At 40.3% G+C, this 144,179-nt stretch overlaps 1 long non-coding RNA gene across 1 annotated transcript; it reads left to right on the plus strand.

Annotated features, from left to right (window-relative positions):
* The first annotated feature begins 10,065 nt into the window (after window positions 1-10,065).
* On the plus strand, window positions 10,066-69,508 carry LOC118848454. The gene is made up of 3 exons (XR_005010253.1): window positions 10,066-10,318; window positions 13,768-13,976; window positions 69,443-69,508. It is a non-coding gene; the product is annotated as an uncharacterized LOC118848454 (long non-coding RNA).
* Window positions 69,509-144,179: the final 74,671 nt, after the last annotated feature.

Consider the following 144,179-nt stretch of genomic DNA (forward strand, 5'->3'; position numbering starts at 1 on the left):
TGGATTTGTGTTATAATGGTTTGCAATTCTGGTGTCTGTACTATGTTGTATCTAGATGAAACCAACTAGTGATTGAGACATGAGGAAGCCTTCGGCAAGTAGCAGAGAAGGCCTTTGGTGTTCTTCCCCTTTTCAAGCTGAAAACATGAATGGAGGCATCAGGGAACTCCATCGAGGCCAAACAACCATAGACCCTTGTCCAAAATCTTCCCTTCAAAAATCTTCCTTTCAGCAGTTGACACTTGCAAGCTGTGTGACCTTGGGCAAGTCACTTAACCCTGATTGCCTCTCCTCCCCCTCCAAAAACAAAAATAAAAAAAAACCCAAAACAACCCAGCACTGACAAATCAGTTTATAAAAGAGTTGTTTGACTTGATCAAGGATGAATTAGGCCATCATCCCTACCCCCATACAGTAATGCATGAAAATCTAGTTATACTATAATTCAGATCTTGGGCAAAGTCCCTCATCATTTTGGCCTCCTGCAATTGTCGGTGAGACAGTAAGTACAGAGGAAAGAACCCGGGATTTGGAATCAAAGGAAATAAGTTGGAATCTGTTTTGTTCCTTACCTATGTGACTTTGAACAAGAAATTTAAAACCCCTCGGGACCTTCGTTCTTCATCTGTAAAATGAGGTAGCTTTTAAGGTCTCTTTGAGCACTGAATCTATGAGCCTGTGATCCATTGACAGCTATACAGATGGAGGTAATCCAGCTATGGCTGACTCCTGTAGAGAACTCCCACCATTTGGCTGAAGGCTTCTGTTGTTGTAGACAGCCTGGGCATTTTACCATTAGCTGTCTGACCAAGAACCCCCGAAGCATAAGGAGGGAATGAAAAGTAGGTATCCCGCAGTAATGAGGGCAGCTGTAGGACCACCTAGCCCCAGCCTGCAAAACGGACTTGGCAAGTGGACAGCTAAATTAGCTTCTATTTTTAGAACATCCCAGCCACTGTGCACTGTGGGTCTGAACCTTGGGCTGATTTAGAGACTGTTACAGAAAATACTTTGTAAACCTTAAATACTATGGAAATGTAAACTATTAAAACATAACATAATATAACATAGCAATATAATATGACATAATGTAAATTATATGATAGTATAAAGTATTATAATGTAATAGACTAAAATGATAATAATTCTGGCACTTTAGGGCCATATAGCCCCTGTGCCACCATCGTAGTAGAAGAAACAGCTCCTCTAGATAGTCCTTATCACTTGGGAAACAAAGGCCTTTTCAGGTCTATGTGGGATATCATCATGAGTCCCACACCTGCAATGTTCCTTGCTCATCCTTGTTTCTAGTGATTCTTGGGAATCTGCTGGTTGACCTTTTGCGATCCTCACTTCTTCTTGAGGTTAAAGCAGATTGTGTTCTGTTCACTTTCCTGTCTCTAGCACTATTTCCATCCTTGTGGCTCAACTCCCAGGCACTCAGAAGTTCATAGTATCCTAGGTCGAGAGTCAGAAGGAGCATTGTAGGCCATTAAGTCCCAAACCTCCCCCTTCCCCACCTTCTCCATTGTGAGAATGAAGAAATCTAGGCATGGAGAGGTTGTGACTTGTCCCAGGTCACATAACTAGTAAGTGTCTGAGGCACAATTTGAGCCCAGGTCCTCTTGTATCTTGTCCAGTGCCTGACCTATTACATTATACTATCCCTTAAGTTGCTGGCCTTGTCCTCCCAGCCAAATACCACGAGTATGCAAACATCTTTAGTGCCAGAAAAGCAAAACTTTGCCTCCTTATCGCACCCATGATTATGCAATTCATATATTCCTGGGGTCCCCCAAGTCACATCTATTCCCTCTCAGGACCTGAACCCTGAGCCCTGAAGGAATTTACGGACACTATCATTAAAAACAGCTCAGGTGCTGCCTTCTACCAGAGGCCTTTCCTGATTTTCCCAGTTGTTAATGTTCTTTACTTTATTAATGCACAAAATAATTTCTGCTTGAAATTACCTTGTATGCGCTTCACATTTACTCATCTATGTCTGTGTTGTATCCACTCAGGAAAATATAAACCCCTTGAAGGCAAGGCCTGTTTCATTTTTGAATCTTTATTTTCCTAGAGACTAGTATGGTGGTCTTGCATGTGGTAAGGGCTTAAGAAATGTTTGTTGAATTAAATAGCTAGCATTTCTATAGCTTTTCAAGGTTTACAAAGCGCTTTATGTACATTATCTCATTTAATCCTGGCAACAAATTTGTGAGCTCACTATTACTGCTATTAGGTGTCTGAGGAAGAATTTGAACTCGTTTTTTTTAACTCTAAGTCCAATACTCTGTCCATTGCATCACCTAACTCCCTCACTTAGCTGCCTGTAACTTGTTCAGCCATGGACTACTCCCTCTGGTGTACCAGTGCTTGCTGAAAGTGAAAATGACAACCTGATGCCCAAGGCCCTTAATGCTTACCTTGACCCACTGAGGCGGGCCAACATTTTTACTAAGTTGGATCTCCACAGAAACCAAACCATAACCTACAACTTCAGAGAAACAGATTTAAGATGGCCTTTCCTTTCAGATCTGATTTCCGATCATACTCTTTGGATTATTCAATGTCCCTCCTATGTTCTTGACTGACAACATTGGGACTTGGCTTTTGTCAAGGAGAACAATGAGATCATGAGAACTCTTTAGGTGAAGGTAGATCCAGAAATCAACAAATCAACCAACAAGCATTTATTGAGTAATTTACCATGTGCCATCTACTGTGTGAGGTGCTGGGGATACATAGATAAAAGTGAATAAAACATCTTACCTCTTTGGGTTTCGGTTTCCTCATCTGCAAGATGAGCCAGTTGGACTCAGATCGCTAAGGTCCTTTCTGGCTCTTAGTCTTGTATCCACAGGCCAAATGAACATGGTAGTTTCAGATAACCCTTTCACCTGCCCCAAACCAAAGCCAAGGGTACAGTGGAGGCATCACTTAATATCTATCCTCATGCTTCTCTTGCTCTGTACATCCTTGAAACATTACCTGCAGGTTACTGGAACTTTTAATCAAAATGTCAAGTCTCTCTTCATTTCAGCTTACTGTGCCTACTCCTGTGGGAGAGGTTGTACTGATTTTATGGTGGGTGATATCCTTCTCAGTAATTCTTCTATGGATGACTTAGTCTCCATAACATCTGGCTGGCCATACAGTGGGTTCATAGATAATAAGGGCTTGGATCTTGCCATTTTGTTACGTCATCCCATCTCTAGTCTTTGAAATTAAGAATCAAAACAAAACCAAAAGAAAAAGGGAAATATTTTTCTGCGTTAACAATCACCTCAAGATTCCTTGTTGGTGGATAGACTTGAATACAAAAAAACTTTATTAGCAAAGAAGCCACTGATGAAAGCCCTAATCACATATTTCATGAAATGAACTCAGATTGGAGTGGGAATGGTGGGTATAGGGGGCTGATGCTGTCTTTTCGGCAAGATTAAATCACTAACATCATGAGGAGCAAACAGCTTACTGAATTCCTTGAAGGGCAATAATCAGCACTAACATTATACATTCACAGTCAGATTAACAACAGCTTCCTGAAACAAACCGAAAATACATGGGCAGGAAGCAAGGTGACACAGGGCACCTGTGGAAGAAGCATTGAAACTGTATGCAAGAGATTCAGGCTGTAATGCTGGATCTGCCGTGAGGTAGCTGTGGGACCCTAAGGACCTCTTCAGCTCTGAATCCTGGGAGCAGCATACAAGGCAGCAAAATCTAACAAATCTATGATCCTATGAATTAATCAGGAGGTCTGGGTTTTAGTCTATTTAAATATTTTTTAAATTCTGAATTTAAGAAATAAAACAAGCATTTCCATGACAAGATGGAATAAAAAAAGAGGATTGCACCTGAAACTGCAGATCTATTGTGTACAACTTGCTATTCCTTTTAAATATATAACAAAGTTATCATGGCTACCATTAGACACAAATATGTATGTGTGTGTGTGTGTGTGTGTGTGTGTGTGTATCTATTACATATATTTCAGTTCTTTCTCTGGATGCAAATAGCATCTTCCTTCATGGAAGCTTTGTGCTTAATTTGGGTATTTACAATAGCCAGAATGACTTGGTTGCTTAAAATTGTTCTTAAAACAATGTTGCTGTTACTGTATACAGCATTCTCTTGGTCCTGTTCTTCACTATTTCCTGCCAGTCTTTCCATGTTTTTCTAAAATCATGGAGCTGATCATTTCTTAGAGCAGAGCAGTATTCCACCACAAACATATACTACAATTTGTTTAGCCATTCCCTGCTGTTTCAGTATCTATTATCCGTATCACCATCAACATCAATATCCTCATCTGTAAGATGGGGGTAATCATATTTTCAGTACCTCTCTCATAGGGCTGTTATGAGGAAAGCATGTTGCAAACTATAAGGCAGTATAGAAATGTAAGCTTTTAATATTATTCCATGAGTCATCTCTTCTTAGGTGGCATTATAACTCTAGAGCTGCAGGTCACCTCAGGTTTCATCTTGTCCAGTGCCCTGATATTACAGACGAGGACACTGAGGGCCAAGGAGTTTAAGTCACTTTCCTGAGGTCAACAGGTAATAAGTGCCATAGGCAAGGTCCTCCAACCCACATCCAGAGTCAGTGCCCTTTTTGTTCGACAATGATGCTTCCCTTAGTTATCTTTCTGTGAAACCCTATTGGTAAACAGTGGAAAGAGCATGGGTTCTGGAATCAAGGGTCCTGAGTTCAAATCCTGCCTCTGACTCTTGCTACCTGTGTGACCTTGGGCAAATCATTTAACCATGGTGGGCCTCAGTTTCCTCAAATGTAAAAGCAGGGGTTTGGACTGGATGGCTTCCCTTCGAACTTTAGATCTATGATGCTGAGATTACTGTTTGATCAACACTGTGTATTAGCATATTCTGCTTTGTACTGTAGTTATACAGGGGTAGCTAGTGGCACAATGGATAAAGCACTGGGCCTGGAGTCAGGAAGATTCATCTTCCTGAGATCAAATCTGGCCTCAGATACTTCCTAGCTGTGTGATCCTGGGTAAGTCACTTAACTCTGTTTGCCTTGGTTTCCTCATCTGTAAAATGAGCTGGAGAAGGAATGGCAAACCACTGCAGTATCTCTTTCAAGAAAATCCTAAATGGGGTCACAGAGAGTTGGACACAACTGAACAACAACATTGTAAAAGGGACTTGGGTATTTGCTCTTCCAGTCTCTTCGTCCCCACTCATCACTTCCCACAAATAGTGAGAGGTCTTGCTAATTACCCGGAGGCTCTGAGAAGCCTCAAGGCAGAGCTGGCAGAAGTTGCTGGCAATCTCGCAGCAGGATCAGAGTCCCCATTAGTAGATGTTTGTATATTTGTTCAATCTCCGCACTCCCACCTTCCTACTCACACTTTATGATTTTAAGCTCCTTATAGGCAAGGACCACCTGTGTAGAGTACTGGCCTGGAGTCAGGAAGGCCTGAGTTCAAATCCAATCTCAGACACTTACAAGCTATGGACCCTGGGCAAGTCACTTAACCTCTGTTTGCCTCAGTTTCCTCAACAGTAAAATGGGGATAATAATAGTGCCTACTTTCCAGGGTTCTTGTGAGGAGCAAATGAAATAATTATTGTAAAGTCAAGCACAGTGCCTAGCACATAGTAGGTTCTTAATAAATGCTTATCCGTTTTCCCCTCTTCCCCTTGTACATAACAGCACTTTGTTCAAAATAGGCTCTGGGTAAGTGTTTATTGAATTAAGCAGTCCCGGTTCTCTAAGGGCATGGAAGCCAGGATATAGGTCTGGATTTATGTCCTGGGCACTTTCTATGCCCTTAAACAGGAAGGGGTAGAGATCATATGATCATAAATATGGAACTGGAAGAGATTTTAAAGGGATGGTACAATGGATGAATTTGGAGTCACAGCACCTGAGTTTGAACCTTTGCCCTATCATTTCCTATGAAATCTTGAGGAAATAACTTAAATTTTTTTTCCAATGAATAGGCATTTATTTTATCTCCCTCCCACCTCTCCTCCCCCTTCCTCCATCCTTGGGAGGTGAAAAAAAACAAACCCTTATAGCAAGTATGCATAGTTAAGTAAAATGCAAAATGCATCCCCACCTTGGCCAAAAATGTAGACCTCATTCCACATCTTAAGTCTATTAATTATCTGTCAGGAGATGGGTAGTATCCTCTATCATTGTTCTTGGGAAAGTCACATCCTCCCTGGACTTTGTTTCCTCATCTGTAAAATAAAATAATCTTAAAAGTCCCTTTCAGGTCTAAACCTATGATTTTTTGAACTTCTTCATTACAGCTTAGAAAGGGCATCCCCAAGAAGTCTCTTTAAGTGACCCACAAGCTACAAGACTTGGATCTCAGTTCTCTGACTTTCAATATAATATTCTTTTGATTACGCCAGCTTACCTTTCCCCCGCTGCACAGCAATACTAGCGGAATCCTTGGCCCTGCCCTTGGTTGTTTACTGGGCTGTCTATGGGCAAATGAAGCACATCTGGGGTTTCTCAGGGAAGAATTTTTTGATGCATTGCCAAGGTGAGTGGTTACTATGTGCTCCTCTAGTCCTTAGAGAGAGGTTCTCAGGGATTGTCCCACCTGATGATTGTATTGAGGGACAAAGGAAGTCACATCTTTCCTGAATATCTAAGAATGCTCTTCTCAACTCCCAAGGGGAAACCTAATGATGACGAAGATGATGATTTTTTGCCAAACACATTTCTATATTAGTCCTGCTGCAAAAAAGCAAGAAAAATAAAGAAAGTGAAAGATAATGTTTCAACGCACACTCAGAGTTCATCAGTTCTCTCTCTGGAGTTGGATAGCGGCTTTCATCATGAGTCCTTTGTCTTGGATCACTGCACTGGTCAGAGTAACTTAATCTTTAATAGTTGATCATCATTGTTACAGTATTGCTGTTACTCTGTACAATGTTCTGGCTCCACTCACTTTACTTTGTAGATGACGTTGACAATGATGATGACGGTACTGATGGCAAATGTGGTGGTAGTGATCTAGATGACGAGGGAGCTGGGATTTCATTTTTTTTCCTTTTAGGTGCTAAAATCCTTGAAAGCAGGATTTTGGAACTAGCTCCCTTAATTATCTTTATTTTGGTCAGAAAGTGCTCAAAGAAATCCAAAGACTCTTTTCAACAAGAATCATAGCTCTTTTAAATTGAAAAACTTTAAGAAAAAAAGTAGAGGGAAGTAGTTGGAATCCTAGCTCTTCTAAATTGAAAAAACTTTAAGAAAAAAGCAAAGTGGTTGACTGCTAAAAATCAAAAAGCAATGGGGAGTGGGGAAAGGGAAGGAAAGGGGTTGAAAACCTGTTAACCTCCTAATTTTTTCCCCTTCTGATCAGGCACATCCCCCAGTCATCTCCACTGGACTATGTCCTTCCTTGCTGATACTCTCAGCATCCAAAAGGAAGCTAATGCTCAGGTCCTGGATTCCAGGCACGGGCTGCCCACCAAGCTCCTGGCTGGAACAGTCACCTCCTAGAGATGTCAACCGACTGCCGTGGATGCCACTTAATAAGAGTAATCTTACAGAAAACATGCAGAGACCTGAGCACCAAATTTCAAAGCCGAGGAGAACTATTCCTCAAATGGTAAAGAAAAAAAACAATTCATCTAACCTTAAGGCAAAAATAAAAAACTCTTCTCTCCCCTTTACCCTCCCCTCCATCCCTAGAATGAGCAGTAGGGAGTGGGGAGAGGAGCCGGTGCTCACATCTGTAGCCAACGAAGCACATGGTCTCCTGGTACTCTTTGGAGGGATTTAACTGGTGATGAAAAATAGCAGAGGACGGCTAAAATCCATCTGTGCATTTCTATGGTGACTGTCATAGTGACATCCAGTTAGTCAGTGACATTGGAGCAGAACAAAAACCAAAACAATGATTCCTGTACGATGAGCACCCAAAGTAATGAAGCCTGTGTTTCTTAGAGATTTATGTCATATGCTTGGAGTCTTATCAGATTCACTCTTGCCATAGGCATCTGTCTCCTGCTGGAAGGCTGGAAGTCAAGTGATCCAGATAGTGGGATAGAAAGGAGTGGATAGATATGAGCAGAACATGGAGGAGCTGGGAGGATCCTAAGATCAGATTGCTACAGCTGGAAAGGGACCTTTCTCCCCATTAACAAAGGTCCTGGTCAGACTCCAGTCAGTGCCTAGAGTATGCAAGGTCCTGAGCTATGTAACTAAAGACACATGGAGAGCTTGGAGATGGCCTGGACAGGAAATACAATGTTAATTAAAAGTTCGAGAAAGAAGATGGATTGGAGGAGCCTAAAGGTAAATGAAGCATTTGCTTCATGGCCTCTGGGAAACTGAATTTTTTGTCCATTTCCAGTGGGGATAAAAGAGGCAGTAGGCACCTGCTGTTTTTAGAAACTCTGCCTTTGTGTTGGCTACCCTGGGAATTTGAGAGTGTGGCAGCTATGGGGTGCAGTGGATAGAGTTCGGGGCCTGCAGTCAGGAAGACCTGAGTTTAAAACTGGCCTCAGACATTTTCTAGCTGTGTGACCCTGGGCAAGTCACTTCACCCTGTTTGCCTCAGTTTCCTCACCTGTCAAATGAGCTGGAGAAGGAAATGGCAAACCACTCCAGTATCTCTGCCAAGAAAACCCCAAATGGGGTCACGAAGAGTCGGACCCAACTGCATGATCTTGGGGAAGTCAAATCGCAAGCATTTATTAAGCACTTACTCTATTTGAGGCACACTACTAAAAGTCTCAGCTTCTTCATCTGAAAAGTGAAGAGACTGGATTGCAGTAGTGTATATGAGGATCTTTAATCTGATTCTGGCCACACTGGTGAGCGCTGCCACCTGTGTTTGAAACCTCCGGAGTCTCCCATCACCTCCTTATTTCTTCTGGGTCAGTTGGTGCCTCTGAGGACCTACTTCAGAGTTGTCAGGCAATGGCAGTGAGGTGGTGCAGCGGATAGAGTGCCAGGCCTGGAGTCAGGGAGACCCATCTTCCTGAGTTCAAATCTGGCCTCAGACACCAGCTGTGTGACCCTGAGTGAGTCACTTAACCCTGTTTGCCTCAGTTTCCTCATCTGTCAAATGATCCAGAGGAGGAAATGGCAAACCACTCCAGTATCTTTGCCAAGAAAACCTCAAATGGGGTCATGAAGTTGGACAGAACTGAAAACAACTGAACAATAAAAAAGTACCTTCCAACCCTAAATCTGTGATCTATCTTTCCCCATAGAAACAGGTCAACCCTGATGACTAGGATTCTTTAGCCAGTTTTTGAAAAATCTATATGGGAGTTACTTAGGGGGAGGAAGAATCAGTAACTTTTTTTGGATATGTATCAAACGTAGATGAAGGGCTATTTTCTAGGATTTGGTGTTCATAGAAACACAAAATATCTGAGTTGGAAGGGACCTCTAGTCCAACTGGGTGGCACGGTGGACAGAGAACTGGGCCTGGAGTCAGGAAGACTTGAGTTCAAATTTGACTTCAGACACTAGCTATGTAACCTTGGGCAAATCGCTTACCCTTTGTCTGCTTTAGTTTTCTCTTCTGTTACAATGGGGATAATAAGAGCACCTACCTTGCGATCTTGTCGTGAGGGTTAACTGAGAGAATATTTGTAAAGCACAGTGCTTGGCACATACTAGTTACTATATAAATGCTTCTTCCCTCGCCTCACATCTTCTCCCCTCCCCTCTTCTCTCCTCCCCTCCCCCCACCTCCCCACTGCAACCCTTCCAAACCTTCCAATACAGAAGACAGGTTTCACACCCTTCCCCGCTCCCCTCCCCACCCCCCACCCCCATTCAGCACAGACAACTTGTCTTCTCTCTTCCCAGCACTAAACATCCCCAGTTCTTTCAACTGTTCCTTGCATTGGCAGTCTAGAGTTTCCTCTTCTGATTCACGACTCCCCTCATGATGCAATCCAGCTTGTCTGTACTCTCCCTAACTAAACACAAGACTATTCTAGATATAGTCTGACAGGAGCAAAGCATGGTTAGCCTCTAATCTCTTTTGTTCTGTACATTGTGTTTCTATCCATGCAACCTAAGCTCACACTAGTCTTTTGGGCTGCTGGTCACTGTATTGATATACACTGAGCTCGTGGTGCTCCAAAACTCCCAGGGCTTTCTCATTTGATCTGTGCTCTGCTCATACCTTCTTCAGCTTGACTGAAGCTATAACGAGAATACATGAATTAGAGCCACAGGAAGACGTAGGAAGTTTCAATCGAAGAAAGCATTTCCTGACAGTGAAGGCTAATAAAACGTTGGGATTCCTGACCAAGGCAGCTGCTGTCTGGAATGGCCTAAAGCAAGGCCTTATCCCAAGGTAAGTGTATGAACTAGACGATATCTCAACATCACAGAGTCAGAGAGGAACTATTATTTTAAGTTTGTGAGTAAGGAAAGGGAGCTGGAAGCGAGGAAAAGTCAAGAAAAGGGAAAATGGCAGACCTGAAAGACAAATGAATCTTTCTTCATCATTTTGTCTGAAGGGACTATGGCTCTTCTTTTACCTGAACAAACTAAAAAACTTATTAAGAAATCTGAACTCTCTTTGACTTCAAGGCTCAGATATTCTTGAAGTGCCTTGAGAAGTTTGAAATCATGTTCACCTCCAAGTAACATAAAATCTTAGCTTTATAAGGAAGGCCCTTTGTTGTTTAATTGTTTTAGATATGTCCAACTCTTTGTGACCCCATCTGGGATTTTCTTGGCAAAGACATGGCAGTGGTTTGCCATTTCCTCCTCCAGTTCATTTTTGCAGATTACAGGAAACTGAGGCAAACAGAGGTAAGTGACTTGCCTAGGGTCACACAGCTAGTGTCTGAGGCCCCATTTGAAGTCAGGGAAATGAGTCTTTTTGACTCCAGGCCAGGCATTCTATCCTCTGTACCCCTAGCTGCCCTATGAGGGCCCTTAGAGGGTACGTAAAGTTCACAGTGCCAGGAATGTATTCCTTCCTTTTTCTATTTTTTAGAATCTTTTTTTTTTCTTCCAGACTCAGTTCAAGTGTCACTGCTCCCTCATCCTCTCAGCTGTTAGTGCTCTCTCCTTCCCATATGAGCTTGTAATTACTTATTTGTTTATGTTATGGGAATATGTTGTAGCAGCGTATTTGTATGGTCTTCTATCAATGGGATGACTGTCAATTTCTCTCATATTTTGCCTATACTGTCATGTTAACCCTGGGTCCTCTTCATCTAGGAATATGACTAATTTTATCTTTTGTTTTAAAACTATATATCGCCTCTTTTTGTATCCCCAGCACTTAGCACAGCGCCCAGCACATAGTAGGCACTTAATAAATGTTAACTGATTAATCCATTTGCTTGCATCCTATGGGTCTTTTCACATTGCATTCCTTCCCAGTGGACTATGTTGATCAAACATCTGTGCAAAGGATTATAACCTTAGTAAGCAGTTTAATTGGATTAGAGAAAAGTTGAATAAAAAAACAAACAACAGCCTATATCTCAGAAGTTGCAACCATCTTAATTCCCTGCTTTCCCATAGGGAGGAATCTTATTCTCTCTTGCTCCCTTTGAAGGGGTAAAAGAAACAAAAATTTAATTGGTTTAATGAAAACTTCCTGACCCCTGCCGGGCATCAATTAGCACCAATTTCTTCCTTTGGTTTGAGTGGCTGTAGAAGCCTAGGCCTCCCACCTGTTGTCTATTTATCTATGTGGTTAACTCAGGCCTAGTTGTCCTGCTGTGAACACATTGGTACTTAAGCTAGGGTTCCACTCATATTTGCATTGGCAATGAAGATTCTTGAGGGCCTACCCATTGCATTTTCCTACCTCTTGGGAACAAGATGGTAATGTGGTCAACTTCTATTTCCTCTGTCTGTCCTTTGATCCTTCTAATTTTCCGCTTGAAGGTCTATACGTGATGACTTCCATGCATTCACAAACTCTTGGAATGTCACTTTCAGGATTCTTGTACTTTTTGTCTCAAAGCCTTCTGAGAGTTGTAGTCCATAGGATGTAGTTCATACAAGTCCTCAGACATGAAATACAACCTGTGTTGTACCCAGACCTGTGCGGAAGCCCCTTGAACTGACTTGTGAAAGATGATTGTTAAATTTTCAGTGCAAGTATTTGGGAAAATGGCAAATGCTACAAACCAAGGCTTGATTTATTGTTTTGCTCATTGTCTTGACTTCAGAAAGTGATGGAAAAATATTAATAATGAAGATAAAACTTCAAAGTGTGTCATGACTACCCTTTCCTCCCCAGAGAGCCAGTTGTTAAACATTTATCAGCACACCTCTGGTTGTATCCAGGAAGTAGATTGTAAACTTTTTGAGTGCAGGGCTGTTTCATTTTTGTTTTCTTATCTCCAGCACCTGGCATAGTTTCATACACATAGTAGGCACTTAGTAAATATTAATTGAATTGAATCCATTTTACTCTGTCATTTCAGGGCTCTTCAATGACTTGGTCAAAGTCACCAGCTAGTTAGCATCAGAGATTCAGGAAAAAAAATCACAAAATTGAAGAAGCCTTCGAAAAGAATTCTAAGAATGAAGCGAAATGAGCAAAATGAACAGCAGGACACAGGCCAGAGGAAGAGGCCTCTAAACAATATATATTTGACCAGCTAGATGAAAAGGCTAGAGTTAGTTTGGTATGCCAGTGCCTGCTATTTAGGCACTCCTGGTGTGGTGGGTTAGGATTTGCCAGCCCCCTGTTCAGAGGAAGGATCCACCTAAACAAGAGAGACTTACTTGGATTTCTGCTTTCCTGTTTGGTAAGGTATGAAGCTTCCCCTCTTCCCTTCCCCCTCCTCTGTTGTGATTACTAAAAGAACTATGACACACAGAGGTGTATATAATTACATTGGACCATCACAGAGCATACAACACCAGCTAAGGGAATACATACATACTTACATACATACACACATGTATATTGCATTTTTGTGTTTATATATGTATAATATTTTGCTGATGACTTTTTATACATATCCCATTCATTTCCAAATATATTACCTACCTCTAATCACTAAGTCTTAACATGAAACAAACATTTTAAAAGAAAAAGAAAAAAAACAGTTCAGCAAAACCAATGGACACGTTGACTATGTCTGATAGCACATGTAACATTCTGCTCTCATTGTCCCCCACTTCCGTAACGAAGGAAAGGAGGCACATTTTCTCAACTCTTCTTCAGGGTCAAGGCTGGTTATTATAATTATGCCAACATAGTGTAATATTAAGGATAGCAAAGAACACATCATCTCTGCTCTATACATTTGCTTTCTGTGATTACTTCCCTCATCAGTGCCTGCCTTGATCTCTGGTTCTGATCAGACACTTTTGTGTTTCTGTATCTGGCTGGTGTGAGCCAACGAGTCATATCTGACCTTGATCATTCTGAAGTAGGCAAGTTTTGTGGGCAAAACTAGCTCAATTAAGTCAAATGAAGTCCCACAACAGTAGGGGAGTGTTACCTTAGAAGCATGGTCCAAGGTTCCAGCTTAAGTTCAAAGCCAGGGATAATTTATTTCTATGTCTTGGTTTCTCCATCCGTAAAATGGGGGATGGGGCTGGTCCTTGGTCTGCTCCTAAGGGCTGTAGAATCAGGCAGCAATACACAATTGTGAAAACCTTTACCAGTGTGAAGTGCTTTGGACCGCCTTCTTTTTCTATTCCACCAGGGAAGACCGCAGGAAGGATGGCTGAGAAGGGAAAAAAAAATGTCAAAACATTGGCAGTTCAAGCATCCGTGGCACCAGGGGCCTCCCTAAAGTTTTTTTTTTTTTTTGTCAGAGTGTGATAACAGAAAACAGTCACAGCAAGGAGAAGAACCTTCAAGTCTGCTCTGCACTGAATGTCCTTGGCTCCTACGCGATGCCCTCCCTCGGATGGAAGCAAGTGTGGTGGCCTTGGGAGCTACGTTAAGAGATGGCTCTGGATGAGAGACTGAAGGGCAGCACCTCCTGTCAGGCAGTGGCCCCTTCCTGCTAACTCTGACAGAGGTAAAGTTTGGGATGAAAAATTGGGCAAGGCAGGAGTCAAACAGACGAAAAAATGAAAATATGCCACTGAGACAGTGAACTAGATGTGTCTTTTCCAACAGGGAAAGGGATGAGGTGGGAGGGTCAGCTTCTCTGCCCTGTTCCGCTGTAAATTCTCGCTGCATAACCCTGAACATGGCTTTCCATTGTGTTTCTGACTTTCCACAGTATTAAAATGGGAAATGTATCTGCCATCTGTGGAATCTGTGAGATATTTAGAGCTTTTTGAATACTTACCAAGATAATGAATTATATATGCATAATGTATACACACATACACACATGTATTTGTGGATGTATGTGTACATATATATGTGTATATGCATGTACATATATCTATAAAATAGGTATATAGATAAAGCAATGTATACACCCATGCGTGTCTATGAGACACATATGTGTATGTACACACACAGAGATATGGACACATACACATATACATACATATCAGGGGATATCTGCTCTGCAGCTCAGAGGCTTAGAGAGTTGGTTTAGGCACTAAGAGGTCAAGGAATGTGCTCAGAGAGGATCACATAGCCAGAACATGTCAGAGTTGAGTCTTAATATACACTACAGCACGTGCCCTCTCTATCTTACGAGCACACACACACACACACACACACACACACACACACACATACATTTAAAGTTTACAAACACTTTACACTGACCATCTAACTTAAGCTACTCAATAACCCATGATGGAAAACCAAGGCACATAGAGGTTAATGTCCACTGTCATACAGCTAATAAATATCTGAGGTGATATTTGAACCCAGGGTTTCCTGACTCCAAATCCAGCATTCTGCCCTCTACGACAAGCTGCTTATGACATAAATGTAAAGCATCACTCTTGTTCAGTTGTGTCTGACTCTTTGTAGCCTCATTTGGGGTTTTCTTGGCAAAGATACTGAAGTTATTTGCTACTTCCTTCTCCAGATCATTTTACAGATGAGGAAACTGAAGTAAACAGTGTTAAGTGACTTGCCTAGGGTCACACAGCTAGTGTCTGAGTACACTAGTCTTCCTGACTCCAGGCCCAGCACTATCTACTGCACCACCTAACTACCATTGACTGGCAACTCTGAAGTAGTTCCTCAGAAGGCACCAACTGACCCAGGAGAAATAAGGACGTTATGGGAGAGTTTCAATAGATAAAACAGCAAACCACTGTACAAACTTATCAGAGTCCTAAATTCACAACTTGGAGCCTGTCTGTATGGCTTCCACAGCTTCTGAAGTGCCTGGCTTGGTGGATCAGGGTAGAGGGAGGGAGCATGAAAAGAGAAGGAGCCCTGCCCCACCAGAGCATCTCAGGATCAGAGTAAGAGCAGAATCTCAGACCTGGAAGGGACCCCAAAGACCAGATAGTTAAAGCCTTTGAAGGAGCCCCTCAAAAGCAGTACCAGCCAGTGGGTCTCAATCCTTTGCTTAAAGCCCTTCCTTTAGGGAAGAAGGGTTGGAAAACCTTGGAAGCCTGGGGCCATGTATCCTTTGATTCTACTTGTGCTCAGCAGACAGATGCTTTCTTTCTCTCTCCCTAATCTGTAGTCAGAGGAGATAAACAGTCCACTTTCCAACCTAATACTGTATGAAATTAATGCAGTTTAAAAAAAATTAAATACACTCCCTTGCAAAGGGAGACAAGAGCTAATAATGTTTTTTGACATCCTCTCAGAAAGTAAAGGGAAGAACAAACTGAAGATTATCTCAGAAGCAAGTTTGGTCAAGCCATTTGTTAACCATATGAAAGTTAGAGAAGAAATCAGCAAGTGCTGTTTTCTACAGTAGGGAGCTTGACTGGGTTTCAGATGCCTGAAGTAACTTACATATGCAAAAAGGATCAACAACTTTGGCATGGGTTGGATTATTCCTATTCCATAGGTGAGGAAATTGAGGTACAGGAAAATTAGGTGATGCAGGGAGGCAGAGCAGGGCAGCAGATAGAATGCTAGATTTCCCTCTGAGAGTAACTCCAATTAATCCTGGATGTATCTTGCTTGTACTAAATTTATTTGCAGGTTGTCTCCCTCATTAGACTCTGAGATCCTTGAGGGCAAGGGCTGTTTTTGCCTTTCTTTGGCAGGTGTGTAGCATAAAGCCTGGCACATAGTAGGTGCTTAATAAATGCTCATTGACTTGTCTTGACTTTGGAGTCCAAGAATCTGAGTTTTAATTGTGGCTTTGCTAATTATATTGCCTGTGTGTCTTTGGGCCAGACATTTAATCTCTCAGTTTCCCTGTCTGTAAAACAAGGGAGTTGGAGTAGATCATCTTTAAGATACCTACCAGCTCTAAATCTACAATCCTATGACTTACCCAAGATCACTAAGTAAATCAGCAGAGTCTGGACCAAGATCCAGGGTTGCTGACACTTAGTCCAGTGTTCGTTTTTATTGGATTACAATATTTATTGGATTATTTATTATAAATATTATAATATTTATTGGATTATAATACCTGGTAATCAATGGCAGAGACCTATATTACTCATTGGCCTGCTCCATATAATTGTCAACCCTGGGAAGAGGAGTCTTCAGCCATCCATAGAAGGCCCTAAACTACCATGGGGAAAAACACCACTAACTGGTTTGGCTGTTAAGACCAAGTCTCCACTCAGCCATCTCTATGTTTCCCCAAATTTTGCACCCATAAAGTAATAGCAACAATCACATAGACCCCTCAAAACAAGGCAAAAAAGGCTAGCCACAACTGTAATTTGTGGCTCAAATCAATGCATATTTTTTCTTTTGCGATTTATGCCATCAATAACTGCAGGGAGAGATATCATATGGCTAGAAATGAATGAAGGAAAAATTTATTAAGCCCTTATAACATACAAAACTGTGCTACGTGCTAGATAGGAATATTAAAGGTGATCTATTCCAATTCTCTCATTTTTTAGATGGAGAAACCGAGGCCCGGAGAGATTAAATACCTTGCCCAAAGATACATAGGCAATATAAGTAACAAAATCACAATTAAAATTCAGATTCTTGGTCTCCAAAGTCAAGTCGAATGAATAAGAAAAGGAAGACAGTCCATTTAGAACCTTTTCCAATTTCTTCGATAAATTTGTTGTTTAGGGCATAGGGTGTAGTGGTATAGGTGAGTTAAAGGGCATGCACTTGTTTAATAACTTTTTGTGTATAATTCCAAATTTTAAGTTAAACCTATTCATAGTTCCACCAACAGTGTATCAATGTGCCTATTCTCCCAAAGCCTCTCCAATATTTGCCTTCCTTCCTTCCTTCCTTCCTCCCTCCCTCCCTCCCTTCTTCCTTCCTCCCTCCCTCCCTTCTTCCTTCCTCCCTCCCTCCCTCCCTTCTTCCTTCCTCCCTCCCTCCCTTCTTCCTTCCTCCCTCCCTCCCTCCTTCCTCCCTCCCTTCTTCCTTCCTCCCTCCCTCCTTCTTTCCTTCCTTCCTTCCTCCCTCCCTTCTTCCTTCCTCCCTCCCTCCTTCTTTCCTTCCTTTCTTCCTTCCTTCCTTCCTTCCTTCCTCCCTGCCTCCTTCCTTCCTTCCTTCCTTCCTTCCTTCCTTCCTTCCTCCCTTCCCCCTCCCTCCCTTCTTTCTCCCTCTCTTCTTCCTCCTTCCCTTCTTCCTCCCTCCCTTCCTTCCTTCCTCTCCCCCTTCTCTTTCTTTTTTCTTTTTCTCCATATCAACAATTGACAATTGAAAAATAAATTAAATTAAATTAAATTAAATAAACTAAAAGTTAGTTGATGATTTCAAGGAGATCACATTCTAATGGAGGATAGAATATGTGAACAACAGCAATAGCAACCATATTCACACATATATACACACGATGTCTGCTGTGCAAATAGAAGGGAATCTCAGAAGGACAGGGGAGGGGAGTTAGTGGTAGTGGTTGGAACCGGGAAAGACTTCAGAAAAGTTAAGTGACTTGCCCAAGATCAAACAGGTACTTAAGAAGTAGAACCAGGGTTCAAACTGAAGTCTCGGTTGCTGAGCCAGAATTCTTTCTCCTGTCCTGCTTTTTACCCACATGGGTAAAAATGGCTCATTTTAGAAGGAAGCTCATGATATGAAACAATTTTCACCGTCTTGGAGAGGTGATAAAGTAGATTCAGATCTCTGAGGGAGCAGCGACACGGAAAGTAACCTTTCCCGATGACAGCGAAGGGGCACTTGCCACTCTTACGTGACTCTTAGAATGAGTGGCCTTTCTTAAAATAAGAAAACTGTCTTACGTTTGTAAAGCACTTTGCAGCTCACAAGGTTTACATAATGCTTGACAGCATTACATAACCTTATTTCATCCTCACACACAGTTTATGGTATACCCATTTTACAGGTGCAGAAACTGAGGCTTAGAGAGATAAATTGACTTGACGGAGGTCATAGCACTTAAACCTATGTCTTCTGACTCTAGGGTCAGTGAAGAACACTCCACCATTCTGCCTTTTACTAACTAAATTATTTCTCTTTAGAGAAAGAATATCTTTCCTCCATAACTTCGATCAGGAGTGCTTTTTTGGGTAACTATTTCAATGTAATTGATTATTTTATATTCCTATGTAGTGTGGAACACTTATGTTATATCATGTCATGTTGACGTCACTTCTGTGGTTGAGTTGCTTCAGTTGTATCTGACTCTTCATGACCCCATTTGGGGTTTTCTTGTGGAAGAGATACAGGAGCGCTTTGTCATTTCCTTCTCCAGCTCACTTTACAGATAGGGAAACTGAAATAAACAAACTCAAGTGACTTGTCCAGGGTCACACAGCTTGTGTCTGAGGCCAGATTTGAACTCAGGTCTTCCTGACTCCAGGCCTGGCGCTCTATCCACTGAACCACCTTGCTGCTCTCATCGCGTCATATCACATCATATTATGTTATAATGATTATTTTATACATTTAGAAACATTATTTTGACAAGGTGCCACCAGGTTGCCAAAGCAATCTATGGCTCAGAAAAGATTAAGAACCCCTGGCCTAGAACCTGATAAACATAAATGAGGGAATGTGTGTGCCTGTAAGTAGATGCCATATTCCCAAAGTCTTTGAGACCAAGAGAACCCCTTGTATTGGAGGCAGTTCTCTTTGGGATATTGCTGCCACAAGCCAGTTCATGGGCTGCACTAGCAGCATGGTGACGTCTCTCAGTCTCTCTAATTGGGTATGCAAGCTTCCGTTGCACACAATTAAAAAAGCTGGGAGTTTCATCAGGGAGTCAGAGCATAGGAAGATGAGAACGATGGGGATAAATGTCAACTGTGTCTAGGCCACGCTGGGGCTAGTGAGGGTGGCTGAAATGACTACAGTGCCAATAGAGGTCAACATATAGCCTAGGCTTCACCTTCTTTCAGTACCCTTAGAAACTATTTGTCAATAAGTTGCTATGTCCTTTGTTCACTGTACTGAAGAACAGAGGGGTTAATTGAGAGCTGACTAATGCTCCCAGGGCACATGCTGGGGATGGTAGCCATATGGGAATTGGTGCTGACAGTAATTCATCCCTGATTCAATTCCATATCATCTTGTGGTTCTGTAGCAAGGTGGTACAGTTGATTTAAAGCTAGAAGGGACCATAGAGGTTAGCAGGTATAAAACTGAGACACAGAAAGACTTGTCTAGGGTTATACAACTAGTAAGAGAGGTGAGATTTGAACCTAGGTCTTCCTGACTCCAGGGCAGAGTAGGTGGCACAGTGGATAGAGCCCTGGGCCTGGAGTCAGGAAGGCTCCTCTTTGTGGGTTCAAATCCAGCCTCAGGCACTTAGCAGTTGTGTGACCCTGGGCAAGTCACTTAACCATCTTTGCCTCAGTTTCCTCATCTGTAAAATGGGCAGGAGAAGGAAATGGCAAACCACTCCTGTATCTTTGCCAAGAAAACCCCAAATGGGGTCACAAAGAGTAACTCAACAACAACAAAAAACTTCCTGACTCCAAAAAAAAGATGTTGGTAGGGGCTTGGTTGGAGCTGTGAATTTGAATAGATGATAATTCCAATGAGATGCTGCATGTAGCTGAGAGGGAGGGGACAGACTGAGGCAGCCCCAGGCTACATAAATATGTCTACAGTGGGACTGAGAGGTTTGAATCTTGAAGGCCTTGCACAAACACATTAACTTGGAATGGTTCTGCATTTAAAACCTTCCTTGATCTTTTGTGTTTTGGATGCTGCAGAGAGAGGGGGCAGTAGGTGGGGATGGGGGTGCTATTTAGACCATAAGGCAACTACCTAGGCCAGAGAACGACTACTTCTTCCCTTGGTATGGAGAGACTGTCCGAGACAGACTTGCTCTTCGAAAGGGCAGTCTGTTAAAGCCTTGTCAACACTGAGAGTGACAGATTGAGCTCCCCAACAGGGAGCCCATTTGCTTCCAGAAACAATGCCAGGTGAGGAGGGTCTCCAAAGAGAGACAGAGAGGGGAGCCAAGGAGATGAGGCAGGTGGATCTTCCACTGGGCAGATGGCCTCACAAACTGTTGTGTTACTTCTATCAGTCCTGCTTTGCTCAGAGGACTCAAGCTGGTGCAGAGGAGAAGGAGACAACAGGATTTGTGTTAGCCTGTCTCTTTGGCAAAGGTTGAGAGGACCATGCGTTCTCAAGACAATGAAGTAATCGATCTTTTATGAAGGTTACACTTTCCTCTACAATTAGTACCAATCAAGCCAGGCAGCAGGATCAGCAAGGAGGGGTCGGTGATGGATTGAATATGCCAAAACTTGGGCTAGGAAGTTGTTAAAGAAAAACAAAAGCAAAAAACTCTTTTCTAAAATGCTCTAATGGCTCGATCATTAGGTTGCACTCAGGACTCAGAGACCTTTGCAAGAGACTTTACCAGCTACCTTGATTGTTGACCCCTGCTGACAACATTCTTAAGGAATACTCAGGGCATTTCTCCGTTTAATGCATTTCTCTGCCATTATATACCAACCGATATTTTGGAATGCTCCCTTTTAGGAGTCCTGTGCTCCATCCACACTGTACTAATTTTGATTTATCGAGTTTAGCCACTAGCTTTGCAAGGTCATTTTGGATACATAAATTAAATAAAACCCTAAAAGACTTTTGGGGTCTTTTAAAAATTAAATTACAAAACACCATTAAAATCACAATTAAGATTAGCTGTATGGCTATGGACGAGTCACCACATCCCAGTTTCCTCAACTATAAAATGCAGGGTTTTTGTGACGATCAAATGACATAGCATATGTAAAATGTTTTGCAAACCCTTAAAATGCCATAGAAACGCTAGCTGTTACTATGCTGCCCATTGGCCAATTTAATGCCACTCAAGTTGGCAAAAGCAGAAGAAAGGATCGTAAAATATAATTTTATTGAAATTAGAACAGAGGAAGATAGCCTTTTAGCACTGAAAGCATGATTATTAGGGCTTAGTTTGAATGAATGAAAAAAGCATTTATTAAGCCCTTACTCATTGCCAGACACTGTCTTAAGTAAGCATTAGAAAGTGGCTGGCTGTTAAAAAAATATGAGAAAAGAAAATAAAGCAAAAAATTGGAAAAGGAAAAAGAGAAATGAAATTATTTGTCTAAAGGATGAGGCAGCTAGGTGGCACAGTAGAGAGAGTGCCAGGCCTGGAGTCAGGAAGACTCATCTTCCTGACTTCAAATTTGGCCTCAGATACTTACTAGCTGTGTGACCCTGGGCAAGCCACTTAACCCTGTTTGCCTCAGTTTCCCCATCTGTCAAATGAGCTGAAGAGGGAAATGGCAAACCACTCCAGTGTCTTTGCCAAGAAAACTCCAAATGGGGTCAAGAAGAGTCGGATACGACTGAAAAATGACTGAACAATAATTTAAAGGATGAATTTGCATAGTTTAGTATTTGGAGGCAGGTAATTTTGTTGGGTAAATAGGCAAGTGAATTTCACCTTGGGAGATATTCAGTATATGTAGTTTTCCAAAAACACTCTGGGTTTAGTTTTCTCCATCATTTAGTTCATGTGACTTTTTGCATCTTTTGTATCATATTTACATATGCATATCTTACCCCTGTTGTCCAGGTGGCCATTTTTGGGGAAAAAAACCCAATCTAATGGAATATCCACAAGGCAGTCTGGGTCAATAAGGATGAGGATGGCATGTAATAGAAGAGAGTTAATAGTGCCAGCCTAGGATTTGTAGTAAGGTGAAATTGAATCAGAGGATTCGGAATAAAAAATGAAACCTAATCTTTATCTTGATGTCTGTGGATTCTTTCTGTTACAAGGAATGAGTTTTGTTCATTTGCAGGGTGGGATTCTCAGCCCTGAGCTGGATTTTCGTTGGTCTTACTCTTGCCTTCTGACACTAGTTTAAGGTCCTGTGTATCTGCTACTAAACTGCAAGTTCCTTGAGGACCTGCACCGTAGCCTCTATATTTATATACCCCATGCCTGCCAGCCCAATATTTGGCACACAGTGGGCCATAGCTGTCTATGTAATGAATTTCAACGGGAGTGGGAGGAGAGGGAGAATTTTGATTCCATCCTCTAAGAATTAAAATAAAATATTTGAATCATGAGTGTGACTACTAATGCTGATGGATCTTGTTTTGAGATTTAATTAATTCTCTAGCAGTGGAATTTGACACCCTGGGGTGCTCTATGAGGAGTAAAAGCAAAGGATTTGTTGCCTGGCAATATCGCTCCATTCATAGAGGTTAGAAACAGGCTCTTCTCACTGTCTTGTGCAAATTTTCCGAATGGCATGGACCTAAGCAGGGTTGGGAAGGCCATTAATCCTAGCCTGGTTTTCCTTACTCAGTTCCCTCACCCTCATTCCACTAACCTTACTGCCTCCAAAATGATTTTTATTATTGTAGCATTTGACAGATGGAATTCTGCTTTGCAGTCAACGTTTTGAGAATTCATATATATATTGAAAGGATATTTGTATTGTCAGCCATACTCCAAGGATGAGGGAAAATGGAGGCTTGGGGAGTTTAAACAATTTTTCTGAAGGATAGGATGGGATAGGAACCAGACTTGTGATTTCATTGGTATCAGGAACAACTTGACAAGGGAACTCTATAATGCAAGTAGGCATTGTTTTTGCAACTTGTAGCCTAGACTACAGTACTTTAAGGTTAAGTGACTTTTCCAAGATCATAGGGCCAGCATGGGTCAGAGGCAGGATTTGAACCAAGGTCTTCCTGTCTGTGAGGCCAGCTGTCCATTCACTGTGCCAAGAAGATGGTAGAATTAGAAGCCTTGCTCCTAGAGTTTCCACATTGCTGTTTAACTCTCAGAGCATGTTGTGTCTCTAGGTCCATACCACACTTTCATTAATCATTAGGATGAAGGCGAAAAGACTGGCCTTCATACCACTTAAGGAATGAGGCACAGCTCAGAGAACACAGGCTGAAAGCATTTGATCATTAGTCTGTGAGGCCAGCTTTCTGGCTGGGCTACAAGTGTCTAGAATACACAATCCAGCCTTGCTTCACAACTTCTGTGACCTTAAATGAGGTTGTGACATGCAGGATGACAAACTGTCCTGGAGACTGGAACCAAAAATGTCTCTCCCGGAAGTGAATGTGAGCCTCTCTATATTGGCTCTATATTCTGTGAAAGTTCTAGAAACGCCGGCTTTGCTGCCAGATCAGATGATTTAAGGATTTAGAGCCCTTGCGCTGATATTAAACATAGTTAAGGCTACAAGTAATCTCAAGGGAGCCTGGAGGATTTCTTTTTTATTTCCAAATGAAAAGATATGAGAATGTTTTAAGCAGATTAGAAGCAGTCCTATCAGAATAATTTCATGAGCTATTTTTAAAAACATTTGACCCTTAAGTTTTAGATAGGAAAGCAGTGATGTGAGTAGCAGCTACTTATCTGACTTGTAAGAAGTTCAGTGGAGGGCTGCAGGCATCTGCTTTTGGCCCTGCTCTACTCAACATTTTTCTCAATGACATAGAAAAGCAGAGACGGCATGCTATTTCTATATGCCAACGATACAAAAGTGAGAAGTATAACTGATGCTAAAGTCTAAAAAGATAATAATTGTTGTTGTGGTCGAGTTATTTCAGTCATATCCAACTCTTCGTGACCTCATTTGTGGTTTTCTTGGCAAAGATACTAGAGGGGTTTGCCATTTCCTTCTCCAACTCATTTTACAGATGAGGAAACTGAGGCAAGTAGGGTTAGATGACTTGTCCAGGGTCACACAGTTAGTAAGTGTCTGAGGATTGATTTGAGTCTTTCTGACTCCAGGCCAGGCACTTTATCCACTGAGCCACTTAGCTGCACAATATTGATAAGAGTTAACATTTATAGAGCACTTACTATTTGTTAGGCACCATGATAGGCACTTTACAATTATTATCATAGTTGGTCCTTACAATAACACTGAGGGAGGCAGGTTCTATTAAGGCAGCTAAGAGGCGCAATGGATAGAGCACTGGACCTGGAGTCACAAAGACTCATTCTCCTGAGTTCGAATCCAGTCTCAGACACTAACTAGCTGTGTGACCCTGTGCAAGTCACTTAACTCTGGTTGCCTCAGTTTCCTCATCTGCCAAATGAGCTGGAGAAGGAAATGGCAAACCGCTCCAGTATTTTTGCCAAGAAAACCCCAACTGGGGTCATGAAGAATCAGACACAACTGAAATGACAGAACAAAAAGGTGATATCATTATCTTTATTTTACAGTTGAGGAAACTGAGGCAGTTTGTAGCTGTGATTTGCCCCAGGTCACATAGCTAGTAAGTGTCTGAGGCTAGATTTGAACTCAGGTCTTCCTGACTCCAGACTCAGCACTCTATATACTACTGTGCCACCTAGATTTCAGAAGACTAGAATGATGGGCCAAAGCCAACCAGATGAAATCTTATAGGGACAATTAAAAGTCTTACTTACATTTGGGTTCAAAAAATCAATTGCACAAGTACAGGATGGGGGAGGCATGGCTAGACAGTAGTTTGTGTGACAATGACTTGATGTTTTTAATGTACTAGAATATGAGTACACAATGGGATATGGCGCCCCGAAAGAGTTGATGAGATCTGGGACTACACATTCAAAGAGACATCTGTGCAGATTGAGGGAGGAGATAGTCCCACTGACCTCTACTCTGGTCTGATCACATTTGGAGTATGGTACTATATTCTAATCACCATGTTTTAGGAAGGACGTTGACAAAATAGGAAGCATCCACAAAAGGATGGTGACAGGACTAGAGGATATCCTATGTGATGATCAATGGATGGAATTGGGGGTGTTCAGCTTGGAGGTATGACATTTTATGAAGGGAGTGAGATATTTGAGGGGTTATCTTGTAGCAGGGGGATTAGATGGCTCCAGAGGGCAAAACCAAAAGCATTGGGTGGAAGTATCAGAGGTAGACTTTGATTTAAAATACAGAAAAAAATTCAGTATTTAGCATTGTCCAAAAGTGAAATGCCTTTCTTTGGGAGACAGTGGGTTTCAGATTACTGAAGGTCTTTAAGTGGAGCCTGGATGATTACTTAGGAGGGATATTGCAGAAAGGGTTTTTGTTCAGGCCTACCTTTGACTAGAATCATAAATCTAGTGCTATCCAGTGCTTAGCACAATGCCTGGAACATAGTTGGTGTTTAATAAATGTTTACTGTCTGACGGAGTTGGGAGGAACCTTAGCCATCATGTAGTCCAACTCTTTCATTTAAAGATGAGGAAACTGAGGTCCAGAGAGGTTAGGTAGCTTACCTAAGGTCACACATGTGGTAAATGGCACAGTTGGAATTTTAATTCCAGTCATAGAATTATAGGATTGTAGGACCATTGATTTAGAACTGTAAGGCGCCATGAAGGTCATTGAGTCTAACATCTAATTTTGCGGATGAGTAAACTGAGGCCAAGATGGATCAATGCTCCTTCCATTATATCTACCACACTGCCTATTTCTAAGTTTCTTCTGAACTTTGAGATTCTGCAAAACTTCTTAGCTTGGAGACTTCAGCTAAGTGGCACAGTGGATAGACCACTGGTCTTGGAATGCATCTTCACAAATTCAAATCCAATCTCAGACACTTACTAGCTTTGTGACCCTAGGTGAGCCACTTAACCCTGTTTGCTTCAGTTTTCTCATTTATAAAATGATCTGGAAAATGGAATGGCAATGCACTCCAGCATCTTTGCCAAAAAAAACCCCAAACCCTCAAAATGGAGTCACAAAGAGTCAGACATGACTGAAGTTTCTGAATAACAACAAGACTTCAGAATTCTGATGGATCTCTGATATCATCAATGAAGGTATTGACTCCAGTGGAGCAAATTGTCATTCATCCTGTAAAACATCACATGCAGTTCTCATCCATGCTGTCTCGTAATAAGGGGTCTATCTTTAGCTCCCTTGACCTTGTATAGATACTAATGGGTCATGTTAGTTGCTCATCAGCTATCCCTTAAATGACTGGCCCCTTTCATTTTCTGTTCACACATTTTCTTGTGACATTCTTCATGTAGTATGTTCTGCATAATTCTTTATTGATAATATTCTCTAGCTTCCTCATACCTACCATACACCATTCTATTGTCCGTTTGAGTGACTCCCAACTTTCATTCTCCAGAGACTGTAGGACTGTATGACTCACAGCCGTACAGTGTCACAAAAAGAATATGAATGTGGAGAGAGAATGTGTGATTGATGCAGGAAGCAGGGGGATTTAAAAGAGATAAATTGGAACATGGAGAGTGGAATGGGAAGTGGGCGACCTTCTCATGGGAAAGAGTCTCTCAGGATTAGGATAGCCAAGTGGTTTGTGTTCTTCAGAATTACCTGGTGGCACAGTGGATAGAGCACTGGTCTTGGAATTGGGAAGATTCATCTTCATGAGTTCAAATCTGGCTTTAGACACTAGATGTGTGGCCCTGGGCAAATTAACTTAGCCCTGTTTGCCTCAGTTCCTCATCTGTAAAATGAGCTAGGGAAGGAAATGGCAAACCACTCCAGTGTCTATGCCAAGAAAACCCCAAATGGGATCATGAAGAGTTGGACATGACTCCACAACAACAACAACAACGAGAGAGAAAAAAAAATATGTATGTTCTTGATAGTACTAGGGATCTGGAAATAAATACGTGACATACTGAAAGAAAATGATCTGGGTTATTGCCCTGCTTCCACAATTCGTACTATTTTTAGGAGAGACTCTATTGCAGAGAGCACAACTCCAATGGGCTGGACATGTTGTTCAAATGCCAAATGTATGCTTGCCAAAAAGACTATTTTATGGAGAAATCACACACAGCAAGGACTCATGTGGTGGTCAGAAAAAGCCAAACAAGGACATCCTCAAGGTCTCTCTTGAGAACTTTGGAATTGATTGCATGACATGCGGAACACTTGCATAGGACTGCTCAGCATGGCATGCCCTCATCAGAGAAGGTGCTGTGCTCTATGAGCAAAGCAGAATTGAAGGAGCTCAAAAGAAACAAGAGATGTGCAAATTTAGAGAATCCACGCCAAGTGTTCACATGCACTGTTTGTGCCCAACCTGTGGTAGAATATTCTGAGATCATATCGGTCTGATTAGTCACAGTCAGACATATTGAAACTTGACTCTAGCATAGTGATATCACTTTGGTCCTCTTCGAGAATGAAGGGTAACCAGCAACCAACCTGTTGAGACCATTACCAGAGTATCTGTTTCTGTATCACCTCAAAAGATGCTGATTTACTTAAGGACCTTTGTCATGAGTGAAAAGCCCTTGATGAATGCCCTTGCCTGCTCACTGCTCACAGAAGGAGGTGACACTGAATGTCCGGGCTTTTGTTCTGCATGCCACTAGGGGCAGGCAAGGACCTAAGGGGAATGGGCTGGGGCATATAAGTTCCAGACACTTTGGTATTAAATTTCTACTATTCTAATTAAAGCCTATACGCGAGTACATAAGTGTTATAAAGGAAACACAATGGCATAAAAGGGCAAAGAAAGGCTCTTGTTGGATGGGAGGCAGGGGAAGCATGAAGAAGTCAATCAACTAATTGATGGAAACACCAACTCACAGCCCAGATAGATGGAAACAGATATTATACTCAATGGGGTTGAACGAAGGAGTGAGAGGCAGCTCTCAGAGTCGGAGGGTGGTACATGGAGCTTGGAAGTTACTCTAGATTACACTGTAGTATCTGGGCAAATTCAAATGGGCATAGACCCAGGGTCCTTATTCTATTATTCCATGCGACCTCTCCTCAAATTCATCATCTCCACCTCTGTAACAGTAACTCAGATGCAGCCTTACAGTCCCTCAGTGCTGATAGGTAAACTTTTGTCTTCTCTTGCTATGGCCTGAGCCTCCAGGCCACTTCCAAGCCCCCTTCACCATGCTCTTTCTCTCTCCCTTTCCAGCTCTCATTTATTGTTGCTTTCCTTCATTAGAATATAAACTCCTTGAGGGCAGGGACTATCTTGTTTGCCTGTAGTTGTATAACTTAGCAAAGTGCCTGGCACACAGTAATTGCTTAATAAATGCTCTATCTATCTATCTATCTGCCTATCTATCTGTCTCTCTGTCTGTCTGACTGTCTGTCTGTCTGTCTATCTGCCTATCTATCTATCTATCTACCCATCTATCTGCCTATCTATCGATCTATCTATCTATCTGTCTGCCTATCTATCATCCATCTGACTTCTGAATAGGACCAGGCACTGGTTATGGCACTCCCTTCCCCCACTTCATGCTATTACATTAAAAAGATGGAAAAAATAGACCTTAGTTTTGGAGACAAGCTTGGGTCATTGGAAGCAGAACGCAATTTCCAATATTTAATCCAGTATACTATTCTTCTACTTATTTCTGAGTGAATCAAAGTGGGGAATGATGGAAATTAATATTATACTATATATTAATAACCAATTATTAATTTGTGACCCATCTGTTTTCCTCCTATTTTTGTCAAGACTCTACTCTTGAAAAGACTAGTCAGTCTCTGAAAGGCATGACCAAATAATGTGATTTTGTAAAAAAAAAAAAAAAAAGCAGGTGGGTGGCACAATGTATAGAATGCTGGGCCTGGAGTCAGGAAGACTCATCTTCATGAGTTCAAATCTGGCCTCAGACACTTACCAGATGTGTGACCCTGGGCAAGTCACTAAGCCCTGTTTGCCTCCGTTTCCTCATCTGTAAAGTAAACTAGAGAAGGAAATGGCAAATCATTCCAGTATCTCTGCCAAGAAAATCCCAAATGAAGTCATGAAGAGATGGGCACTACTGAAATGACTAAACAACAAAAAATATAAAAGCATTTAAAAGAATTCATTTAGGAATATGGCTAGAAGGAAGACAACAGATGAAAAATGGAAACAAGATTTCTATAATAAAATTTTCTTCATTAATGACAACTTTTTTTTTACTGTGTTAGGTAGCATGATGGACAGAATGCTAGACTTGGAGTCACGAAGACTTGAATTCAACTTAAGCCTTAGAGATTTATTAGCCGTGTGACACTGAGCAAGCTTTTTAATCTTTGTCTGCCTCAGTATCCTCATTTGTCAAATGGGCATGATAATAGCACCTACTTCCCGGGGTTGTGATGATAAAATGAGATGATATTTGTAAAGTGCTTCACAAACCTTAAAGAGCTATGTAAATGCTAGCTGTATTTGTTATCATTATTATTATATTTGGACTCCACCTTGCGGTCCTCAATGAGTGTGCTTCATTAGGGATTAGAAAAGGCCCTCAAGAAAAATATGAGATGGAAAAAGCATCTGACCAAATATCCACAAGGAGGTCAGTGCTTGAGGTTACATCATCTTCCAGATATCTGAAAAATAGAAGTGAAAAAAATCTTGGACCTAAAAAAGAAATTTGAGAAAATCTCGGCAACAACCAAACTGTTGTTAACTTACTTTCTCCATCTCTGTAAAATCTTTATGAGAATAATCTGTATGTGTATTGAGGATATCCTCAGTAAAAGTATAAGAAGGAAACAGGAAGGGCTTTGCTAGTGACATTCTACAGCAGAATATACTTTTCATGATTTTAACGGGTTTGCTGCATGTTACAATGACTTGAGATAGAGTCTCTCACGGGAGTGACTCTATCATAGGTGATCTGGGCATATGCCAGACCCCTATTGCAACAGTTATGCAGTTAATCAAAAGACATAGAAATACAAGATCTCATGGGGATTGACATTTTTTTTTTACTAAAAAAGCATTTGATGTAGTAAAGCAAAATCTAAAAGTTACTTTAAAGACACCTCCAGTGAGGCATCTCTCATTCATATGTTCAAATCAGGCAAGATTCCTTGAAAGATACAACCAGTGATATAGCTGTTCCACCCCCCCTCCAATAATTAATATCCAATGAGGCATAAAACACGGAGACATATGTTCACCCAAGGTGTTTGCTGCTATCATGGAGAACATCCAGCATGCATTCCAAAAGGAAAAGAGATTCTCTATAGAACGTATCTGAGGTGGGAGGTCCTCTGGATTTTCCTGTTTGGAAATGACATCCTACTGTTTGCACACAGTCTCAGAGCATTGCAGAGCCTCCTAAATTAGAGCTATAATCCATCCCCTCCCTCTAATTGTTCAATAATAGCAGCATTTATGTCATCCTTTAAGATTTGCAAAACACTTTATGTGTTATCTCATCTGATCCTCATAACAACCCTGTGACTCAGGTGCTATCATTATCCCCATTTGACAGACGAGGAAATTGAGGCACGGACAAGTTAAATTGACTTGCTCATGGTCACAGAACTATCCTGAGACAGAATTTGAACTCAGGTCTCTCTCACTCCAATTGACTGCAACCCAACTGCCTCTTCATGCAGGAAAAACTTCTTATTGACATAGGAAAAATCAAATGGATGACTAATATATGTTGAACAGACTATGAGATGAAGTTGTATGGACAATCCATGGAGTTGGTCAATCCATATCTTTCTCTCTCTCTTTTGGACTAGCACTGCCTCGTACATAGGTGGTACATCATAAAATTGAAATGAATAAGGGCAACTAGGTGGCTCAGTAGATAGAGTGCTGGGCCTAGAGTCAAGAAGTTCTGAGTCAAAAATCTGGCCTCAGATACTGGTTGTGTTACTTTGGGCAAGCAACTTAACCTCTTCTTTCCTCAGTTTCCTCAACTGTAAAATGAGCATAAGAATAGCATCTACCTTCCAGGGTTGTTGTGAGGCTCACATGAGATAATATTTGTTTTTTATATAATATTTTATCCTCCCATTACATATTAAAACAATTTCTTCATATTTGTTTCTTTTTTTAAGTTTTGAGTTTCAAATGCAATCTGATACAGGTAAAACATTTCCATGTTAGTCATTTTGTACACGAAGACTCAAATAAAAAAAAAATGAAAGGAAGGAAGTGAAAAACACCACGCTTCAGTTTGTATTCAGACAATATCGGTTCTTTCCCTGGAGGTGGAGAGTATGCTTTATCATTAGTTCTTGGATCGTTGTATTGCCAAGAATAGCTGAATCATTTGCAGTTCTTCATCGTTTGATTAGACATTCCCCAATTGATGGGCAGCTCTTTGATTTCCAATTCTTAGCCACCACACAAAGCTACTATGAATATTTTTGTACAAATAGGTCCTTCCCCCCTTTTTTCTTTGATCTCTTTGGGATACAGACCTAGCAGTGGTATTGCTGGATCAAAGGGTACGCACAGTTTGATAGCCCTTTGGGCATAGTTACAAATTGCATTAGATGATATTTCCAAAGCATTTAGCATAGTGCCTGGCACAGAGTAGGCACCATAGAAATGTCCTTATCATTATTGTTATTTGAAATCACAGGTTGAAAGGCAGGGCCCTGCTGGCTAGGAAGAGGCAGAGATATGTAGCTATTGAGGGATTCTTATTGCAATAGGGTAGAAGGGAAATATCTAGTGAGGAAGTCCTTCAGATGATTTCAAGGAGTCTTCTGTTTTTTAAACCAGACCTATGATTTCAGTAATGTAGGGAATTCCCAGTGAGGAACTTCTTCTGCTAATGCAGACTGACCAGTATTTATAGTCTTAGAGCATTGCTTAGACATCAAGTGATTTGTCCAGAGTGACTCAGCCGGTATGTGTTAATGGCAGGACTTAAACCCAGGTCTTCCTGACTCTGAGACCGGTTCTCACTTTTTTACATTATGTTGCCTCATATTCTTTTTGTAGTAATAAATCCCTTTGAAAGGAAGAATGTTAACTAATGTGGTAGCTACCTTTTTGTGGAGTCTATTGATTGGAGAAAGACAACAACCTGCAGTACATGGATGCAATGGAATATTGTTGTGGCATTAAAATGGCCACTATGAGGAATCCAGAGACACATGGGAAGATATATATGAATGAATGCAGAGTTAAATAATCAGAACCATGAGAACAATCTACACAATAACTACAAGACTGTAAGTGAAAAGATCACTAAAAGAAAGTCAAACCCAATTATGGTCCTGGAGAATAAATAGTAAAACATACTTTCCTCTTATTGGCATAGAGGTGGGAGATAAGGAGGGCATATGTTGCATACATTGTCACAGATGGTCACTATATTGGTTATTTTGTATGACATTTTCTTTAATGTAATAGAGTTCAGTTTTTAAGGTAGAATTATATCCAACAGCGATGATGTGAAAATAGAAAATATCCATAAAACTTTTTCCTTGCTTCCTTGCTTCCTTCCTTCCTTCCTCTCTCCCTTCCTTCCTCCCTCCCTTCCTTCCTGCCTTCCTTTCTCTCCCCCTTCTCTTTCTTTTTTTCTTTTTCTCCATATCACCTAGGCTAGAAATACAGTGGCCACTCCTAGTCCTATCCCCACTGCTGATCAGCATGGAAGTTTAGATCTTATCTGTTTCTTACCTGTTTCTGATCCATCTTAGTCAGCTGGCTGGCCCCTTCTGCTCCCAGAGCCTCACCATGTTGGGACCAGACTTAATGTGGACTGAACTGTCTTTAGCTCTACTGTAGCTTAGAACTTTGGAGTCCAAGTTATCCACTAGCCTTAGTCTCCAGGTACTACAGAAATGTGCCAATAAAACTTATTTTAAAAATAAAATGTATACAATAGTTAAAAATAAGAAATAATTATACGATTCTTTATGTAATTTCAGCTAGGTGGTATAGTGGATAGAATGTTGGACTTGAAGTCAGAAAGTCCTTAGTTTGAATCCTGTCTTAGAGACTTACTAGCTGTGTGACCCTGGGCAAGTCACTTAACTTCTCTGGGCCTCAGCTTCCTCACCAGTAAAATGGGGGTAATAATAGCAACTATCTCACAAAATTGTTGTAAGAATTAGATGAGTTAGCATATGCAAGACCTTAAAGTTCTCTTTAAATGTGAGTTATTTTGACATGTCCAGGTGGCACAGTGGCTACAGCACTGGAGTTGGAGTCATAAAGACCTGAGTTCATACCTGGCCTCTGAAACTTACTAGCTGTGGGACCTTAGGCAAGTCACTTAACCTCTATTTGACTCAGTTTCCTCCACTGTATAATGGAGACAATACGAGTGCCTATTTGTAAAGCCCCTCCTGCTTTACCTCCCGGGGTTGATGTGGGGATCACCTGAGACAATATTTCTGAAGTGTCTGGCAAAGCGTCTGGCACACATGTGCTATGTTAATAGCATATGCCAACTATTATTATTTTTAAAAGTGGCATAGTTTGACACTTTTTATCATTTACGAAAAAAATCTATATTAGATCAAAATTGAAGGAATAAGCGTCCCATTGTTAATATTTGCACATTTTACTCTCCTGAGCTTTTATTTATCCAGGTGTCCAAATGGTATACAGTACTAATGACCAACCTAGGAAATTAAACAACATGTTTCTGCAGCATGTCTTTCTATAGAGTAGGGTTGAGCAGAGGTTGTAAGGGCGAATTGGGTAATGGACTTCTCTCCTCTTGGGGCAATGGGCTGTTAGGTGGACAAGGTAGAAGTCATATACTTTGGACTATATCAAATTATGAGGCAGGATGACTTTAATGGCTATTTCAAAGGTGACATTCCATTAGGAATTATTGAACTTAATTTTAATGATGGCTTAATGTTTCATGATCTTTCTCCAAGCCCTGAAGGTCAATGGGGGAAAACTTGCTATAGGATGAAGTTCGTAGAAAACAGTATTAATTTTTGAAAATTATTTTTATTTGTTTCATTAACTATATCCAAATCACATGTAAATTTTTTAAAAGTCATTTTTTAAACTTTTAAGTTCCAAATTCTCTCTCTCCTTCCTGCCCCTTACCTCTCCTTGAGAAGACAAGCACTTTGATTTTGGCTATACATGTGAGGTCATGCCAAACATATTTCCATATTGTCCATGTTGCAAAAGAAAATACAAACAAAATAAAATAACAAAAATAAAGAAAGTGAAAAAATAGTATGCTTCAATCTGCATTCAGAGTTCATCAGTTCTCTCTCTGTGGGTGGATAGCATTTGTTCATTACGAGTCCTTTGGAATTGTGTTGGATCATTGTCTTGATCAAAGCCTTTCATAGTTGATCATTTTTAGAGTATTACTTTTTACTGCGTACAATGCTCTCCTGGTTCTGCTCATTTCACTTTACATCAGTTCATATAAGTCTTCCCAGGTTTTTCTGAAACTATCCAGTTTGTTATTTCTTATAGCACAATAGTATTCCATTGCAACCATATACCACAACTTGTTCAACTATTCCCCAACTGATGGGGAATTTCTGTCCCCTTCAATTTCCAATTCTTTGCCACCAGAAAAAGAGTTGCTATGAATATTTTTGTACAGTTGGGTCCTTTCTTCTTTTCTTTGATCTCTTTGGGACACAGACCTAGTAGTGGTATTGCTGGCTCAAAGGATATGCACAGTTTAATTGCTCTTTGGGCATAGTTCCAAATTGTTCTCCAAAATTAGTTGGATTAGTTCACAACTCCATCAACAATGCATTAGTGTCCGAATTTTTCCACATCTCCTCCAGCATTTGTCATTTTCCTTTTCTATCACATTAGCCAATCTGATAGGTGTGAAGTAGTATCTCAGAATTGTTTTAATTTTGTGCTTCTCAATTAGTAGTGATTTAGAGCATTTCTTCATGTTACTTGATAGCTTTAATTTCTTCTGAAAACTTCCTGTTCATATCCTTTGGCCATTTATCAACTGGGAAATGGCTCTTATTTTATAAATTTGGCTCAGTTCCCTATATACTTGAGAAATGAGGCCGTTAGCAGAGAAACTCCGCCCCCCCCCAGTTTCTTGTTTTCCTTCTAATTTGGGCTGCATCAGTTTTGTTTGTGCAAAAGCTTTTTAATTTCATGTATTCAAAATTTTTTTGCTTTTCATAATCTCCTCTATCTCTTGTTTGGTCATAAACTCTTCCCTTATCCATAGATCTCACAGGTACATTTTTCCATGCTTCCCTAATTTACTTATGATTTTACCCTTAATATCTAAATCATTTATCCATTTTGACCTTATCTTGGTATATGATCTGAGATATTGGTCTATGTCTAGTTTCTTCCAAACTGCTTTCCAGTTTTCCCAGCAATTTTTGTCAAATGTTAGTTCTTCCCTGAACAGGTTGGATTTGGGGGTTCATAAACACTAGATTACTAGGATCATTTACTACTGTGTATTATGCTCCTGATCTATTCCATTGACCCACCACTCCATTTCTTTGAAACAGTATTAATTTTGATTATTGTTAAAATATCTAACTCAATAAGATACATTTTCCTTTCTTTTTTCATAAGATTTATTTGTAAATGTAGGCCACTTATGGATACTTATTCAATTAATTAATAAAAACGTTTATTTAATGCATGTTGAATAAAAGACACCCTACCAGGTGCCATAGGGGATACAAATAGGTAAGAGATACCTAGCACATAAAGGAACCCAAGAGCTGTGTCTTGTTTCATCTTTGCATTTCTTCCTGGGGTTGGCACAGTACACTACATATGTTTGTTGAATTGAATTGGGCAACTGAGACGTAAATATGTGGCAACGTGACAATACCAGTGAGCGTGGCAATGCCAAAAGAGTGATTCAGACAATAAATGCTATTGTTGTTATCGTTCAGTCATTTCAGTCGTGTCTGACTCTTCATGACTCCATTTGGGATTTTCTTGGCAAAGATACTAGAGTGGTTTGTCGTTTCCTTCTCCAGCTCATTTTATAGATGAGGAAATCAAGGCAAACAGGGTTAAGTGACTTGCCCAGGGTCACACAGCTACTAAGTGCCTGAGGCCAGATTTTAACTGGAGTCAGGAAGACCGGAGTTCAAAGTCAGCTTCAGACACTTACTAGCTGTGTGACCCTGGGTAAGTCACATAATCCTGTCGGCCTCAGTTTCCTCATCTGTAAAATAAACAGGAGAAGAAAATGGCAAACCGCTCCAGTAATTTTGCCAGGAAAACCCCAAATGGGGTCATAAAGAGTTGGATGTGACTGAAAAATAACAGAAAAACAACCATCACATAATATAAAGGTCATATTGGTGACATTCAAAAGTATAATTTCAATAAAATGGTGGACCTTGGTCATTGAGGATCATGGAGTCTTTATTGAAATATAGGTCTTCTAGCCCAGTGGTATCAAACTCAAGTAGAAATGGGTCCACTAATCCATGCATAAAGATCTCTGCAGTGCCATGTTGACTTGGTTTTAAAATGTAGTATTATTATGTTTTATTGTACTCTTATTTAATTTCCCAATTACATTTAATCTGGTTTGGGCAGCACTCCCATGTTGTAGGTCCATGCAACCCCAAGCCGTATATTGGACACCTCTTTTCTAGCCACATCCCCTTATCTTGCAGATGAGGAAATTAACATTCATTAACTTGTCCAAGATTCCACAGGTAGAAAGGCTGAGATTTAAATCAGAACCTTTGATTCCAAATTCAACACTTTTTCCATTGCAACACATGGGTGATGAAGAAGTGGAAAAAACTCCACAAAATAGGCCTTTTGCTCCAGACGTTTGGTATAGTATTCAATAAGCATTTATTAAGTATCTGCTATATTCTAGAGAATCTTCTGGGTGCTGGAGAAACAATAACAAAATGGAACAGATGCTGCCCTGGACGAGCTTCCATTCTATTAGGGGACATGACTAATGGAAGGAGGAAAAGAGGCCAGCTGATAGAATAGGCAGCAGGGTATTGGGTATTCTAGTCACAGAGTTTTGTCTATCTGTGTAGAGAGGACTTTTATTTTTTAAAAATATGTTTCTAGGTGATATATAGCTGAAAAGGTTTTTTTTTCCCCCTCACCAAAATTAAGGTATCTATGGAAAAATAGGTCACTTGTGAATACTCAAGTAGGGCTATCAACTGTCCTGTCCATTGAAGTGTGAAATTTTTAATATGATTTTACATCAAATTAAAAAATAAGTTAGGTTTGAAAATGGTATGGTGTGATATAAAGATCCCTGGCCTAGGAATCAGGAGGCTTGGATTCCAGCTTCTGGTACCACTAAGTAACTTAATGTGCGATACTGGGCAAATAAGTAGCAAGTTCTTTAAGTCTGTTTCCCCATCTATAAAATATTAAAGATAGTCTTATAGGTTCCTTCTAGCTCTGAAATTTCATGATTTCCCCTTTCCTAAAATGCTCCATAATTCTAACTTAGGAACCTCTAGTAACCTAAGGAGGGTAGCCTGTCATTATTTGCAAGCTGTACATCTGCGATTCACAAATAAACCAATACCGTTTCTTTGATTTAGTTATACCTAGTCAGTGTGGTGCCTATTGATTTTAATATTTAAATAAATTAAAATTAATTCAAGGTGTTGTGAATTTAGAAAAAAAATATATTCTTATCAGTTTGTTGTTGTTTGGTTATTTTCAGCCATGTCTAACTCTCTGTGACCCCATTTTGGGGGTTTTCTTGGCAGAAGATACTGGAGTGGTTTGCCATTTCCTTCCTCAGGTCATTTTACAGATGAGGAACTAAGGCAGATAGTAGTAAGTGACTTGCCCAGGGTCACACAACTAGTCAATGTCTGAGGCCAGATTTGAACTCCTGAAGGTGAGTCTTCCTGATTCCAAGCCCAGTGCTCTATCAAATGTACCACCTAGATGTCCCATCAGTTAACTGAAGAAATTCTAGAATGTTACAAAAATCAGGTTCAGAATCACAGAATAAGGCCATCGTGCTCCTTGGTTTTCTTGGGATCTCAGCCCACTGTCCAGGAAAAGGTAGTTTATCCCAGCCTTTGTCACTGTTTCTCCCCCATAGATGTGGGACTTGTTGAAGCTTTTGATTAATTTCCTCTTTCTGATATTGCCTATGGATCTGAGGAGAGTATTTTCAGTGGCTGATGGATCTAAGGAATAGTATGGAATTACAGAGCTTAGTGCCCCAGAAGACTCCCTCTGGATGCTAATTGTAACAGTACACTCAAGTCATAGTGCATCCTAATCACTTATTTATTATTCTAATTGTGTATTAGTTGTGTGCTCTAGTGGCCATTTCCTTTTCTGTCCCCTTCTTCCATTGGCCACTTTATTTTCCCAGTAACTTCCTCTGTATACTTCCTTTTCTTCCTTTCTGTTGCTTCACAGAGTTTCCATTTGTTGCTTTTTCTGCTTAGGCTCTTCTGTTCTCTGATGGGACTGACTTTTTTCATCTTCTATGCCATTTAGTAGTCTTTTCTCTAGTGTCAGGTTAATATATCTGTTAGCAAGCTGCTGTGTAGAGATGTGGTCAAGAGAGAAGGGAAGGCTAAAGTGAGGGGGCATCAAAGAGGCAGTTGGTTTTCCTGGGCATTCCTCCAACCCTTCAATTGGGGTCATTTAGAATTCAGAGGAATATGGCCTCTAGCAAGAGGTAATATAATAGGGCTACAGTTAGTACCTTGACAGTAGTAGGTGCTTGATAAATCATAGAATCCCAGAACTTGAGACCTGAAAGGTACCTCAGCAACCATCTAGTCCAACTCGTACATCAGAGTAATTCCCCACCCATGGAACCTCCAATAAGTGGTGATCCAGCCTTTAATTGAATACCGGTATCTTATCTCCCCCTCTTGGTTTAACTCCCTGAAAAAGGTGCTTTCACTTCCTTCTTCCTTTGTGGTCTTCTAAACCTTTGGAAATCTGGTGTCTGACTTCATCATTCTACTAGAATTAGCCTCTACTAAATTACCAATAATCTTCTAATTGCCACATCTCATAATCTTGTCTCAATCCTCATCCTTCTTGACCACTCTGAAGACACTGCTGTTCATCATTTGCTCCTGGATATTGTCCCCTTTCTAGGTTTTCTTGATATTATTCTCTCCTGGTTTTCCTATCTATCTGACCACTCTTTTGAAGTCCCCTTTGCTGATTCTTCATTCATGTCCAGCCTGCTTTGTTGTTCAGTGGTTTCTGACTCTTTATGACTCCATTTGGCCTTTTCTTGGCAAAGATTCTGGAGCTGTATGCCATTTCCTTCCACAGCCTACTTTACAGATGAGGAAACTGAGGCAAACAGGGTTAAGTGACTTGCCCAGGGTTGCACGGCAAGTGTCCCATGAGGGATTTGAATTTAAGTCTTCCTGACTCTAGGCCCATCACTCTATGCATGGAGTCACCCAACCGCCCATCAACCTGCTAACCCTGGGCATCCCTGAGGCTCTGTCCTAGGCCCTTTTCTCTCTTTTGCTCTCTAATATATCATCTGATAATCTCATAGATTCAATTATCATCTCTCTTCAAATGGTTTTTAGATCTATATATCCACTCTCTTCTCAGCTACAAACTCAACATGTTTAATATAGAACCTGGTATCTTTCCACTCAAACCTTCCCCTCTTCTCAGTTTATTACTGAGGAAACCATCATCTTTCCAGTCACCCAGCCTCTTAATCTCAATGTCATCCTTGACTACTCAATCTTACTAACTCTACATATCTAATCCATCCAACATGTCTCATATATGCCCCCTTCTCTTCATTCAGCTGGCACCCTGATTCAAGCCTTCATTACCTCTAACCTGGTTTACTTCAACAACTTTCTAATTGGTTCCCTGTCTCAAGTCTTTCCTCATTCTAGTCTTTCCTCCACTCAGCTATCAAGGTAATTTTTTGAAGTATACATTTGCCCAAGTGAAACCCAATGCTTAATAAACTCCAGTGGCTCCCTATTACCTTCAGGGTAAAATGTAAAGTGATCTATTTGGCATTCAAGATTCTTCATAACCTGATCCCTCTCTACCTTTTCAGTCTTCTTATAGATTATTCCCCTGCACACACTCTATATTTCAACAATACTCATCTACCTGCTGTTCTTTGAATATGACACTCTAACTCTGTAACAGCAATATTGCTAGCAGCTGCTGTGGAGGTGTAAAGACCAACAACACCAGCACACAGGAGGGCTACTAGCACAGGTTCTTTTGATCTACTTTTCTAAGGAAAGCAACTTTAAGGGGTTTACAATTTCACTTTAATTAAATATACATATATCATTCACTTAGTTCAGGGGAAAAAGTCAGCACTCTGAACTTCAGAGCAAACACAAACAGAAATTACAAGCAGAAATTATATAAACAGAGCAAATAATACAAATCAGAACACAGGGCTTCTAACTGTCTGTTCATAGCAATATATACATAGTTACCAGGGAGAGAAGCACCAACACCTGGGTTTTTGAAGCTGGGAGGCTCCTTAATGGCTACCCAGAGTCTCATCTGGCCAAATCACATGAACGGTCTTCTAATGAGTGAGCCCCTGAAGCAAAATGCTAACTTTGGTGTATTTATACACTTCTTCATGGTCAGAGGACGTTACAACCATGTGACTCAAACTCATGTGACTCAGGCTTTCTTGTGACTTAAGCAGGTCACCAAAGACTCTTGATTGAAACAAAAGCAGGACTCAATCAAAGGCACTTGATTGCCTTAGTTCTGAAAAGCATTCCAAAAGAAAAAACGGCGAAAAGTCCCACTTTGTTTGCCATTACAATCTCCCATTTCCATTCCTTTGCACTCACTAGCCCCGCCCACCATGACTGAAATTCTCTACTCCTTTATGGGTTCTTTAGTTTCTCTCCCTTTAAAACTCAGTTCAAATCCCTCATACTCCAGGAGGATTTTCCTGGTCTCCCCAGCAACTAATGCCTTCCCTCTCAGAGTCCCTTATACCTCTATTTAGTATATACCTTGTACCTACCTGCTAGTTTCCATGATGGCTCCCCCATTACAATGTATGTTCCTTGAGACTAGGGGCTGTTTTTGCCTTTTGTTGTGTCTCAAGTGTTTATTTTTTTATTTTATTTTATTTTTTTTCCTAGTTGCATGCAAAAACTTTTATTTTTTGTTTTTGAACAACTGTTTTTAAAACTTTGAGTTCCAAATTCTCTCCCCTCTTCCCTCCCGAAGAAGGCAAGCAATTCAACATAGGCCACTTGCATATCACTATGTAAAACCCTTCCACAATACTCATGTTGTGAAAGACTAACTATATTGTGCTCCTTCCTAACCCGTCCCCCTTTATCCAATTTTTTCCCTTGACCCTGTCCCTTTTTGAAAGTGTTTGTTTTTGATTATCTCCTCCTCCTATCTGCCCTCCCTTCTATCATACCCCACTTTTTATCTTCTTCCTCCTTCTTTCCTGTAGGATAAGATACCCAATTGAGTATGTATGGTATTCCCTCCTCAGGTCAAATCCGATGAGAGCAAGATTCACTCATTCCCCCTCACCTGTCCCCTCTTCCCTTCCTGCAGAACTACTTTTTTTGCCACTTTTATGCAAGATAATTTACCCCATTCTATCTCTCCCTTTCTCCCTCTCTCAACATATTCCTCTGTCATCCCTTAATTTGATTTTTTTTAGATATCATCCCTTCATATTCAACTCACCCTGTACCCTCTGTCTATATATATATACACATATACACACATATGCATTTGTATATATATACATACACACACATATACATATATACACATACACACAGATATGTGTATGTATATTCCCTTCAGCTACCCTAATACTGAGGTCTCATCAATTATACACATCATCTTTCCATGTGGGAATGTAAACAAAACAGTTCAACTTTAGTAAGTCCCTTATGATTTCTCTTTCTTGTTTACCTTTTCATGCCTCTTCTTGATTCTTGTGTTTGAAAGTCAAATTTTCTATTCAGCTCTGGTCTTTTCACTGAGAAAGCTTGAAAGTCCTCTATTTTATTGAAAATCCATATTTTTCCTTGGAGCATGATACTCAGTTTTGCTGGGTAGGTGATTCTTGGTTTTAATCCTAGCTCCATTGACCTCTGGAATATTGTATTCCAAGCCCTTTGATCCCTTAGTGTAGAAGCTGCTGATCTTGTTTTATTCTGATTGTGTTTCCACAATACTCAAATTGTTTCTTTCTGGCTGCTTGAAATATTTTCTCCTTGATCTGGGAGCTCTGGAATTTGGTGACAATATTCCTAGGAGTTTTCTTTTTGGGATCTTTTTGAGGAGGTGATCTGTGGATTCTTTCAATTTCTATTTTACCCTCTGGCTCTAGAATATCAGGGCAGTTCTCCTTGATAATTTCTTGGAAGATGATATCTAGGCTCTTTTTTTGATCATGGCTTTCAGGTAGTCCAATGATTTTTAAATTATCTCTCCTGGATCTATTTTCCAGGTCAGTGGTTTTTTCCAATGAGATATTTCACATTGTCTTCTACTTTTTCATTCCTTTGGTGCTATTTTATAATATCTTGATTTCTCATAAAGTCACTAGTTTCCACTTGCTCCAATCTAATTTTTAAGGTTTTTTTTTTCAGTGGTCTTTTGGACCTCCTTTTCCATTTTGCTAATGCTGCCTTTCAGGGCATTCTTCTCCTCATTGGCTTTTTGGAGCTCTTTTGCCATTTGAGTTAGTCTATTTTTTAAGGTGTTGTTTTCTTCAGTATATTTTTCAGTATTTTTTTGGGTCTCCTTTAGCAAGTCATTGACTTGTTTTTCATGGTTGTCTCACATCATTCTCATTTCTCTTCCCAAATTTTCCTCTACTTCTCTAACTTGCTTTTCCAAATCCTTTTTGAGCTCTTCCATGGCCTGAGACCAGTTCATGTTTTTCTTGGAGGCTTTTGATGTAGGCTCTTTGAGTTTGTTGACTTCTTCTGGTTGTATGTTTTGGTCTTCTTTGTCACCAAAGAAAGATTCCAAAGTCTGAGACTGAATCTGAGTCTGTTTTCGTTGCCTGGCCATGTTCCCAGCCAACTTACTTGACTTAAGTTTTTTGTTGGGGTATGACTGCTTATAGAGTAAAGAATACTTTGTCTCAAGCTTGAGGGTATGCACTGTTGTTTTCAGAGCTATTTCTATACAGCCAGCTCTGCCAAACCAGCACTCCTCCTTCCCCAAGAACCACCAACTCAGACCTGACTCAGATCTTCAGCAGGCTCTGCACTCCTGCTCTGTTCCACCACTTAATTCCTCCCACCAGGTGGTCCTGGGGCAGGAAGCAACTGCAGCTGTAGTTCTGTAGGTGCACCACCCCTGCTCTCCCTGGGGCAGTGGCCGAACTGCGAACTCCTATCGCTTTGTCCCCCGCAGCTTTTCCCACTAGCCTTCTCTGTTATATTTGGTGTTTGTGGGTTGAGAAGTCTGGTACCTGCCACAGCTCACTGATTCAGGTCACTAAGGCCTGGTCTGCCTGGCTCCTGGTCTGTTTGGTCCTGCCTCCACCCATGCTGGGCTTTGCTCTGCTCCGCTCCCAGCTCTTTGTGTGATAGACCTTACCCAGAGACCATCCAGGCTGTCCTGGGCTGGAGCCCTGTTTCCCTCTGCTGTTCTGCAGTTCTTCTCTGTTGTCTTTGGTGTTTGTGGGTTGAGAAGTCTGGTAACTGCCACAGCTCACTGATTCAGGGTGCTAGGGCCTGTTTTGCCTGGCTCCCGGTCTGGTTCGTCCTACCGAGGCCCATGCTGGGCTCTGCTCCACTCTGCTCCCAGCTCTTTGCATGATAGACCTTGCCCAGAGACCATTCAGGCTGTCCTGGGCTGGAGCCCTGCTTCCCTCTGCTATTTTGTGGGTTCTGCAGTTCTGGGATTTGTTCAGAGCCATTTTTATAGGTTTTTGGAGGGGCTTGGCGGGGAGCTCACGCAAGTCCCTGCTTTCCAGCTGCCATCTTGGCTCCGCCCCCCCCCCATCCCAAGTGTTTAGCACACTGCCTGGTACTTAATAAATGCTTGGCTAAGTGCCCAGGGGGCACCCATTGAATTTTTTGACAACTCTAATTGTTAAGACCCTTTTCCTGATATCAAGCCTGAATTTTCCTCCCCTAAGTTTCTATCCATTGTTCTTGGTTCTGTCCTCTGGGGTCGAACAGATCATATCTAGTCCTTCTCTCCTCCATGAAAGCCTTCCAAATACTTGAAGACAACTGTTACATTTCCTTTGAGTTATGTCTTTCCCAGACTAAATATGCCCAATTCCTTGAAACGTGCCTCATGTGACACCATCTCATGGCGCTTCACCAACCTGGTTGCCCTACCCTGGAGAGTCTCTAGCTTCTCAATTTCTTTTTAAAATTGTGACACCCAAGCTAAAAATTGGAAACCAAAGGGATGCCCATCAATTGGGGAATGGCTGAACAAGCTGTGGCATATGAAGGTAATGGAATACTATTGTGCTATAAGAAATGGGGATGACATGGACTTCATAACAATCTGGAAAAACCTACATGACATAATGCTGAGTGAGTGGAGCAGAGCCAGGAGAACATTATACACAACCTCAGATATATGGATTCTGTGAGGACTAACCCTGACAGACTTTGCTCTTCTCAGCAACACAATGTGCAAAGAGAACTCCAAAGGATTCACGATGGAGAATGCTGTCTACATCCAGAGAAAGAACTATGAAGTATGAATGCAGATTGAGGCACACTTCATGCTCGTCTTCCCCCCCTTTTTTCTCTCTTTTGTTTTTGTTTTTGGGTTGTTTTTTTTGGTTCTGTTTCTTCTTTCTCATGGTTCATTCCATTGGTCATAATTCTTCTCCACAACTTGACTAGTGTGTAAATTAATTCAATGCGAAGTTATATGTGGAAGTTATATGGGATTCCATGCCATCCTGGGGAGGGAGGGGAGGAGGGAGGGAAGAAAATCTGGAGCTCAAAATTATGTAGAACCATGTGTTGTAAACTAAAAATGAAAAATAAATAAATAAGAAAAAGAATGCAAAAAAAAAATTGTGACACCCAAAATGGAACCTAGTACTCCAGATAAGGTCTGATGAGAGACCATTACCTTCCTATTCCTGCAAGACACACCCCTCTTAACACAACTCAAGATTACAGCTTTTTTTTTTTTTGGCTGCCACATCATTCTGCTGTCCCATATTGAGCTTGTAAAGTCCACTAAAACCTTCTGATCTTTTTCAAAATAACCTCTATTTGTTCAATTATCTAATGGATAACATTTTGCCCAAGGCAAAAAGAAGCAGACAGGTGGGAGGAAGACCATTAGCTTCTTCTTATATCCTTTTATTCAAAGAAAGTTCATTGTTAGGCAAGAAAATTGCCTTTTTAGAAAAATGATGTAATTTAAAGAACTGAGAAGGGTCCTTTAGAAAATATCTATCAAAAGGGGAGTAGAAGGACCTATTTGGATCAACAATCCCAATGCTAGGCTCCAGAGACCTTCTTAGTTTTTTGCCTCTAAGTGTCATCCTTTGGGCTCTGAAACTCAAATACTGTTGCTTTGGAGCCAGAAAAATGTTTGGACCAATTTGATTACCTGCTCTTCAGTATGGCTTGATCTAATGCTCCTCTATCTTTGTGAAGATAATTAAAGGTTGACCTCATTATTACCAGATAGTCAAAAGTCTTACTCGCCTATTTTAAACATTGCTTATTTGACCCTTGAAACAAATTGTGGCCTTAGTAAGAGGAGCCTTGTAAAGGGCTAATTCACATTCATATGTACCCAACTCTACAGCTTGAGGCTGCCATAACAGTCTTTCTGATAATACTTATCTTTGACAGCATTAACCTAAGGTAGCACACAGGATCTTGTGACTTAACCCTGCATTCAGCAGTTCATATTTTCCTCATGCTTTACTACCATTTATCGGCCAATCCCACTCCTTCCCTTTGCCAGCTCTCTAGTTTCCATTACATCCTTCCTTTGCCTCTATTGGCATGTAGGGTAGAAGGTAGTCTTGTCAACGCCCTAGTGAAACATTAACCTAGTTCCATGTTTATTAACAGAATCTTTCTAGGAGTCTATGTAATTGCCCTTAGGTGCTCATTTCTAAGACTTTACTTTTACCATTGTGTAGTGGCTCAGTCCTGTACATACATGCTTTAAAAAAAATTAAACCATTTTATGAAGTTAAGGGGCTTTGTAAGGCCATGTGTGTCCCCAAGACATCAGTTTCCCAGGACACTAGCCTGCATTTGCTTCCAACTACCTCTTCCCTGCTGGTTCACCATTTTCAATTCAATTTTACAAACATGTATTAAGTGTTTGCTATGAGTGAGGCACTGGGTGTATGAGATAGAAAAATAAAAAGAAATACTATCCTGAAGGGACTTTTAGTCTCCTGTGGCAGGACAGTGGAGGTAGGGATGCAACATATGCACAGGTTAGTAATGCAAGATAGTTTGAAGAGGAAGGAAACCCTAACAACTGGAGAAATCAGGAGTGACTGTTTGTAAGAGACAGCATGTGAGCCTTGAAGGGCCACTTTACAAGCAGGATGGATGAATCTCATAAAGGTGGAAAGACCACTTCTCAATTGGCAAAGCCCCTTTTTAGGGCCTAGGGATGTGCTGGATTTCCAAATCTGTTTGAGCACATAGGGCCAGATCAGATCATTTCTAATCCATCAGATTCACTTGAATTGATTTAAAGGACAGTAGTCCTGCTACTTTTCTGCCATTAAGACAGTCTCTTGAAATCTGGGTTGTCTTCTATGGTCAAATCAAAGTGAGAAGTCGAGGTAATTATCTGGTTGATTAAGGGCAGAGAACCTGGGACTGAGGAAAAATACATTTGTGTGTGTGTGTGTGTGTGTGTGTGTGTGTGTGGAGTAAGATGGGGATTATTCATAATCCCTGTTCATATTTATGGAGCTAACTTTCCTAGCTATGTTTGGAGTATATCTAGCTTTCAAAGTTTATTAGTAAAAACAAAGAAATGATGTCAAACGAAACAAACTGGGCCACGATGAATGGTCTTGCATCTTGCTACACAAACATATATTTATAGGTATGGATATAGATAGAGATATATCCAAAGTGAGACATCAACCCAGAACAATTGCCTATGGAGTGACTTAAAGGGGTTAACTTCTTAAATATTCTACACGTTTTTGAGAGCAGGAACAACAAGCAGAATGGTTCCCCCCGCCCTCCCCCCCCCTGGCGCACTTGTGGAGCATGGCCTGGCATCACAAACACTCATTTATCCTGCTTTGTGGACAGCATATGACCTTGTCATAACTCACTTGCCCATCCACCTGGTGCTTTCTGTATATTCAAATTTTCTGTATTGCCCTCAGATCCCCCTTTCATGAGTTCTTCTCAGTTGAGGGAAAGGAAATACCCTTGCAAAACCCTGGATGCCTCTGCTCTGGGTTCTGGAATTGAGGACAGAAATTGGGAAGAGGGGGTTTGTGGAAGGAGACTTGGCTTTTTTAACAAAGCACAATCAAGCACACCCTGAGAATCAACGGTCTCTAGCCTCCAGTCGGCAGAACCTCTTCTGTGAAGTAAATGTTTATGCTTTAAGACTCCCTCCAGGCCTGTATAATCATTCAGCTCCAGGCAGAGCCAGGACTGTGGGATAAATCCGTTCCCTTGGTTAGCAACAGAGCAAATGCATTCTCCAAAATCTTCTACAAAAAAAGCACCAGAACTGGAGAGACATCAAGTCAAAACAACTCATGTGCTTAAAGATAGTTCAGGCTGGTGGGAAACTGGATATTTAGTGGAGAAATTTGGCTTCTCCACCCCCCCCCCCACCTCCTGTTGCTTCCCCCCCTCCCAGTAATTTTCCTTGAAGTCTCCCTCAGTGGGATGAGCGCACCATTTCCTGGGGCAGCTGCTCTGTTAACTTCCAACACTCGGTGCTCAGAGCTTGTAAAATCCGAGAAATCAAAGAGAGAAGTTGCAAGTTTTTCAGAGGTCCTGAGGGAGCCACAACTTTGGAGATTTCTGTTCTTTTTTTCCCTTTGGTATGTGTTAGATAGGTCCATCTCATCTTTCAGCTCCTTCCTTCTCCTCCGGCCTCTGCTCTTCCTCAAAAGCAGCTAAAGCAAGCTGTGACCAGGGGGACTTAAGGCTGGGAAAGAATTTTAAAGCTATCCAAGGAGCCTGGGGACCCCTAGAGCTCTATGAGTACTGTGGATCACTTGAACCAAAGATTAAAAGAACTCTGCTCATCTGTAAACTAAGGAAAAGCTATAAATCCAACTGGGAGAAGTCTGATTTGGTAAGGGCCAAGCCTTTGGGATTGACAGACCAGAGGGGTAACATTCTGTGACTTTTCATTCATTCATTCATTCATTCAACAATTTTTTAAAAATTAAATTAAATTTTTAAACAAATATTTATTAAAGCCTGTAAAAGCCTAATTGAGATTCATTACCAAATGGCCCAGAATTTAAACCAGAATGCAGTCAAAGGAGTTCGAGTTGTCACAGAGAGATATCAACAACATAAGCTTTGAGGTCAGAGGGTGCATAAACCAAAGCTGAACTTGTCCAAGGATCATTAACAGCAGCTCAGAGAAGTGCGTATGCAGATCATAGGTCAATAAACCAGCCCTGTAGGACTGGGATCTGATCAGTGGGGTTAGTGCTGGGACTTGGAGAATTAGGCAGTTGCTAAGAGGACTGAGAATTTAAGACTGGGGCTATGTTAAATTGTTCCATTTACCCCAGACTCTATTGTTATTAACTACAGAATCATATAATACTAGACATGGAAGAGGCCAGATGAGAAAACTAAGGTGAAGTGATTTGTCCCAAACCAGACAGTTTATCCATTCTTTCTGGTGGCTAGGTTAGAGCTCCTATAGCTACACCGCCATGGAGGCTATAGAAGGTCTACTAAGGACAGTGCATTGTCCTAGTTGTTGGGGGACATATATAGGTTAAAAAAAGAAAGATTCTGTCCCTACCTTCAAGAAAATAGAGGGTTTTGGGGCCTACTATTTGTTCAACTTCTTTCAAAAGGCCAGTCCTTGCAATTGGCACTTCTTTGTCAATTGCTTGCATCTGATTATTTGCAGATACTCCTAGGGCCCACTTCCTACCAATGAGGTGCCAATTTGTACCAAAGAGATACCATATGTGGGGTAACTAAGGGGTTATACTGATCCCCTGTGATTATTTCAACCCTCTGGAATATTCATATGCCTTCTGATTCTCGGTGCCCTTTACTAAATATTTACTGCAAAAAGATTGAGAAATCTTATGGGAAGGCCACCTCAACTCTCTCCAACTTCCAGGCTAGACTTTGTGCTGTAAAGACTGTTTAGTGCAAGGAGAAAACTATAGGTGTAGGGAGATTCTGAGAAACTAAGAGGAAAAGCTGGTAATTTCTTTGACTGGATGAACAGAGGACTTTGGAAAATTGGACAAAAAGAGCATTCAACAGCCAGATAATTTCAGTAGTTTAATGGAAAGGACACTGTATCTGGAGTCAGAGTACTTGGGTTTGAATTGTAGCCCTGTTAGTCATTACCTGTGTGACATTGGGCAAGTCAATAACCTTCCCTGGGCTTCTGTTTCCTCATGAACTAGGTCACCTCCCTTTTAGCTCTAAATATATGATATATGAGCTAGGGAGTATAACCCAAAATTTTGACAGAGTTGTGTTTCAGGATATATGAGTAGAAAGGAAAAGTAAAAAATTAACTTTTGAGACTCAAGAGTCCTATATTGAAGAAGAATGGGGAGATCCAAACCTAATATCAGAAATCCACTTTGCGTGAGTAGTAAGAAAAGGACAAAAGGTTCACAATAGGCCAGTTTCTCACTGATTAGATAAAATCACATGATCATAGAGGTGAAATGGACTTCTGGTGGCCATCCAATTCATTCCCCCCATTTTACAAAAAGTGAAAATGAAGCCTGGGGAAATTAAGTAGCTTGGTCAAGGTCACACAAACGGTATGAACTCAGGTCCTCTGATGCAATGTATATAGCACTCTTTCTATACTAAGCCTGGAGTGCAAAAGGGAAGAAGTTAAATGCTGATTTTGTTCAAAGTTCTCATTGGATGTAAAGAGATTGCCACATAAACAGAAATAAGCCAAGCTGGGTGTGCTGCTGGTTATCCCCAGATTTTAACAATGGGAAAAGATTCTGCTGTTGCCCATGTTTATCAGGTCATTCATCAAAATCCAGCAACAGAATAACACAAAGTCAGCTGACTCTGTGTCCCTGTGAACTGTGTGAAAAGAATGAATAATCACCACTTGAGAAGCTCGGATGCTGATCTTCCCTTTGGTGAGTGAAAGGAAAAGAAGAATCAGCAGGCAGAATGGGCCAGCCATAGCATATCCAGTGCCCTTCGCATAAATCACACTGAGATAGAACTCTGAACCACTTTTCCACTTTACAAAATCCTGTGAGGTTGCTAGTGAGAATAGCTGTTCCCTGTTGCAGGTAAGGAAATTGTGTCTCTGAGAGGGAATACACTCTGCCCCCTTACAGTGGGGCATGTGTATTCAGTCCAATTTCTATCACTCTACTGTGGGATAAAAGCAGGATTTGAGCCTGGGTCTCCATTTTAAGATTGGTACTCTTTATACTTTATCAGGTCCCCTGACTCTAAAGACAACCCCTTTCCCAATACATAGTACTGCTTCTCTTACACCTCTGCCTAGCATAATCTGGCTGAAGCACCAAGGAGGCACTTGTTGATATTTGTCCTTCATTCTTGAAGAAGATCAATGACATTGGGAGGGTGATGTCTTGACTTGCAAGTGAATTGTATTTAAGTGAGGCAGAGCTGTGCAAAGTCATCAGCCTCACTATCTCCTCCAGAGTTATCAGAGTCCAGTGGCAAGACATAGGTCAGGATGACTGATGATGGCCCAGGATGCAGTGGGAGACCTTGGCCTCTTTAAGCTAAGGTCTTTCCCAGGTCTCAGTTTATCTGATGCAATACCCATTCAGTAGTTCAAGATGAGGTAAGAATTGAGGTAAAAGATGGCCTACTTTGCCTTCACAAAAGAATCAATCAGTAAGGGGAAGACCCTTAGAGTTTCTAGCCAGAACAGAAACAATTGCTATTTACACTCACTCTGAGACCGATATTAATAACAATGCTTTTTTCTAGTTTTGATGAAAATCTCTGTAGTCAGAGCAGGCTTTCATTCTACTGCGGAGTCATTTTGGAGATTTTAGCTTTCATGGGATCTTGTTGCATCCGCTCTTTCCATTTGAAGCCTATAAAGACAATTTCTATTGTATTTCTCTCTTCCAGAGCAGAGATGGAGGTGGGTCTGTATTGGGGTGGGGCTAGGTTGCTCCTACTAATGTAGAGAAGCATCCAACAGGATTCCCAGGAATGATAACTTCTAATAAGGAGACTTATTGGTTCAACCTTAAAGAAATGAGTAAAATTAAAGTTCCTGGTTTAAAAGAAGAGCAAATGATTGGAAACGGTTTGGGTGATCATTATGTAATAAAAAGAAGCTAGAACTGCAGCCTCACTGCAAGGAAAATCAATAGAATAAATATAATTTTGTGTTTAAAGTGCTTTAAGATTTAACAAGTTTTCATTTTTTAAACATATGACTTTAAACATAAAAACATTTGATCCTCATAATAATCATGAGAGGTAGGTGACAGTGTTATTCCCATTTTATTTGCATTTTTTTTAATGAACAAAAACCTATTTTCTCTCCTTCCCATCTCCCCATGAAGAAATGAGCAAACCAAGAACAAAACCCCAAAATGTCTAAAACAACAAGTGCCATATGGATTAATAATAGAAGATTGTTTATAAAGACCGTTGGTCTGAAAAGAACACCTAGAGAACAATGTGGCAGAAGCTGTGCATGCAGAAACAATAGATACCCATAATCAAGTAAAAGAGATTCCTGCATTGGCCAACATATGCCTCCTTCTGCATGTTATGTCCATTACCTCTGTCAGGAAATGAGCAGTATGTGTCATTGTTGGTTCTCTGTAATCATAATGGGTCATGGCTTTGATCAGTGTTCTTAAATCAAAGTTGTTTATCTTTACAATGCTATTATTACTGTATAAATTGTGCAATATCTGCTCCCTTTACTATGCATCAGCTCTCACAAGTCTTCACAGGTTTCTCTGAAACTGTCCTTTTTGTAATTTCTTATGCACAACAATATTCCATTATATTAAATATACCATAATTTATTTAGACAGTGCCCAATTAATAAGCCTCCGCTATTTCCAGCACCTTACCACCACAAAAAGAGCTACTAAAAATATTTTTTATTCTTGAGTCCTTTTCCTCTTTCTTCAATCTCTATGGGTTATCAGTCCAATAGTGGAATTGCCGGGTCAAAGGCTATGAACAGTTTAGCAACATTTTGGGCATAGTTCCAAATTGTTTTCTGGAATGACTGGACTAATTCACAACTCTAATTGTGATAACTAATAACTAATTCACAACAGTACATTCATGTGCCTGTTTTTCTATAACCCCTCCAATATTTGTCATTTTCCATTTTTGTGGACTTTGCCAATTTGATAAGTATGAGGTGGAATGCTTTAATTTGCATTTCCCCAATTATTAGTGATATGCAACATTTTTTCAAATAGCTATTTATAGCTTGAATTTCTTCCTTTTAAATTGCCTTTTCATATACTTTGACCATTTATCAATTGAGTAATAGCTTTTAATCTTATAAATTTGAATCAGATTCTTATATATCTTGGAAATGATAATCCCAGCAGAGAAATTTGCTACAAATATTTTTCCTAGTTACCAGCTTTCCTTATAATCTCTTTAAAATTTTAGCTGTATTAGTTATACAAAAAATTAATTTTACATAACCACAGTGGTCATTTTTTTTCTTCTGTCATCCTTTCTATCCCTAGTTTGGTCAGGAGCTGTTCACCTATCTATAGATCTGAAAAGTGCTTTTTTTTCTTTGTCCCTCTAATTTGTTGATGAGGTGACCTTTTATATCTGTTTGGAGCTTACCTTGGTATATGTTTGAAATGTTTTTCTAAATCTAAGCTCTACCACACTGCTGTCCAGTTTTCTCAGTAGTTATCATCAAACAGTGAATCCTTAAACCAGTATCTGGGTTCTTCGAGTTTATTGAACACTCGGCTACTATGTTCGTTTGCTTCTCTATTTTGTGTAATTAATTTGTTCCACTGACCAGCCCCTCAATTTTTCAATCAGTATCAAGTTGTTTTGATGATCACTGCTTTGTAGTACACTTTGGGATCTGGTATTGCTTTATTCCCTTCCTTCCCACTTGTTTGTTACTTTTTTTTTCAAGATTCTTGAACTTCTGTTCCTCCAGATGAATTTCATTATTATTTTTTGTAGTTCTACAAAGAAATCTATTAGTAGTTTCAGTAGAATGGCACTGAATAAGTAAATTAATTTAGAGAGTATTGTCATTTTTATTATATTGGTTCATTTGACCCAAAAGCAATTAATATTTCCCTTATTCTTTAGTTCTGTCTTTACATAAAGATTGCTTTGTAGTTGTATTTATATAGTTCCTGTATATGAAGGCATACCTCAGAGATATTGCAGGTTTAGTTCCAGAGCATTGTAATAAGGCAAATATCACAATAAAGTGAGTCACAAAACATTTTGGTTTTCCTGTGCATATGTTATGTTAATACTCTAGTCTAAGAGTGTGATAATGTTATGTTTAAAAAAAAGTCATACTTTAATTTAAAAACTACTTTATTGCTAAATAAAATGCTAACTATCATCTGAGCCTTCAGTGAGTTGTACTTTTTGCTGGTGAAAGGTCTTGCCTGGATGTTGATGGCTGCTGACTCATCAGGGTGCTGGTTGTTGAAGGTTGGGATGGCTGTGGCAATTTCTTAAAATAAGACAACAATGAAGTTTGCCACATCAATTAGATCTTCTTTTGAACACTTAAAGGCCATTGTAGGCTTCTTAATTGGACTAATTTCAATATTGTTGTGTTTCAGGGATTAGGGAAGCCAAGGAGTGGGAGAGAGATGGGAGAAACTGCTGATCATGGAGCAGTCAGACTACATACAGCGTTTATCAATTAAGTTCACAGACCTATACAAGTGTGGTTTGTGGTGCCTCAAAAAAATGACAGTAGTAACATCAAAGATCACTGATCACAGATCACCATAACAGATGTAGTAATAATGTAAAAGTTTGAAATATTGCAAGAATTACCAAAATGTGACACAGAGGCACAATTAGAGCACATTCTGTTGGAAAAGTGGTGCTGATAGTTTTGCTCAATGCAGGGTTTCTAGAAACCTTCAATTTGTAAAAAAAAAAATACAACATCTACAAAGTGCAATAAAGTGAAGTGCAATTAAATGAGATATACCTGTTTCTTGCTAAGTAGACTTCCCAGTATTTTACATATTTTGTCATTAAGTGTATTTCTTTCTTTCTATTTCTTATTTCTAGGTTTTGTTGCTTATATATAAAAATGAAAATGATTTATAAGCTTTTATTTTATATCCTGCAACTGCTGAATTATGATTTCGGTTAATTTTTAGTTGATTTTACTAGGGTTGTCTAAGTAAATATTCATATCATCTGGAAAATCTGTGTGTGTTTCCTCTTGTCTACATTTATTCTCTCAATTTATTTTTCTTATCTTACAGCTAAAACTAGAATTTCTAGTTTTGTGTCAAATAGTAGTGGTGATAATTGACATCCTTGCTTTAACCCTGTTCTTATTGGAAAGGCCTCTAGTTTATCCTTCTTACATATAATGTTGGTTCTTGGTTTTTTGTGGCTATAACTTATTATATTTTTAAATCCCTGTTTATTTCTATGTTTTCTAATGTTTATTTAAAAATAGGAATGGATGTTATAACTTGTCAAAAGTTTTTTTCATCTATTGATATATGGTTTTTATTATCCTTGTGGTCTATTATGTTTATAATTTTCCTAACATTGTCCCTCATTCCTAGTATAAATACAATGTGGTCATAGTACATAATCTTTGTGATATGTTGCTGTGGCCTCTTTCCTAATATTTAATTTACAATTTTTGCATCAATGTTTATTAGGCATGTTGGTCTATAATTACCTTTCTCTATTTTGACTCTCTTAGGTTCATGTATGTATTCTTTCTGGTTTATTATAGAAGGAATTTGGTAGGACTTCTTCTTTACCTATTTTACAAACAGTTTCCATTTTTTTATAAATATCTATCCATTTAGTTTACATTGTCAGTTTTATTGATGTGTAATGGGCAAAACATATTCTAATAATTTCCTTCATTTATTAAATTGTTGTGAATTTTCCCTTTTCATTTTTGATACTGATAATTTGGTGTACTTTTTTCTCTTTTTAAAATAAAATTTGTTACTGGCTTATCTATTTTTTTTAAACCCAACTCTAGTTTTATTTATTCATTGAGTGTTTTTTGCCTTCTAATTTATCAATCTTATTTGATTCTCAGAATTTCTATTTTGTTGTTTAATTGGAGTCTTTGAATTTATTTCTTTTCAAGTTTTTTAAATTGCATGCCCAAATCATTGATTTGTTCTTTGTTGTTGATGAAAGCGTTTAGAGATATAAATTTGCCCCTAAAATTTGCTTTGACTACAGTCCAAAAGGAGGATAAAATCTCTTCATTTCTCACTGTCAATTCCAGATCATCTCTTAGACACCATCACACATTAACTTATTCTGCTTTGAAGTTCATTCAACTAATTATATTGAAACACAGTTATCAAAATATTTAATCAATCAATTAAATATTTATTAAGCACCTACTGTGTGCATATTTGCAAAAAAAGTTCACGGACTCTTGATTAAGAACTCTTATAATAGGGAAACATCAGTTTCTTGAGCATGGAATAACTTGGTCAGACTTGTGCTTTAGGAATATCAATCTGGTAGTTTTGTGGACCATATACCCATACCATCTCCTCCCAATTTCCTCTTAGCAGAGGACTTACTAATTAATTTTTGAAGGAAATAGAAGCCATTTGCTGTGAGCACCCTTTCCCACTGTACTATGCTCCTCAAAATCTTTTTACATCATCCACCATTCTTTACTCCCTCCTCTGAGGAAGAGTTGATATTTCTTTGCCAATGCCAGTCTCTCTACTTACGTAGAGGAGCTTGGCCCCTCTATCATTCCCTTTCTCTCATTTTCCATTTATTTTTATCTACTATCTCCTTCCCAGTCAACTACAAACATGTTCAGGTTTCCCCTATCCTGAAAATACACTAACTTGACCCTGTCACTTCCTTAAGGGATTAATCTCCCAATCCCTTTCATAACCAAGGAAATGCCATCTGTTCTTGTTGCCTTCATTTCCTCATCTCCTACTTACTTCTTAACCTTTTAAAATCTGGCCTCTCCCAACACTTCACTGAAACTGCTCTCTTCAGGGTTTCTAATGGTCTCAACTAAATCTGATTACTTTTGCTTAATCTTCTTTCTACTTGACTGTTTTTATAGCTATTTATACTGTTGATCACACTTTCCTCCTGAATATTCTCTTCTTTGGCTTCTATAACATTGATCTCTCCTGGTTCAATTTCTGCCTGTCTGACCACTCCTCATCTTCCTTGGCTGGATCATCATTTGTCTCTTGTTCCCTACCGCATGTTTTTCCTCAGGAGTCTGTCCTGGGCTATCTCCTTTTCTCTCTCTCTCTCAATGAACTTATCAAATCCCATGGGTTCAACTATCATCTCCACATGAATGATTCTGAGATCTATACACCCAGCAACATTACTCTCCTGCTCCGGTCCTACTTTGCTGATTGTCTTTTGAACATCTCTACTCTGAGAGCAAGGGCCAATTCATTTTTATTCTCAGATGCCCAGCATAGTGCCTTGTGTCCTAGGTACTTAATAAATATTGGCTGAATTGATTGGATTGAAATGCTCAAGAGAATTCTCTAGGGAAATTGCTCCCTAATGACTCTAATTAGTCTCCCTCCCACTCCCTACTTCCTTTGGGTATGCATGGGTCATTCACAAATCAAATGATCAAAAGTCAGGGACTGTCTATGTTTCCTGCTTGAGCACACTGACTTTCTGTCTTTGGAGGCTAAAACTGGCTTGCTGTTGTCATGCTTTCTTTTGGTTAGAAGAATCTGTTAACTCTTGATGTCCCAGGGAACTCTATGGGATATACTCAGATCAACATTATGAAATAAGTGTAAATTAGATGTAGTATTTACAATTTGTATCTTGTAACATCTTGTATAGATGTTAATTTGTTGAATTGATTTTAGATTTATGTCCTCAGAATTGAACTGTAACTAGCAATTTTTGTTCCTGAATTGTACCTTCAACTAATTCTTAAATACAAATTCAATTAATGGTGATATAGACCCCATGACATGTCAAGGCCATTGTCTACAAGAGAGTAGAGGGTTTAGGACTTGGGAGAACTCTACCCAGGGTGTGGGGGTTCAGGCAAAATCTGGTAACGTTATTATTTTAACTAGTTATTATTGCTAGCTAGATATTAAGCTCAGCTGTTTCTACATTGCTGATAGACTGCATGTGCTTTCAGGGCTTTAGAAAATTTTGGCATGTTGGGAGAAAGCCCCAGTTGCTCTGCCCTAGTTATATCTTGGGAGCCCAGATAGAATATATAGTATTAAGTACTCTCCTTCAATGTCCTGATCTACCACAGCAACTAATTCTCAGCTTTGTGGAGTTGGTTGTATGGTATTTCAACTTTTTCCACCATCTTAAATGCATCTGATGAGATGTGATCATGTTATAAAAGTTTTATGTAGAATATTAAATTTAGACCTGGAAGAGACCTTGATTAAAATGGAAGGAGTTTAAGAATATGTTGACAAATAATAAAGAAAACCAGATTTGATGAAGTCTTAAAGGGTTTATACCAGGCCAAGAAAAATTGAGCTTGAAGTATCCTTTTAAATCATGTTCTTGAATCTTAATAGCCTGGGCAATCTGTATCATGGGATCATCAACTTATTGGCAGAAGGGTCCTTGGAGGTCTTCCAGGCCAACCCTCTCGTTTTACAGATAAAGAAACTGAAGGCCAGAGAAATTAACTTTCTTTGCCCACAGTCACAAAGTTAATAAGCATCAAAGTGAGGATTTGAATCAAAATCCTTTGATTTCAAAATGATCCTTCTTTCCACTGCACCAGACTCTGGCCCTTTCCCTGATACCTCTATCTTTCAATACCTCATGCCAAAACTTAGGTCTTCCAGAGACAAAGGGAAAGGAAGAATGACTTTTACCCATAATGAGCTTGTTGACATTTATTAGAACTCAGCTCAGTAAGCACTCAATTGTTGAGTTTGTGGGCCTCAGTGACCTTAAGTTCTTTTTCTTCTGTTCACGCCTTTCTACTTTTTTCTGTTAATGAGCAAACAGGGAGAAAGAAGGAGGGAAGCAGAACAATAATAAGAATGGTTAGGCAATAGAGTATACTGCCAAGAGAGTCATGATTCATCTTCCTTGGAAATTGTCACTCTGGGCTGAGATTAGATACCCTTCTATCAGATAGAATGGGGACAAGCAGAAGTAGTGATGGGTCAATCCCTCTTTCCTTTAGGTATTGCTTAGTGCTCATGTTTTTCCTAACAAAAACCTCAATGGCTTTTCCTCCATTTTCTCATATCCCCTGAAATTGTGAAGGAGATCTAATTCCTGTGGTTCTGATTTTTTTTTTTACTCTAGTCATGAAACCGTTCTTGAAAGAGCTGATTCCTAGCTTTAAAAAATTACATCAATGCAATCTATTTTTTTTCCTTGAAGGGTGAGTATGTATTAAATGTCCTCTGTGCTTCTAAAATAGAGGGATTTGCACCAACGTGCTATTCATGTTGGCATATATAAGATTTACCATCCAGAACCAAGTTATTAAAGTTACTGACTTAAGAATCCTTCTTCCAAGTAGAAGAGCCATGTAGCTACCTGAGGCTTCTGAGGACAGGAAAAACAAGCAAGCATATGACATTATCCTCTTAAAACAGCTAGCCAGTGGCGTAGTGTTCTCTGACTAGAGAGATTGTAAGCCCTAATGGTAGGGGCTTTCATTTTTATTATCATTCTATTTGCAAACATGTCTGCAGGCTATTATGCAATAGGCACATGCAATAAAGATGATAAATAAAAATAAACAATAAGCAAGAGAGGAAATTGCTTTCTGATTCACTCCACAGGCAACCAGATTACATTGAATGTGAATCAGGACCTCCTGGGAACCTGCATGGTAGGTAGAGAAATTTCTCACCCTCTATCAGGTATATGTCACTTCCCGAATGACTATGAGTGTTTCATCACTCCCTCCCCCCACCACCCGACTGCACATACCTCTTGCTGATAGCTGGTTTTCCTTAATGTAGTCTGTATGAGAAAGGAGACGACCAGTATGATACTTTAGAAAGGACAATGGTTTGGAGTCAGAGATGCTCAGTTTGAACCCTGCCTATGTGATCTTGGGCAAGATCACCTCTTGGACTTTTGATTTCCTCATCTTTAAAATAGAGGGATTGGACTTGGTGACCTCTAAATCTATCTTCTTTGGTATCTAATAATACCGTAAAAATGTTGGGTCCAAGTCCTGTTCTGGAAGGAGCATAATTTATTCCAATTTTGTTCAGTTGTTTTTCAGTCATGTCTGACTTTCTGTGACCCAATTTAGGGTTTTCTTGGCAATGCTGCAATGGTTTGCCATTTCCTCCTCCAGCTCATTTTACAGATGAAGTAATTGGGGCAAAAAGGTGAAGTGACTTGCCCGGGGTCAAACAACTAGTGAGTATCTGAGGCTGTATTTGAACTCAGGAAAACTCGTCTTCCTGACTCCAGGCCTGTCACTCTATCGACTGTGCCATCTAGCTGCCCTGATTTATTCTAGTACTTGGGATCAAAGAATGTTACATCTGGAAAGGATCTTGGAGGTCATCTAGTCCAAATCTCCTCATTTTATAGATAAGGAAACAGAGACCCAGAGATACTAGGTGATTTTCCCATTTTCACACAGGTAGTAAATCTGAGATATGAACCTAAGACTTCTGACTCTAACTTCAATGCTATTCCCATCTAAAATTCTTAATGTTTTCCTAGGTCAGTTAGAACAAAGTATATAATCCTTTATGACTCTGGCTTTCTCCAGTGCAGTAGGCTATAATAGAAGGAGCATAGGACTGGAATGATTGAAAAAGTATGTTTTAACCTCTTATTACAGAGATAACAAAGCAGAAACAATACCTTCCTTCAAGAAGCTTATATTCTATAGGGAGAGACAGTATAAATAGGGAAATGTGGGCCAGGGAGGGGTATTTTGGTTTGGGAAATTATGGGTTTGGTGAATGGGGGAGTAGACTGACACACCCTTCTGGTAGCAATGGCACAACTGATATGGCTGTAGTTCTAGAACTGGGAAACAGGGAGTGGGAACAGATGGAGGGTAGGCTGTTGGAAAGAATGTGGTCAAGGAACAAAGTGAAACATGGCTGGAGGTGGCCTAGAGATGGTGGGTCATGTGGGGCCACTCACTAATTAGGACAATGGGTGCTCCAGGCTGGGAAGTTAAATTGTCTAGGGCAGAGTCTCTGGTTTGGGGTGCTGTGCTAGGAATAAAATGGAGCAGGGGTGGGGAGTAAAGTGACTTGGAGTCAAAAGACCTGGGTTTGAGTCTTGGCTTAATCACTTCTAAGCTGTATTACTTTGGAAAAGTCACAGGATTCTCAGCTTTCTTGTTTGTAGACTGGGAAAGCTGATGCTTGCTTTACCAAACTCATAGAAATAGATAGTATACGTCAAAGCATTTTGGAATACTACAATAATTACTTCAGAGGTGAATTATTTTCATTCCTCTTTTCACTAACATTCTTATATACACTTAGTATTTGTTAAATCAGCCTCAAGTTGCAGTAGAAAATGTGACACAGCCACTGCTAAAAAAAAAAAAAGCCTGGATTAGAGAGAAAGAAGAAACATCATCCACCCCATTCACAGCACACGGGTAAAACTCTTCCAAGAAACAAAGACCTTGGCTTTCAAGTTCCTTGCCAGGGGATGACCACAGAAAGTAGGTCCTCTTTTTTTTATTTCCACAAAGCTTCCATCCCCAGAATACACACAGAAATAGACACCGGATGGGAGTTCATCATTTACTCAACATGCCATGAGAAGGCTCAAAGAGGAACAAAGAGTGGAAGTTTGCCACCCGGGCCTAACCTGACTGAATCTTAGAAGAATGAGATTCAGAGAATCATAGGCCAGAAATGACCTGGCCAATTCCTGCTTCCTTCAGTCAACACCTCTTTACAAACCAGCTATAAAATATTTTCACCCCTATTAGAATATAAGCTCCTTAATGCCAGGATTCTTTTTCTTTGCTCTTCAGTACTTAGCATAGTATCTGACACATATTAAGTGTTTAATAAATGCATGTTGATGGAGTAGCCCGAGGGATTGCTTCTCAGAACAACTTCAATGCATTTAGCTCCCCCTCATTCCATTCCCAAAGTCAAGATCCCTAGTTGGAGAATTACCATCTTAGAGCAAATGAGGTCCAGCCGCATTTTGAAGGAGCTGCAAAGAAGGGCATCCCACACTCTTTCAAGTCATGACTAACTAACTCTCGTGGAAAGGAAATAATTTCATCTACATTAAAGCCTTCACGCTGTCATTCAAACACATTTCCAAGGAAGTCTTCAGGTTGCTTTTGAGGCAGGAAAGTTATTAATGGCTCACAAGTCTTTTTTTTTCTCAGCCCAGTCCAAACTTGTACTATGGGTCCCTGGCCAGGACTCAAGTGCCCTTTAACTAGGCCTCCATTTCCTGGTTATGTGATACTTTGCCCTTCCCATTTCTATGGCCTAAGGGACTCTGAGAAGTGTAGCTAAAAGACCATGTGGCCCTGAGGGGTATAAACACACACACACACACATACACACACACACATATACACACACACACACAGAAAGAGAGAAAGAGAGAGAGAGAGAGAGAGAGAGAGAGAGAGAGAGAGAGAGAGAAAGAGAGGGAGGGAGTTTCTTTCAAGCTGCAAGCACTAGATTTAGCAATGTGACAAACAATATTTTTTCATTTACAAGAATACAGACTCCAGCAGCTTTACTGTGTGGAATATAGCTTGTTGTGTTGGCCAGATCCAGGTTTTCAAGAAAATCTATATGTGATTTTAAAAAAATAATTGTCCTCAAGGAAGAGCTACAGATAGATTTAGCCTTCGTTTAGGTGGGCCTATGGTATGAGACATACTGTCCTGGATGGCACAGTAGATGGTAGTTGGTTTCAAGAAGATTTGGGTTCAAATCTTACCTCAGACATTTACTAGCATGATCCTGGACAAGTCAGTCTTCATCTCTCTCAATTTCCTCATTTGTAAAATGTGGGTTTTATAGCACCTACTTCATAGGGTTTTGTGAAGATCAGATGGTACATATAAAATTCTTCGCAAACCTAAGGCACTAAATAAATGCTAACAGTTATTATCTTTGGGTCTAAAAGCTTCGCTCCTATGCTTATGGACTCTGACATATTTTCTCATCCACAGGGGAATGCCAGTAATGCAACTCTGTTGTATTGCCTGTAAAGGCGACCTTCCTAACTAAACTGGATGGGCCTTGCCTTCTTCCTTATTGTATGCATGATTATTTAGAGAAGGCTTTGGGTTGCTGTTGTTATCATTATTTATTTAATTTTCATTTAAATAGTATTTTATTTTTTTCCAATTTCATGTAAAGACAATTTTTAGCATTCAGTTTTTAAATAAAAGTCTGAGTTCCAAATTTTCTCCCTCCTTTTTTCCCTCCCTCCTTCCTAAAATAATCAATTTGATATAGGTTATATACGTGTAATCACATAAAACATTTTCATATTAATTATATTGTGAAAGAAGAAATGGAACAAAAGGAAAAAACTACAAAAAATAAAGCAAAAATAGTCTGCTTCAATCCGCATTCAAACTCCATCAGTTCTTTTTTTGGAGGTGGAATAGCATTTTCCATCATGACTCTTTTGGAAGTGTCTTGGATCATTGTATTGCTTAGAAGAGCTAAGTCTGTCATAGCTGATCATTGCACAACATTGTCATATACAATGTTCTCCTGTTTCTGCTCACTTCACTTTCATCAATATGTATAAATCTTTCTAGGTTTTTCTGAAATCTGCCTACTTATCATTTCTAATAGCACAATAGTATTCCATTACAGTCATATATCCCTTCAATTTCCAATTATTTGGGAGGCTTTGATTTTATTTTTTACTTGGACCTTTTTCTCTTATAGATCCATGGGTTGTTTGAGTTGGAAGGGAATTTTTAAGAGAATATTTAATCTGGCCCCTTTGTTTTACAGAGCAGGAGACTGATCCTAGAGAGGTTAAGTGACTTGTCCAAAGACACACAGATCAAGAAGCAGGGCTGGGGTAGAGGAAGAGTTGTTTAGTTGTGTCTGATTCTTCATGACCCCATTTGGGACTTTCTCGGTAAAGTTGCTGGAGTGGTTTGCCATTTCCTTCTCTGGCTCATTGTACAGATGAGGAAATGGAGGCAAACAGAGTTAAGTGACTTGCCCAGGGTCACACAGCTCATAAGTATCTGAGGCCAGATTTGAACTCAAGTCTCCCTGACTCTAGGCCTGGTGCTCTATCTACTGCACCACCTAGCTGCCCTGCTGAGGAGGAGACTTAGATTCAAGCTCTCCTTTAGATACTACCAGTGTGACCTTGGGTGAGTCATTCAACTTCTCTCTGAGCCTCAGCTTCCTCATCTGTATGGTGGTAGTAATAATGGCACTTACCTTACAAAGTCATTGCAAAGATGGCATGAGATCATCTATGGAAAGACTATGTAAGCCTTCAGGTCCTCTCTACATATGCACTCCCATTCAATAGTGGCAGGGCTAGAGCTTGCAGCCAGCTTTCCTGACTCCTAGGTCTGTGCTCATTTCCCCGCTCCTGCTATTGTGTTCTATACCTTTGAAAAGTCTACATTTACCAGCAAATTCTAGAGACGCAAAGTCAGATACTTGTAAAAGATGTGACAGCTGATCCAGCAGAGATGATAGCCAGGGATCATGTCCTCTCTCATACCAAAGAGGCAGAGAATTGTTAGTATAGTCAAGACTTTCTTTCCAATGACTTGCCTGTGGCTTAAAGGGGATATAGCTAATGGTTTTCATCAAAGAATGCTTCTGACGCTCAGGCTATGCAATTCCATCTCATGTACTAATAAAGAAGTCTAGGCTAATGTTTCTCATCTCTAATAATGATAACTTATACTAATATGGCACAGCGGATAGAGCGCTGGGCCTGGAGACAGGAAGACCCGACCCAAGTTCAATCCAGAATCAGATACTTACTGGCTGTGTGACCCTGAGCAAGTCACTTAATTGCTGTTTGCCTCAGTTTCCTTATCTGTAAAATTGGGATAATGACAGCACCTACCTCCAAAAGTCGTTTTGAACATAAAAATGAGATATTTGTAAAGTACTTTGTAAGTCTTAAAATATTATATAAATACTATCATCATCATCATCATCATCGTTAAAGTTTAAAAGTTCTTAGAAGGCAACTTGATGTTGAAGTGGATAGAATGCTGGATCTTTAGTCAGGAAGAGTTCAAATCCCACTTCAGACACTGGCTGTGTGACCCTGTCTTCCCTAACCTTTAATAGGCCCATGTGACCTGCTTTGAACATGAGTCACATGGAAGCCTGAGTCACATAAGCCTGGGTCACGAGGGTTGTGATGCTTTCTGACCCTGAAGAAGTATATATATACTCTGAGGTTAGCGTTTTGCTTTGGGGCTCACTCATTGGAAGAGTGTTCATGGACATGAGTCTCTGGGTAGCTGTTCAGGAGCGCCCCCCACCCCTGCTTTGAAAAACCCAGATGTTGGTGCTTCTCTCTCTGGTAACTATGTTTGTATTGCTTTTGGTCAGACAGCTGGAAGCCCTGTCTGTTGGTCTTCTGTTTATATAATTTCTGCTAGTAATTTCTGTTTGTATTTTCTTTGAAGTTCAGGGCGCTGACTTTTCCCCTGAACTAAGGGAATGATATATGTATGTTTGATTAAACTGAGATTGTTAACCCTATAAAGTTGCTTTCCTTTAGAAAAGAAGATCAAAGAACCTGTGCTAGCAGCCCTCCTGTGTGCTGGTGTTATTGTTCTTATACCCTCACAGCAGCTGCAAGTTGTTGTTACACCTGGGCAAGTCACTTAATCTCTATTGGTCTCAGTTTCTTCTTCTGTCAATGTAATAATAGCACCTAATTCCCTGGGTTGTGAAAATGAAATGAGATAATATTTGTAAAGCACTTTTCAAACCTTAAATAAAGCCCTTTATAAATGATGGCTATTATTATTCTCACATAATCTCTGTGGGGTAAGATTGTACAAGTATCTTCATTTTATGGATATAGAAATTCAAGCTCAGAACCTGCCCATGTTTTCAAGTCATGGGTTGAAGATTTGAACCCAAACATCTTAGCTCCAAGTCCAGAACTCTTTCCAAGACTGAGGTGGGGACTGAGTGGAGGAGAATAGAGGCAAATCACTTTCTCCATGTGTAAATGGATTTGCTGCATATGCGGAGATGCAAGTTTCCTTTTACTTAGGCTTCTAGGAGGAAATGGAGGTGAGACTGAGAATATGATTAACTTAATAGTAATAATAAATAATTACTGTATTTACCCCATGGCAGGCATTGTGCTAAACACTTTACAAATGTGATCTCCCTTGATCCTCATGGCAAGCCTGGGACGTAGGTACCATTATCCCAACTTTACAGTTGAGGAAACTGAGTCAGACAGTGGTGAGCTGACACTCATACATAGCCATTAAATGGCAGGGGCTGGATTTGAACTCAGGTCTTCCTGTCTCCAGGCCCAGTGGTCTATCCACACAACCACCTATGTATTTATAGCTTTGGGTTCATTGAGCAAATATTTTTGAATTGTCTGATCCTATAAGATGCAGTGTTGGTGTCTCAGGGCAGACAGAGATGCAGGTGCCCCAGTCTATAACTTTAAGGGCCTCACCATCTACTGAGGCAGATAAGTACACAAAGGCCCACAATACCCAATGGCGTATCATAGCACACATCCAGCCAGCTTGTTAGACTGAGCGCAAATAGGGATTTTACCTTGTTAAAATAAGTTGCATGGACAGCAATAAAACTCTTTCCATTTTATTAATGTCTTTTAAAGATAATAATGAGTATTACATACCTCATTTTACAAACTATAAAAAGGAAACCTGACATAGCTAGTTAGCATTTCCAGATTTGCAAAATGCTTTACGTGTTATCTCATTTGAGCCTCACAGCAATCCTGTGAGGTACATGCTATCATTATTTCTACTTTACAGCTAGAAACTGAGGCTGGGAAAAGTTAAATGACTTGCTCAAGGTTACTCAGCTAGTATGTGTCTGACTCTAGATTTGAACTTAGGTCCTCTTAACTCCAAGGGCAGCTTGGTAGTGCGGTGGATAGAGTGCCAAGTCTAGAGTCAGGAAGATTCATCTTCCTGAATTCAGATCTGTCCTCAGACACTTACTGGCTGTGTGATCTTGGGCAAGTCATTTCACCTGGTTCCCTCAGTTTTTTCATCTGTCAAGGTGAGCTGGAGAAGGAAATGGCAATCTATCCAAGCGTCTTTGCCCTGAAAACTCCAAAAGGGGTCTTGAAGAGTTGGATACAACTGAACAACAGTACTAATCTCTTAACTCGATGTCCAAAATTCTATCCACTGTGCTACCTAGATACCTCTTAGACATACTGTAGAGAGAAATAATCTTGGCATCAGGAAGGTTTAGGCTCAAATCTTACCTCTGCCATGTACATGGCTATGTGACCTTGAACAAGTTACTTAGCTTTGTAATATTTATGGCTATAAATTGCAGAACCAGTGCTGCTCTGCCTTTCCTCATTGGAAGTTCCCTGTACCGATGAAATTGCAGATCTAAAAAAAATGGCAGCATTATATACCAGATAGAGAACTGACCCACATTTGACACACTTTGACATTTTGCTGAGTGACCCTGGGAAAGTCACTTAACCTTTACAGGTAGCTAGGTTATGCAGTGGATAGAGCTCTGGGCCTGGAGTCAGGAAGTTTTGTTTGTTGCTGTGGTTGAGTCATTTCAGTCATATCCGATTCTTCGTGACCCTGTTTGGGGTTTTCATGGCACAGATACTGGACTGGTTTGCCATTTCCTTCTCCAGTTCATTTTACAGATGAGGAAAGTGAGACAAAAAGGGTTAAGTGACTAGCCCTGAGTCATATATCTAGTAAGTGTCTGAGACCAGATTTGAACTGCAGTTAGGAAGACCTGAGTTCAAATTTGGCCTCAGACACTTAGTAGTTTGTGACCCTGGGCAAAGTCATTTAACCTCTGTCTTCCTCAGTTTCCTCAACTGTAAAATGAAGGTAACAACAACATCTTGGGTTGTTGAGAGGATGAAATGAATTAATATTTATGAAACACTTACCGCAGTGCCTGACACATGGCAGACACTTAAATGCTTATTCCTTTCCTTTCCCAAGTAATTTGTCAGTGCCCCAGGCATCTTTTGAGTTGAACAGTTAACAATTTGCATTGGTAGAGGGGGTCCTTGACAGGGAGTTCCTGACACAATTATAGACAAACACGCACATATACAAGGCTTGGCGAGACTAAGGTGACTTGCCCGTGATCGTGTAGCTTATAAACTTGGCAAAGCCAAGGAGTAAAACCATTTTTTTTGCCCAAGAGTGACATCATTAACAGTGTCTCTGCCGCTGACCAATTTGTTGGGTGGGACAGTCAACCTTTCTGGCCCTTAGCCTCCTCATATCTAAAATGAGAACACCTATAATATATTAATATTATCTTAAATTTATAATTAGTTTCTTTCTCTAAAGAGCTCAATGCTCCATAAAACCAAAACCTTGAACCTCCCATTTATTCACCTAATGGCAAAAACACAATAAGTATCTTTATGTGATGGGCAGGACCACAAGTTGTACCTGATCCACAGTGTGAAGCCCGAGCTGGCTTCCTCAGGCTGCATATTTTCCAGGGTTTCATGTTTGAGCACGTAGAGAGACCAGCATTCCCCTATCACTCCAGGCACCTGCCAGAAATGCAGGCTCAGAGGACTCAGCTTCAGCCATGTGCTTTGACACCAACTGTCTAAAATCCACCTCTGGGACAAAAGCAGGCACACACTACAATCGTGATATTTTAGGAACAATTTCTTCTGGGATGCCCATTTCATATTTGACATCTGTACTCTGTCAAGAGGTGAAACTTTTGGCCTCTATCACCAGGGTTAGAGAAACAACTGGGTTATGTGGGCTGGACCCAGTTCCCTACTATACCTCTAAGATATGTAGATGCTAGAACCAAAACATTATAGTTATAAGTAGAAAGGACAGACTGTGGTCACCTGATGGACACCTAGATTTTATTTGTAATCCTGTCACTTTTTCCCACTTTATTTCCTTGGCCCCACCCCCAATGGAGGTAGCCCCTTAACTCCACTCCCAATGGAGGCAAAACTTTTGGGACACTTGAGTTTCTGAACTTTTTGGGTAAAAGAACTGCTATACAGGAGCTGTAGAATAATGGATATTATTACTAAATAAAAGGATGCCCTTCTACTTGTTCTCCTTTTCCTTAAAAAAAGCAATTGCTAATGGTAAGAAGAAAGGTTACATATATGCCAAAATATTTATAGCAACCCTTTCTGTAGAAGCAAACAATTGCAAACAGTAGATGCCTGCTGACTGGGGAAAGGGTAACAAGTGTTACATCAAGGTATTGGAACATTCATGTACTAAAAGCAATGATCGATATGATGAATACAAAGAAGCCTGGCAACACTTACACGTACTGATACAAAATGAAATAAGAAGATCCAGGGAAACAATAGAAATAAAACTCACAGCAACATAAATAGGAAGAACAGCAACTACAAAAAAATTGAAACCAAATGCTGTGAAATTAGAGTGTCCAAATCTGTCTCTTCCTTTGTAGAGATGAGAGACTGTGGGTGTACAACACTATAACATCGGGCTTCTGCCAACATATAGTTTAGTTTCGCTGAATTGTTTTTCTCCTCTTTTAAAAAATTATTGGAAGGGATGGCTCTTGGGATAGAGAATGGATACAATGGAATATTTAAATTAAATGAAAGCAAAAGATAGTAATAAAAATTTATTTAAAGTTAAGAAATCACATTGGTGGGCTTCTCTTTAAAAAATATTCTTGAGTTGGTGAATTCTCCTGGAACTTTAAATTTTTGAATAGTCTTAGAGAAATACATCAGTAGACCACCATTATGTGAGCAGAGAGGAGATATGCATATACCTCGATGCAACTTTATGGGTTGTCCATGACTGACAGTTGTGAATTTTGTTGTTCTTCTTGTTGTTCAGTCTTTCAGTTGTATCCAACTCCTTGTGATCCTGTGAACCACAGCACACCATTACTGTCCATGGGGTTTTCTTGGCAAAGATACCAGAGTGGTTTGCTGTTTCCTTCTCCAGTGGATCACCTTTTTTCAGAACTCTCCACTGGGATCTGTTGGTTGTGAGTAACCCGGCACAGAATAGCTCAGAGTTTCGTTGAGATATGTGAGCCCCCATTCCAAGACAAGGCAGTGATCCAGGAAGGGAGATAGATGCGAATATCCCTGAAGATTGATGCAATATTTATAAAGCAGACTTCTGTTAAAAGCTCCCTGTTTAATACTGGTCTGTGCATATTATTGAAAACAAAACAAAAAAACCTTTCATGTCCCAGGAAATGTTATAAAGGAACTTCCTTCTAAATATACCACATCAGTACATTGTTTTTATCTGCTTTTGCTTTTGATTGGCGAGTTCCACGTTAATGTTGATGTCTCAGGCTTCACTTCTGGTTTTTGTTGTTGTTGTTGTTGTTGTTTTTGTTTTGTGTGTGTGTGTGTGTGTGTGTGTGTGTGTGTGTGTGTGTGTGTGTGAGAGAGAGAGAGAGAGAGAGAGAGAGAGAGAGAAAGAGAGAGAGAGAGAGAGGTGAGGATGCACCAGTCTACCAGACAAGAAGCAAGCGAATGAGACTAAGTGCTAAGTGCACATATATAGAGATTGGCTTTGGCAAGGAAAAAGACCCTCTCCTTGTCCTGATTCTGGGGGAAAGCAGGAGAGAATGGGGGATGATGTCATAGGGCTTTGATATGAAGAGAATAGGAGAAAAGGGAGCTCAGGTAAGATGACCTCAGTCTTTTCAGCAAACTAAGAGGTAAGCTCTTCAACTGAGAGTGGGGAGAAGGAGGTGTGGGGGGCTTGAGAAGGGAAGAGAATGTTTGGGATCACTTCTGTGGAGAGTGACAGAGAATCAATGAGAGAAGGCTGCAACAACTGCTTTGCTGTAGTGAGAGCCAAGTTGATGGGGAATAACAGGGATTTACAATGTACCCTATTGGTGCCATTGTGAGATTTCCTTCCTCTTCCTTCAGCAGCTTGGAAGTCAGAGATGAAGACGCTCTTGGGAGGAATAATCCAGAACTGAGGTTTGACAAAAAGAGCAGTGATCCAACAGAAGACAAAGGATTTACAAGTCTGGGAGAGTGTATGTGAAGATGCTATAGAATCTATAGAAACTATAGAATTGAGGTTGGAGAAGGAGCAAAAGTGAAGTCAGAAGAAAGTATTCTGTACTTTGTGGAGGGTATAGCCTTTTGTCTGTGGTTGTGTCATGAGCCCAATGAGGGTGATGAACTGTAGGAGGGCTGGAGCATAGAGAGAAGTGGAATGATGGGAGGTTATAGTTTGATGGAGGAATGTCAGAGTTTCTGATTAGGGAAGTTGAACATTTGTGGACAATGGCAAGATCTAATGTGTGACCATCCCTATGTGCGGCTGAGGTAGAGTGAAGAAACAGGTCATGGGACTTATGGAGACTGAGAAAATGGGATACCCTGGTGTTTAAGGGAGTGTTTGTTTGGATATTAAAGTCCCTTAGAGCAGGAGCTGGGGAGGAGGTGGTAAACCAGGAGTCAAACTTCCTGAGAAAGGAGGGAGAATGACTGAGGAGATCAATGTACTATAGCTATCATCATTTTGATTGGGTCTAAAATTTTGATTGAGTGGTCTTCAAAGGACAAAAAGTTACTGAGTGAAGGAGGTAAAGGGAGAGTCTAGTCCTGAAAGTGAGAGTTGGAATACTCCTTATTCTCTATTGTCACTTTTAGAATGGGTAGCAAGGGCAGGATTCAAATTCAAGTCCTCTGATTAGATCTAGCGTTCTACTATCAACTTCTCCTTCCCATTTCTTTCTCTTGAAACAGTAATCAAACCAATGCTATCATTTCTACTGAAAAAAGGGTAAGCTCTTTGAGGGGAAGAGCTATATCACTTCTGGGTTTGTATCCCATTTCCAGCATAGTATTTGGTACGTAGTAAGCACTTAATAAATGCTTGTTCATTTATGTGTTTATTACTCCCAAACAAATGTGCCTCCTCAGAGACAGCTCTAATGACTTAATATTCTCAGGAATGTGATTTAACATTCTCTGTTGTTGTTATTGTTTAGTCATTTCAGTAGTGTCAGATTCTTCATGACCCCATTTGGGGTTTTCTTGGCAAAGATACTGGAGTGGTTTGCCATTTTCATCTTCAGCTTATTTTACAGATGAGAAAACTGAGGCAAATAGGGTTAAGTGACTTCTTCAGGGTCACACAGCTAGTTAGTGACTGAGGCTAGATTTGAACCCAGGAAGATGAATCTTTCTGACCCCAGACCCAGCTGTCTAGTCCCTGAGCCAACCATTCTAATGGTGGAGGTGATGGGTTTAAGGTAGGTAATTCACAGCATGGAAGGAATCACGAGTAATACCAAACTAGATGCAAATAGCAAAGAAATTCCCATATTGCTTCCCAGGAGTCTGTGGTAAGATCTTTATGACCTTTGGGAAGCAAAATAGAGAATTCCCTCGAGATTCTGCAGGCCTTCTGGGGGTTGTACAGATTTACATCAAGAGAGTCCTTGTTCTACTATCACGCAAGGTTAAGACATCTCTGTGGGCTAAAGTTAGGTGGCTGAGGTTATTCTAGGTGAGGCAAATAGTTGTTTAAGGACATAATTACATTGGCTACATGCACTAGATTAAGATCTTGTGGGATCCTATCTGATTGAAGCCCTAGTAATGATTACATCTACTTCAAAATCCATCCTTTCACTCTCCCAGGATTACTTAGAGATAATTTCAAGACTTCTAGAACATGTGTGGCTCACTTTACCAGACTGCTAGTGCTATTTATTCCCTTATACTCACACAGGATTCTGGTCCTCTTGGCCACAGTGATGCCCCAGGGAAGGTTTTTCTTTTTCTTTTGGGGGAATAAAACCAACCCCTTCACTCCTAATCAGCATTGACAATCAGTAGGAAAGGACTGGGGAAAAAATCTAGACTCAAGCCACAATCAGATTCAAGAGTCTTCTAAAATACAATGGGTGAACCTCACATTACTTCTATTTTTAGACTCTGGTGGCCTTGGGAGCTTTAGCTTCTTCTTTGACTGATCATATTCATGGACTACAGATGTTTCTATAATTGATTCCTTTCTACCACATTATTTCATACCTATGCAAAGATCCTAAATGGCCCCTTAGTGAAACTCATTCTAAAACATATTATGAGATTTAAAAAAATGATCTTTGGTGACATTTAAAGTCTAAATTGTTCCAAATAGCCTCACCATGGTCTCCAAAAGGTTAAAATTCAAAATCCTTGGTTGTTGCATTTGGGATTCAGAGGCCTTGGCTCTTGTGCATTCAGTTATATACAGATGATGATACCTGTTATTTCGGTGGTGGAGTGAAGACTAGATTAATGGATATCATTTGGAAGAATCTCCACCGTATATTAATGCAGCCAGGAGTTTCATTGTTCTCATGCTCTTCTGAATGAATACTATATTCTACTGGCCACACTTTTTGCCTGAGAATCTGAAGACTTAGGGTTTCATATGTGTGTTTTAAATTCAAGAACATTTCCCTTTTGAGTTGCTTGTTTTTTTTTGTTTGGTTTTGTTTCGTTTTCCTTTAGCTGCATGTGAAACCTTGGGTCAGCTCATTTCACTCTGCCTAACACTGGGTGGAAATAGTAATTTACTCTAGTATAAAATAGAAGGAATATGAATTTGCATGTATAGGGAATATTAACTGTCTATTTAGCACCCAGCCAACTGATGTTGAAGACAAAGAATTGTTATTGTCTTCATATTTGAGAAAATGAAACTGAAACTTGCAAAGGCTAAATGATTAACCCAGAAAAATCAGTTGCAGAGCTTAAGACACCTTTTTTCCCAGGTTCTCGTACAATCTTGAACTGGCTGTCCTTCAGCTTTCTTAACTGATTTTCATTTGCTCAACTGAAGTTTGTCAAATTCCCAAATCGGAAATTTACCAATCCCATTGTTTAGATTTAACCGCAATATGGCCAACTTTGTGGGTTGTCTAATGAAACGGATTTGTCATTTGAGGCTGGCTTCCCTTTACCACTCAAAATGGCTCTGAGTTAATTTGTACCTCTATCAGAGGATGTGTTCAAGGAATCTAACTTAATTTTTAATATTAATCTAATCAAAATGCAGTTCCTTCAATGGAAAAAATAGAATTCACTTCAAGTCTCTCTCTGGGGCTGTACGCTCCTGATTGTTGACAGTTCACCATATCTAGTCAGCTTCAGACCCACTATACTATACTCTGGCCATCTTCATGCCATATTACCATGTGAGCTCTCCACCCCACTCTCCAACTTCTTGCCTTCTCCCCCTTACTCAGGGAATGGTGATCAAATCAACACTAGCATTCCTGGAGAAGGAGTTTCAATAAATTGTCCTATGATTCCACTTGTCATCTCTGCGTCTTCTCAGACCAAAACACCCCCACCCTTGGCCACCACTCTGGTATGTTTCATCTTCTCTATTAGAATGTAAACTCCTTGAGGGAAGGGATTGCCTTTCTTTTCATATTTGTATCCCCAAACTTTAATAGTGACAAGCACATAGTAAGTACCTGATCCTTTTCCATTCATTCAAATCAAAAGAATTTTGGTGGTGGGGGTGAGTTGGGGTTTACTTGCAGGCTGAATTTTAGTTAGAAAATAGTACTGTACTTTGAGTGGCCCAAGTTATTTTCTGATACAAAATCTTTTATTTATAATCACCATTTAGAATCTTCTAGTGATTCTAAGTGGCTGCTAATCACAGAATCCCACAATCTACGAAGAATCAAAATTATAGATCACCCAAAGTGCAATGGACTCATAGGGGGTATAATTATGCTATAGCATATCAGCCACAATGAATCTCAAGAGAAAAGTGCTAGAAAAGATGTCATCTATGACTAGACAAGAAGATGAGCCAGTAATGGAGCAGGACCAAGGAAGGGATAATAAATGTCTTGTGCTCCCTAAGTAATGGGTACCCATGTGGGACCAGGAGATGTAAAGGAAGGCTACTATCTTATTGGGTAGACTCTCTGTAGAAGGTTGATGGTGTCAAGAGTCCATGGATGAACACATATGGTTGGGTTTTGATTTGTGCAATTGGAGGGAGTACCCAAATCACTGAGATCACAAGCCCATCAAAAGATCAAAGAAACTCTTAAACGTAGAGGGATTTGGATCCAAGCCTCAGGTCTAATATCAGTTAGTCTAAAGGCTTCTTCAGGTCTGTGAGTAGCAGCTGCATTCATTTCAGAAGTCTAGGACCCATTCCAAATGGCTCTAAGGTAAAAACAGGTATTTCCATTCTTCCAGAACAAGGGCATTTGGGGTTTCTGCTTCAATTCGAACCTCAAACAAATGAATCACATTTACCAAAAGCATGTCAGATGACTGGAGGAGAGAGTCATTCATAAATCCTCTTTGGTACTGACAATTTAATTTTGGCATCAGCATTTCTAAATCTATTGGAAATTCTATGATCATGAGTCTGGAATTTTGAGCCTGGCTGAATCTGTGGGGTTAAGGAGAGGTCAAGGAGGATGATAACTGGGAAAAGAGAATTAGGTTCAATGATTCATGGATTAGCGACCTTTGGAAGAATAATTTTACAGGGCTAGGGGATGAAATCATATTATAAAGGGTTAAGGAAGAAGTGGGTAATGAGGAAGTAGAGATATTGATTGAAGAATACTCATTCTACTTTTCTGAGAAGCTTGATAGTGAAAGGAAGAAATAGGGTCAAGGAAATATTTTCTGGAGAAAGTGTGTGTGTGTGTGTGTGTGTGTGTGTGCGCGCGCGTGCGTGCGCGCGCATGCGTGCCTCAAGGGGAGGTGGTGGGCTCCTTCTCACTAAAGGGCTTGATGATTACTTGTTAGGTATATAATTAGTAGTCATTAAAGGTTCAAGATCAACTTGGATCGGGGTCTCTGGTTGAGTCGCACAGGGATCTATCCTTGGTCCTATCATTCTTAACATTTTCATCAATGATTTGGGTAAATGCATGGATGGCACGCTTATCAACTTTGCAAATGACAAATTTGCAAATCACAAATCTATGAGAGATAAGTAATACCCTGAATGACAGAGAGAAGATTTGAAAAGATCTTGACAGGCTTAGAACATGGGGCTAAATTTAGTAAGATGAAATTTGATAGGGCCATCAACTTCACAAGCTGAAGATTGGGAAGGCATGGTAAGAAAGCAGTTCAGTTTAGCTCAACATGAGTCAACAACCTAATATGGCAGAAAAGAAAAGATAAATGGGATCTTGCGCTTCATTAAGAGAGCCATAGATTCTAGGGATAAATAGGTGATAGTCCTATTATGTGGTTCTGGCCAGTCCTCACCTGGATGATTGTGTTTGGTTCTGGATTTAGAATTTAGGAATGGCACTAACTTGGAAAAAGTCTCTAGAGAAAGGCAATGATGATGGTGAAGGGCCATCAGTCCATGTCATATGAGGATTGATTGAAGAAACTAGCGATGTGTAGCCTGGAGAAAAGACTCAAGGGAAATATGATAGCTGTTGAGTATGTGAAGCTTTCTATATGGAAGAAGTATTAGACTCTTTCTCTTTGGTCCCAGAGGAAGAACTAGTAGCAACGGGTTGAACTACTAGTAGAAATACTAGCAGATTTGCAAACAAATCAATTTTGGTTGGACGTCAGGAAATGTTTCCTAATACTCAGAGCTGTCCAAAAGTGGCATGGGCTGCTCAGGAGGCAGTCTCTCACTAGAAGTATTCACACAGACAACAGATGATAACTTTTCTAGTATGTCATGTCAATGGTTCTTTTAGGAGGGGGTCTCAGTTGTTCCAGATGGCTACTGAGATCTCTTCCAACTCTAGAACTCCAGCGACTTGGAAGAAGGTATTAAGGCAATCAATAAATGAGAAGATCTTTCTGACCATTTGAATAGGCTTAAGGTGGGGCTCCAGGTGGGGCCCATGAAGGGAGGTCTGATTATATCTTCCACTCCCAAGTAGGCCCAAAACCTCTAGCTATTAGGTGCTAAGTTGATGTGGGCGTGAAGTTCTCAAGGTCTAGGGGGAGGTGCTACTCCAGAGCCAATAGTAGCTGCCTAAGTTCTGGTTGCTCAGATGATGCTCCAGTTGATTGGATGATGTCTAATGACTGTATAAAAGGAGAGAACGCAACTTGGAGATTGAGACGTGGTGAAGGCAAGAGAAGCAGCAGCAGAAGCCAAAGCCAAAGCAGAAGAAGCTGATGCAGCAGCAGGCGCTGCTGATAGCAGGACTGACCCAGCAGGCTTGAGGCCAGTGGGTAATCTTCTTACCAGAGGGCCCTAGCATTGAGGGGAAGCTTGAATACGATTTGGCTTACCGCCATAATGTTTTTCTGTAACCTCCTGGTTACTTTTGTGATGTGGACTTATTGGGCCTGGAAGCTTTTGGTCAGGATATCAAATTGAGGACACTGGTCCGTGGGTCTGCTACTTTGGAGCTTGAATAAATGCTTTAATTATTCTGCCTTCTTCTTAGAGAATTCCTTATATCCTGCAGTTCTGAACCATTCAGGCATATTTTTGATTTTCATTGAAATCATGAATTCTGCCATAGAAGGGGGAAAATTCTCAGAAAAAAAGGCAGGCAGTGAGTCAGCAACTAAAGGGTTCCTATATCTGAAGGTCTAGTTGCTGGCATTTTAAAACTATGTTGGGTGATGCCAAGAATTCTGAGCTCTGTGGTGGGGTTTAGCACAGAAAAAAGTACATCCGAACCACCCAAATCCCTGTCACTAGAAATGTTCACATAGGTTGGGTGGTCAATTCGATTCAATAATTATTAAACAACTCCAATGTTTAAGACTAAGAGGAAGCATGTCATAGTGGATGAATGTTCGGCTTTTAAGGCAGGAAAATGTGGGTTCCAGTCCTACTTTTGATACATATTTTTTTTGTGACCATAGACATAGCTGCTCAGTGCCTTGGGCAACATTTTAAGACTATAAATTACAGATAAATTACTAATTTGCATTATGGGCATAGGGAGTTTCCACATGGGGAGTTCCTGAAACTGATGAAATCACAGGTCTGGACCAAAAATAAATGTGTAAGGCCGGAGATACAAAGACAAAAATGAAATAATATTTGTCCTCAAGAACCTTATATTTTATTAGCGAGAACTGATGGATATGTTAGGAATATTATAGAAGAGATTCATTCACTAGATGAAAGGCTGGGCTAGATAACCTCAAAAGCTTCTTCCAATGCTAAGCTTCTACAATTCCCTGCTTCAAGATGATGCAGATTTTAGGAAAAGTGACTTTGTAGAGTTCAGAATCTTGGCAAAATCATCTCTGACTTCAACCAAGAAAACAAGATCGAATAAAGGGCTAACTTGGTACTTTGACCCATCTTAGTTCTTGAATTTTAGGATCATCTCAGATGCATAGGATCGTAGTATCATAGATTTAGAATTTAAATGAACCTCAAATGTCAACTAGTCCAACCCCCTTATTTTGCAGATGAGGAAGGGGACCCAAAGAGGTTAAATGAATTATCCAAGGTCACACAGGTATGAAATGTCAGAGTCATGAGTGGACCAGATGTCCTCTGATTCCTCTAGTTCCAAATATAGCACATACCCACATACAGGGAAGTACCTAAAAGGTTGTGTCATCTGAGTCTCTCATTTTTCAAAAGGAGAAACTGAAGCCTAGACAGATGAACTGAATTGCTCTAAGTCTCTGATGGCAGAGATTGACTACATATTAAATTCAAGCAGTTATACAGAAGTCATTCATTGTTGTTGGGTTGTTCTTCAGTTGTATTTGACTCTTTGTCAAAGATATTGGAGTGGTTTGCCATTTCCTTCTCCAGCTCATTTCATAGATGAAGAAACTGGGGCAAACAGGCTTAAGTGACTTGCCCAGGTTCACACAGCTAGGAAGTGTGAGGCTAGATTTGAACTCATGAAGATGAGTCTTTCTGACTCTAGGCCTGGCACTCTATCCACTTTGCCATCTAGCTGCCTAAAAATCATTCATTAAAGAGGCAGAAAGAAAGGATTTTACCCCAAAGCAGGATTCAAAGGGGGTGGATAGACCTGGCCCTAGTTATACCCAATGACCATATAATGCTCTCATTATCCTGTTCTTCTTCACCCTTCTCCATCTTTACTGTTTCTTTTTCAATGTATGATTTCAGAGTGAAGTTGGGAAACAACTTGGGTGAAAGGTCCTAGTATAAAAAATATTTTATGGCTCTGACTGGGATTCATAAGCCAAGCAAACAGAAAAAATGTCTCAGGAATACAGAGTAATAAAAAATTATATAATGCTTTGAACTCATACTAAATAATACCTTTAATCCTGGGCTCTCCAATTACTTAATATAAACAAGTTAAGAATCATAGTATTATCCTCATTTTATCAGTGGGGGGAAAAGTGGAGTGACTTGACTAGACAGGTTGTTTTTACTGGATCTAGTGAGAACTCCAGGCTCCAAATACCCAGAGCACTTGCATCCAGATGTGAGACTGCTAGCTCAGGACAGTTTAATGCTCAGTCTTTTTTTTTCCCTTGTAGCTTATACTTGTGTGTGTCTAAACACTGACATAGATACTATGCAGGTGTTGCTAGCATAGTAAAGACCTATGGAAGGATATATGTCCTCTCCCTACTCAATCCTTTGTAATCTGGATATTGTCTGGACCACATTAATAAAATTGCTCTTTCAGAGGTTGCCAATGAAGTCCTAATTGCTAATTGATCTTTTTCTAGGCCTCATTCTCCTTGACCTTTCTGCTCTTCTGAGTTGACACAAAGGTGAGTGAGTCTTTCTAAAAACAACCAATCAGTCAACAAGCATTTATTAAGCACCTACTTTTATACCAGGCATTGTGCTAGTTGCTAGGGACACAAAGATAAAAGGGAAAACAGTCTCTGCCTTCAAGGACTTTACAATATAGCCCAAAGAGCACAGCAGATATATGCACAAGTTTATACAAAATACATTCCAAATAGATGGAAGGTGATTTTGGAAGGAGAGGAATGAGTAGTTTGGAAAATAGTTGGAAGAGAGTAGTTGGGAAGGCCTCATGTTGATGGTAGTACTTGAACTGAGCCTTGAAGTAGGCTACAGATTCTGAGAAATGGAGGTGATGAGAAAATACCTTCAAGGCTTGGAGGTGGGAGGTGAAGTCCTGTGTGTGAGGAAGTTTAAGGTCAATTTGGCTGGATCACAGTGTACATGAAGAGCAGTAGCATGCAATAAGGTTAGGACTGTAGGTTGGGGTCAAGTTGTTAAGGACTTTAAATTCCAAACAATGGTGTTTATGTATGATTTGGGAGTAATAGGGAGCCACTGGACTTGATTGGTCAGAATTGCACTTTGGGAAAATTGGTTTTGTCCATTTTGCTAAGGATCTCAGCATTTAAATGCACACTTCTGTTCTTAACTTCAGTACATAGAACACAACAAGGCAGCCATCTCCCCAGAGAATTCACCCTTGATCCTCAAGAAAATAGTATTATTTGGAATCACCAACAGACCATCAGCAGGAGCAAGGGGCTAACTGACCAAGAATCCTATGGAAACACTGATCGAAGATGTGAAATATTGTACCCAATTGTTCAAGGGATTGAAAAAAATCCAAAATATTTTTTCTTCTTCATATAGAAAATATACCCTATTTTTAAAGACTGAAAATATTGAAAGTTTCTGCATCATATTTATGGGTACACATAGTACAGTTTTTGTTTAATCTGGTTTTTGTTTGTTTGTTTAATCTTGAGAACAGTTTAGTTGTTGCAAGATTAGATAGAATTGGGCCAGCTTCATCCTTCTACCCAATTCTCTTTTTTCCCCTTTACTGACAGACTTCTTGGAAAAGATATCTACACCCTCTACTTCCTCAACACCCACAGTCTCCTCGACCTTGGTGATCTATTTCCATACTCACCACTCTATTGACATTGACATTGGCCTCTCATTAGTCTCTAATGACCTCTTAATTGCTAAATCCAATGGCCTTTATTCAATCCTCATCCACCATGACTTTTCTATAACATCTGACATTGTCAACTACCCCTTCTTCCTGGATTGTCTCTTTTTCTTTGGTTTCAGACAACACTCTACTGACTCTTCTTATAACTCCCTTCCTCCCTGTTTTTCTGTGATGCCTCCTCCTGATCCCCTTAAGGAGAATAGTCCTCAGCAGTTTCTCTTTGCCACTCTTCTGTCCTTGCTGATACCAACCTAATGCAAGTCCTCATTACAAGTCTTCCTGTCTCCCTTCTCTCTCTATGTCCTGACCACAGCCAGCTGCATGACCTTCCACAAGTCACTTTCCTCCTTTTAGCCTTTTATTAAAAAAATGTACACAATGGACATTCCAACGTCTTGCACTTCCTACTTTAAAGGGTTGTTTTCAGGAAAGTGCTTTGTAAACTCTAAAGCTATGCAGAATTCTCCTCAACCTCAGTGGCAACAAGAATCCTAATACTAATAACAATTCCTTCATTTCAGTGCAGACTGATCTTCCTCATGCACAGTAAATGTCCTTCCTTTATTCAAAAGACTTCGGTGAAACTGTTCCCTACTGATTAAATCAGACTCCTCGTCTAACATTCAAGGCTCTCCATAGTCTGGTGCTAACTACTTTTTTAGCTTTATTTCATACTAGTCCCCTTTCATTTAGATATCTTCTCTCAAGCCAAACTAGTCATTGTCTCCCAAACTTCTATTTTCCTGCTTTTTTGCTTTTGCTTATGCTATTTCTTATACCTAAAATATTCTTCCTCTCATTCTTTGCCAGTAAATTTCTGCTCCTTCTCTAGCACCCAGGTCAGATGCCACTTTCTCCATGATTGCTTCCCTGATTTCCCCAGTCAGTAACAACCTTCCCCCTGGGACCTCACTTTGTTTGCATTCTTGAATGCAGTTATGTATGATTTCGTATCATAGTCATTTGTCCTTGAATTGTTCCTTCTTGTTAAAGTACAAGCTCAATAAAGACGAGGGTCATAGATTTAGAGATGGAAAGGACATTAGAGGTCATTCAGTCTAATTTTCTTCTTTTACAGATGAAGAGCTGAGGCCCACAGCAGTTAAGTGACTTGACCAAGGTCACAGAGTTGGAAGGAATCTGAGACAGGGTTTGAACCCAGGTCTTCCTGCCATTAGACCTGCCCCTTACCATTACAGCATGCTGTCTCATGTGTGGGCTGCATCTTACCTAAACTTTGGATCTTCTCTAGTACCTATTGAAGCACTTGACACACAAACATTTGAAAAAAATGTTCTTGAAAATATTTGTTGAGTCGATTAAATTGATTGAACTGGCATCCCTCATGGACTTTGCAGCATTAACTCTGTTTTATTGATAGCTACCATAATCTTCCGCAGAGGGCAAGGCATTTTAGAAACAGGAATACACTTCACCTCTATATAGTCAGTGGCAAGTATTGTTACTCCTACTTAGTAGAAGAACTAGATGGCAGAGCGGATAGAGTGCTGGACCTGGAGTCTGGAAGACTTATCAGCCTGAATTCAAATCCAGCTTAGCTGTGTGACTCTGGGCAAGTCATTTAACCCTGTTTGCCTCAGTTCCTCATCTCTAAAATGAGCTGGAGAAGGAATGGCAAACCCCTCCGTATCTTTGCCAAGAAGATGCCAAGAACTCATGAAGAGTCGGACGTGACTGAAAAATGACTCAACATCAGCAACAAACTTAGTGGAAGAGACTCTAACAAGTCTTCCTGCCTCCCTTCTCCCCCCATGCTTCGACAACAGCCAGTTGCATGACCTACCACAAGTCACTGGAATCATTGTCCAGGGGTAGAAACTAACTTCTTCCACATCCCATTTAAATTCTCTAGATGACACTCTCCAAGGAGTCTATAGGGAGCATTACAATAGAGAAATGGTGCCATGTCCTCTAGAAGCCCAAAAGTACTGCCTTTGTGGTGACAGTGGCACAGGCAATGATATCATTCACGGTGAGGAGAGCAACAGTGATGTACTGTTACATACCTAGTATACACACGTGTTCAAGGTGGCTTGCTGTTGAATGCAGAGACTGTTCTGCTCAGGCATCGAGTTTATGCCCTTCGCTATCTTGGGAACTCACTTACCTCTATCTTTTATTCATTTGGTCCTTATAGGGACCCTATTCCATCCCCTTCTTTCCACAAAATAAAAACAAAGAGGTAAGGAATATCGCCCCTAGTCCCGTGCTGATTCTGGTCATTACCAGTTGGGCAATAAAATGGCAAGCAGCATCGTGTGTTTAACAAATGTTTGTTGAACTTGAAGTGGAAACAGCAAATCCTAAATCTCCCTGTTCTCCCTGCTAATCCCTCTGCAGTGATGTGTAGTTTACTACTGAGTAGTTGAGGAGACAACTTCCCTAAACAGGGAAAGTAGAAATGATGCAAACTGATCTGGGTTTGCTCATTCTCTTCCTGCCAAAGCCTTGATCTTCGTCTTCCTGTCATGGTGCTGAATGAACCAGAGTACCAGATTCAACCTCAGGCCACAGATTTGGGGGTGGGAACAGTAATTAGCTTTGTGACAGTAGTTTTTTCAGGTCCCTGGAAGGTTAAGTTGTGGGATAACTCACTGGGAATTATGAGCAATCCCAGCAGATTCCATGAAGCTATATCCCAAATGAGGAGCCAACAAGTCTGAGTTTTAACCCCAGCCCTGCCTCTTGCTTGTGGCATGGCTTTAGGCAGCTCTTTCAACCCTTGTGACTCAGTTTCCTCACCTGTAAAAAGGGGATAATCATTTTGAGCTCAAAGAGCTATTCTACATCTCTAATGAGTGTTTATTAAACATTTTGATGGAGTTGAAGGCTATTATTTTTTGTGGGAGAGAGGAATTGCTACTTAGTAATCATTATTTGGATGCTGGGTTTATTTAACTATGAATTTTGTTGCTCAGTCATGTCCAAACTTTTCATGGTCCCATTTGGCATTTTCTTGGCAAAGATACTAGAGTGGTTTGCCATTTCCTTCTCCAGCTCATTTGACAGATGAGGAAACTGAGGCAAACAGGCTTAAGTGACTTGCCCAAGGTCATATACCTAGTAAGTGTCCAAGGCCAGATTTGAACTCAGGAAGATGAATCTTTCTAATTCCAGGTCCAGCACTCCAAACACTATGCGTCCTAACTGCCAGTAACTATGAATAGGTTTTCCTATTCATATATAGTGTAATGGATAGAGGATAAGACTACCTCAATTCAGTTCAAGTCCCCTTTCTGTGTGGCCCCAAGTAATCACTTAATCTCCTAGTATTCTTAGTAAAGATCTCAAGCTTTAAGTTGTAGATATTTCATACCTGCTTGGGAAGAGAGGAGGTCTCTAAACTAGTAGCTCACTATTCTAATGAAGTCTCAGCTTCAGATCTCCCTAAAATAATCCTTTTAGGGCATTGAATTCTGTTGTAGTTTAAATGTGTCTCATTTGAAATGCTCTCCAATGCAGTATATCATATATATTGGAAGGAACATTCAGCTATATGTCATTTGCTTTTTGTGGCCACTGTGGGGAAAGAGCCAACAGCAAAGTGATTAGCATTGCAAAAATGAAAGATGGGCTCATCTCACCATAGAATAACAGAAGCATATAACATCTGAGGGGGATAAGGCCTTAAAGGTCATCTAGACCTTGACCAAGTCACTTAGTCCCTTTAGGTCTCAGTTTCTTCATCTGTAAAATGAAAGAGTTATACTAGATGACTTCTTATTTCCCTTTCAGCCTTAAATCTCTGATCCTATCATTCCAGTTCACTCAAGAAGGTGATTTTTGTTGGTTTTTGTTGGGAAAATACAAAGGAGAAATTCTTCACAGACCAAATAATCCTTTTCTCTCTTCATTCTAACCTTCCAGATTGTATATTTGTTTACCTATTTCCAAGGCAATTTGCACAGCCAGCGAAATTTTCAACAATTGAATATTTCTCCCCTGTAGGATCCTAGGATCGAAGAGACAATGCATATATGAGCTTAGACTATTACCTTTGTTAACAAATATTTACTATATCAGTAAAGCTTGCCTTAAGAAGCATCCCAGTTTTGCTGTATCCCTTTCTTCCCAGAACATGCTCAAGCTTCCTGATCTCTAAGTGGAAGGAAGTTTAGGGCAGAGGGAAAAAAGCACCTGGGGTAAAGGAAATGCTTTGGGCAAAAGCTTGGGGGTAATTGAGCTAGGGATGGTCTCACTTTTCAACATAATAGAAGAGAAAAGTGCTCTGCGAAACTCAGCTGAGGTTTTATCTCTCCTTTCAACAATCTGGTATGGAGTAAAGGACATGGTATTTGGAGTCAGAGATCTGTGTTCAAATGCCTATGCAGCCTTGGTCAAGTGACTTTACTTCCCAGGGCCTCAGTTTTCTCAGCTGTAAAATGAATAGGCTTAGACTCAAAGACTTACAAGGTCTCTTCCCACTCTAAATCTATTACCCTATGGCTCAGTAAGACTGTCTGGCTTTTTGTCTGACTTCAACAATAGTAATAGCCTGTGGTCTCTCTCAAGCACTTTGGGATTGTGTGACATGGGAAACACTGCCACAGGACCACTCAGCATGGTGTGCCCACATCAGAGAAGGTGCTGTGCTCTATGAGCAAAGCAGAATTGAGACAGCTCAAAGGAAATGCAGGATGTGCAAATTCGGAGTATCCACCCTGAAATGTTCACACGGACTATTTGTTCCAGACCTGTGGTAGAGCATTCTGAGCTCTTATTGGTCTGATCAGCCACAGTTGGACACAATGAAACTTGACTCTAGCATAGTGATGTCATTTTGGTCCTCTTTGAGAACAAAGGACAATCACCTAATCTAATCTAACCTAATAGCCTATGGACAAGCAAGAACTCCCCTTGTTCAGTCCTAGGCCAAACCAAATTCACTTGTTTAGTCTTGAGAGTGATTGTCATGCTCATTTTCTACCCTTATATCAAGAGCAGTTTTTAAAATGGGAAAATGCTACCTACTCTCTCCTTTTCTCCCAGGGATGACATGAGGATTTAATGTTAGAGAGAAGAGAATTCCAAATAATGACCTTGGTTCCTCTCTCACACCGTGGTGGAAGATGACATGGAAGGATGGTAGTCCTTCTGGTCGTATGAAGATCTATTTTGGAGCCTTAACAAGGCAATTGAATTGATTGGCCAGCAATAGTCTTCAACTGACCGGAAGAGGGTCAAGTTGGTTATTCATGCAGATCTTGCACACTATAACTATTATAAGGGCAAATCGCTACATTTCCCTTCATATAGAATAACTTGTCCTAATCAAAATTAGTTTGGTAATTTTCGGTATTCCTTTCCTTACCCCCTGGTGATTTACAAGCAACACACTTATTAGAAACCATAAATTCTCCTGGCAGAAAGACTTAATAAACATGAATAATGAATATGGTCATCTAAACTTTCAATATTATTGTTTTCCTCAACCTTCCCAATGTAGCTATGACAAACAGACTGGTGTAGGGCTTCAGGGCATTGGTGTCCAGTGCCTGAGTTCAAGCCCCAGATCTGACACTCACTGGTGATGAGAACTTGGGCAACTCACTGGGTGTTCCTGAGTTTAATTTGGCCAGGGACCATCTTTTGTCTTTCTTTGTATCGCAGTACCTAGTACATAGCAGGGTTTAATCAATGCCTGATGACTGACTCACTATGTAAATATAAGCTGTTGTCGCTGTGATTATTGCTATTCATATTGTATTATTGCATTGTTACTATTCACATTCTAGTTTGTGGAGATAAAGACATTCTCAGCTGTATAGCTGCCCTAAAAAATCCCACTTCGTTCTACTGTTATCCTACTCCATGAAATAAGCATGGTGCCAATTAATTGGGAATATGTGTGTATGTATGTGTGTGTGTGATTGTGTGACACACAGAGACACAGACATAGACACACACACACACACACACACGCAAAAGACAGTCCCTGTTCTCAGGGAGCTCACAGTCTAAAGAGGCATTCACACTATAATGTATACATAGCACTTTAAGTTTTACAAAATACTTTCCTCAAAGAAAACTTAGGAGGAAGGTGGTTCAAGTATGATTCCACATTCATATAACAAACTAATATATGTATATCACGCATATACATATATACCCTACATACAAATATATGTATATGTTCATATGTGTGTAAATATATACACATACATACACATATACATACAAATATGTTATAGTTCTATATGTGTATACACATATATATATGCATACACTCAAATATACATACACACATACACATACATACATACATACATACATATATTTATACAGCAAGTGTGTTGGAGCTTTTCCCCTACAAAGCAAAAATGTAAAATATGTTAGAACTTCTTTCTGAAAGAGTTTACATCCCTTTGGAAACTCAGGCTTCATTCAACAGTCATTTACTAAATGCTTACTATGGGCCAGGGATATTGGGGATACAAAGGCAAAGATGAGACAGTCCCTGCCATCAAGGAGCTTGGATTCAATTTTATTTTATTTTTTTCTATTAATAAATATTTATTTTCTCTCCCTCCCACCCCCATTTTGAAAAAAAAAAAGAGAAAAAGAAAATGTCTCTTGTGACAAATATGTAGATAGGCAAAACAAATTCCCACATTGGCTGTGTCTAAAAATGTTATGTCTCATTCTGAATATTTAGACTATGTTCCTCTCTTTCAGGAGGTAGGCATATTTCATCTTTAGTGCTCTGGAATCATAGTGCACTGATCTAGACTTATTGTCTTTAAAAGTTTTTTGTTTTTACAGTGTTGTTCTCCTGATTTGGCTCACTTTACTCTGCAGCAGTTCCCGTAATTCTTCCTAGGAGTCTATGAAACCACCACTTCTGTCATTTCTTAAGGAACAACAGTATTCTATTACATCCACGTACCATAATTAGTTCACGCATTCCATAGATTGATGGGAATCCCCTTAGTTTTCAGTTCTCTGCCATTACAAAAAGAATTCCTTTCAATAGTTTTGTACATATAAGTCCTCTTACTCTCTTTACTCTCTGCGGGGTCTAGACCTAGTAGTGATATTGCTGGCTCAAAAGATATGCATAGTCAAGTGACTTTTGGGTATAGTTCCAAATTGTTTTCCAGAATGGTCATTTCCATTCACAACTCCACCCAGAGTGCCTTAATGTGCCTGTTTTTCTACTGCCCTTCCAACATTGATCATTACCCTTTTTTGTAATCTTTGCCCATCTGATGGATGTGAGGAGAAACCTCAATGCGCTCTCATTTGCATAGCTCTAATTATAGGAGCTTGCATTTTAATGGAATGTTGTATCTACATAGAGAAAAAACTATCTGCTGCAAAGTGAAAAGCTTTGCAATCAATCAAAAAGTATTTATTAAGCACCTACTTGTGCCAGGCACTGTGTTAGGTGCTGGGGATATAAAGGCAATAGCAAAATGTCCCCTGTCTTCCAGGAGCTTACATTCTCACTGGGTATAACATATATACCTAAATATATACAAAAGAGATTTGAGGTGATTTTGGAGGGGAGGGCTTTAGTAGCTGGGGTGTGATTGTATGTGATCAGAAAGGCCTCATTAGGAAGTGGGACTTGAGCTGAGTCGTAGGAGACTGGGGATTCTAACGCACGAAGGCGATAGGGGAGTACAGTATAAGCACAGAGGAGGAAGGGGTAGGGAACAGTCAGTGCATGGGAACAGAGAAGGAAATGGAGAGCTATGCATCAAAGGGAGTAATGTATAATCAAGCTAGAAAGATAAGGTGGGGCCAGGTTGTGAAAGGCTTTAAATGCCATAAAAAATGAGTTTATATTTTATCTTGGTAATTGGGAGCTACTGGAATTTATTGAGAAAGAGAGTGAATGGTCAAGTGAACCTGTACCTTAGGAAAATCACTCAGGCAAATATGCCAAGGATGTATTGAAGAGGGGACAGCCTTGCTGTAGGAAGGCCAGTTAGAAGGCTATTACAATGACTTAGATGAAGCCTTGAACTAAGGTAGTGACTTTGGAGTGATGCAAAAGATCTGGCAGTAGAAATGATACAATTTGACAACTGGTTGTATATGCGAAGTGAGTGGCAGTAAGGAGAGGATGACACTATGGTTGTGAACTCATGTGACCTGAAGGATAGTAGTGGCCTTATAGAGAAACTCAGAAAAGTGTCACGTTAATTTTTTTTGGGGGGGCGCAGATTAAGATAAGTTCTGTTTTGGGCAATGAGCTATCTGTGGGATAATCCAATCTGAAATGTCCAATAGGCAGTTGGTGGTGCAGGATAGGAGCTCAGGAGAAAGACTAGGGCTGGATATATAGCTTTGAGAGTTATCTGGATAAAGAGGATACTTGAAGCCATGGGAGCTGATTACATGTCCAAGTAAGATAGTAGAAAGTAGAAACAGAAGGGGCCTAAAGATAGAGCCTTAGGGTATACCTACAGTTAAGGGGTGGATATGGATAATAACACAGTAGAACAAATGGGTGTTTTAGCAGCATGCCGAACAGTGGATGTCACTTAATTTTCTTAATTATTTAAGTGTTTTACTAGGCACAACTTCAACCTCATTTCTTTTGGCCTTCCATAATATATAAGGGTAAGTTTGGTCCAAAAGATTTTTCACCTAATTGTGATATGTGGGGGAAAGCTTTTAAGAAGAATCTATTGCATATCTCTGGATTTCTAGTTGAGAACACAATTAACTCCCTTTTAACCAAGTAGGCTCAGTTATGCTTCTTGGTGCTAGCCAACGGCTGTCTGGAGGTACATATTTACCCAGTTTATCAATATAGGCATAATGTATTTCACACAGGAGATCAGTTCATGGTGCCACTCCCATTCTGTACTTTCAAACTCTCTTCTGGCCTCCAAAGACATTCAACCTTACTTCCTTTGCTTGCATATAGATGATGACACCCAGACAGCAGCAAATGGGTCACAAAATCATGGGCTGTTAGAACTGGAAGGAGCCATAAAGATTTTCTAGTCTAAAAGCTCTTAACCTAGGGTTCATAGACCCCTTGGGGAGACTTATCAATAGATTTCAAGGGATCTAGGATTTTTTTCCAATATTTTGATAACTATACTCTAATATAATTTATTTCCTTTGTAATTCTTTGTATTTTATTTTATGCAATTAAAACATTATCCTTAAGAAGGGGTTTCTAGGCTTCACCAGATGACAAAAGGGGTCTATGACACACAAAAAAGTTTTAGGACCCCCATTCTAGGCCAACTCCTTTTTACCATGAGGAAACAAAGGCTCAGAGAGGTAAATGACTAAACCAAGATAACATAGCAAGTATTAGTTACACATACTTGTATTTTCCTCCAACAAAAGCCCTAAAATTTTTAAAAACTCAACGAGAACCAACCACAGACCCCGGATGTGATTCCTCTTGGTTTCCTGACTGTTTTGATGTGCAGCTTGTGGTTGTCAGACAGACAGTCTGACCTTCTGGGTATCTCTTCCTGAGTCTGGAACACAACCTCAGGGTGTCATGGTGGGGACTTCCAGCCTTACCTGCAACCTGATGATTTTGTCTTCACAGTGCACACAATGGAAGCTGCCTATCAGTAGTAGGTGATAGTTCATAACTGAGCAGTGGCTTTTGTGGATCCATATTATGAGATCAGAGAATGAGAGATTTAGAAATGGAAGGAAGCACCCAAGAAGTCATCTAGATGAGGAAACAAAATGAGAATTTGAACTCAGGTCTTCTAAACTCCAAATACAAAACTCTGCTTCTAAAACTATTAGTGGTTTAGACAGTGGATACTCCAACATTGACCAATGAGGTATTTATTTACTACATAAAGTGTCAGCAAACTCATCATAGAGGATACAAAGAAAGACTCATCTTCTCATCATTTGAAGACTGTATACTTAATAAGGGCTAAGTATCTCTTGGGTGTGCAATTGGCTAACTTGAATCATTTGTCCAAACTCATCTCCATTGGTACTCACTTACTAAGAGGGAGGGATCCTCATGGTTAGCACCATCATTTTAGAACCTTACTTCTTGACATAAAATAGAGAAACAGGCCTTAAATCCTGTCTGAATAAAATCAAATGAATCTCACCGAGGGGGTGTTTAAGAGATCACAGCTTTTGTCATGGGAATATGGTCAACAATTTTCATCTAATACAAAGAACTATACATGCATTTATTTAAACTTTCAATCAACAAACACTTATTAAGTGTCTACTATAGTCAAGTCACTATGCCAAGCCTATCAGTCAGTCAATCAGTGAATAAGCATTTATTAAATACTTAGGTGGCTAGAGAGATATGAAATAAGGTGAAATAAGGCAGAATCCCTATCCTCAAGAAGCTAACAATCCATTTGGGGAGATTCAACACGTACATAAATAATTATTCTAGTTGAGCCCAACTGTCTAGGAATGGTCCAAATAATATGCTATAAGAAATTTGAGGAGAGAGCCATCACTTCTAAGCAGAAGCAGCAAAGAAGGATTCATGGGCAAGTTGACACTTGAGTTGAACTTTGAAGGATAGGTAGAATTTCAACAGGTACGCATGTTGGTGGAAGCCATTCCATATATATGAAATGAAAATACATAGAAATAGAAAAACTTGTATGTAAGGAAAACAGATGTATTTAAGGCAGGCCAGGATAATATGAGATGAGGCTAAAAAGGTGGGTTGGAGCCAGATTACGATGTGGGAAGGGAATAAGCATTTATATCACTCTATGCGCCAGGCACTATGCAAAGCGCTTTTTGCACATATTCTTATTTGATCCTTGCAACAATCCAGCAAAGTAGGTATTATCATTATCTTCATTTTACCATTAAGGAAACTGAGGCAGAGAGAAGTTGACTCATTTGCCCAGGGTCATATACCTAGTAAATGCCTGAGGCTTCATTTGAACTCTAGACTTTCTGACTCCAGGTCAGTGCTCCATCCACAATGCCATCAGCTAGCTGATGTTTGACAGATTACTTTGAACCCTTCTCTGGGAAAGACACACATGCGCACATGTGTATAAATTTATATACATGTATACATATATAGCTACATACCTACCTCCCTACATTATACATACGTACAGAGGAAGGTCTTTTCATAAGGAAGTAAAGTGGTGTTTCTACTCAATCAAATAAGCATGAGCCTAGATTTAGGTGGCTTTTCGGCAGATATGTTTATAGACCAGATGACAAACTTGCTACTGGCAAATCAATGTTTATTGTTAATAATAACACATTTATGTAGAAAAGACATGGTGATAAGATTGGGCAGAAGGAGAAGAGGAAACACAACCCAGTTTGTCTGAGATGTAGAGTATGTAGAGAAGAGTGGTATGAGATATGGTTGAAAAGGCAGATTGGAACCAAATTGTGAAAAGCCCTGGAAACCACAATCAGGAGTTTATAGTTTTCATAAGCAATAGGGAGCCAGTGAAGGTTTTTTTTAGTAGTGTAGTGAAAAGATTAGAGTGGTGCAGTAGGAAGATTGCTCAGGCATAAGTGAGGAAAAATGTATATAATAATGTGGAGGCCAGAAGACCGTGGAAAACACATCAAGTTCATTCACAAAGCAGATGAGACCATCTGGGGAGAACAGAAATGGGCTTAAACTACTTTGATAGCAAGTGAGTGAAGAGGAGAGGACAGGACAGCTAGGAGACAGTAGGGGAGGCAGAATCCTGAATACTTAGCAATTCTTTGTCAAAGAGAGATGGCAGACCAGAAGAAGATACAGTCTAATAAGTGTCTGAGGTTATGAGACAAAGTGACTGGGTGGCTGGCCATGCCATTAAGAGAAATACAGAAAGGAGGGGGAGAGGCTGATTTAGAGTGGGAGATGATGAGCTCTGTTTTTGTCACAGTGAATTTGAGGAGCTGGGACAACAGTGAGGTGGAGATATCCAATACTCTGAGAAATATTGGATTGGGGTCAATTCCCACAGGACTATACAGGAATTGTCTGTGAGTAAATGTTGTCCATCAAATTGTTTTGGACAGTATGCCAGTTAACATAGCTGTGAATGGAAGAAACTTACCTTATGACTAGTAGTGAATATTCATGCCCTGTTACAAAAGGCTGGTATCTAGAAACTGCTTGGTGAAACCTGCTTCTCCACCCTTTTCTCCCAGCCCAGGTTTTGGCAGCTGTACAGCAAGGCATCTTCCCAGTCCCATGGAAGGGACTTACTCTGCCTCCTTATGCCCCTTAGAAGCAAGAATGAGCTGCCTATTGCTACAGCCATGTGGCCATTTCAGATGAAGGAACACAACACGCAGTGCCCAGAAGGAGAAAGATTGCTTGGGGGTCAGGCAGGGCAAGTGCATTGGCAAGAGGAGGCTTGTGAAGGAGAGCTTGGCTGCAAGCCCGCTTAGCCTCTGTCTGGCTTTGGCTGGCCCTCAGAAGCCTCTCATTTTCGTAAGCACCATGAAATCACTGCCCATGCTCTCCCTCCCAACAGCACTCCATCTAAGTGAAGAGAGAGGGAGAGGAAGGGAGGGAAGGAGAGGGAAGAAGGGAGGGAGAGAGGGGAAGAGAGAGAGGGGGAAGGGAGAGGGGGAGAGGGATGGAGAGGAAAAGAGGGGAGGGAGAGTGGAGAATGAGAATAAGGGATGGGAGGAAGACACAGGCAGACTGAGACAGGGAGTGGAACCAAAAAAATAGCCTACATTTTAGAGACTTTGGGGATTAGCCATGAAAAGGACAAGGCAATTTTGGGAGGAAGTGAACTGCAGTAGGAAAGCCGAAAAAGAAAGCTTCAACAAAGACAAGTGCATAGGTTCTTGGTGTGCATGCACTTAAAAAGCTTCCAACAGCTCCCGCACGCCACTCCCTCCCCCTTCATCCCGAAAGGTCTGCCCAGTCTAACCCTCTATCCTTCTGCCCTTCTTTGGGGAATGGCTTACTCTCCCTTACAGTATGTGCTCCATTCTAATTTTTTATGACATATCCCCGGATTAATGGTTAACGCATTCATCCTCTCCACCTCCACCCTCCATTATCAAAGAGTGCTTTGAATAACTATTAACTCCCTGGTTAACGGAAAGAAAATTGTTAATCATCTACCACAAGGCCAGGGCGCGGGAATTATCCTCTGTAACCCCTTCCCACAACGGGCAGGTGGGGGCGGGGGGAGCGCCCCCTCTTTCCCTAGGCCTGACCTTCACCAACACCTGGGACTAGAAGCTTATTAGTAACTCAAGGTCATAAAGGGATAAGTGGGGAGGGAGGAAGGGGGTTATGAACCGGCCAGGTGTGGCTTATGTTCTGTTGTCCAAACAACCGGTTCTCTTTCCAATCCAGACATGGCTTCTTCAAGTTCCCCCTAAAACAGATCAAGCGGAGGTTTGCTTTGTGTTTCCACTCCCCTTCCCGCCCCCCTCCCCCCCCGCCCAAACTGCTGTACCTCGAGTGTTTTGCAAGTTAGGGCTAATCTATTGTACGTTCTTTGTTGCCGGGAAACATGATGTGGGTAGTACAGCCTGTTCCTTCTTCCGTGCTACAGTTCAACTGTACCCCTCCCTGCACCCCTCTTCGGCCCCCAGCCATGTGTTGTAACCTAGAAGCAGCAATACGGGGCTCCCTTTGTATAAGACAAGATCACTAAACAAGGGGAAAAAGCTCCTTTGGGTCAGTCAGCCCCGAGATAGGAGTAACAATGACACAGTGTTGTGGGGTGGGGGTGAAGGGTGGGGCGGGGCTGAGAGGAGGAGGTAGACCCCTGTGAGGTTACGCAAATTCTAAGTAAGAGGGGGCGGGGCTAGCAACCACAGCCTGGAGAGGGGTGAAAAGAGTAAGGGGTTTGAGGGGTCAAGAGACGAGCAGATAATACAGATCTGAGCACCTCAAAAAAGGATTCGAGTTTGGGAGAGGTTAAGCTGCAATGGCCAGGGCAGGGAGACCCGGGCAGCGTCCCGAGCTCTGTACAGCACCCAAAACATGTGGTCTAAAGGTTAAAAAATGACCGTGGAAAACACATCAAGTTCATTCACAAAGGAGATATTTTGCAGGGGAAGGGTCAAGATGAGAGGGAGCAGAAAACGGGAGAGAGAGAATTGTTTTCCAAAGGAAAAAAGTGTTGGTCACTCCTCCCTCTCCCCACTCCTCTCTCTCCCACTTCAGTAAGTAGGAGTGGGTACACTAGGGTGGGAAAGGGAGAGGGGAGGGAGGGACTTCTTCAGAGAGAAATCCTGCAGCACCAGACTTATTAGGAAAAATCTTGTTGAGGTCTTGGCAAGTCAGTCAGGGCTGAAGTAGTCGCATGTTGTTCCTAGTGAATCTGGTTACTGTCAAGCACAGTCCCAATAGCTGTGAACTGTGTGCCTTCCACTCCTTGGCCTCCCGAAATTGCGTGCGGGGAGTCGATTGTGACTCCATATTTACTGCCCCAGATACAAACATTTCCACATTAGGCATTGTTAGTCTCCACTATTCTGCAACCTTCATCGCTTTTTTTACAATGGTAGGGAATTAGAAACTATGCCATAAGAAATCACAGAATATCAGAGCTTCTGGAAGGCACTTCATAGGTGACACTGTCCACCTAGTTTTCGAACAGGAATCTGCTCTATAACAGCCCTGACTAGTAGTTATCCAATGATAGGAGGGTCATTTGGAGGAACTGGACTGTGTAAGTTCGAGAAGGGAAGATTGGGAGAGGGGGCATTGCCAAAAAGGGAAATGGCTTGCCTTTGTAGGTAGTGAGTCATCACAAGAAGTGTTCAAACTGATGCTAGATGACCATTTGTCAGGGATATTAGAAAGAGGATTTTTTTTTTTGTTCAGATACAGGCTGTACTAAGATAGCTTTTAAGGTCCCTTCCTAGAATAGAAAAAATCTGTTCTTTTTTCTTTGTTTTGTCCTCAGTGGGGAAGCTTCTCTGAGTGACCTTGGGTGACCTCCAAGAACAGCCTTATATAGTATCTGACACAAAGATCTATACTTCCTTCCATCCATCATTAGATATGCTTCTTTTCATGTTTACCTTGCATGTGAATGTCCATGAACTTGCTGAAATTCATCAAAAAGTATCTTAATATTTCTTATAGTACTTACTTTATATACACACAGATCTTTGCACATCAGTATTTTCAATAGCTCCTATCCCTTATATTTGCTTCCTTGCCCTCTCTTGCTTTCTGGATTATGGAATTTTAGAGTTGAAATAAACCTTAAAGGTCAGATAGTCTGATGCTGAAGCATGAATCCTCTCTATAGTATCAACTGAGAAATGGCCATACAGTCTTTCTGTGAATACTTTGAATGACAAGGAGCTCACTACTTTGTTCTTTTAAATCTCTTAACAGGTGTGGGGAACCTGGGGCCTCCTGAATGAGGAAAATTGCCCTACTATGGTACTTTCTCTGTAACTTGGGAAAGTTACCCAGAATCACTGACAGGTTAAGAACTTGTCCAACTATGCATTAGTGTAGACTTGAACCCATGTCTTCCTGGCTTAGTGGCCAGACCACTGTCTCATCTACCATCTGTAGTTAAAATGAGTTTGATTATTTCTATATGGTCGTGCTTCAAATAAATGAAATCACCATCATATTTCCTCTAAGTCTTCTCTTCTCTAGGCTAAACGTTTCCAGTTGTTTCAACATATCTTTATATGGCATACTAGCATAATATCCAGTCCCCTTATCAGTCTTGTCACCTTCCTCGTTGTCCCAGAATTGAATAATGATACTCTCTCTAGTCAGCAATATGTCATATCTCCTTTTCGTCTATAACAGAGCTTTGAAAAGAAGTTTGGGGTTCCTAACTAGGTCTAGCCTGTCAATGCAACTGTGGCTATAACAGTAGTTATATGGTTTCTTTCAATTTCCAGATGTGACATGTAATTCTTACAGTGAGCTATTAGCCCAACTGAAACCCTGTGAGTGAGAAACTACTTAACCTTCTGAGTGCTATCAGATCATGCATTGATAAGTTAATAAGTTAATGTCTACCTTGGGTAAAAGGCGCCATAATTTTCTTGTCTTTCCCTTTCCTTTCTCTTCCTCGAACGTAATATTTTTATGTTTTTGTTTACATTCAGCAAATAACATTCAGGATTCTTTTTTCAAATACAGATTCTCATAAAAATTTAGTTTTAAAAATATAAAGAAAAATGAAAAACAAAACATATTATTAAGTCTCAGTTCTGCTACAGTTTTTCTTTTAAGCTGGTCTGACCTTTTGGATCCAGTTTGTCTCCTTCCTTCCTTCCTTCCTTCCTTCATTCCTCCCTCCCTCTCTTTCTCTCTCTCTTTCTCCTCTCTCTCTCCCACCCTCCCTTCTCTTCTTTCTTTTCCTTCCTTCCTTCCTTCCTTTCTCTCTCTCTCTCTCTCTCTCTCTCTCTCTCTCTCTCTCTTCTCTCTTTCTCTCCCTCTCTCTACATGTATTAATGTATATATACACATACATGCATAATATTATATGGGCTCAAGACCAAACACTGACTAATATGCATAGGAGAGAAGAACAATTAAAAAATTGAATAAACAGACTTTTTATTTGCATTTCCATTATGAATCAATCATTTGTCAGTTAAGTCACCATGCTAAAGGTTTAAGAAGATGCTGACTAACTGTGAAATGAACGCGATGACAAAGTCTTGTGAAATTAAAAACATTCTTCTTTATCAGCACCAATGGCTTAGAACAGAGGCAAAAAAAATTCACTTAAAGAGATGAGTAGCCTTTATCGAAGAACTACTTAAAAAATCTAATTTATATTTACAGAAAGTTAACGTGTGATTACATAGTTCATATATGTCTGTAGTGTTCTTTTTCAGCATTTCACATTATAAGTTACTTACATGGTGATAAAAGATGTATGGTGGGCGTAGGCAGGCTACTACATGTTAACAGTGATGAACTTGCATATTAAGAAGTGGAGTAAAAGACATTCTTGATTATGAGTATACCAGGAAAGCAGTTGGCTTAGTCTTCGGAAGAGAGTGAGAGAACAGTTGGACAATTTTAAGAATTTATTGTTATCTATGAAATATAAAAAGCTCAGAAGGCAAGCCTCCAGTATTCTTGGTAGACAGATCCTACATGGAGGATTTATGGTAAAATTTGGATGAGGGTCACCCCAATTGAGGGAGCTTAGAGCATTTGAAGAGTTCTAAGTGTAAGTTCATTTCAACAAGGCTTACAACCATTTATTAGGATCTCATTGCCTCTTACAGGACCTCCCCTTCACATCAGAAAACTTATGTCCAATAGTAAAAGATTCAACACCAGGCCCCAAAGTAAAAAAAAATTGAAGGTCCTGTCTATAGTCAGAGAATCACAGAGTATTAAAACCACAAAGGGATCTTCCTTTCCTTCTACCCTCTCTCTTTACCAATTAGGAAACTGAATCCAGAAATGTAGATGTATGCCCTATGATGAGGCAGTTAGGTGGCACAGTGGAGTGAATACTTGGATTTGAAGCCCAGAAACCAGGGATAGAGCCAGAAGGGGAACTGAGGCTTACCTGGGCCCCACCCAGGAAGAACTCACTGATAGAAGAAGGAGGTGGGCCTTACAGAGGGATATGCCAAGTTGAGAGGGCTGCAGAGATGATTGGATGTTCCAGGGTATTATTGTTGTTGTTCAGTCATGTCCAACTCTTCTTGACCCCATTTAGGGTTTTCCTGGCTAAGATACTGGAGAGTTTGCTGTTTCCTTCTCTAGCTCATTTTCCAGATGAGAAAACTAGGGCAAACAGGGCCAAGTGACTTGCCCAGGGTCCCACAACTATTAAGTATCCGTGGTTGGATTTGAACTCAAGTCTTCCTGACTCCAGGCCTGGTATTCTAAACACTGGGCCACCTAGCTGCTCATGTGTTCTAGCATGAGGAGACCTCAAATCCTTACTAGAATGTAAGGACTGTGAGAGCAGAGAACATGTTTTGTCCCTCCCAGCATGGACCACAGTATCCTGTTTGTACGTGGTAGGCACTAAAATGTGTGTTGAATTGAACTAAATTGAGTTGTATTGAAGGATATCAGTTTAGTGAACTTAACAAGCCTTGAATCTGGTTTATCAACCTACCTTCTTAGATAACTCACTTGTTTAAGCTTTAGAGACATAGAGATTGGAATAGAGACTGAAGCCTAAATGCATAGGTACATATGTATATTGACCAGCATGTACCTAATCATTTGACAAAAGCACACAAGCACTTTTTTGAGCCTGAATGACTTGCATATAGGGTCTGGCCACACTTCCCATATCCTTTGCATAAGAAAAAGATGGAAACTCTGCTGTGTTTCCTAGGATGGGGGACAGTGAAAGATTTCCTGATGAATCAGGTGCTGTTGTTTATTTACATAAACCCTGTCCTCTGCCCACCCCACATACCGAATGTAAACTGACTGCTTTAGAAAAAAAGGGGAAAGAATCCCTCAAACATTTATTAAAGGGGTGGAAAAATGAAAACCTTTGCATTGAGGTCAGATGGTTTTTAGTTGGATCAGTCGGTCAGGTACATCGCCAACTTTCATGGCCTCTTGGAAGCAGAGGAGTATTTTGAAAATAATGAAGCTCTTAGTCTTGTAAGTAAAAAAGCCATTTATCTCAGGAATTTTAAAAAAATGTGCTGGCAATGGAAAATTTCCAATGAGATGCATTTCTTTTTCTCGCCTGTCTTGAATGCCCGCTGGATTAGTTTCCCTGGGAAGATGCTCACACTTGCAAATCTGTGCTTTTCAAGGTGGGGAACTGCAAAAAAATGTCTATGAGATATATTTCTGGGAGGGCCAAAATACTGGAAACAAACAGCCATGTGTGGGGTACTGATGTTAGCTTCAGAGAGAAGATATTTACTTATTTGAACTAAGAACAAACAACCTACCCTAACCACTACCAGGGGTTCTGAGCTTCACTAATATGCCATGGAAACCACAAGGTCTCCTTGGTGCCATGCAGGACTTGGTTCTGTTCTTAGCTTATGCTATTTTTATATAGTGACTCTGAGAACTTCTTCCTGTATTACTTTACTTTTTAAAACAAAACAAAATGAAAAAACAAAACTCTCAAGTGGCAGGTGAGCCAAAGGGAATGGAAATAAATTCATGGTGAAGGTAAGTAGACTAACATATCAACAATGACTTGCCCTCAAGAAATGGTATAAAAAAAGCTTCACAAATATTTATGACCAGAAAAAGAGGTGGGGCCAGATATGAGAGCAAGAGATAACAGATGGATAGTCCAGATATTGCATTGGGACCCATGACATTTTCCAAGCCCCAGAGGAAGACTTCCAGCACATTGGGTAAATCCTCTATGAAGGATTTGTAGAAGGGCATGGACAAAAATTACACATGAAGACGTTGATTTCAACATGCATTTGGTGGAAAGATTACCCCAATGAGGTAACAATAATAGTAATAATAATAATAGCTGACATTACTGCTTTAAGGTTCACAAAGCACTTTACATATATTTTCTGATTTGACCCTCAGAAAAACTCATCAATCCATAGCAGTATGAAAGTAGGGATAGGACTGGGTCTGTATTTCATCAGTATAGTGAACTCCCAGATCAGGAACCTCCATCTTCCAAAAAGATCAGTACTTTCTCTGCAATTTTTAGTCTTAGAATTGCTTAAAGCACTTTGAGGTTAAGTGGCTCGCGCAGGGTAAGTGTTAAAGGTAGGACTTGAACCCAGATCCTTCAGGGTTCCATGCTAGTTCTCTAATTCACTACATCTTTTTAATATGGAAGTATCATAATTATTTTACTTAGGCAAAATTTTTGAGTTAGAACTGGTTGGTAAGAGGACCATCGTATATGAAAGGCAGCTAAAGATCTGATTAAAGACAGTAGGAATTCTATTTTTTCACGTAAAGATGAGTAGTATCAATTAGAAAGTCATTTGATTGGAGAAGACAGTAGTAAGGTTTTGTATTAGTAAATGAAAAAATTCTCCATTGCAGGCACAAGTAGGCAAGAAAGGCTGAATGAGCTGGCAGGAATTCTTTGAGTGCAGCAAGCATTTGTAAAAGTAAGCTTCCACCTGCTTTTGGATTTATTAACAGGGAGTTAGAGCTTTCTCACTAGAGAGATGAACAAAGGCAAACTGGCCTGAAGCCTTGATGTTCCAGATCCAGGAATTCACCCTAGGAAGGGCTTTTTACTCAAAGTACTATATAAAGATTCAGGGTGAGTGGAAAGAAGTATTCTATTTAAGACTTGGTGGAATAACACAATTAGAATAAGCAGTCATTTGTAACCATTAAAAATAGCCAGGAAACGTATAAAATTGGATCTAAATGTTTTTGTTTCTTAAAAAACCTAGATGAAGGCATTGATGACATTGGGTAGATCTTTGGCAGAGAAATTATGAAAAGACATGGAAAAGAGTGCAGGGAAAGAAGTGTAGATGGGTTGTGAACTGTACCACTGAAAGGGAATTTAAATCTATGATACTTCGATTCAATAATAATTTATTAAGTGCCTAATAATAGCTAGCATCTATGTAACTCTTACTATGTGATAGGCACTGTATAAATACCTCATTTTAATCCTCACAGGAACCCTAGGAGGTAGATGCTATTATTATCCCTCTTTTACAGTTAAGGAAACTGAGGCAAGCAGGGTTAGATGACTTGCCCAGAGTCACACAGCTAGCAAGTGTGTCTTAGGCTGACTCTGAACTCAGGTCCTCCTGACTCCTGGCCCTGCACTCTATCTACTGTGCCACCCATCTGCCAACTGCATACAAGGAGCCATACTAAGAACTGATAATACAAGAACAAAACCAAAACAGCCCTTGTCTTCACAAAGCTTGCATTTCACCGGAGGAGCATAATAGTTATGTAGATAAGTAAATGCAAAATACAGTCAAAGTAATTTCCAGGTAGATGGGGCAGAGCCAGGAATATGCTGGTAAATGTTTAACAACCAGCTCTTCAAAAAAAAGTACTTAAAACACACTTTTAATGTGTTATCAACATTTTACCCATCGCTTTATTGCATTTGGACTATCAACAAAAAAATAAATCAAGCCCTGATTTGTGGTGTTTATCCATTTCCAAGGTGTAAATGCTTTCAGGAGCTGGTAGGAGTGGGCTCCAGCCTGCTGAAGCATTAATAACTCAGTGGAAGGGGGAATCAAACCCCTACGTTCTAGTTTATACTGGATCCTAGGTTTCATTCTCCCACGCTACGAGTGAAACAACGCTCTTATTTCTCTGAGCCTATACTTGAACAAATTCCCTGTGGGAACTGAGTAATTATATTCTTTTGCCTGCTTAAGAGAGATCTCAGGTTATACATTGCCTAGAATTCCTGGGTCCAGATTAATACTATTTGGACAGGAAGTATGTCTGGAATCGAGCAGAGTGGTGAGTTTTAAGCTGCTATGCAGATATATTTTATCTATCTTTTGGCCAACTTCTTGCCTTAATGCTTGCACCAGAGATCATACTTTGGACATCTTAGCACTTTTCCCCCCGGGACTGTGGCCCAGGGCCCCACTGTCCTGGCTGGTGACTGACTCACCTGGCCTACTCTTTCAGATGGGCCCTTCACTTCATTACCTACTCCTACACTTCACTACCTGCTCCTTGGCCATTTTTCCACCAGCCTCCCCAGTGCTCTGACTCCTCCCCTTCCCATTCTGGAACCATGATCAAATCAACTTTACCATTGTTTTGCAAAGGATGTGTCAATCTAGTCTCCTATGGCCACACTCCCCATCTCTGTAACTTTTTGGACCCACATACCCGTCGCTGGCCACCATTACCCTCTGTACATTGTCTCTTTTGTATTCCTTGAGGATGGGAACTCTCTTTACTTTTGTACTTGTATCCTCAGATTATAGCATAAAACTTGGCACATAGTATTAATAAATGCCTCTTCATTTTCCTCTCCTCCTATCCATCCAACCATTGATATGTCTTATTTTATATTATGCTGTCTTGTTATCAAACTGTTTGCTTTTTTAACTGATTCTATGCCAAAAATAAAAATTCCGTATTTAACATTCTAGCATATTTGTTTTCTGTGGGGAACCACTTCACTTATGCAAATGTTATGTGACTTGTGTTCATTAAAACACAGTGCATTCAAAGGGAGATGGGTTAGCCAGTGAGTGGGGGCTCAGAGCTAAGTTTTGATGGGTAGATCCACGAATCTCCAGGTTCCTAGACTATAAGTGGCACTTCCCTATAGAGAGAGATGCAGCAGGGATAGAAAATCTCTGAATCTGTTGTAAGTATAGCATGCTCCACTTATAGCTTACCCAGCACTTCCGTCCTGGTAGCGCATGCACAAACTGCTGGGGTAAATGAGGTAGCACTAATGCCACCTGATGGTTAAATCTGGATCTCTCCTTTGTCCCCATCAAATATGTCCTTGTACTTTGAATAATAATTATTTGCATGCGGGTCATCACTCCCCTGGGGCAGCTAGGTGGCACAGGGAATAGAGTGCCTGGCCTGGAGTCAGGAAGAGCTGCGTTAAAATCTGGCCTCTGACACGTAGTAGCTGTGTGACCCTGGGCAAGTCACTTAACCCCATTTGCCTCAGTTTCCTCATTTGTCAAATGAGTTGGAGAAGGAAATGGGAAACCACTCCAGTGTCTCTGCCAAGAAAACCTTAAATGGGATCACAAAGTTTGGACGCAACTGAAAACAACTGAACAACAGCAACGACAGCGTCAATCCCCTAACCCTCCGACCCTCCTTAGTCTGTGAAATCCAGCACAGAGCATTACAAATGGTAGGTCTGTAAATGGTTGTAGAATTGTAGAATCATAAAACTTTTTGTTACTCATAATAATTCTAGAGCTAGACTTAGTTTTTGGCACTTATGGAGGGTTTGGGAAAGAGAAGTATAAGAATTTTCTTCATGGACAAAGAAGAAAATGAGACGTTGCTCATTCATCTTTAGCTATTATGGTGGCCTTCAAATGATTTAATACTTTGCCATCATGCAACAGAAGAGCAATCTGAATGGAATTGAAATTTAGAATCGAGAGTCTTTGATTATATCTCCTAGAGTGAAGGTTTAGAGATCCATAGGTTTAACTTGATATTTCTGATGATTCTTAACATTCCTGTGCATTAAAAATTTAATATGTGAAATTATACTAATTAGTGTGAGACATCCTTGCCATGATGCTACCATAAGGTCAAAGATTTAAAGCTGGGAAGGACCTCAGGGGCCATCTATTTCAATCTTCTCATTTTACTGATAACACAAATGAGGTCCAGAGAGGTTGTGACTTGCCCAAGGTGAAACAAAAACAACAAACAAAAAAACCAAAAACCTTCCACATAGTAAATATCAGAGGTGGTATTTGAGCTCAGGTCCTCTAACTACAAAGTCATTGTGCTTTCCATTATGCCGTGGTTCATCTTAATGTCTTGTATTGTTAGTTATCTTTTTGTGTGTATTTTTTGTTTTCCAGATAGATTTTAATCTCCTTGAGTGTAGCAACTTAAATGTCTTTGTTTCTCTCACATGATGTGATAAACTAGTGTTAACGTTCTCCTCTGAGATACTCCCCTAACTTGCCCCTCTACTCCTTAGAGGGTGGCTGCTACCTCTTTTCCTAGGGGTAATGCTGCGGAGCTATACTCCTAATACCACAGCCTATGAGCCACCCTCGATGTGCTTCTCATTAACAATCAACCAGCAGAGTCATTTAGTTCTTAGTATTTACTTAGTTGGCAAGAACAGTTGTTACAAAACCTTCCCCTCATCCCAACATACCTGGGGTGCACTCTCCCAAAAGTGCACATAAGGTCCATAGGAAGAGTGGGCTCCAACTTAGAGTACATTGAGTTTCCCCCTGTAGGATAGACATGTAATGAAGGCAGCTGTCAGCTCCTGATAATCCAGGGTCTAGAAGTTTATTCTCCCTTTGCGGAGTCCTTAGCTCCCCTTGGGTTCAGTGTCTCTCCTAGTCAGGTTGCTCAACTTGGCTCCCGGGGTCTCCTTCTCTGACTGACTTTCCTGTCTGCTGCCAGGACTCATCCTCCTAGAGTTGCATGCTCCATCCGGTTACTATCTCTCTGTATCCTCTGTCTGGATTGTACCTCTCTGCTTTCTTCTGGATGCAATGTCTCCTATTGGTCAAGTTGTTCCCTTTTAAAGCTACATGCTCATTGTGGAAGGGTAAAGGAGAGAGAGGGGGGAGAAAAAATCTTTCTTCTTCCCATGCAGGCTATCTTCCACAGGGATTTCCCATCCTACAGTCTCTCCCACTCTTGAACTCCTGAAATTCATCCAGGGCTTAGCTATTTAAAGCTCCCAGAGGTGTGGCTAATTTGTTTGTTCAGCCAAATGAGTTATTCCCCTTCTTGAACCATTTAGAGAGATGTTTGCATCTCATAAAGTGATTGGTTAGTTTAATATCTCTACTATTAGTTTAATACATCATTAACACTTTGTGATTGAATTCTAGGTCTTCTGTGACTACACCATCAGGGGAAGTTGAGGTAATTCCTCTTTTACACTGGAAAGATCACTGGTCAGAAGCACCAAGATCAAGTCCTAGTTCCAGAATTACTTCTTGCAACTCTGGACAAGTCATTTAATCTTTCTGACCTTCATTTTCCTTATCTGTAAAATGGGGATAATATTAATATTTGCACTACTTCTGCCAAAAGATTGTTCATAGGATCATAGATTTTAAACATGAACGGAGCTTAGCGATCATCAGATCCAACCTTCTTAATTTATATGCCTAGAGATGAAGTGACTTGTGATCATACAGGCAGGATTTGAACCTGGGCCTTATGGACTCCAGGTCCCATTCCCTATCTACTATACCACATTGCTTTAAGTGTCAAAAGTGAGAGTGTATGCAAAGTTTTTTGTAACTATAGAGTGCTTTGTAGGTGTAAGCTATTTATTGATTCAGAGACGTTTGTGAAGCTGCTAAGATTACTTCATGGCTGCAGTTGCAAATGAACTAATGTGCCATTTAAATCATTCCCAGTCACCAGTGGAGGAAAGCAGCACTAGGTAATAGGGCCAGTTGTGTTCAACCTACTTTATATAGCCATGCTTAAGTTTATGATAAGCCTCTTAGATACTACTTTTAGTACTGAGGAAATGTCTCTCTGAACATCCTCAAAAATCATTGTGAGAAAGTCATCCGGGCACTTCTGTGTACTGTCAGCTCTGCTCTGAGTGCAGCAATGGAGGGAGACATTCAATGGGTGAACCTTTTTACAGTCAGCCCTGAAGTCCCATCCCAACTCAAAGTGGGGAAAATACAACATTCATCCAAAGATTTTCATTGGCAATGCAAAAATGAAAGCTGTCGCTGAACTGTCCAAAGTAGATCACCAAGTTAGGAGAGCCAGTATGTTTCATGGGAGATCAACATTAATAGCATCCAGGTAGCATCAAGCACCAGACTGAACCAAGAGCCAACAGAGCCCACTTCCTTTGTGGTTATGAGACAATTTCCCCAGTGTCAGCTAGAAGCCATATGTGCCATAATTATTAAAATGGGATCTCCAGCACCGAGGCAGGTATAGACAGCACATAAAGACACAAAGAATTCTGTGGCCATGCTACTCTGTTGCATGGCAAAAACAATGTTTTCTTTCCATCTCCATCCCTAGCTCTTTGTGTCATCTACGCCGATAATAATGGAAAATGGAGACCTACCAATGGAAGGACAACTCGCATAGATTTCTGCTAGCATCTGAGTCTGGGCTGATCCTTAATTGTTTTAGAGTGCCTGGGACTCTTACTGAATACTTTGTACATACCAGGCCAGTTACAACCAAAATTATTTGAAATTCCTGGGGGAAAAGGAGTTCTTTGGCTCAGATTACTATCACTGGGGCAAACTATGGACCCTATTTGAAAATTTTTGCTTTCTGACCACATCACTCAGCTCGATTTGAACAAGCAGAGAAGAAGGTGTGGGTGGGGAAATGGCAAATGTTAAATTTCTTAATGAATTAACAGGGAGGGTACACGAGGTGACACTAATGCTGAAGACCTGTAGCATTCCTGACCTGCATTTATTCACACACTGGCTCACAGTAGCCCCAGTCTTGTCCTAAAGATTAAGACAAGTCCCTGGTTTGTTATTGGAACTAGAGCTGATGAGTCGCTTTAAATAGAGCCTAAGCAAACCTCACAGTTTGTTTTTCTTGACATGGGACTGAGTGGCGCTTTCCAAGAAACAAGGAGAAAACTGAATTCACAGTGGTGACTTTGAGTCTGTCTGGCAAGAGCCCTCTGAGCTGGGGGAAAGTAACTGGGTCATTACCAACTATAAGTCTCATTGCCCAGGGTCTGCAAACAGTGAAGCTTGGGGCCATGGCTTGGGAAATCATAGCTGCTGGGAGCAGGAACAGCAAGTGATGTATCCTTCCCAATGAAAGGGTGCACACCCAGTGCCTTCCATATAGTAGGTTTTTAATACACATTTGCTAATTAAATTGAGGAAAGAGATCCCTTCTCTTTCACATGGTTAATAATTTTGAAAATCCCATAGACCAGGAAAGAAATAACTAGAAACTAGGCAGAATCTTCTATCTAAGAATCTTGTAGAAGGAGGATTAGACTTTTGAGAATTTGCACACCCTCAATGGGGTGGTATGTTGAGAACATGTCTCACTGGCCGCATTTCACAAATTGGAACTTCTAGAATACTGCATAACTTGAGGTCTCCCAATGGGCATAGTCTGGGCAAAGGCTTGAAATCCTACTGCGTGCTTGCAGAAAGAAGATTCTGTGTGGGCTAAGCCTAGATTTGGCAGGATGAATATTTTATAACACTTTAACTTTAGTTCTCTCATTAGTTGAGTAAATGACCTTTTAATTCAATTCAACTCAACAAATATTTAAGTGCCTACATTATGCATAAATCATTGGACCTCCTCCTGTTGCATTCTCAAGTCAGAGAATGTTAACCTCATCTACTTACTACAGGAATTCAGTAGGGACATTATATATGATATAAGTAAGTGGCAGGAGTCACTGAAACACTCCTAGCCTTTACAGGGAACTATAGTGATAGTCTCTGCTCACCTGCTGAGACCCATGGTGGGTCATGGAACTGGACTGAAACCTCAGGATTCTCAGGCACCACACTACATGGCCTTTTGATATATGGGGCAACCAAGAAAATACCCAAGGCTCTGGTAAGTGCTTGACATAATCCACAGAGAGCAAAGGACCCTCTTCTATTTGTCTCTTCCATGGCCTTAGAACCAAGTATAACAGAGGCATATCTAACAAGGAGAAGTTTCTTTATAAAAATGGTGTATTTATGCTTTAAAAAATTACCATTTCCTAATAATCCCAATAACTTTCTCTTGGAACAAAGAGAAATAATTAAAGTACAATGACATATCAACCATACCTGACAGTATATGTAACATTCTGTATCCACAATCCATGGACTTTCTAATGGCTAGTGATAAGGATTAGACCTGTGATATCAGTGGTGCAAGGAACTCCCAGGTGAGGAAACAACTTCTACCAATGCAAGTTGGCCCCTTCTCTGACACTCATAATCTTAAAGAACAACCTAGCATACTGAGTGATTAAGTGACTTACCCAAAGTCACGTAATCTGCAAGTATCAGAGGCAGAACTTTAATCCAGTTTTTATGTCTCTTTGGACAGCTCTCTATCCTCTATGCCATACTGCCTTTCACCCTCTACTAACAAGAAAGAAATAATCATATGTCAATTCTCTGGAATCAACTGGTTACCATAGTCATATTTCTGATGTCTTTTGGTGTTATTTTCTTGTGTTATTGTGATCATTGTGTATATTCTTTTCACTTGGCTTTCTTCATTCTTCATCAGTTCATAAAGTCTTCCCAAATTTTTCTACTTTCTCACATTCTTCATTTGTTATGGTTTGAAAATATTCCTTTTCATTCATATGCCACAATTTGTTCAGTGATCTAGTATATGGGAACCCACTTTGTTTATAGATTTTTGCTAATGTGACAAGTGAAGTTATGAATTTTTTGGCATTCATGGGAACTTTCTCTCTGATTTTGACCTCTTCGGTATATGTGACCCATAGTGGCATAGCAGAGAATATGATGATTTTAGTTACTTTTCTTGCATAATTTAAAATTGTTTTCCAGAGTAGTTGTATCAATTCATAACTCTACCAACACTCTATTAGTGTGCTTGTCTTCCTATAGTCCAACCAGCATTGATTTTTAATTCTATCTTCTTTACTAATTTGATGGGTGTTAGGTGAAACTTCTGAGTCATTTAAAATTGCATTTGTCTTATTATTAGTGACTTGAGGCACTTTTTCATATGGTTATTGAAAGTGTATATATTTTATTTTGCAAAGAGTTCATGGTCTTTGACTGTTTACCTGTTGGGGAATGACTCTTTAAAGAAGACTACATTCACCATGAAGCTCCTGGCCCTGAGGATTGGCCTGATTGAAGTGCCCAGGACTTCAATTGCTGTGAGATCATGTGGGATAAGAAACCTGTTACTGCTGCTGGCTGAGGGACCTCAACCAAAGAGAACTTCATGGAGATTAGTTCAGTTAGGATGCCAGAAAAGGCCTGAGACCAGCACATGCTGGATAAAGATGCAGAATGAAAGAGGAAGAGACAAATGCCAGCAGGAGTCATTTCCAAGAAGTGACAGCAAGGCTGTTTGAATTGTCGATTCAAACCATTCTCCAAAACAAACTTAGAAGAAATTGTTTCCTAAATACTATGAGGGAAAGGAAAGAGATTATACTAGAGAATGTGTAGATGTTTCCCCTATTTTATTTTCCTATTTATTTCAGTTTGGGTTATGTTTTACTAATTCAAAGTTTCCTGTAGCTTGGATCCTGTTAGCATAGTGGGCCATGGTATCTTGACCTGAATGACTTAAGTTCCCTGTTTGGAGGCAAATAACACAGATGAAGTAAATTATTATCCTGTGTGTGTGTGTGTGTGTGTGTGTGTGTGTATACACACATATATTTGAACCCCAATTTATGTGAATCCATAGATAAGTGGCACACTGGTTATGCAAACTTATTGGCTCTCTTGATTTTATGGGAGGTTGGGAAGTTGAGTTTTCCTGCTCCTCTATAGATTTATGAGCATGTAGAGGGGGAAAGAACACCTGGCTCACCCCCACCCCCAAAAAAACATCCTACACACATATAAATGAGGAGACAGTGCCTAAATTCTGCTTGTTTCTTTCTCTAGGCTAGAGGTCCTTTGATGAGTGCATGGTCTATAATGGAGCAAAGAAATGTGAAGACAGGAGCTGGTCCTTCTGGACACTATGGGTATTTTCCTGGATGGAAATCATCAGATTCTGCATCTCTGCTTCCATAGTCCATTTTCAAAGAATTTTTAAACAAGTATTAAAGCCATGAGTCATGTAGATTACTGGAGAATGGGATGAGCAAAGTCTGAGCAATGAATTCGGGTAAATTGTAGAGAACTTTCCTCTACTTAGAGGCCATAGAGGATGTGCCATATTACACTCTAGAGTCATAAGGGGAGGTTCACAGTGTGTATAATGAGTTTCTTTGGAAGGAAAGTCAATATAAAAGTTGGTGGCGTGGGAGGCATTGCACAGTGGAAAGAATGAGGGCTTTGGAATCAGAGGACTTGGGTTCAAATGTCACCCCTGACACTTACTATCAGTACAACATTGGGCACTCTACCTCTCTGGGCCTCAGTTTCCCCATCTGTGAAATGGAACAGTTAAAGTAGATGACTCCTGAGGTACCCTTCAATTCTATATCTTGTGATACTAATGCACCAAAAGAGCCAAAACCCCTCCTACCCAAGGCCTTCCCAAATCCTTTCAGTGAATCAGGTGCCCTCAGGCACCTGAGGGAAGACCTGGGCCCCACAGGTGAGGAACTGGCAGCTGAGAAATAAAAGGGTGGAGATTACCTTGGGCAGAGCCAAAAGTTATGGTAGGGAGTGTGGGTGTGGGACACCCAGTTTGCTGCCAATATTAGGCTAGGGGCAGCAAGGGTGGTATAGCAGGAAGATCACCAGGCAGACAGAACATCTGAGTTCTTGTTCCAGCTTTGCTACCTATTCACTGTGTGATTTTAGACAAACCACTCAACCTGTCTGGGCATCAGTCCCCTCCTCTGTGATACTCACCAATTGGACTAGATGGCCTCTATAAGGTCACTTTTTGCTCCAAACATCAAATGAAAGCAAAACAAAGCAAAAACTATATTATCTTCTTTAACAACCTTTTTTCTAGAATGAAAGTTCCTTTGCGCCAAATGGCTGGAGCTGTTCTGAAAAAGCTTGGGTGAGCCATCCCACTTAAACATGAAGCAAAGAGGGAGTTTTTAAAAACCCTCGTCCAAAATTGGCTTTGATGGTATAGAAATTCTGAGAAATACTTTCTCTTAAGCTATTTTGATGTTTTCTAGTTTCATTCATTCAATAAACATTTATTAAGCACCTATAGTGTGCAGAGCAATGTGCAAAGTGCTGGGAGAGGTTTTTTTTTTCTTTTTGGACTGGCTCTGTGATTTGGTAGGAGTTGGGGTTTCCAGGGAAGAGCTCTTTCCATCAATATAGGTCAGTATCTTCTCTGCAACTTGTGGTCTTAGAAAGTTGCCTGGGAGGGCACTTAGAGGCTATGTCACACATCTAGCATATGTCAGAGGCAGGACTTCAAACGAGAATCTTCCGACTTTAAAACCAGCTCTCTTTCCAGTACGCCATGTTACCCCTTTGCTGGGAGAGATACAAAGATGAAGTTAGACATGGCTCCTGCCTTCGTATAGCTTACAGTTTAGTAGGGGGATATGGTTTATGTAAAAAATTGTAATAAAAATACATTACAAGAAGGTAAGAGAGGTACAAAGTTCTATGTGGTATCAAAATGACATGACCAACTGGGCTGATCAGTAAGGCTTCATGGAGAAGGCATCATTTGATTGAGCTTTTAGAGGACGGGGGGATTTCAGTAGGGGAGAGAGACAGTATACTTCAGTGAAAAAGGCACTGGATTTGAGGGATGTTCATATGGATCTCACATGATTTATGTCTGGTCAAGTGCTTAGTTAATTAGTTAATGCTATGTGTTAGGCACCGTGCTATAAGCTGAGGGTACAAAGAAAAGCCAAAAAGAAAAAATGAAAGAAAGAAAGAAAAAAGAAAAAAAAAGATCCTGCTCTCAACAGAACTCACAGTTGAATGAGACAATCTACAAACAACTATATACAAACAAGATATATGTATGCAGGATAAATTGGAGAAAATCAACAGAGGGAAGGCACTAGCATGGACCAGGTGCATCAATTATTGGAATAATTTTTATAATTTAAAATAATTTTACTAAACTTAATTTCTTCTGTCTATACTAATATACTTTAAACAAAAACTAACTACAAATGGATATTATAATTTCACTTTGAAATAAAAAGCAGAATTATAATTTTATTCTGAACTAATTTTTTGTATCTTACTGTCTCTAGTGTGTGCAGATGTACTGTGTCAATAGACACAGGTTGGTCCTTCTGAATTATTCTTAAATTCTAGTCCTTTTAAGGGGAAAGACATTTGTGAGGATAAAGGGAGGTCTCACACGCACGATAGAATTTTAGAGTTGGAAAAGACCTTAGTAGCCATCTATTCATCCTATACCCAAGTACGCATCCCTACCATATACCTAACAAATGATCTTTCAGCCTTTGCTTGAAGACCATCAGTGTGGGTGAACACTACCTCCTGTGGAAGCCCATTCCACTTTTGGATAGCTCCTACTATTAGGACATTTTTCCTTACATCAAGTCCAAATTTGCCTGTTTGTAGCTTCTACCCCTCACCCTCTGGGGCCAAACAGAACAAGCCTAATACCTCCTCCAAATGACTGCCCTTCAAATGCTTCAAGACAGTAATCATGTTTTCCATTCCCCAGGCTAAATGTCCCCCATTCTTTTAGTTGATATACTTATTATAGATGTGAAAACACTTTAGAAAGTTAAAAGTACTATGTGAATGTAAAGTGTAATTTTTAATATATTATACATGAAGACATCAGACAGTGGATTTAAGGTAGGGAATGGCCTTAGGGGAAACAAGCACATTTTGAGAAGGTCACTAGATGGCTTTATGTTTTCCTTCTTCTAGATAAAAATAAGTTAGGTTTTATATGGAAATCACAAAATGAAATCATCTCTCCATCTCTGCTGAGTTCCAGTGAAGAGCTTCTATTTGGTTTTTCTACCACACCTTCAACCAAGGATGCAGAGGTGTTTATTAGTATTAGCACAGCCATTATGAGAGGTGGCAAGGTAGAATTTTATGGTTTCTGGTGGAGAGCATCACTGGTCTAGGATTTTCTTCCTTCCTTCCTTCCTTTCTTCCTTCCTTCCTTCCTTCCTTCCTTCCTTCCTTCCTTCCTTCCTTCCTTCCTTTCTTACATCCTTTCTTTCTTTCTTTCTTTCTTTCTTTCTTTCTTTCTTTCTTTCTTTCTCCACATTTAAAATTTGATATGGTAGTTCCAGCATTTTTGTGTTTGTCTGTGTCCCTTTCTGAATTTCTTTCTCTTCCTTTGTGGGTATTTAAAATTTTTTTTTGATACATGGTCTAGTAATTATTTTTTTAACAGAATATCACAGAATATCATGTTTGGAAGTAACATTAGCAGCCATCTAGTCCAAATATGCCAATAGGGAAATCCCACCAGACCTACAATGATGGGATACCCACCACCTCTAAAAACCTTCCTGACATGGGGCAACTAGGTGGCATAGTGGATAGAGTTTCAGGCCTGAAGGCAGGAAGACTCATCTCCCTAAGTTCAAATCTGGCCTCTGACACTTACTAGCTAAGTGACCCTAGACAAGTCACTTAACCCTGTCTACCTGAGTTCCTCATCTGTAAAATGAGCTGGAGAAGGAAATGGCAAACCACTCCAGTATCTTTGCCAAGAAAACCCCAAATGGGGTCACAAAGAGTCAGACATGACTGAATAACTTCCTGACAAAAGCTTAAATCATCTCTTTTCAGTTTCTAGTTCTGCTCCTCTGGGACCAAACAGAGTATAATTTCTTTTTAAAATTAATTTTTTTTTCAACTAATATAAAATCATTTTCTCTCCCTTCTATATCCCAACAACAATAAAAAAATAAAAAAGCAAAACTCTAGTAACAAACATGCATAGTCAAGCAAAAAATTTTCCATATTTAAGTCCATCACTTCTCTGTAAGGGGGTGGGCAGCATTCTTCATCATTGGTCCTTTAGAATCGTGGTTAGCGATTGTGTTGATCAGACCTGTTCATTTTCATAACGTTGTCATTATAGTATAAATTATTCTCCTGTTTCTACTCACTTCACTCTGCATCATTTCATACAAATTTTCCCAGATTTCTCTGAAACCATCCCATTCACCGTTTCTTATTGTACAATAGTTTTCCATTACTTTCATATCCCATAATTCATTTGACTATTCCCCAGTTAACAGATACTTTATTTTCTAATTCTTTGTCACTACAAAAAGAGTTGCTATAAATATTTTTGGACACATAGGTCCTTTTCTTCTTTTTGGGAGTATAAGAGCATGGGAGTAGTGGCATCATTAAGTTAATGAATATGCATAGTTTATCAACTTTTTGAGCATAATTCCAAATTTCTCTGCAGAATGAGTGGGCCAATTCATGGCATTCATCTGCCTGTTTTCCTATAGGCCTGCCAATATTTGTCATTTTCCTTTTTTTTGGTCAACTTTGTACAATTGATGGGTGTGGGGTAGAACTTCAAAGTTACTTTAATTTTCATTTCTCTATTGGTGATTTGGAACATTTTTTTTTACATATGGCTTTTGACAGCTTAGATTTCTGTGCTTGAGAACTACCTGTTTATATCCTTTGGCGACTTCTCGGTTGGTGGTGACTCATATTCTAATAAATTTGAACCAGCAGAATATAATTTTTTAATGGTGTCTGATACTTGAATGAAAAGTACCAGCCCTCAGGTGCTTCTGTGTCAGCATCTGGTGTAATGGAAAGTACACTGGATCTAGAGTAAAAACATGTGGGTTCAGGTCCAGGCAAATGAGGGGATTTGAGTAGAGGATCCTTTTTTGTCTTTTCAGCTTTAAGCCCGATGTCCTATGATCTTTCACTGTCATTTCCTTTTCCAGGATCTTTTACTTTCTTGCTCTCATCTGTGTGCTCTGCACTGGCCATACTCAGGATTGGTTCCTATCCCATCACAATGGGTTTAAGAAGCTTCTAAAATAGTCAGCACTTTACCTAGATGTCAAATTGCTGTTTTTGCCCATTTCTAGTCTAGTTCTCTATCTCTAGATTGTCTCTTGACTGCTAATTGTCTACCCAGACTTCAAACAATTTATTTCACTTTGCCTCCTTCATTTGGTGTCCTAGTCCTCCTTCACCCAGTTACCTCTTTTGCTCTTGTCTCTGCTAGTTATTTGTTTTATGGCTTTTGCTTGTTCCTAAAATACTGCTTTTTTTAATCCCTCAACTGTCGTAGTGTTCAGATGAAGCATCTCTTTCCCTCTGTTTGTCACTTCTCTACCCTGAGACACAGAGTGGCATGAATTAGCTTGGGTGGTGATAGGAAGCATGGAAAAATTTCATTCCCATCCTACCTGACCTTTTGATTCATCACCATGATTCTTTTGCCTTCTCACTGTACCATGCCATCCCCACTGATTATTTCCTTCCAGGGAACTATCCAGGCCAGCCATATTTCATTCTTTTTCTAGCCATGCTTCTAATTGTCTGGAATTCACCATAACATTACAGTGTAACTTTTTCTCCTCCTCCCCACCTTTTCATCTCCCTTTTGTGTGTTGTCTTCCCCTATTAGAATGTAACCTCTTTGAGGGCAGGGATTGTCTTTCTTTTTGCTTGCATTTATATTCCCAGATTTTAGCATAATACTCTTGTTGGATGATATTGCCTGCCTGATTCCCTCTGTCCACTCTTTTCCCACCTTGCTGCACAGTTCAGCAGGAATTGGTTAGTGGTGCTGATAGGAAGTGATGAGAGATGCAACTGAGGCAGAGGTATTCCAGCATGAAAGTCAGGGGTCAAGGAAGTCAAGAATCAGGCTTCTTCTTTCTGGAACTGACTGCTGAGTCCCTCACCCTGCTCCATGATGCAGCCAGAAGTGGTTGAAACTTCCTGCCAATGAAAAGTTCTATGCCCCAGACTGAGCCAACATCCTGGATGCTCACTCTAATCCATGAGTTACCAGGATAGAGTTCTTCCAGAGTTTCTACTTCTTATGCAGTGAGTAGAACACAGATCGGGGACTTGGATTGGGGAGTAGTGGTGGGGAACTAAACAATCTGTACATGTCTTTGAGCTCTTTCTATCTTCCCATATTCCACGTAGGTTCCCAAATAATTTCCCTAAAAGACAGGTGAATATCAGCTAGGTAGTAAAGTGGATAGAGGGCTGGACCTCAGAAATACCTGAGTTCAAATCTGGCCTCAGATGCTTACTAGCTGTGTAACCATGGGCAAGCCACTAAAAATAACCCCTCTGTTTGCCTCAGTTTCAACATCTGTAACATAGAAATGATAATAGCACTTTAGTCCCAGAGTTATTGTGAGGATCAAATGAGAGAATATTTGTGGAGTGCATGGCATAGTACTTGGCAAATAGTAGGTACTGTATAAATGTTTCCTGTTATTATTAGGTCTAACCATGCCACTCCTTTGCTCAAAAATCCTCCCTTTCTCTTGGTAAAATGCAAACTCTTCAGCTTGACCTTTAGAATCTTTCACAATCTGGACTCAGCCCACTTTTCCAGATTTATTTTATATTATTTCCCTTCGTGCTTTCCGCATACCAGCCAAACTGACCTATTTGCTGTTCCTCTGAACTCATTCCATATTCATCCTCAGTACCTTGGATCGGGCTGTCTTGCATGCCTGGAACACACTTGCTCCTCACTTCCTCCTCTTAGAATTCTTCGTTTCCTTCATGGTTCAATTCAGGGATGTATTGTGTCTCCCTCCTCAAATTATCTTGTATTCATTCATTCATTTATTTATTTATCTCAGCAAATTTTACATTCCCCAGAAGAAAATAAACTCTGTGAAGGCAGGTAATGTTTTCCATTGTTTTTTTTCATCTTCGTGCTTGGCATGGTGCCTTGTAGGTAGGAGGTACTTAAACACCTGTTTTGAATTGATTGAAATTTCAGGCTGTCAGAGAAAAAAGAGCCAAATGAGTCTGGAGTAGATGACTTCAAGGAGGAGATGGGAGATTTATCCCTAAAGAAGGTGTAGGATTTAGAGAGGCAGGGGTAAAAAGTGGTGGTAGTAGAGGAAGTTATAGAAATTTCCATCTTCCTACAGGCATCAATCAAGTTCTATGAGTCAAGTACCATGCTGAGTGCTAGGGATACAAAGAAAGACAAAAACAATCTCTGCCCTCCAGGAACTCACAATCTAATAGGGGAAACAACATGGAAACAACTACATCCAGAGGAGATCTTTATAGGATAAATTAGAAACAACCTTGGGGGTGTAACAACAATGTTGCTTGCCACTCCTGTGGCTGTGTAAGGCCAATAACACCAGCACACAGAAGAGCTGCCAGCACTGGTTCTTTGATTTGCTTTTCTAAGGAAAACAACTTCAAGGGGTTTACAATGTCACTTTAATTAAGCATACATAAATCATTCACTTAGTTCAGGGGGAAGAGTCAGCACCTTGAACTTCAGAGAGAATATGAACAGAAATTACAAGCAGATAAAAATAACACAAATCAACAGACAGGCTTCTAACCGTGTAGTTACCAGAGAGAGAAGCACCAACAAATGGGTTTTTTCAAAGCCAGCGGACTCCAATGGCTACCCAGAGTCTCACACAACACTCTTCCAGTGAATAAGGCGCCAAAGAAAAATTCCCCTCCCACAGTTCTGAGCATTCTAGCTTAAGGGCTACCCTTATATATATATATATATATACACACATATACCCTTTTTCAGGGCCTGAGGGCTTCACCCCTTCCAAGGGCTTCAGGGTGTGGTCATTCCTACAAACAAAGGCAAGACTCAATCAAAGGCACTTAATTGCCTTAGTGCCGAGAAGCACTCCAAAAGAAAAAAACAGTAAAAAGTCCCACTTTGCTTGCCCTCACAGTGGGAAGGTATTAGCATTAAGGGGGACCAGGAAAGCCTCCTTATAGAAGGCAGGATTTTAGCTAAACCTTGAAGGAAATTAGGAAAGTCAGAAGGAAACAAGAGGAAGAGAGTTCCAGGCATGGGGGACAGCTGGAGAAAATGTATGGAGTCACTAGTGACGAGATTACTAGTCAGAGATTTTATTCTTGGTTGTTTTCAGGTGGGTTGTCCTGCTCCATGGATTATCTAGGGCTAATTTAAGCTCCCAAGTTAACTTTCCTCTGCCATCCAGAAAACCTCTAGGCCTTTCCCCCCATTATCACTACGTGTGTGCTTAATAGACCTAACTTATTTTTAGCCCAAGAAAAGCATAATTAAGATGGGAAATCTACTGCCCAAAATCATATCGTGTATTCCAAGGCAAATATAAGTGATATTTGGCACCTGCTCTTTGGGTTATTCACAACACAACTCTCTTTCCCTTAGCATAAAGGAGAATTGACAATATAGTCATATTTTTGAGGACATTAATCATTAGGTACACATCAACCTAGTTAACTAAACTCCAGTGAGCTGAGAGGAAAGACTCTAAAACCTTAGAACCAATGATAATCTGATTCACTGGATGCATCACTGTTTTTCTAATCAGGAAGGCAGTATGTGGTAGGGGATAGTGAGTTGGCTTGGGAGTCAGGGAAGATCTGGTTTCAAGTCCTGCTTCTCACAGATACATCCCTCTGACTCCAAACTCCTGTAGATGATCATCCAAACCCCATTCCTCAGTTTCTACCACTTGATTTCCTATTCCCATTCCCTTCAGTCCTCCCACCCCAAATGTTGTGGTTGTTCTTCAGTTGTTTCAGTTGTGTCCAACTCTTTGTGACCCCATTTGGAGTTTTCTTGGCAGAGACACTAGAGTGGTTTGCAGTTTCCTTCTCCAGCTCCTTTTACAGATGAGGAAACTGAGACAAATAGAGTTAAGTGACTTTCCCAGGGTCACACAGCTAGTACAAGTGTCTGAGTCTGCATTTAAATTCATGAAGATGAATCATCCTAAGTCCATCCAGCCCTTCCTTTGTGCCATTTGAAATGCCTATTCCAGAGGTAACAAACTTCTCTTCATCGTAAATCTGTCACTCTCCCATTTCTTCCATCTACTAGCTCTTTTTGAAACCTGACCTCTCTGGTGATACAACTTCCCTGACTATCCGTTCCAGTACTGGCTACACTTTCATTCTCCTTGGCTCACTGGGCAAGGCAAGAGAGTTGGAATACTCTTTGCTCCCCATTGTCATGTGCAGGCTGTCCTCTTTCCATTACTCAGTGATCTCTCTTCCTTTGAGGTTCATGGTGTTCTCATCTAACATCTAAACAAAATTCTGGTAGCTATTGTCTACAGCCCCCCAGGTTATTTTCCTTCCTTCCTCAATGAGTTTGATGCCTATCTCACAATTTTTTTCTCCTACTCAACTCCTGTCGTTATACTAGGGGACTCTAGAGTATTGATTTTCTCTCAAATACCCTAACCACTCAGTTCTTCAACCTACTTACCTTCCATGAGTTACTCCTCCACTCAACCTCAGTCACACCCAAAGATGGTCATACCCTTGACTTTGCCACCATCTATAAATGTACCATCTCAATGTTCAAAAAATTCTGAAATCCCCTTATCCAACCATATTCTATTAGTTTTTTCACCTTTCCCTCTGCCTTTCCTTACAGAATTCTATTCTGCAACAGCAGTTCCACTCTTTTTTCTTTTCAATTCTCTCCCAGGACATCTCCCCTGTACTGGACACACTCTCCTCTTTTATCCATCTTGACTCTTTGGTGAATCAATTCATCTGTCCTTATCTCTTGAATTTCTAGCCCTTTTATCATATTACCAACTATATGCCCAGACAAGACTCAGCTTTGAATTATTCTCAGCCATTCATTGCCTTTGTCCCCACACCTGAATGAAGGTGGAGAAAATCATTCAACCATTCTGATTGGATGTGCTACAAATTTATGTTACATAAAAACAACTGGGCTCCCACTGCTGCCAGACAATCCTACTAAACCTCCCTTATCAACCCACTCTCCAACAGTGGCTCTTCTAAACTTCTTCATCCCTTCTCAAACCTCTCATGGCTCTCTGTCCCTGCCCCCCAACTCTCTCAGCTGAGAGCCTTGTCTCATGGATTACAGAAGAAACGGAGGCATGCACTGAGAACTCCCTCTTCTTCCTCATCTCCTAACAGTTAGGTGCCTTCTGCCACTCTCTCTTCCTTTACCTGTGTCACATGGTGAGGTGGCCTCACTCCTTGCCAAGGCTAACTCCTTTACTCTCTTCTTAACCCCTTACAATCTGGCTTCTGACTTTATCATTCCACCAAAACTGTTCTCTCCAAAGTTACTAATGATCTCTTAGCTGCCATATCCAATGGCCTTTTCTCAGTCCTCAATCTCCTTGACCTCTCTGCAGGCTTAGACAATGTTGATCACTCTCTTCTCCTTGATATTCCCTTCTCTCTAAGTTTTCAGGACACCACTGTTTCCTGGTTTTACTCCTACCTATCCAACCACTCCTTCTCTGCATTCTTTTCAGAATCCTCCTCCAGGTCATGACCTCTAACTATAGATGCCCCCCAGGGTTCTGTGCTGGGTCCTCTTCTCTTCTTCCTCTATATTACTTCACTTGGTGGTCTCATCAGCTCCCACGGATTTAATGATCATCTCTACGCTGATGATCCTGAAATTGACCTTTCCTGCCCTAATCTCTCCGCTGACCTCTAATCTTTTATCTCCAAATGCCTTTTAGATATCTCGAACTGGATGTCCAGCAGACATCTTAAACTCAACATGTCCAAAACAGAACCCATCTTTCCCCTGAAGCCTTTCCCACCTCTTACCTTCCCTGTTAACACAGGGGACAACACCATTCTCCCAAGTTCCTCAGTCTTACAATCTAGGAGTCATTCTGGATTGCTCACTATCTCTCATCTCCATGTCTAACCCATTGCCAAGGATTGCTGATTTCACCTTGGCACCATTTCTGGAATGTACCCCCTTCTCACTGCTGATACTGTTACCATTCTAGGGCAGGCAGACCTCATCTCCTCTCCCCTCAATTATGACAATATTTTGCTGGGGGTGGTGGGGAGGGCAGGTGTGGGAAGGGTCTGCCTGTCTTAAGTCTCTCCCCATTCCAGTCCATCCTCCATTCATCCATTAAAATGATTTTCCTAAAACACAGGTCTGAGCACATCACCATCCCCTAATCAATAAATTTTGGTGACTTCCTGTTGCCTCTAAGAGCAAATATGTAATGCTCCGTTTGGCATTCAAAGCCCTTTATATCCTAGTCACCTCCTACCTTTCCATTCTTCTCACACCTAACTCCCTGCTATTTACTCTTCAATCAGGTGATGCTGGCCTCTTGGCTGTTCCCACCAAGACACTCCATCACTCAGCTTTGGGCATTTTCTCTGGCTCTCTCCCATGCCTGGAACACTCCCCACCCTCCTTTTCAGTTCCTGACTTTTTTGGTTTCCATTAAGACTCAACTAAAATCGCAGCTTCTACAGGAAGTATTCTCTAACCCTTTTTAATTCCAGTGCCTTCCCTCTTTTAATTATTTCCTGTTTGTCCTGTATATAACTTGCTTTGTATATATTTGTTTCCCTTATTATATTGTAAGCCCCTTGAGGGCAGGGACTGTCTTTTCCCCTTTTTCTATCCCCAGCACTTAACCTAATGCCTAGCACTTAGTAGGTACTTAATAAATGTTGATTGATTATTGATTGATTAATCGACACTAGCTCTGTGAACCTGGGCAAGTCATGTAACCTCTCAGTGCTTGAGGCAATTCACTATTTACATGCAGAGTTTCCACACAAGGAATAATAAATAATAATGATGATGATGATAATGATAGGTAGCATTCCTATAGTACCTACTGTGTGCCAGGCTCTGTACTAAGTGCTTTACAATCACTATCTCAGTTGATTCTCACAACAACCTGGGCACTGGGTGCTATATTTATCTCCATTTTACAGATGAGGAAATTGAGGCAAACAGATTAAGTGCCTAGCTCAAAGTCACATCACTCCTAAATCTCTGAGGTAGAATTTGGACTTTGGTATTCCTGATTTCAGGCCCAGAGCTCTATCTACTGGGCCAGCTAGCCACCCTGCTTGCTAACTGATAAAATCACAATTCCAAACCTGTTTCGCCCAACTCACCCCATGATAAAACACAATAAACGTCCAACCGTAGCAATATACAAGTACTGTATTTTTATCCACTAATAAACCTACTGAGCCTGGAAGAGGTATGGTTAAGCAAAAGGGCCTGGGGTTTTTATTGGCCTACAGGCTCAATGAGTCAGCAACATGATGTAATAGCCAAAAAGCTGAATGCAGATTTCAGGTTGCCCTAACAGAAGCGTGGGCAGCTAGGCTGTGTAGTAGATAGAGTGCTGGACCTGGAGTCAGGAAGACTCATCTTCCTGAGTTCAAATCCAGCCAGAGACACTCCCTCTGGGGCCCCGGGGCAGGTCACTTAATCCTGTTTGCCTCAGTTTTGTCATCTGTAAAATGAGCTGGAGAAGACAATGGCAAACTACTGTAGTATCTTTTGCCAAGAAAACCCCAAGATGGGGTCATGAAGCGTCTACATGGCAGAAATGACTCAACACCAACAAAAATAGAAGCAAGATATTCAGAATGAAGGCAGTGATAATTCCCTGTCCTCTGCCTTAATCTGAACATATCTAGATTATTGTGCTCTCTTCTGGGCATCACATTTTAGGAAGGATATTGACAAGCTGAAGTCCGTCCAGGGGGAGTGACCAGGATGGTAAAGGGACTGGAGACCATGCCCTGTGAGGATTAATTGAAAGAAATGGGGACATTGGGTTTAGACAGAGGAAGGCTCACTCAGGGAGATAGCTGTCTCCAAGTATTTGAAGAATGGTCATGTAGGAGATGGTTTTTTTTTTCACTTGCTCTCCTTAACCGTAGGTGTTCAGTCATTGCAATCATGTCTGACTCTTCATGACCCTATTTGGGGTTTTCTCAGCAAAGATACTGGAGTGGTTTGCCATTTCCTCTTCCAGCTCATCTTACAGATGAGGAAACTGAGGCAACCAGGGTGAAGTGACTTGCCAAGGGTCACACAGCTAGTAAGTATCTGAGGCCAGATTTGAACTCAGGTCTTCCTGACTCCTGGCCCAGGATTCTATCTACTGATCCACCAAGCTGCCCCCTTGCAGCCAGAATTAAGAGCATTGGGTTCAAGTTTCAGAGATGGGGAGTTATGTAATGAAAAATCTCCCAACAGTTCAAGTGGTCCAAAGGTGGAATGGGATCACCTTGGGGGTTGTGAATCCCCCTTCACTGCAAAGACATCAATGCAATCTGAGTGCGTTGCAGAGTATCCCTGTAGGGGTTGAAGGAGGTAACCCCTGAGAATCCCTGGCAGTTCTCAGCTCCTGTGCTTCTTTAATAGACCATCAATAAAACATAATCTGAGTGGTCTCTCCAGTAGCCTCCAATGGATTTGCCCTGATCTGCTCCCATACTTTTTCCTCCTTCTTGGGACTTAATAGCACATATTTTTGAGAGAGCTGGCCAGAGTTCAGGGTGCAGTCTATGACCAGGGAACAGACTGAAATGAAGTACCCCACAGAGGGACTAAACCTTTGACCTTAGCTTCATTAGTACTTATGTGCAGCAGTTCCTGACCTTGGTTTTACAGCCCTTGGGAGGATTTCCATCTCCAGAGGGTATGCTGTAAAATTTCCAAAAACAAAATTAATTTCAATTCACTTGAATTTTTAAAAAATCACATAAGTTGCAGGCTGCATTCTGGGGGAGGTTGGTAATGGTGAGATGTCACAAAATCCAACAGAGATGGTATGTTGCAGCTGCCCAGATGTTGGGAATCCCCCTTTTAGGCAACTGAACTGGCCATGAAGAAAGAATGCTGTAAAGAATGCCTTTTAAATAAGCAGGGGATATGGGAGGGCTTTTTTGTTTTTTGAGAGAAGGGGGAAAATGCCCATCATCTTAAACATCTGTACTGCATCTCAGTGGTTTCTCGTGGCCAGATGTGGTGCCCTTTAACATCACCTTGTCCTGAGAGTGACAATTCAGCTAAATTACAACCCAGAGGTCCTTTCAATGATTTTGATGGTTTTCATAAGTCTAGGAGTAGGCCGTAGGATTGTGATTTACAAAGATAATAAATAGGGATTTATTACCGAGTCTTTTTTTTTAAACCGATCAATTGCAAAGATTTATCACCTCTGTGCTGGCCTGGGGAGCCTTTTGTTTAAATGGTTCCCTTGCACCGAGGTGATTGGTTTGCTTCAGGAGCACATGGCATCCTCTAGCCCAGGCTTTGTAGGTCAAACCACCAGGCTGGACAATATTCCCAGTTAAGGAGCAAGACGTGAGTGATAATTGTTGGTATTATTGCAGATAAACTCCTTAATATGATATTTTAGGGTGATGGAGTCCTGGACTTGGGCCCAGGAAAAAACTGAGTTAAAATCCTGCCTCAGACTCCAACTGACTGTGTGTAAGCCACTTACCATCTCTGAGACTCAGTTTCTTCATCCGTAAAGCATAATAATAATACCTACTTTATAGAGTTGTTGGGAGGATCAAATGAGATACCATGTGATATGCTTGGCAAACTTTAAATTCTTATATAAATATTACCTATTATTATGTTGAATTTAGAATCAGGAAGGCCTGAGTTCAAATTCTACCTCAGACACATATTAGCTGTGTGATCCTGGTCAAGTCACTTAGCCTCTCTCTGCTTCAGTTTCCTTGTCTGTAACAATGGGGATAATAATAGCACCTACCTTCCAGGGTTGTTATGAGGTTTAAAGGAGATATTTGTAAAGCATTTTGCAAACTTTAAAGCATCATAAAAATGTGCTAGCTATTACTCTTATTAATTTTAGCTAGCACTTATATGGCACTTTAAAGTAATTATTGTTAATGATTTTAATTAGTATTAATTTTAGTATTTGTATGAAGTATTATTAATAATAATAGCTAGCATTTATATAGTGCTTTAAAGTATTATTATCATTAATAACAATATTTAACATTTATTTAGTGCTTTAACATTTGAAAAGTGCTTTATATAGATTATCACAACAGCCCTAGGAGGTAGGTGCTATTTTTAATCCCCATTTTTACAGATGGGTAAACTGAGGCAGAGAGCAGTGAAGTAATTTTCCCAGGGTCACACAGCTAGTAAGCATCTCAGGCAGGATTCAAACTCAAGTCTTCCAGAATCCAAGTTTGTTATGTTGTTCAGTCATTTCAGTCACGGCTGACTCTTTGTGACTGTATATGAGGGTTCCTTGGCAAAGATACCGGTGTGGTTTGCAAATTCCTTCTCCAGTTCATTTTACATATGAGGGAACTGAGGCAAACAGGATTAAGTGACTTGCCAAGGGTCATACAGCTACTAAGTGTCTGAGGCCCAATTTGAACTTAGGTCTTCCTGACTCCAGACCTGGTGCTCTATCCACTGAACCACCTTACAACATAATGATAGGTAATATTTATATAGCACTTTAAGGTTTGCAAAGCACTTTGTATATATTACAATTGTAGTCAATGATTCCATGTTATTATTATTACTAGGTAGCATTTATTATTATATTTTAAATGATAAATTGTTATCATAAAATAACAATAATGTTCTCTATTTTCGTGGCACTTTGAACACTTTGAAAGTACTTTCCCAGCTATTTATATTTTATCATCAAAATCCCCTTAGGCCTAAGTAGACAATGTTTGGTTCTATTCAAGCAACAAATGTTTCTGAAGTCCCTACAATATACAAAAGCAAGGCCCTTGGCTTGACTCGAAGGTTACGATAATAGATGAAGCATAAACCCTGCTCCCAAAGGGCTAAGACTAAGCACGTAACTTTAATAAAAAGGGGAATTGTATCCAATGCTAAGGATGGTTCCAGGCAAAATGCTCTGAGAAAATTTACCCCCTTAAGTGTATGTGGTGGTGGGGAGGGAATGGGGATGGATGGGTGGCAAGATCAGTGTCTTAGAGAGCTTCATGAGGGTGCCGGCAGTGGAGTTAAGCCTCAAAGTTGGAGGGAGGGGGGCTTTAGCTGATGGACAGGGGGAATGGTATAAGTGAAGACACAGAGTCAGGGCCAGTCAGGAAGAGAATAAGGGGTGGAGAATGGTCCAATTTAACTGGAATGTGGAATACACAAAAGGGAACAGTATTATATTAGTCAGCAAAGGAAGGCTAGAGATGAATTGTGGAGGGTGTTGATGAAGAATTCCTATTTTATTCAATCGTCTTCCTTCAGAGGAGTGCAGCAACAATTGGGCTAGCAGCTGTTGTGGGGATGAAAGACCAACACAAGCCCAACAACAAGAATGCTGCCAGCACAGTTTCTTTTGATCTGCTTTACTAAGGAAAGCAACTTTAAGGGGTTAACAATCTTACTTTAATCCAACATATACACATAAACTCACTTAGTTCAGGAGGAAAAGCTAGCAACCTTAAATGATATTATAGGGAGCCATTGAGGGTTTTGGAGTAGAGATGCGACATGATCAGAGAAGCACATTTGGATGATGACTTCAGCAATACTGAAGTATAGGATGGAGCAGGGAGAGATTAGAGGCAGAGAGGCCAGCGAAGAGGCTATTAAAATAGTCTAGGCAAGAAGAGATAAGGTAATGAAATATTGTGGTTCCAGTTGGGGGGAAAGTAGACTTGGATGTGAGATATTTGTTGACAAAGAAATGACACGGGAATAATGAAGAAGAAGGAGATGAAAGGAGACTAAATAATTGGGACAGTGGTGATTCCATGAACAGAAATGGAGAAATTAGGGGGAAGTGCAGGTTTGTAAGAGAAGATACAAAGAATAATTTCAAGAATAATAGCAGGCATTTATATCACTTTAAAGTTTTCAAAACATTACTTTACTTCATTTGTGCCCCACCGCACCCCTGTGAGTAAGAGTGTGCTGGTAAAAGTTTAACGATTGGCTTTCTGGGGGAAAAACAAAAAGACAACATATACTTTTAAAACTTAATATGCATTAACATTTTCTCCATCACTATCTAAGGTCTAGACAAGCAACAAAACAATAAAGCAAGCCCTGGTTTGTAGCTTGGTGATTTCCAAGATATAAATGCTTACAATGAAAATTTAACAATTGGGCTCTCCAAAGTGGCTCCTGCCCACCCTTGCCTCTGAGGCACTACTGTAAGTGTTATTATCCTCATTGGAAGCTGAGGGTTATAGAGGTTAAATTATTTGGCTCATGGTCACAAAAACTAATGAGTAGGTTTGAGAGGTAGCATTTCAGTCAAGGTCTATCCTTATTCCAGTTCCGGCATTCAATCTACTATGCCAAGCTTCCTCTCATATCTTAGTAAAAGCCTCACGTAGGACATCCAAATGGCAATAGGAAATAGGGGATTAGAGATGAGAGCTTGTGGGTGGATATATTGATTTGGGAGTTATTTGCATGGAGATGATAATGAAAACTATATGAATAAAAATCATAGAGGAGAGGAGAGGAGAATCAGAACTGGAGAAGGGCAAACGTCTTGATCTTTGAAAAAAGGAAGAGAGTGGAGTCTTTTCACCCTAAGCTAATGAATTTGACTTTGATTCCTGGCAAAATTCTAGAGCATAGAATTAAAAGGATGGTCTGTGAACAAGAAAAAAAAGGTGATTGTGGAGCACCTGCATGGTTTTATCAAGAACAGGTCATGCAAGAATGGCCTCACTTCCTTTTTCTGAGAGCATTATTAAAACAGGGGAATTCTGTAGTTATGTGGCTTCCCTAGACTTAGCAAAGTGTTTGACAGTCTCTCATGTTAGACTCATGGATAAGACTGGTAGATGTGGAAGAAGTAATGTTGCAGATAAACTGGTCAGATGCCTAAATCTGAAAAGTGCCCATTAGTGGGCTGGGTCTATGTGGTAGGACCCAGAGACCTGTTCCACATTTGTCATCAGTGACTTGAACGAAGGTATAAATGGCAAGACTATTAAATGTGTAGATCACACGAAGCTTTGAGGGACAGCTAACACTAGATGATGGTCAGGATCATGCTCCCTTTCCCTACTCCTCCTCCCAAAAAGTCTTGATAGGCAGAAACATTGAACAAATCTAATAAAGTAAAATTACACGTTTTCCCCCCAAAAATCACCTTCGACAGTCTAAAGTGGAAGAAGTATGGCTGAACAAAAAAGTTCACGTGAAAAATATCTAGGTTTTAGTGGAAAGCAAGCTTGATATGAATTATTAATGTGACCTCAATCAATCTTCAATCAATCTGTGATCTCATTGATGCCAGGACTCCCTTCATCAGTGAGGCTGCAACCTAGCCATGCCTTCTCATCGTGTCTGACTCTTGTCTGGGATCTCCCCAAGAGCCTCTACAGAGGATTCACTCAATATGCCAGCAGTTTTCCTCTAGGTCTTTTTTTTAAAATATGAATAGTATTAGCGTAATATGACAACCAAAAAGATAATATACAGGCTGTCCCAAATGTCTTCGTGTAGTTTCAAGCTTTAGTAGCTTAAAACTATGTAAAGACTTTAGGAAGACAGTGTAGTAGCCAGTTAAGAGAGTCATGGCTGAGAAATGATAGATCTCTTATATTTTGCCCTTTTCATAGCACATCTGGAGTCTTGTGTACAATTCACATAATCATCAGCACCGTCATCATCATTGATAAGGCTTTATATGCATCATTTCACTTGATCCTCACAATGGCCCTGTGAGGTAGGTGCTACTATTCCCATTTTATAGACGAAGAAACTGAAGTCAGTGGAGGTTAGATGATTTAGATGATTAGCCTCATGGTTCATAAGTGTCTGAGGCAGCATTTGAATTGTGGTCTTCTTGATTCTTCTCGATTCCAAATCCAACACTCTACCTACTGCACCACCTAGCTGCCTTTGCCACTACATCTTAGGAAGGACATTGACAAGCTGGAGATGTCCAGAGGAAGATGACCAGGTTTGTGTGGTGACTGGAAACCATAGCGTTTGTTGTTGCTGTCTGTCCTTCATTTTGGAAGACGACCAGGCAGGTGATGTCTTGACTTGCAAGTGACCAGGGTTGTGTGGTGACTGGAAACCATAGTATTCAAGAATCATTTGAAGGAAGTAAAGATCTTTAGCTTTGAGAAGAGGAGACCTAAGAAAGTCCGAAAGCTACTTTCATTATCTGAAGGAGTGTCATGTGAATGATAAATTTTTTTGTTGTTTAGTTGTTTTAGTCACATCTAACTCTTCATGACCCCATTTGGGGTTTTCTTGGCAAAGATAGTGGAGTGATTTGCCATTTCCTTCTCCAGCATTAGACTTGTTTTATTTTCACTAGGGAGTAGAATTAAGAACAATTGGTAGAAGATGGGCAAAAAACAGATTTAGACCCAACGTAAGGAAAAATTTTCTAACAATTGCAGCTATTCCAAAACAGAATTGCTGTTCTGGGGCTAGTGGGTTCTCTCTCACTAGAAGTCATCTGTCAAAAGCTGGATGTGGAGGATAATGTAGAGAGAATTTCCATATAAGTAAGAGAGGGATGCTATCTTGAAAATCACTCAAATCCAATTCACTCACGGACAAATCAAAACATCACCCTTGTGATATCGTTGGTCCTCTTCTAGAATGAAGGACAAACGACCACAACAGCAAAGGTTGGAGTAGATGGCTAACTAAAATTCTCTGCAAATGTGGAGAGAAAGAATAATAATACCAGTTGTGAGGGATTAATGGGAAGGCTCCCACATACAGCATTTCTACAGGGGAGACGTGTGCCTACTTGTATGATAGTCCCCACAAACAGGTGGTCAACTCCTTCCTGGAAAACTGGTTCTCTTGTTCTTTGAAGGTTTATCTCATGTAAGTCTAGGTATGTGTGTGTGTGTGTGTGTGTGTGTGTGTGTGTGTGTGTGTGTTTGTGTTTGTATGTTCTTTCTCTGGTCATATAGATTCTCTTGTTAATGGAAATCTGTGCTTGCCTAGGGCTATGTTGGCAATATGCCTACATTGCATTGAGACTTCCAAACTGAATTAGTGTCTGTCCTTCCTCCCCTCATTCCTCAGCCACCTTGAAGCAGGGACGAGCCTCCAGTCCCTTTGGAGAGATTTAAACCTCTCCCCTAAGCTCTACGCATGATGGCATTCATTAGACCAGACTAGGATTTGGTGGTTACTGGGTTTTTTCCTACATAAAGCAGAATAAAATGATAACAAGGGATAGTGAGCAATGGCAATGGGGGTGAGTTTGTTGGATAGGAAGAAGATAGTGGTTCATGTTGCCCTCTAAAGAGGCTGAATTAGATCCTCTTCATTTCGACTCTTCCCCGTTTGCTCAGTGGATAGAGCGCTGGGCCTGGATCAGAAAGATTCATCTCTGGCTTCAGGCACTTACTAGCTGTGGTACCTCGGGCAAGTCACTTAACCCTGTTTGCCTCAGTTTCCTCATCTGTAAAATGAGCTGGAGAAGGAAATGGCAAACCATCCTGTATCTTTCTTTGCCAAGAAAACTCCAAATGAGGTCACGAAGAGTCAGACCTGACTGAAAAATGGCTGAACTGAGAAATCATGAGAAGAAAGGAAAGACAGAACTATGATGAATTTGATAGTTAATGGGGAGTCACTCCTTCACCTGCGTAGGAGAGAACAGGACAGGGAATTGTCTTGGCAAAAGATTGCATTGTCATGCCAATTGACTTTCAGCTCTGAGCAGTCTCTTGGGCACCTCGCAGCTCCAAATACTTTGTATGCAACATCAGCAGCTCACCAAAGTCTCAGAAGCAGGGAGCTGGGGAGCAAACACCTAGGGAAAGAATACATCACGCGATCCTTCTTCCCTGTACAGCCTGAGGTGGAACATGGACTCTCCCTTCTGGTTTCTCTTTCTGAGAATTCCCCCAAAACAGCCCCACGAAGTCAAGTTTGAAGGATATAAACACACTGGTGAACCCAGGGTGACATCATAATAATAACAACAACAGTCATAATCATAATTGTTTAGTGCATTAAGAAGCTGTGTGGGATAGTGCATCAGATGTTGGACTTGGAGTCAGGAAGGCCTAGCTTCAAATCCTCTCTCTGACACTCTTTGTGAACATAGCCATGTCATTTTACTTTTTTGCCCTTTAAGCAGTTCTCTGATTCTAAGTTACAGACATATTTGTGATACGTTTAGGTAGAGCGAGTGCTCACCCTCACAGAATCACAGGTCTGTGCCATATTGACATTTCTCATCTGGCCACCCTATTCTGGGACTTTTCTAGCCTCCTCACCCAGTACCTTTCCTCACCTTTATTCTGCTTCCTTTTGTGTGTCATGTTCCTTCATTAGGTTATAAACTCCTAAAGGTAGAGACTGTTTATTTTTATTTTTTGGTATTTGTATGTAACCCCAGTGCTTAGCACAATGCCTGGTATATAGTAGGTATTTAATAAATGTTTATTGACTATTGATGAGATATTACTTTAAGATTTACTTCATAATAACCATGTGATATAGGTCATACAAATATTATCATCCTTCTTCGATAGATAAGATTAAGTGACTTGTCTATAGTCATACCCTATAGCCTATAGTGTAAGAATAAACAAAAAAAGATAAACTGCCACAGTTTCCTGAACTGTAAAATGGGGATGATTAAAATTCCTATCTCCCAGGGTTGTTGCAAAGATCAAAATATTTATAAAGTGCTTAGCATAGTGCCGGGCATATAGTAAGTGCTACATAAATGCTAGCTAGTATTATTATTATATTAAACATGAGGACTTGAAAGAAGAGAGTAAAGAAGTTCTAGTAAAGGGGACAAGTGAGAACTTATCACATTAGAAGAACTAGAAATGTGACAAATAAGTTAAAAGGATAACAATTAAAAGAAGGGAAAGACTAGAAATCTTCACAATGAATTATTCACCACAAAATCAGCTGAGATTGAAAACAAGAACAAGCAAAGGCAAGCTCTTAAAGCAACAAAGAATTAATTTCAATTCTATTTAGCACTATTATTTTTTACATTACTACATATTATTATTTTACTATTACTATTATGATTATTATTATAACACTAACATTATTTATTGAGTGCCTACTATGTGCCAGACACTGTGCTAGGTGCCAGGCATACAAAAACAAAAGTGAAATAGTACCTACCCTTAGGGAGTTTACATTTTATTGGGATGGAGTCATTGGTACAACATATTCATAGATACAGGATATCTACAAAATAAATATACAGTGCAGGGAGGCCACTAACAACTGGGGGAATCTTGAAAGGTATTTTGAAGGCTGAACTCAATCTTGAAGGCAACTCCAAGTTCCAAGAAGCAGAAGTGAAAAGAAAAAGTGGTCAAGATAAATGCAGGGAGGTGGGAGATGGGGCATTAAGTATGAGGAACAACTGGTAGGTTAGTTTGTCTAGAGTAGAGTATATTAGGGGTAGTAATATGTAAGCCACCTACAAAGATAGGCTGGATCCCAATTGTGCAGGGTTCTAACACCAAACAGAGAAGTTTGTGGGGGTTTTTCCCTCAGGTCAATGGGAAGCCACAGAAACTTCTTGAGAAGCATGGCTCAGTCAAACCTGTGCCTTAGGAATATTAGTTTGTCAGTGTTGGTGTTGTGGAAGATAGATTCAGAGAGACTAGATGGATGAAAGAAATTCCCCAGAGAAGAGGAGAGGAAGGGGTGGGAAAAGTCAAACTATTTCTTATAAATGGGGTGCCCTAGGTGAAGGTCATTGGATCACAGCTTTAGAACTTGAAGCGAAGGGACATAGGTGGTGGAGAAGTCCCAGAATAGTGCAGCCAGGTAAGAAATGTCAATATGGCAAGGACCTGTCAGTCTGTGGGTGTGAACACTCCCTTTACCTAAACATATCACAATTCATCTATAATTTATTGTCAGAGAGCTGCCTAAAGGTCAAAAAGGAAGAGGTAGAGGAGGTGTGTCATGAATCATATATCTCTCAGCACCTGGCATGGGTAAGTCAAAAAGATGAGTACGAGAAGAATAAAATAAGCTAGGAGTAAGCTGATATAAAGAAGGGGCAGAGGGGAGACTAAGCTGGAGGTGGGATGGAGCTGCAATGCAACAAAATTGTAATCAATAAGGGAAATATGAATAGAATACATGGAAAAATGGAGACTAAAGTTTTCCTGAATAATTAATGGGTTAAAGAACACATTATATAGACAAATAGTTACATTGAAGAAAATTATAACATTGAAAAATCACACTTACCTTTTTGGTTGTAGTTATTCTTTGAGGAACACATTAGCCTTCAGAAGAGAGAAAAGAAAGAGGGAAAGAAGAGTAATAAATTGAGCACAAAATAAAAAAAAACCTAGAAAATGAAAAAATTAATAATACTCAAACAAGCATAAATAGAAATATTGAAAATCAAAGAAGAGGTTGCCAAAATGGAAAACAAAAAAACAATTGACCTGATAAAAATAGCTATTTTTTTTTTAAAAAAAGCTGTACTACATATTGAAATTGTTGGCTAATTCTATGAGAAAAAGAGGTAGCTCCAGGGACAGAGAAACAGAAGAAAACCAAATCACCAAAATAAAAAAGAGAAAAAAAATAGAATAAGTAGAGAGGAAATCAAGAAAATTATCACAAAGTAGTATAAAAATGATATGCCACCAAAATGGAAAACTTAAATGAAATAGGTCAATATTTACAAAAATACATAGTACCCACATTAACAAAATATGATATAAGGAATCCAAACAATCTGATCTAAGAAAGAGAAATTTACTGTCATATATGAACTATCAAAGAAGAAATTCCTTGGTCCAGATAGATTTCCAAGTGAATGCTATCAAATGCTTATGAACTAAATGTTCTTAGGCTACAATAGTTTGCATGTGGTACGCCATTTGTAAAAATAAAGAAAGAAGGCACCTTTCAAAGCTCCTTTTATGAGACAAGTATGGTCTTAATACCTGAACCACAGAAATATAAAATAGAGAAATAAAACTGTAGGCCAAATTGTTAATGGATAATAATGCAAAAATCGTAAATAAAATAGGAAAGAGCTACAGTTATATGTATATTTTAAATTCACTATTACCAGGTTGGATTTACGCCAGCAAAACTCACTGTTGGATGAGCTGTGAGTTAACAGCATGCGAATTATTAAACCATTCTGTTAAACAATGTGTAATTTTACAAGAAAATTTACTGAATTATTGTAGCCTTTGATTCAGAAATTCTACTGCTAGAACTCTATCCCAAAAAAATTATTGACAGCAAGAAAAAAAAAACTTATGTGTCCAAAAATACTCAGAGTAGCATTATTTATGATAACAAAAGCCTGGAAATAAAATACATGTCCAATGATTGGGGAATAACTGAACAAATTACATACAAATGCAGTACCATACTTCATTGCAATGAATATTGAATGTGGAGAATTCAAAAAGACACGGGAGGTCTTCTATAAAATGAAAGAGAGTGAAAAAATCTGAGCCAAAGAACGATATACACAATGAAACAACAATAAAATAAAGACAACACAAAGAGGTAAAAACTAATCAATTAAAATGGTTAATTCAAGTATCATAGAGTCAGTTAGGTACACTCCCCCTCTCTGTTAACATTTCTGCCCCCAAGAATAACAATAACTCACAATAATAATAATTTCTCCATTAGAACATAAGCTCCTTGAAGACAGAGACAACCTTTTTCTGCTTGTATTTGTCTTCCCAGTTCTTAACACAGTGCCTGGCCCATAGCAAATGCTTAATAAATGCTTGTTGACTGACTGGTGAAATGTACTTTGTAAGGAGTTTATTTGCATGGTTGTTAGGGTGTGTCTTTTATAACAAAACAAAAAGCATAATTTTTTAAAGCTGATAATGAATGCTCATCTTTACCCATTTTACAGACGGGAACACTAACATAATTGAACAGGAGAGCTATAACTAGAACCTGTTTCCTGATTTCCCAATTCAGTGAACTTCACACATTTCTGTTCCCATTTTTTTCCCCAAAGAAAAGAAAACTTTACAATATAGGCAGTCATCTATTTTATCAGTTCTATTGACACTTGAGCCTTCTAGCTCAGGATGTCCCCTGCGATCACCCCAGCTACAACTGATATTTAGATCTGCACTGCCTTCTGTGTCTGGGAAGGCACTAGACTATTCTTCTGAGTGTGGGCCTACCTATCCATAACAATAATGCTAGGGTGTGTAATTTTATGAACTTTGACTCTTTGTGACCCCATTTGGGATTTTTTTTTTTGGCAGAGATACCAGAGTGGTTTGTCATTTCCTTCTCCAGCTCCTTTGACAGATGAGGAAACTGAGGCAAACAGGGGTTAAGTGACTTGCCCAAAGTCACACAGCTAGTAAGTGTGTCTGAGGTTGGATCTGAACTCATGAAGATGAGTCTTCCTGTCTTCAGGCCTGGCACTCTATCCACTGTTGCAGCTAGCTGCGCAATGCAGATTTTGCCCCACCTTTACTTTGCTCTACGCAGTTTCCAAAGGCATTTTGCATAGATCATCACACTTTATTTCCCTACAATACTCATGCAGCACTCAAGGCTGCCTGGCTACGATTGAAACGTCCTCAAACCTTCACCTAAGGCTGCTTTTCTGATTCCATGACATTAACCAACTGCCGGCAAAACACTCTCCTTTCCAATCTCCCTTTCCTTCCCCAAAGGATGGGGCTCGGTCCATTTTATGCAGATACACTGGAGGTTTCAGTAAGACATCTTTTCTTTAAGTTGAAGGAGGCAGCGCGGCATAGGGAAAGAACAATTTACTTGGAATCGGAAGATGAGGATTTGAGCAGCTGTTTGATTACAGGCAATTCTCTGAGTCTCAGTTTCTTCATTTGTCAAATGTGGATATTGATTCTTGAACTCCCTCCCTCAAAGGATTTGTGTTGAGGAAAGTGTTCTGTCAATCTTGGTGTAAGTATGTAATATAAGTAATCTTATTATTTATAAGTCAGTAAAAGTTATTATTTCAGGATTTTTTTCCCAACCAAATGAGGTAAAATCACATTCTCTCACTTCTGTGCTTTTGGATATGATATTTTGCCCAATCTGAAGTGTCTTTATGCCTCTTCTACAGCTGTCCAAATTCTACTCATCCTTCAAGGCCTTATTTAATTCTTACGGCCTCTGATGCCTTCTATGGGTCTCCCAACTTGCATTTCTCACACCCTCCTTTCCATTCCTCCAGTCTTATTGTCTAGATTCCTTATTTATTGCAACCATTTTTTCACTTGTATATGTTTTATCTCCTCAGGGAGATTGTAAAGCCCTGGAGAGAAGGGACTGTGTCATACATATTTATATTCTTCTATAGTATCTAGGACAGCGCCATGCTCATAAATATTGTCGGAGATGAATTTGAAGACGATGATTCATTCAGCAAACATCTTTCAATAACTCAATTATCTAATATGCGTCAATCTCTGCGCTAGGTGCTGGGAATAAAAAGACAAAAATAAAACAATCTTTGCCCTCAAGAAACTTACATTCTTTAGATAAGGATGCTCTAATAACCTTCAAATAGGCATTCCATGAACCTCAGTGTGTTGAGGACTATACTTTTCCTTTTAAGTATTCACAGGTACACATGTGAGATCTCAAGGAACTTGTAAGAAGCCGTGAACCATTTGTTCAGCTCTGTGGGACTATTGAAAACCTGAGGAAATCTGAATTCCTCTGCCAACTGCACCAGGGAAACCCTATATCCAGCCAAATATTTTCATTGGCGAATCAAATCTGAAAGCTGTCAACGAATTCTGCTATCTGGCAACCCATTGTCCAACAATGTGCTGATAGACAAAGAAAGCAGAAACCCAAATTAAGAAAGCCAGCATTTCATCTACAGCAATGGGCTCATGGAGAAGGTCAAGATGGGCATGAGAAGCCAGGGAGATTCCCCTGCTTATAACTCTTTCTGAACTGGGTACAAAGTCTTAGAGGCTGTAGGATTGTTTCTCTCCAGTTGTTTATATTTGAGACCCAGGGTCCCTTTGGTATTCATCAATAAAATACTTTTTAACTATTTAAAGCATGCTTATAGATTTAGCCTATCATTCACAGCAGTAATAGGATATCCAGAGCAAATATAGCTATCCTTATGGGGAAACTGAGGCGCAGAGAAACAAACTGGTTTACCCTTGGCTTCATAGATGGTTAGTTTTAGGGGTGGGACTAGAAGACAGTTTTCCTGGCTCCTCACCTTGAAAACTTCCCATTAGCTCAGTAGTTGCTTAGTGAGAGCAGACTAAGACAAAACCACCCTTGCTTGGCACAGGAAAGGCAATGTAGTATGATGGAAAGGGCAATGGACTTGAAAACAGGAAGATTTGGATCCAGATCCTGCTTCTAACATTTACTAGTGGGATGACCAAGGTCAGGTCACTCAAACTGTCTCAACTCAAGCTCCTTCACCTGTAAAATGGGGACAGTAATGCCTGTAGTACTTCCCTTGCAGAGTTGATGTGAGGCTCAAACAAGATAATGTACGTAAACACCCGGCAAGCCTTAATGTGCTCGATTAATGCCAGTTATTATAGAGGGGGAATGGACTTAGGGGGTTTTCATGGTTTTTTTTTTAAACTTTAAAGTACTGGCTAGATAGAAAGAACATCTAGGATAGGAATTCTCACCTCTGATTTTGAGACATTCCAGAGTGTTTCCAGGCATCACAAAATTACCAAAAGAAAATTAATCTTATTTTTAAAAAGTCATATGGTAGGTGCTTTTTGTTTTTTTTTTCAGGTGTGAATTTGCAAAGTCAAAAATCTGTCTCCAAATCCAACACACGCTGTTAGGCTGCCATGCTTTCAAAAGTCCTGGTTAGATCTTGCCCAGAAGGAAGAGCTGAGGCTGACGATTATTTAGGGATAGACAAGAAGGAAAGAGACTGTCATAAAAATAAGAAAACACTGGATGTTGGAAACAACAGTAACAGCTAATATTCATATAAAGTGCTTTACAATATTATCTCATTTTGTCTTTACTACAACTCTGTGAGATAGGTGGTATTGTTAACACTGTTGTACAGAGAAAGAAATTGAGATTCAGAGAAGTTAGATGACTTGCCCAGGATCATGCTGCTATGAAGTGCTTGAAGTAGGATTTGAACCCAGGTCCTATTAACTCCAACAATCTATCAGCTGTTAGTCAATCTATCATCTACTGGGTTTAAAAAAAAATTAAAATGGAGTCCTGAGAATTTAATTAGCTGTCAAAAACTGATTTGGGGAAATCACTGTTGGGAAAATTCTGTCTCTCAAAGTGTGGCTATGATAATTCCAAAACTTAGCCTTGAGGAAGTTGTTCTTTGGCCAAAATAGGACAAGAAGCAACATGGAACTTTTTTAAGTATATGAATTGGTCCCCAAAGGTGTTTGTGGGGCTATGGGGGTGGGGTGGGTGGTTAATTTTTATGACTTTTAGAAAGCAGCTGAATCTACAGCCACCCCCTCTTTGTCCATGGCATGAATGTAGCCAGTGTGTGATTAGTTTCCACAACATTACTTGTATTAGCTAGATATCCCAGCTGTTATAACCTTCCTTCCCCAACCCAGGCTCTGGTTTCTCTTGGATTTGTCCCTCCTTAAGGTCTCACAGGCTGCAGGGCTGGTTGTCTGGTCTCTCTTTTTCTTGAAACTATCACCTTTGTGGACTTTCTCTGAACCTGATGACTGTATTGCTCCTTTCCAGGGCCTCCTGAAGGCACAGAAGTCTTTGAGCTCAAAGGGAACTGAGAGATTATCTATTCTAGTTCAACCCACTTTACAGGTAAGTAAATAAAGGAGAGTGGCTTGTTCAAAGTTACACAGTTGGTTAGTGGTAGTGCCAGGACTGGCAGTCCTAGCTCTTTAAAGATAGTGTAAGGAACTTTTAAACTTTTAAAGAACTTTCAAGCCATGTATTTGAAAGAATCCTGAAAACAATTGGTTGAATAGAAAGGAAGCAGGCATTTATTAAGAGTAGGCTCTAGGTACTGCGTGCTAGGTACTGTGCGAAGTTGTTCTGTCATTTTTCAGTCATGTCAAACTCTTTGTGACCCCATTTGGGATTTTCTTGGCAAAGATAATGGAGGGATTTGGCATTTCTTTCTCCAGCTCATTTTACAGATGAAGAAACTGAGGCAAACAAGGTTAAGTGACTTGCCTAGGGTCATACAACTAGTAAGTGTCTGAGGTCAGATTGAACTCAGGAAAATGAGCCTCGCTGACTTCAGACCCTGAACACTATCCACTGAACCACCTAGCTGCCCAGTACTTACCAGTGTTATCTCATTTGAAGAAGCTTAGAAAACCCCAAATGAGGTGACAGAGTCAGATATGAATGAACAATTCAAAGATTTCTTGTACAGCACCCATGCCTTAGAAATATTGAGTGTTAGGAATGTCCATATGTATGTTAGATAGAATGGGTCTGTACACAAGGTGTCCCAAGAGGCTGCTTTGGTACCAGGTGGCATGACTGGCATGGTAAATACAGAAATAGGCAAACATTTATCAAGCACCTGCTATGTGTCAGGTGCCTTGCTATGTGCTTTACAAGTTTTTTCTCATTCCATCCTCACAAAAACTCTGTGAGGTGGGTGCTATTAAGGAATAGGAGTTCCTCAGTAGAAAAACCATAAGTATTGCCACAAAATGTAGTAAGGACTAGACACCTCTCTCTCTCTTTCCATGCAGGGACACTTGAGCCAGAAACCGGTAATACCACATCTCCCTTCCCTTTTTGAGATGTTTTGGAAAGCAGCCCCAGCTAGTTTAAATATTTTGATCTAGCTGCCCTGGGGGGATGGAAGGATAATGGGGGATAGAGTGAGAGTTTTTTCCCCCTCTGGATAAAGCAAGAAGTGATAACTGGAATAATGGACACATCACAGCGATGGTAGAGAGGAGGCGAATGATAATGGGTCACCACAAGTGTACGTGGAGTAGGTTATAAAGGCTGGCTCTCAAGGTGCAAACATGGAGAATTCCTATAAAGCTGAGGGATGCCAACTCTTGTGTGTGCTGGTGCTGCAGGGACTGTGTACAAAGGAAGGCACAGCACCAATGACAGAATTTTGAGCTTTGAATACACAAGGAGATTTTTCCCATGGGGGTCAGTGTTAGAGATTCAGTCTTCTGGGAAGCGAATAAGCTCTCTCTTGGAGACTGAGGACAATGGTAGAACGACCAGTGATCAAACAACTGTTTTCTGGGAGCTGAGGAGAAGTTCAGGAAGGGGGTGAAGAATTTCAGCAAGTGATCTTCAACAAGAAGGGCCACAGAAGACAGAATGATAGAACGACCGACTACCGCTATCTCTGAGCTGAAGTGATCTTGAAGAATCAACCAACCAATCCACAAGCATTTAGTAAGCACCTACTGTATGCCAGGGATGATTGTGCTAAATATTGGGGATACAAAGAAAGGCAAAAAAACCCCAAATCCAGGCCCTGCTCTCCAAGAGTTCACAGTCCAAGAGAAAGAGAGAGAACGTGCAAACAACTATGTACAAATAACATATACAGGACAAATTGTGCATTGTCTCAGAGGAAATGCACTAATATTAAATAGGATTAGGAAAGGCTTCTTGGAGACAAAAGGAGTTTAATTGAAACTTGAAGGGAGCCAGGGAAGCCAGGAGGCAGAAATGAGGGAAAGAGTTCAAGCATGGGGGATAGCTATAGAAAATGCTTGGAGTCCAGAGATGGACTGTCTTGGACATCAAGGAGGCCAGAGTCGCTGGATTGCACACAATTACATCAACTCTGACTTCCTAGGCTTCATTAATGCCATTAATTTTAAATAAAATTATTAATGCTTTGACCCCTTTGAAGCTGTGTACTTGTAAGGAGAACTGGTGAATGCTTTTGCAGGATGATAGCAACAGATAAAGGAGTTTCCGGATCATTCGTGTGAGGGCAAAGAACTAGAGAAGTGAGAAATCTCTAAAGTAGGTCTGGACTTTTTAGTGACAGGAGGTGGTTCCTGACATGAAGACTATGCCTAGTTTTCAAAAGCCAGGTGGTGCAGTGGATAGAGCTCTGGGCCTGGCATCAGGAAGACTTGAGTTCAAATCCAGCCTTGGCTATTTACCAGCTGTGTAACCCTGGGAAAGTCAATTAGGCCTCTATTTGCCTCAGTTTCCTCAACTTTAAGATGGGTCGTTGTGAGAATCAAATGAGATAATATTTGTAAAAGTGCTTTATAAACCTTAAAGCATTTATAAATGTTAACTATTATTATTTCATAATTATTTTGTTTAGAACTATCTATGTCCTTGTCTTCCACCATCTGAATGGAAATTCTTTGGGAGTAGGTATTTTTATGGCACATGGTAGGGCCTTATTTCCTCCCCCTTCCCTCTTCTGCTTTGTAATTTTCAGAGCATTTTTATATTAATTTGTCATTTGGTTTTCACAATATTCCTGTAGCATCTCACAGCTAGTGAGCAGCAGAAGTGGAGCACCCACCCACCTTGGCTGACTCAAAATCTGGTGAGTCTTCCACTAAAGTATAATAGTTTTTATCTACAGCATAGTAGCTATTATCTATATAGAATTTCAAAATTTGACAGTTTTATACATATTTCCTCCTTTGTTCCTCACAACAGCCCTTTGAAGGAGATGCTATTCCTATTTCCATTTTACAGTTGAGTAAACTGAGGCAGACAGAGGGTAAGCGGCTTACCCAGGGTCACACAGGCAGTAAGAATCTGAGGCTGGATTTGAACTCAGATATTCCTGACCCGAGGTCAGTCTATTGACTGTGTCATCTAGTTCATACATTTTATGGCTCTTCTGGGACAAGAGAAACCAGCCATAGGAAAGTAAGGGGGCTGGAGGTATAGTGAGCACTGAGAGGGAAACTCTGGAAAAAATGTTGCCTGTTTCCCCATTTTACCCAGGATCTGTTGCTGGTGTCGCATGCCAGGAAGCCCAGCCAAATTTCTCTGTCTTGTTTCTAGAACCAGGGTAGACATCCTCAGCTGACCCCAAGGGCTTTATTTCCCAGCACCAGCCCATGCGTTGGCCTGACACAAGCCCATTCGGCTTGCCTTGCAAACAGCCAATGAGTCCCCAGTCTCTGGTTGTAGACTCTGCATTTCTCATCACTGGCATCCCTCTGCTTCTGGGATCAGACAAGGTCTTCATCCATCTTATTGTTTAAATTACCTTCTTTCCTGAGGCTGATTCTTTTGAATTTCACTGAAACTCTTGTTTTGTTATTGGATTTAATTCCCTCTTCTTGGTGAAGCCTTCACAGAGCCAAACAGCGTCTGGGCATGATTGAATTCTGCCCTGTGTGCCTCTGTCTCTGGCAGGGTGATCTCACACAGGGACCTGGGAATCAGCTGACTGGGTTCTTTTCTTAGATTCCCCCCTCCCACATCCCCCTTACTGTGTGGTCTCCAGGAGGTCACTTCACCTATGCATACCTCCCTCTATAAAACCCAGATAATAATACTTCCCAAATAAAGGTGTCTTTTTCTTGCCTCCTTTCTGTCTTTCTTTCTTCTTTTTCTTTTTTTTTGTATTAAGCCTTTTGAGCTCCTTGGATAGAAGGCCCCAGAGAAACGCCAAATACTGCATTGTTATTGCAGGACCTGCCTACATGTGATTAGGTAATGCGAGATTAAAGTTCATTATGCTTTGTCTGGAATAAATGTGATCGCTGCCAGCAAGCCCTGGAAACTCTCGGTTACATCTAAACCCGGGTGTTAAGGTTATATTAGCTTACACTGTAATAAAGCACGGCAGAAAGAGCAGGAGTGCTGACTAACCCAGGCCTCAATTAACACTATCATTTTATTTCTTCTCCTGAGCACAAGTGATAAGTAAGAGATGACCCAATTGCAGGTGGCAGTTCAGCTGACTCCCCAGGTTGCTTAGGGAGGGGGAAGGGAAGAGGAGGAAGAGAAGGCAGGAGGAGAGAGCTGGAAGGGGAGGAAGACTCTGTGTGTGTGTGTGTGTGTGTGTGTGTGTGTGTGTGTGTGTGTGTGTGGTGTGACCTCAGCCCAAGGAGAAGTCAGTTTTAGAGAAACTGCCCAGAGCTCTACCTGTGCCTTCTCAAACAGTGTTGAATGATGCTGCCTGCTTCTGAGATTCAGGAAAGAGAAAAAAAGAATGAATACTTTTCACCATAATGTAAAGGTTTAGTGAGAAAATCAAAGGACAAGGAATCTGCAGACCTGGGACCTTGGCCTAGCTTTATTACTTACTAGTAGCTTTGGGCCTGTTGATTACCCTCTCTGTGCCTCACAGAAGTAATTTCTTGTATTGGTGTATTAATGCTGATTGCTAGAAGCTGTTGTGGCTGTGTAAGGCCAACATCAACACACAGAAGGACAGCCAGCACAGGTTTTTTGATCTGCTTTTCTAAGGAAAGCAACTTTAAGGGGTTAACAATCTCACTTTAATCAAACATGCATATATCATTCACTTAGTTCAGGGGGAAAAGCCAGCACCCTGAACTTCAGAGCAAATACGAACAGGAATTACAGACAGAGACAATATAAACAGAGCAAACACACACTGTTTGCTGACCAAAAAATTACATCATTACCAGAGAGAGAGGCACCAACATCTGGGAGTTGAAAGCCAGGAGGCTCCAGCAGCTACCCAGAGTCTCGTCTGGTCAAATCACACGACACTCTTCCAGTGAGTGAGAGCCTCAAACAAATCGCTAACCTCTGAGTTTATAGACTCTGTTTAGGGTCAAAGGGTGTCACAACCATGCCACTCAAACCTATGTGATCTAGGCTTTCTTGTTTCTTAACCAGGTCATCAAAGATTCTTGGATTTAATCAAAGAAACAAAGGCCAGACTCACCAAAGGTACTTGATTACTTCAGTGTTTCAAAAAAAGGAAACCAGTAAAAGAAAGTCCCACCTTAATTACCAATACACTATCTCCCAAGATTGTTGTGTGAATCAGAAAGGAGGGTCCCAAACATACTGCTATCCTGCTCATCCTCTTCTGGATGTAGAATTCTAGAAGTAGGGCTGGAAAGGACCTCAGGGACCATCTATTTCATCTAGTCTTATTTTACAGATGAGGAAACTGAGGCACAAGGAGATCATGTGATTTGCTCAAAGTATTGGCTGCAGAAGTTCTTCGTCAGCAAATCAATTACCCTATAGTTGTAAGGAATTATTATTATTTGAGCTTCCCAGAATAAATGGCTGTCTTGAGCTTGGGGATTTCTTACTAAACACCAGACGAAATATGTAAAGGCTTTCTTTAGAAACTTGAAAGTGCCTTAGAAATATGTGTTATTACTGCTACTATTCAACACATATTTTATCAATCAACAAACAATTATTAAGCATCTACGATGTTCTCGCTAGTCTCTAGGAATGCAAAGATCAAAATGATTCCCAGCCTTCTAGGAGTTTACCTTCCTTCAGAGGAGACATATAAATATATACAAAATAAATGTAAGATTATTTTGGGAGGAGATCACTAGTGGCTAATAGAAAATAAATGCCTTGGTAAAGATGGCACTTGAGTGTAGTTTTGAGGAAAATTAGGAACTCTAAGACACAGAGATGAGGAGAGAGTACATTCTACCCATTGGGGAATAAGCTTCTGCAAAATCTTGGAGATAAAAGATGGAAACAAGTCTGTTCCTCATGTG

Source organism: Trichosurus vulpecula, chromosome 4 (genome assembly GCF_011100635.1).
Source record: "Trichosurus vulpecula isolate mTriVul1 chromosome 4, mTriVul1.pri, whole genome shotgun sequence".
Taxonomy (NCBI): Eukaryota; Metazoa; Chordata; class Mammalia; order Diprotodontia; family Phalangeridae; genus Trichosurus; species Trichosurus vulpecula.